At 34.0% G+C, this 118,980-nt stretch overlaps 5 protein-coding genes and 1 long non-coding RNA gene across 9 annotated transcripts; 3 read left to right on the top strand and 3 right to left on the bottom strand.

Annotated features, from left to right (window-relative positions):
- The first annotated feature begins 2,832 nt into the window (after positions 1–2,832).
- Positions 2,833–21,144, top strand: mbd6 (methyl-CpG binding domain protein 6). Of its 3 annotated transcripts, none has more exons than XM_051112702.1 (13): positions 2,833–3,741; positions 4,523–4,703; positions 6,365–6,504; positions 7,648–7,750; positions 8,199–8,367; positions 9,995–11,878; positions 11,965–12,776; positions 13,652–13,811; positions 15,470–15,609; positions 16,856–17,548; positions 19,099–19,148; positions 19,266–19,323; positions 19,410–21,144. In XM_051112702.1, the coding sequence occupies exons 3-13, from the start codon at positions 6,389–6,391 to the stop codon at positions 19,467–19,469; spliced, it is 4,245 nt and encodes a 1,414-aa protein (XP_050968659.1). In that variant the 5' UTR covers positions 2,833–3,741; positions 4,523–4,703; positions 6,365–6,388; the 3' UTR covers positions 19,470–21,144. The 3 variants fall into 3 exon arrangements, with proteins under 3 accessions (XP_050968659.1, XP_050968657.1, XP_050968658.1); XM_051112700.1 differs by having other exon boundaries at positions 9,992–11,878; XM_051112701.1 differs by lacking the exon at positions 2,833–3,741 and adding an exon at positions 3,835–3,995 and having other exon boundaries at positions 9,992–11,878.
- A 1,413-nt stretch (positions 21,145–22,557) lies between these two features.
- Positions 22,558–34,780, bottom strand: dctn2 (dynactin 2 (p50)). The gene is made up of 14 exons (XM_051112710.1): positions 34,599–34,780; positions 33,673–33,741; positions 29,131–29,227; positions 27,816–27,877; positions 27,618–27,716; positions 26,815–26,975; positions 26,534–26,684; positions 26,391–26,456; positions 26,205–26,243; positions 26,000–26,077; positions 24,654–24,725; positions 24,461–24,563; positions 23,179–23,270; positions 22,558–23,098 (listed from the first exon to the last, which is right to left on the bottom strand). The coding sequence occupies exons 1-14, from the start codon at positions 34,632–34,634 to the stop codon at positions 23,012–23,014; spliced, it is 1,212 nt and encodes a 403-aa protein (XP_050968667.1). The 5' UTR covers positions 34,635–34,780; the 3' UTR covers positions 22,558–23,011.
- Positions 34,781–37,581: 2,801 nt separating this feature from the next.
- Positions 37,582–73,455, top strand: kif5ab (kinesin family member 5A, b). Its single transcript, XM_051112703.1, has 29 exons — positions 37,582–38,002; positions 48,381–48,468; positions 49,305–49,378; positions 49,578–49,682; positions 49,803–49,851; positions 51,769–51,824; positions 52,823–52,910; positions 53,128–53,252; positions 56,579–56,683; positions 56,797–56,945; positions 57,029–57,177; positions 57,255–57,427; positions 57,541–57,609; positions 59,435–59,641; positions 62,345–62,491; positions 62,608–62,796; positions 62,888–63,005; positions 64,740–64,789; positions 64,931–65,046; positions 65,126–65,227; positions 65,300–65,360; positions 65,451–65,522; positions 67,096–67,200; positions 67,395–67,611; positions 68,979–69,135; positions 69,218–69,276; positions 69,546–69,573; positions 69,650–69,747; positions 70,763–73,455. The coding sequence occupies exons 1-28, from the start codon at positions 37,874–37,876 to the stop codon at positions 69,735–69,737; spliced, it is 3,075 nt and encodes a 1,024-aa protein (XP_050968660.1). The 5' UTR covers positions 37,582–37,873; the 3' UTR covers positions 69,738–69,747; positions 70,763–73,455.
- On the bottom strand, positions 50,538–56,606 carry LOC127166975 (uncharacterized). Its single transcript, XR_007827947.1, has 4 exons — positions 56,522–56,606; positions 53,520–53,634; positions 53,226–53,300; positions 50,538–50,652 (listed from the first exon to the last, which is right to left on the bottom strand). It is a non-coding gene; the product is annotated as an uncharacterized LOC127166975 (long non-coding RNA).
- A 1,395-nt stretch (positions 73,456–74,850) lies between the features above and the next one.
- soat2 (sterol O-acyltransferase 2) lies at positions 74,851–91,689 on the top strand. 2 transcript variants are annotated; one of them, XM_051112708.1, is made up of 16 exons: positions 74,851–74,990; positions 76,992–77,125; positions 77,212–77,264; positions 78,757–78,890; positions 78,979–79,029; positions 80,497–80,604; positions 80,680–80,962; positions 82,341–82,416; positions 82,541–82,625; positions 82,714–82,759; positions 85,168–85,297; positions 85,484–85,581; positions 86,871–86,969; positions 87,055–87,190; positions 88,431–88,576; positions 91,372–91,689. In XM_051112708.1, exons 2-16 carry the CDS (start codon positions 77,032–77,034, stop codon positions 91,423–91,425), a joined length of 1,593 nt encoding a protein of 530 aa, XP_050968665.1. In that variant the 5' UTR covers positions 74,851–74,990; positions 76,992–77,031; the 3' UTR covers positions 91,426–91,689. The 2 variants fall into 2 exon arrangements, with proteins under 2 accessions (XP_050968665.1, XP_050968666.1); XM_051112709.1 differs by lacking the exon at positions 74,851–74,990 and having other exon boundaries at positions 77,034–77,125; positions 78,706–78,890.
- Positions 91,690–93,260: 1,571 nt separating this feature from the next.
- igsf8 (immunoglobulin superfamily, member 8) lies at positions 93,261–107,338 on the bottom strand. Its single transcript, XM_051112706.1, has 6 exons — positions 107,022–107,338; positions 102,495–102,875; positions 101,069–101,521; positions 100,377–100,787; positions 98,250–98,678; positions 93,261–97,174 (listed from the first exon to the last, which is right to left on the bottom strand). The coding sequence occupies exons 1-6, from the start codon at positions 107,059–107,061 to the stop codon at positions 97,041–97,043; spliced, it is 1,848 nt and encodes a 615-aa protein (XP_050968663.1). The 5' UTR covers positions 107,062–107,338; the 3' UTR covers positions 93,261–97,040.
- Positions 107,339–118,980: the final 11,642 nt, after the last annotated feature.

Genomic DNA, 118,980 nt, shown 5'->3' with positions numbered 1-118,980 from the left:
TTATTAAACAACCTTTCGCTAAAAAGAAAAAAAAGTGGCGAGCTACCTTATAAGGGTGTAGGAAAATGTTTCCATTTTTTGCTGGCGTTCGCATATGCGCTTATAAAAATAGGCGACGTTAATATCCGCGGCCGTCGTGTGATTTTGTTCGCTCTTTTTTCATCTTTATTAATCCCTCTCTAGTGACCTGAGGCGATTCTTTCATGTTTCCAAATGCATCCAGTTCAGCACTATGGAATGAGGATATTCCATAGGAGTTTGAAGAATCCCACCCCACCCGAACCGCGCGGAAGTGCGCTGCGCTCCTCAGCCATTTCACTCCGGTCAACATAACAACCTTATAAACAATACACGTACTGCATCAAACAATTCGACAACTCGAATACTAACGCTATAGCGCGTTATCGTTCAACACACCTGTTTATGATCAACAAACCAGCTCATAAAGTCACGTTGAACTGGCAAAGGTCAGTATCTAGTTCGCAGAAGAATCTTCCGGAGTCCGATTAACTTTTAATCCCTGTCCATATCGGTTTTTTCCAACACGGATACTATAGACTAGATAGGGCACTTAAAAGTGTGGGTGTTTCATAACAGTATTCCAGATCTCGGAATGCTGTCATCTGGGTTTCCAAATCAGTTGGAAGTGTGCTGACAGAACATTTTAAAGTTAACGCCCTAAAGACATATTTTCCCAACATGGATCCTATAGCCTGCACAAAGATGTGCATGTTTCAAAACATTCTTCAGAATGCTGTTATTTGGTTATCCCAATTTAATTACTTGGAAAAGAACATAGCAGCTGTTTTAATGGCTTTAGAGCTGTCTTAGAACCTCGTAAATATTCTTTCCAACATGAGTTAAATTGCCTAGATAGGGCATTCGAAAGTGTGAATGTTTTAAAACATCATTCCATTTTTCAGAATGCTGTAATTTGGTTATCCCAATATAATTACTTAGAAAATAACACACAACAGCTGTTTTAGTGGCTTTAAATCTGTCTGAGAACCGCCCTAAATATTTTCCCAACATGAGTCCAATTGCCTAGATGATTCCATTTTTCAGAACACTCTGATTTGGTTATCCAAACTAATTACTCAAAAAAAAAAAAAGAGCAGGTTTTGATCTGTGTCTGAGAACCGCCCTAAATATTTTTCTCAACGTGGGTCCTACAGATAGACGTTTAAAAACATTATTTCAGTTTTCAGAATGCTGTCATTTATTTGAACATTTTATTTTACGTGACCTGAAACTTGTTCAGGGTTTAATCTGAATCCGTGGATCCACCTTAAAGACTGTATTTTCCCAACATGGGTCTAATCCTCTAACCTAGATAAGACTGTTGCTGTGCCATTGTGAGTAAACATTCTCAACTTACGTGGTTAATCAAATACTGCTCAGATTTCACCGTTCATCTTGTTGCCATATAATATGATCAATCCAATAAAATGATGATAATGACTTTACGCTGGCGGATATCAATGTTTAATTGCTTAAAATGATATATTTTATTAGGCACAGGATTTAATCTGAAGGTTGAGTATAATGGTCGTTTAAAAACACTGCTCAGATTTCACCATTCATCATTCAGATGATGGGAATGAGTTTAGGTTAATGCACAGGTCCCACCGTTTAAGTGTCTTTTTTTTTTTAGGTGCAAGACGTGGTGACCTGTAACTCCCGGTCAACTGATGTCACCAGGCACTCATCTCGTTAGTATTCTGAAACTCTTCCAAACACCAGAGTTAAGTAGTTAAACTTGCATGGTGCAAAGCGTGCAATGTATTGCCTAGCAACAGCGCAAGTGGGATGCGCGTAAGGTTAGCGAATAGAAACCTCAAATACTGTTTCCAGGAGCAGGGCACCGCTCGCGTTGAGACGCTACTAACACGTCACGATCGGTTGGCTGTTGCTGTGTAGTCTCCCCACTGCCTAATGGTTATCACCTCCGAGCGTGTAATTCTATTGGCAGGTTATGCTTTTATTCCCCAAAGTTGTGTTTACTCGACATTCCTTTGAAGTTGGAGCAGGTTTAACTCTCAGTAACTCTCGCCGTTCGCCAAACTTAGTCGAGTTAACGCAGTAGGAGGTTGATCTGATTTATATTTCTAACTCGCACCCGAGACTCACACCCAAATGTTCACGTTGTGCCAGCGAATCACATTTCTGCTCAAGAGAATCACAAAAGAAAGAATATGATTTCCTACATCTTTCCTCCACACTAAGTAGGTTTTATCTGCGATTTCCCTAAGTAATTATACGGGCGAACCATTTTTTGTTTTCTCAGCTAACTGACACAATAAGGCCAATAAAGACGCGCGCGTGTGTGTGGAATCATCATTTTATAGCAGACTAACGCAAATCTCTTTCTCTCAGGATATTCTCGCCTCCCGCTCACTTCGATCAAATATTTCGCATTTACAGATTAACTTCACGAACGTCTAAGGTTACCAAAGCCATTGGATTTAATTTGAGTGGCATTTTGAGTAGTTCAGAGGCTGATCATAAAAAAGTTTTTAAAAAAATCCTTTACCGTCTGCACAGAAAAATAAATAAATAAATAAAAACAGTTCATTTGCGTTTTATGTTATATAAATCATGGCTACTGGCACTAGTTTATATGTGACCCTGGACCACAAAACCAGTCATAAGTGTCAATTTTCTCAAATTGAGATTTATACATCATCTGAAAGTGGAATAAATAAGCTTTCCATTTCTGTATGGTTTGCTATGATAGAACAATATTTGTCCGAGATACAACTATTTGAAAATCTGGAATCTGAGGGTGCAAAAAAATCTAAATATTGAGAAAATCACCTTTAAAGTTGTCCAAATGAAGTTCTTAACAATGCATATAACTAATCAAAATGTAAGTTTTGATATATTTACAGTAGGAATTTTACAAAATATCTGCATGGCACATGATCTTTACTTAATATCCTAATGATTTTTGGCATAAAATGAAAATCAATACAATGTATTTTTGGCTATTGCTACAAATATTCCCCAGCGACTTAAGACTGGTTTTGTGCTCCAGGGTCACATATCAATAAGTTTATATCACTTGAACTGATTCACATAACAGGTTTTTCGAAAATCCTGTGTAGTGACAGATTTATTTACGATATGCAAATACTGTGATTTTAAAACAACCCCAGCACAAATCCACAGAAGTCCACCCATGTATTTTGGTACTGGGGTGCGTTTTCTCAGTGTGCAGCTCTCGCGCTCCTCCTAGTGGATATGGAATTGTACGAAATTCCCGACCCGACATCAACCAACGCTACCGCGCATGCGCGAACGAAAACTCCATGATTTTTTTTTTGGCACGGGATCCTAAGGAAAAATAGGAACTTGGAAACGAAGATTAACTAAAAGCACCGTCACAAAGGCACAATCGAGCCCTCGCTCGCGTATGCACGCAGAAAAGACGCTTAGGAAGGCGCCGAAGCTTTGAATGAAGCGATCGCACGCTCCGCGGCCGAGCAGGATTCTCGCGAAATTGGACGACAATGCACGGGGCGCAATAAAACCGAGCGTTATTGCTCTTTGTTTTTAAGCAGGACGGCTCGGATGGTGCGCGGGGATGAAGACGCGGGGAAGTGGCTAAAAATCACTCGGCCTTAATAACAGCTCCTGCAACGGCGACATTTGCTACTCAAGTCCGTCGAGACGCTTGTTCAGTCTTTCGCCTGTGTTGTGCAGCGCGCCGAAGAAGCAGGAAACTTCGTAAACACAGAGGTACGTAGCCCGCGAGCTAAAGAAGGCTAACAGCGCGTCTACGCTGGACGCGACGCGACAAACTAGAACGCTTCCGTTATAATGTAACGACGACCGAATCGTCGGTTATAACCGCAGTGTTATTACGTGTCCAGTTAGCTTGCGATACAAAAAGGATGTTTAAGAACGGGCCAGCTAGCCGTCAATACGCGACATTTGTTTATTCTTCGGAACGCAACGTTACAGCGTTTAAAAAGTACCAGCGCCGCACTCAAGTACGTACATTCCTATTTTCTTTTCGTGTTCAAGTCATAGTTTTCCTAAAACTTCACCTACTTTTATTCGTGATGGTTTGTTTACTCTTTAGCTCGCTGCTCCAGTCAGATCCCGTCATAGCCCGAGCGTTAGCCGCTTCACAGTCACCCGCCTTTATGCCAGAATAAAAACCGTTAAAATGATATGGATTTAGGCGGTGACATCATCTCGATAACTTAAATTTGAATTTTCGAGTTCGCGCGCTGAGTATTAGTTCCAACTGTCACTTTTTACGCTACTGTCAACCATATGTCAGAGTTGTCCGCTGACAAAAACTACCGTGTTTTTGTACTTGTACCGTACTGGTACCATGGTATTTAGTGCTTGATATCATGGTACATGAATATGATGGTCAAATTAATACACATTTCTGTCATTACGATTCGATTTTTACCATATTTGTATTGGACATTGTTGTAAACGGTTTGTGTTCTTTACTCAAGCAATGGCTAAATCGCCTGAAATGTGTTTTTCTTTATATTTTCAGATTGTCAGCTTCTGGAAAGTTCCGTAGAAGCATCCCAGTCTGTTTGAGAGCAGCGGAGAGGATTGTGTGTCAAGACGGATTTGTTGTTGTATTGGGTTGTGCTTCGTTAATGCTCCGTAAATGTCCTCCAAAGAGTGTATTTTACCATTGGTGCTGACCAAGGCTGTATAAAAATGAAAAGGTACGACACATAATGCCACCCGAAGTTACAGAATGTCATTTATGAAGTTTAAAGAATGTGCAGGAGCCACTGATCTGTAATAGAGAATTATATATAGATCAGTGCCAGGAACCCATGGTGGATTTTGGCATTTCGGGCAACATTTTATACGGTTTGTTGTTAAACAAAACTAAAATGTACACACTCCACTGATTTAATGTAAGTATAGTTGTCACTACGTGATCTAAATCACGATCCAGAATAGTCACAGATTAAACACTCAGAAGTGGAGTGACAACTGTATTTAGATGCAGTGTGAACATATTTTCCAACTTAAAATAGTTTAAGTGTGAGCCAAATCAGGTTTGAAACTGAATTTGGATCAACAGATCTGGTTTGGAACTTAATCTGGGTCATCAGATCTGGTTTGAATCTGAATCGGTTAATTAAATGTGGTTAGAAATGAATCTGGTTCATCAGATGTGGTTTGAAACTGAATCTGGTTTATCAGATCTGGTGTGAAACTGAATCTGGGTCCTCATATGAAATTAGAAATTGAATCCGGATCATCAGATCTGGTTTGGAACTTAATCTGGTTCATCCGATCTGGTTTGAAACCGAATCTGGTTCATCAAATGTAGTTAGAAACTGAATTTGTTTAGTCGAATCTGGTTTGAAACAGAATCTGAGTCCTCAAAAGTGATTAGAAACTGAATTTGGGGCACCAGATGTAGTTAGAAATTGAATCTGGGTCATCAGATCTGGTTTGAATCTGAATCAAGTTAATTAAATGTGGTTAGAAATTGAATCTGGTTCATCAAATGTGGTTTGAAACTGAATCTGGGTCATCAGATCTGGTTTGAAGCTGAATCAACTTAGTTAAATGTGGTTAGAAATTGAATCTGGTTCATCAAATGTGGTTTGAAACTGAATCTGGGTCATCAGATCTGGTTTGAAGCTGAATCAACTTAGTTAAATGTGGTTAGAAATTGAATCTGGTTCATCAAATGTGGTTTGAAACTGAATCTGGGTCATCAGATCTGGTTTGAAGCTGAATCAACTTAGTTAAATGTGGTTAGAAATTGAATCTGGTTCATCAAATGTGGTTTGAAACTGAATCTGGGTCATCGGATCTGGTTTGAATCTGAATCAGGTCAATTAAATGTGGTTAGAAATGAATCTGGTTCATCAGATGTGGTTTGAAACTGAATCTGGTTTATCAGATCTGGTGTGAAACTGAATCCGGATCCTCAAATGAAATTAGAAATTGATTCCGGGTCATCAGATGTGGTTAGAAACTGAATCTGGTTCATCAGAACTGGTTAGAAACTGAATCTGGTTCATCAGATCTAGTGTGAAACTGAATCTGGGTCCTCAAATGAAATTAGAAATTGAATCTGGTTCATCAAATGTGGTTTGAAACTGAATCTGGGTCATCGGATCTGGTTTGAATCTGAATCAGGTCAATTAAATGTGGTTAGAAATGAATCTGGTTCATCAGATGTGGTTAGAAACTGAATCTGGTTTGAAACTGAATCTGGTCATCAGATCTGGTTTAAAACTGAATCTGGTTCATCAGATGTAGTTAGAAACTGAACCTGGTTCATCAAATACGGCTTGAAACTGAATCTGGTTCATCAGATCTGATTTGAAACTGAATTGAGACTGGTTTGTTTCTTTAGGAGCTGGATGTGTGTGATCAGAAAATGACGGGGGGCAGTGAGAGTGCAGCAGGAGAAAAAGATGGAGGTACGACGCTCATCGCTCAGATCCCGGTTGGCTGGCAGAGGAAGGTGGAAGATGGGGCTGTGTCTTACATCAGGTATGTCCACACCTTACTTTGTGTTACTCATAGCTGCTGTTCTGATCAAATATTAACAGTGTTGCTATTAAGGTACATAAGGAACGTTTTTCAAGTTGCCTGGCAACGATGATTGCACACAGATGTGTGTGACTTCACCTGCGCAAGCTTTTCTCACACGTATGCGAGTGTGTTTAGCTTTCACACTAGGGCTTCCAGTGCGGATGTGAGTGTGTTTAAGATCAGTGTTTGGTTAATGTGGAAACGGTGCTCCAAACTGGTCTGATAGAAGGTTTAGGTGAAGACCAGCACCAGACAATCCCGTTCATTTTCTCCATAGTGGAATTGATTTTTAACAATATTTTTAAGTGCATCCTCTAAAGACGAAGTGATTAAATTATAATATTTGCTTTTGTTCAAGCCATCAGCATACATTATTCTAACTTATTTTAAAATGATCATATTTAACATCTTAATGATGAAAGACTACATTACCCATAAATCTTTATCAATTTGCAATAAACCAGTAGTTTAATGGTAGTTTAAATCAGTAGTTTTATAGTACTCCATCATTTTAAATTTGATTATTTACTTTGAAATGCTTCATGGGATTTTGATTCTTTTTTTTTTTTTTTTTATACATTGTCTAGTACATTTTTCAAATCTTCAAATACATTTTTTTTTTTTTTTGCATCAAATCAAAGTTTGTAATGTTGCAATTCACATTGTAGCTGGTTGGTTTGGTTCATGGCTTATAACGTTGTAATAGTTTTTTTTAAATCCTTATGGGAAAAATTAACACTAGGTGAGCAGCACTGTTACACTGTGTTGTTGTCGCAGAATTTATTATAGTATAATGCATTTGTCATTATTACTCTCTGCTGACGTTGCTGTCAGTGCATAGCATTTCAAATGATGCAAAGAGTGTTAGAACCAGCAAACAGTCACAAATCTGTGCTCAAGTTTTAGTAGTATAAGCAAAATGACAAAATCATGAATAAAACCAATAACGCTTGGCACTCTGTACTGATGTTTATGTCAATTGTATTGATGTCTGCAGGGAAAGAGGTTGGAATTGAAGTCTGTTTCTTCAGACCCAACAATCAAACTCGGTGTAAAACTAGCTGTCAAACATATCAGTCTTTCTCTTTTTTTCTTCTTCAGCCCAAGTGGTACCATTCTTCGATCTGTGGATGAGGTGAGGGTATATCTGCGGACAGACGGCACATGTAAATGTGGTCTCGAGTGCCCGCTTATCCCAAATAAGGTGAGATCAAGCATCTTCATTTATGAATTTTCCATTACAAATTTGAGTGCAGATTAATTCATGAGGTAATATAGATTGCAGCTATGTTTAGAATGATATATTAGCGTACTTCTGCAAATTGTTTAGAATAAACTTTATTAATAGCATGTGAAACAATGAGTCATCTCTGAAACCTGATTATATTAAGGAGACTTTTGAACTCTCAACTAATAATTACCGGTTTATTTGTTACACTGGAAAAGGAAGGTCACGTTGAGTACACTGCATCGCAAAATGCACATGCAGTGTCGTCTTTTCACTTTTTGGCAAATGTCATTCAGATATTCCATGCAGAAGGTTTGCTTGCTGTGTACTTAAAAACATAATAAGAGTTGTATGATAGTATGCAATTCTAAACATAATCTATTGCATGCATTTAAAAAAAGGTGCTCTTTATAAATCCATGCAGGTCTTTAATTTTGACCCTGCTGCGATGGTCCAAGCTCCTGGTCATCAGTCAGGGAAAATAGAGGAAGACATGACCAAACTCTGTAACCATCGCAGGAAAGTTGATGCCATGGCGGCATTATGCCAAAGCATGCAGCCCTCCCATCTCCCCCTGCCGGCTCAAGCCACAGGTATTGTATCTTAATACACACACTATTTCAACACACTTACTATTTAAAAGGAATATTCCAGGTTTTTTGACATGCATTCATGTTGAAGTGTATATGTAAATTCATGTAATAAAAATATGTAATATTAAAAAAATTTTTTAAATAGCATTTACTTATCTACGTTAATGTTAAAAGTATTGTTCATTGTTAGTTAATGATACCTAATGCGTGAGCTAATGTTAACAATTTGACCTTTATTGTAAAGTATTCCCAATTATGTTTTTGTCTTAATGTATTGTTTAATTATTCTTTATTTTCAAAATGGTGTGTATATTAACATATATTCCAGTTTTTAAACCTCTTCATTGACTGCAGTTGTAATGCTTTACTGTAAGCACATTTTTTACTTATTTTTACAAACTGAGGGATGAGTTGAAATGATTGTCTGTATTAATCAAGCATCACAGATGCGCTTCATGGAGCTTAACATTTATTGAACCCTTTAACAGCTTGTCTTAAAGTCAGTTACAATATGTCACCACTGCTGTTCTCTTGGAGTAAAGATTATTCTCTATATCTAGTATCCAAACATTACCTATTCAGACTATTACATTTGCCTAAAGCAGGGGTGCCCAACCCTGTTCCTGGAGATCTACCTTCCTGCAGAGTTTAGTTCCAACCCTGATCAAACATACCTGTCTGTAATTATCAAGTGCTACTCCAGATCTTTATTAGTTGGTTCAAATGTGTTTGATCAGGGTTGAGCTCCCCTGGTCTAAAGCAGGGGTGGCGAACGTCGGTCCTGGAGAGCTGCAGCCCTGCAGAGTTTAGCTTCAACCCTAATCAAACACATCTGAACAAGCTAATCAAGGTCTAAATGGTTACAGGGGAGCTGCAGACAGGTAAGTTTTATTAGGGTTGGATCTGAACTCTGTAGGGCTGCGGCTCTCCAGGACCGGAGTTCGCCACCCCTGGTCTAAATCATGCAGTCACTCATAGCTGGTCTTCAGTATTCAGTTCACTGTATTTTTAGAAGTTTATTAACTTGTAAACTGAACTGCAACCATTAATGTTCATTTTTTTGTAAAAACATTACTAGTCATATCAGAGTATGATATACAGTGCCTATAAAAGTATTCACCCCTTGGAATTGTTTACATTTTGCAGTGTTGAATCACAGTGGACTTCATAAGCTGTTGCTTTGTTGTTTCACTAGTCACAGATTTGCAAAAAGAAAGTCACTGTTAAAAGATGTCATATGACATCTCAGCTACAGTTTGCCAGAAGGCATGTCTGAGACATTCAGGCCAACTGAAAGAATGTTCTATAGTCTGAGACCAAAATTAAGTTTAGTATAAAATCAAACACTACCCGTCATAAATACACCATCCTCACCAATACGTACATTGGTGACTGTGCTAAAACTGGCTTGAATGCTTATGCAAATACTTATTTTTTGTTTAACTTGACTTGAATCAGTTTTGACCAATTTGAAATGGTTAGTGATTTAGATCCTTTGTGGATCAGTGGTAGAATATAAAGTAAACATTTCCAAGGGGGTAAATAGTCTTATAGGCACTATGCCTGTCTTTAACTTAAGCGTTCTTCAGTAAGGTGAGTTGTGTTGTCTGATTGTTTTTTTAAGGAGGTGTTGCATGCTCAGTGGACGGCAGAGAGTCGAGAGGATCAATGGTGGCTCATGGAGACGGCGCCCACTGCACTTACCCACAGCCAAGACACATCCAACCCAAATCCAATATTGGCTTTCCTCTGTCCTCTCCACGTTCTGTCGTGCAAAACGGTTCTGTTAGCCTCACCCCTGTTTCACGGCCTCCAGAACAGGGTTCACCTTTAAAGAAACCCCAAACGCCAGTGGGCTGCATGCCTGGTTATGCGAAACAGCAGTGGAGCCCTCATCCACCGCTCCCCCAAAGGACAGTGCACAACCCCACTTCCCCTAACAGTGTAAAACCAAGTGTACACACGCATATACATCCTCCAGACCCCTCCAACTCATTTTCTTTATCACCCTCTTCAACCATAGCTCTAAGTGGTCGAGCAGCTCCGCCACACTCCCAGGGAGCGAGTGTTAAGTCGCCCTCTCCACTGTCACCCTCACGTACCTTGGACACTTTTTCACCCCACCAACGCTCTCGCCACTCTTCGACATCCTCGCTCTCAGAGCACGGGGCCCAAGGGCCCATCTTCATTCAAGGGGGCAAACCCCATCAGCAGTCCACCATGCCGTGCTCGTCTCCCAAGCTTCCTCTTGCGCCTTCCAGTCCGTGTAGTCGCTTGGAGGGCATTCTGCAGCACTACAAAGACTGTGGTACCTCTAACACAAGCTCCAGTGCTAACTCTAGCAACCAAAGCAACCATCAGATGTCCCAAGCCCTGTCGTTGGTGCATCCCAACGCAGGCGACAAGAGGAACGGAGTGAGTTCTGCTCAAGCGCCAGGACTGCTTGGCCTTCCACTAGGGCAGATTCTCAACCAGCAGAAGAGCCAGCAAAAGGGCCACATCAATAACTCTTTCCCGGCCAGCAGCCTCCTCTCTGCGGCCGCCAAAGCCCAGCTGGCCAACCAGAAAACCCAGCTCAATGCAGCCGACGCGCTGGCCGCACTCCCTCTCACGGGCTTGGACAAGGAGCAGCAGTCAAAGGTATTGATTAGCACTTTAAACAGTAGCGTCCACTCCTCTTCCGCCAGAGCACAGTCCCTGACCGCCCTGTTGCTTCCGCACTCCCCTTCCCTTTCCCCGGCTTCCCCTGCTGTCGCTGAGAAAAACTTGCGGCGAAAACGGCAGAGGCGCTCGCCCACTGTTTTGAGCATGCTCAAAGACTCTCAGTTAGGTCGGACTGCAGGAGATCTCTCCGGGCCGCCTCTGCTCATTTCCCCATGCCTTTCGCCACCTTCTCCTCCTGTACCTCACTTAGACAACCACCGGCTGCCTGCCGCTCCTCCGAGGTTGCAGGATTCGGAGGAAGGCAGGAAGCCAGGACTTGTTAATTCCCTCCCACTTTCCTCTCCATCTCCATCCCAGCCTCTTTCCGCCCTGCTTCAGCTTCTTAGCATGCAAAGCGCAACCCAGCAATCCAGCGGCGCCACTGCCATGCCTGGCAACAGGCACACAAACACATTGCCCTCTTCACCCAGACCCATCACTCCACAGACGCCCCAGTGCGACGTGCAGTCCACGTTACGTTTACACAACCCTACTCCGCAACCTCAACCCCAAAGCACAGTGCCCGTGCCGGAACCTCCAATCCAGCAACCCTTTTCTTTAATTGGTGATGAGACAACCATGAACCTCAAAACAACCTCCAGCAACACCATCCTGAACTTGAGCCAGTCCCACACGGGCACGACGCCGGACCTCAACAGTTCAATTTTGAGCATGATGAACCAGATGTCCTCAACATGCTTGCCCCCGTTCCCAGAGAAAGGTTGTGGACCCAAAACAGAGACTTGTCCTGACCACAGTACCTACCAAATAAACCAGTCAAGCCACAGCCAAGCTGTGGAAAGTAAAGGTGAGAACTCCTACTTGTTTTTACTGGGGCATTTTTATACCAAAGTGGTTTGGGTGGTCCATTTTACACTTGTGTTTTCTCGGCAGGTCCTGTAGAGGAGATGGATCAGCAGGACTCGGAGACAAGATTGCTGGGTGGCTGTGAGCCCGATCACAGCCTCTCTCTGCCCAACGCCCCCTCTTCCGATCTTTCAAACCCCACAAATGACCCCGCTGTTTCCCTGCCGCTTGCCGAGGCTTTTCCCTTCATGTCCCAAGAACAGCTCCTCCAGCTTCTTTCCTCCAATGCCGGTTTGCCTTCCCTGCTGCCGCCCTTCCTTGGCTCCCTGCCTTTAGGAGTCTGGACAGGCGGCCAGCCCTCTGTGCCCGGCGGCACCCAAGCCCAGCAACCACAGCCAGCCAGTGCCATCCTGAACCAGGGCTCTCCTCTCAATGTCCTGAACCAGGGTGAGCTTCCTCTCAACCTTGTGAGCCTGTTAAATCCGCCAGGTTCTGCTGCAGCGCTGCCCCCTGTTCCAGGGGTGGAAGGCGGTGAAAAGCCTCCTGGGCTTCAAGCCCTCCTAATGGCCTCATTGCTGCTCGGCCAGAATCCTGCTGCCATGTTGCCATTGCCAGCGCTCAACCTAGAGCTTCCTACGCCACCGCAGCAGGTCTTCACGGACGGAGTGTCCCTGGAGAAGACCCCTGGTTTGCTGGACTCGGTCCTGATGGGGCCGGGGCTCCTGGAGGCTCTTCAAACTCTAGCGCCCAGCGCAGACGGCCAGTCGCTGCTTCTTTCCGCCCCTCTCACTCCACCCCCTCCCGCCTTCCTGTCCCTCAACCCCGCTCTGCTGGCCGCAGCTCTCGCCCAGACCGAACCCCTACCCAACCACACGCCATCCCCCCCGCCTCATTCTCAGGTACACGCACAGGCGCGCACCGGTTGCATGCTTCGCTACATGTGCACATATAGTCTGCATGCTTTCAATTAATGCATATGTTTGCAATGACAGGGTTTCCCAACCAGCTGCTCCCTAGTGGTTAAAGATGGAACTGCATTGGATTTGCGCAATTTTATTGCAATGGTTAATTTCATTAAAACTGTAAAAAAATGTCAGGATTGGGGTTAAAATTGGACATTATATTCTTCAAAGTGTGGCATTATTTTCATGACAGTTTTGCACATTTAAACACCCAACCTTCACTTTTTAGCCACTTACTATAATGCATTTACTGTAATGCAAAACAAATAATGAAATATTATTTACATTTTTACATTTTATTGCATCTGATTAAAAATTTGTTTTGAAAATGTGGTTAGTTATGAAATTAATGCCATATTGCACATTTAAAAAAAAATGCTAAAGGAGCAGTTCACCAAAAAATGAAACAAAATTGTCACCGTTTACTAAACCTCATGTTGTTCCAAACCCATAACCCATTTTAGTTATTTGGGCTTTCAGTGCAGTAACAGTTTGGAAATATCTTAATTTGTGTTTTGTTGATGAACCAAAGTCTTATGGATTTGAAATGACACAAGGGTAAACAAATGACAAAATTTTATGCGTTTAATAAAAATTGAATTCATCTTATTTATGTAAAATACAATTTTCTCATTCAGAATGCCAATGCAGAAATGTCAGGTCTAAATTACAGGGGTTAAATTCAAAGATCACCTGACAAACATTGGGAGACCTTGTATTATGGGTTGTTGTTCATTTGCCTGTGGAACATTATTTTGATATTCAACTACATGCATCCTGTGCAATACATATATGAATCTGTGTGGCTGCAGGGGACTCTGTCCAGCCCTGCTCTAGTTTCTACCTCGGTGTCCTGCGGCCCTCTGGTGTCCGGTACGGGGCCGGAAGTGTGTGACCCCCTGGCTGAGCAGGACAAGAACAACACCCAGACACCTCATTTCCTGCCGCCTCTACTCGCCCCTGGGGTTCTTGGTAAGTGGATCAGTCTGCCAATGAAAAATACAGCTGAAAATGACCATTTTAAATGTGCCTTTCTTTGGAGTGACTATAATTGTAACACTCAGTTCATATTTCAACTGGTGTGACTTAAAATAACCTCAAGTCTCTAACAATTATACAACCCAAGAGGGCTATTGTTTCTTTAAAAATAATATACTTTGTGTATGCGTTTGAAATTTAGCAAACATTTGTGTCAGCAGCAGTGTTATTTTAGTGTCAATTATATACTTTTATAGTTAATATTTTGAATTGGATTTTTTTTTTTTTTTTTTTTTTTTGGATTTAAATTTTTCAGTTTGTAATTTAGTTTTTGTAGTATTTAGTTTTTAGTTAGAAGTTAGGAAGAAAATTGATGTATTTATTTATGTTTTATTTATTTGTACATATTTGTATTAATTTATTTGTTATACGTGTACACAAAAATGCAAACCCAAGTATGTGTTACATTATACTGTGCAATCACAAGTCTTCTTTTGGCATATACATTTTTTTAGTAATGAAGTTAGTGATATTATCCAGACCTGTTAATCCACATACACTACCAGTCAAAAGTTTTTTAATGTTTTTGAAAGAAGTCTCATCTGCTCACCAAGCCTGCATTTATTTGATCCGAAGTACACCAAAAACAGATTTTAATTTAAAAAATTTAAATATTTTTACTATTTAAAATAACTTTTTTTTTATTTAAATATATTTTAAAATGTGATTTATTCCTGTGATTTCAAAGCTGAATTTTTAGCATCATTACAGCAGTCTTCAGTGTCACATGACTGGTAGTGTATATATTGATCATTATCGTTATTAACCCAAATTCGTGTTCACCTAGTCAGTTAACATAGGTTAAAATAAGTTAGTGTCTGTTCCAGGTGTTTTAACATTTTTAAATATTTTCTGTGTAAAATATATACATAATTTCGGCTATTTGTGAATGTATCTTTTTCCATCGTTAAATGCTTTTTATGTTATATGTAATTTTTTACCACCAAACCTAAACCAAATGACCAGCTGATGTTTCAATGCATTCCTACTTGTAAGTGAGTCAATGTGATGCAAAACAAAGCCTCAGCAGGTTACATACAAGCAGTCACTGCTAGTTTCCTTCTAGCTTGATTCTCTGCTGTTCTTTCCATGTCCACAACACTTAGATTTAGCACAGAGCTGCAGTTTTGGGCCGTGGACGGTTTATCTGCAGTTGATGTCGCTCGTCCTGCCCGGTAGCATTACATTGGCGTTTTGCAGTCTGTCTGCTCTGGGGGAATTTAACCTGCGGTGACATCTCAGCCGACTCAGCAGACTCATTCACACTGACTGTTAGACGAGAGAAGTGGGGAAAGTGAACCAGACTTGAGTGTTTTTTTTTTTTTTCTTAAATAAAGTTTGGCCACAGCAATGACAGTGCTCAGTGCAAAAGTGCTGACACACGGCTTTCAGTCATATCTGTGGCCTGTGTGGCGACATGATGCCTGGAAGTTTCATTTTTGTGACTGAGAAACATAATTGAGAAGATCTCATTGCCTTACCCAGGCGGAGTTCGTCTGGACGATATTTGGTCATGGTCTTATTGTAATTTGCTTTACCCAGTGTCTTCCATATGAACAAGCATGAATGATGGTGTTTCTCTCTATGTTCAGGTGACCTCACAGCTCTGGGTAACATCAACAGTCTTCATGGTTTATTAGGAGCCGCTCCGCTGCTGCTGCCGCAGGGCCCGTCTCTGAGCGTCCCGCTAACGCAGAACCAAACGGCGCTCAACCCGCTCACCTGCCTGCAGGTAAACACACACCTGAGCTACGGGCAGGTGGTCAGTTTACATAGAATTAACAGTGTTTTTAAAGGCGTGAATTTAAAGAATGTCTCAGTGGGGTTTGACTATAAAGCTATAAACAATCTTCTGAGAAGCTGCGTCTCTAAATGAATCCTCTTCAAAGAGCCGACGCTTCAGCCGTCAAAACGCGGCTTATGTAAGAGATTCACCACCTTCAACTATAAACTTTTACTGACAATTACTGTCAGATTCAGATGCCCTGCTGAGAGCAGAGATCCAGTTATTGTGCAGAATCTTTTAGTTATCTTGTAGAGTCTTGAAAAGATGTCTGATTGTTTTTTTTTTTGTCTTTAAAGAGTCTCCACTGCTCATCAAGGCTGCGTTTGTTTGATCAGAAATACAGTAAAAACAGTGAAATATTTTTACAAATTATAGTAACAGTTTTCTATGTGAATATTTGTTAAAATGTAATTTATTCCTGTGATGCGCAGCTGAATTTTCAGCATTATTACTCCAGTCTTCAGTGTCACATGATCCTTCAGAAATCATTCTAATATACTGATTTGCTGCTCAGGAAATGTTTCTGATTGTTATCAATGTTAAAAACAGTTTTAATATTTTTGTGAAAACCATGATACAACTAATTTTTTTAGGATTTACAGATGAATGGAAAGTTCACAAGAACAGCACTTATGTGAAATAGACATCTTATAAATGTCTTTGTCACTTTTGATGTGTCTCTAATGAATAAAAGTATTAATTTTACTCATTTTCATTATAAAAATTAACTGACCAAACTTTTAAATATTAATATTATTATTATATTAATTATAATTAATAACGTCATAAGTCTGAATGCACGTTAAAATGTACATTTTAAATTAAATAAATTTTCAAAAAAATAAAATAATTTAATTCTTGTAAAGAAATGTATAGATTGACCCCAGCTTATATTTAAAGTTCAAAAGAACATTATTTTTTTTTCTTACTGACCCTAAACTTTTGTAAAATATTATACTAAATATAGTATATATCGCTTATAATAAATGACTATAATTTACAAAATAAAATAGTCTTAAATTCAGTGTAATTCAGTATTTTTGTCTTTGTCATTTAAAAAAAGAATCTATATTTCAGTTTATATTTGGCTACAAAACTAATTTAAGCAGAAATCTTTAAGATGATGAGAAACACACATTCAGTAATTTTGTCCAAACTGCTGGAGTTTATGGATGTATGTTTTTGTTTTTAGCTGACGATGGCGCCGGCGCTCATGGGAGAGAAGCCTGTGTCTCTGCATGAGACGCCTCCGTCACAAGATCAACTTCCTTCGGCTTCGATATCCCAGGATTCCCTGCTCAACCCGGTCCAGACGCCCGTGCAGCAGAGAGAGACATCCACGGGCTCCGGTCCAGGACTGTTTGACCCGTACGGCTCCTTCATGGACACCATCTACACCTCCTTCCTGCAGGTCAGCGAGCGTGGGGCCGAGGGCGGCTCCGATTCGACCCCGCTGTCGTACCCCGAGCTGCCACCTCTCCTCCAGCAGACCAGCGCCCCGCCGTCCCTCAGCCCGCGCCGCGCCTGTTCCGTCCACAACCCGGACCTGTCCCGCCTCGGCATGGACACGGCCCAGTCTCCGGCCCGCGGGACGCCCAAACTCAGCGAGGACCCGTCGACGCCGCCGCCCTGCAAACCGGCGGGAGCCGACGCCCTGTCCGACGCCCCGCTGCACCCCGCATTCATGGAGGAAGCCAAGACAGATGGTTCGGCTAAAGTGTGCGTCTACAGCAACGGGATCAGTTCAGGTGCCGATGGACGGGGAAACAATGATGAGGATGAGGAAGAGGAGGAAGAGGATGGACGAGGGCCGCAGGGATATTTGGGTCCAGGTGAGCGGCTCAGAGAGGCGGCTGAGGACATCAGAGATGCAGAGCAAGTCAGGGTGAGTGCGGTTATTTATTTATGTTGTTACATTTTCTTTTTTTTTTAAATAATTATTTCTGTTAAGCTGGAAGTTTCTTTTCATTTTTAGTAATTTAGTTGTTTATATAATTTTTTTAGTCTTTTTAATAGTGTCTAAAATGTTTGTTTTTAGTTTTAATAATTTTGTTGTGCTATAGTTTTATTATGTGTATATATATATTTTTTAAATATTGCTATTTAGTTAAGTTTTTTTTTTTTTTTTTTTTTCCAGTTCAAGTTTTGGTAATTTTATGTTTTTGCCATTTTTATTAGTTTATTTGTTGTTATTTATATTTTAGCTTTAAATTGCTTTTATTTCAGTTTTAGTCATTTTAACATTTCTAATTAGCTTTAAAAATTATTTCAGTATAAGTTTTAGTCATTTTTTTAACCATTTTGTTGTGCTTTAATTTTAATTATTATAATTTTTTATATTTCTTATATTATTTTACTTTAAGTTTTGTTAATATTGTTATGTGCACTTGACATTCTTATTAGTTTTTTTTATATGTAATTCTATTAACTGTTAAGTTTTTTATATACATACATCGTTTTTTTTATATTCGTGTTTGACTAATTTTTGTTTCAGTTTTAGTCATTTTATGTGCTCTTGTCATTTTTATTATTTTTATTTCACTTGTTTTTAATGGATGGAGGAAAACAAAAGCCTACAAAAATTTAGTAGATTTTACCCGTCTTAAATTCAGTGGTTTTGCTTATTTTAAAATAATTATAAATAACTTTAGAAATGTTCTGTTGATTGTTTTATTGAATGATGAAATAAAACTATTAAAAAAAACTGATATTTGTAACTTGCAGAACCACTGTTAAAACAAAAAAACAAATGTAAATAATTATAATAATTTTATTTTTTATATAAATAAAATACAATGTAATTTGAAAATACAAAATCATGGCGGCTATAGTTTTCTGTATAATAGTTTGTGACTTTTATTTTATTCATTATGCAGTCAAACTGCCAATAGTCATTAGATGCACAAGATCAAATTGGTTATTAAAATTGGAGTAAATTCTTACATAAAAATAAAATTTGTTAATTTAGATTTTTTTTAGATAAAAAATAATATAAGATTATTACATAATAACAAATATTATTTCTGGCTTAATGAGGTCATGTCACAACAATAATAGTATACTACTGTCTGAAATGTTTATTTTTAGTCATTTTGTTGTTGTTTCTTTTTTTTAATTAATTTTTTCAAGTTTTTGTAATTTTCTGCTTTTGCCTATTTCTTTTTTAGCCTTAAATTGCCTTTAATTTAATATTTTATATACATATAATTATTATTATTATTTTTATTTTTATTTTTATTTTTTACCATACCATATTGTTTTTTTGTATCTCTATTTACCTTTTTTTCCCGTTTGTGTTTTCATAATTTTATGTGCCTGTCATTTATATCTGCATCTTTCTTTTCATTAATAGCATTGCGTAGTGCACACTACAGTGTATGCTGGTGTTTATTTCCCAGCATAACCCTGTGTTCTTTCTCTTGTGTGTCCACTCAGGTTGATGATGTGCACACGGGAGCCAGAAGGGGGCGCAAGAGGAAACAGTCGTAAGTCCAGCTGTCCACAGCCCAACATATTCATTCATTCATTCATTCATTCATTCATTCATTCATTGATGTGAAGTGCTTTGTGTTTTACTCTCTTCCTCTTCTTCCTCCCATCAGGCTGCAGAGAGGAGCGGACCTGCCGGGCGGCATCGACAGCATCATCGAGGAGCCGACGGTTAGTCAAACACACACATACGCCACACGCTAAACACGTGATCTGAGCTGCGTTAACTGACTGGCATTTGATGTGTTGTGATGCAGATAGCGCTGTCCAGACCCGCACGGCCCACCAGAGGGAAGAGACGCCGCGTCGTCCGATAGGTCCGACCGTACTTTCCCGCCAACACCAGCACTGTTGCCACGGCAACACCGTCTGAGCCGCACTGTGAAGAGTCTCCGTGATTCGCTCCTCCGTCTGTTTGTGTCTGTTCACCTTCTGTTACCACGGATACGACTGATGTTACATTGTTACATTTACAAACAGTTACCAGGCTACGAATGATAACTATTGTTAAGTTGTTGCGGTTCAGTTAAGGAATAGTTATTGTTTGTTAACTCAGTTACTTTTGCTTCTTGTTTCATGATTGAGGTCCAGTGTGATTGACAGCTCTGCTTTAAAGGAACAGTTCAGACAAAAATGAACAGGCCATCCAAGATGAGGATGAGTTTGTTTCTTCATCATACTTGGAGAAATGTGCCATTCCAGCACTGTCTCACCAATGGATGTGAATGGGTGCCGTCAGAATGAGAGTCCAAACAGCTGATAACAACATCCACAAGTAATCCACACCACTCCAGTCCATCAGTTCACATCCTGAGAAGACAAAACCTGAAATAAATCCATCATTAAAACATTTTTGTCTCAAATGCGAGTCCATAATCTATAATAACGCTGTTTCTTCTTAAGATGTTATTATTGTGGTGTTTTTATCAGCTGTTTGGACTGTCATTCTGACGGCACCCATTCACTGCATGTGATGGAGTGATGCATTTTTCTGTCTTCAGATGCACATATATGTGTCTGAAAATCCCTCGCACACTAAATCTGTCCCGTCCTTGAACCAAACGACAAACGTTATGATTTAACTACCCATAATGCACCTCATGAACCGTTTTCAGCCCCAGACTTGTTCACTAGTTTTGTCAGTAATGTCGCCCTGTAGTGACAATGAGTTTCACTCCAAATGTGTCCGATCAACCAGACCAAGTCTCACTCATCACTCTGTGTTTTGTCTTTGCAGGGCCGTATATGTGTGTGTGTGTGTGTGTGTGCGCGCGTGCGTTACAGGCGTGTATCTGTAGGTTTTAGGGGCTTTCGTCATGGATCTGCACAGAGCTCATCAACACAGGCACAAGAATATTACTGAATATTTAAAATAATGATTTAATAATGAGGCTGATTATGCAATTTTACTATTGAATTTATGTATATATGTACAGTTTTAGTATTTTATTTTGTACACCTTTTTTAGGAAAAAAATGATCAATTTGTAAAATATTTCTCCTGCAGAGAAACCTTTCCTTTCTCATATTCATGTTTGATTTGTAAAGAAAATACTTTGACAATTTGTGAACAAGTAGCGTCTCCTTTTTACTGGGAGCTGATTTTTTTTTTTTAATTTAACAAATTAAAACATTTTAAATGATCAACTTCTTTTCTGATCATTTCATGTCACTGTTTTGACCATGCATTTTGTGAAAACAGCATTTTGAAGCAGATTCACAGAAATCTAAAATTGAAATATGCTTCACATAAAGTTGCCCGTTCACCCAAAAATTAAAATTCATTCACGTACCATGAAATTGATTTTTATAAGTTTTTATAAGAATTTTTTTTTTTTTTAAACTCTCATTTTATGGACAATTTTTTCCCACTAATATTTTACATTATTTTACTAACACTTCAGAAAACTGTCCCATTTGTGAACTAGCGCTATATATCACTTTTTATCATTCTAACTTTTAACTAATAAAAAAAATCATTTATTCATGTTCATCAGTGAATTAATGTTGCAAATACAACTTTTGATTTAAATCTAACACTTTTTATAAATTGTAAAAAGTATTGATCATAGTTCATGTTAATGTAATGTTTTACACTTTTAACAGCTAAAAACCTGTGATTGGCAAGAAAAGCAAATTAAGCTGCTTAGATATTGTGGTGAAAAAAAGAGGAAACTAAACTAGGTTAAGGACCCTCATCATGCCAACAAACTAATGTGTCCATTTGACAATAATACATTTAGGCAATGCACATAAAATGAATTTAAGGATTTAATTGTAAAGCTAAGCATCAAATATTGATTTCTAAACTTTAATCTCTTTTATATTCAGATTTCATATCATACTAGAATATTTGAAGCGTTAATTTGCAAAAACGTAAGTATACTTTACTTTTTAAAATTTTTTAAAAGTTTTTTATTGTTTTGTGTTTTTATTGAGATTAATTGAAATGCAATCCAAAAACATGATTTTTTAAAAAAAATTAAAAACTGAGTTACTTGCTTTTAAAACTAAACTCTTAATTTATAATTAAAAATATATATATATTTTGAAAAATTTACTAGCAAAACCCACTAAAATTAAAAAAAAAAAAAAACAACACAAAAATAAAAAATACAAATTTACAAAAACATCTACAAAAATGTAAAAAAAACAAAAATACAAAGAAGGAAAACTTAAAACTATACAAATAATCTACAAAAATAAAAAAATGCAAATTCACAAAAATGTAAAAATCTGCAAGACAATCTACAAAAATGTAATGATATGCAGATTCACAAAAAATTGTATGTATGTATGAAATCTACAAAAATAAATTCAAATTCATAAAAATGTTAAATGAACAAAAAAAAAAATACAAAAATATACAAATGGAACACAAATGTGAAACTGTAAAACTAAAAAAATTCTACAAAAACTTTAAAATGTACAAATTAACAAAAATGTAAAAAATCTGCAAAAAAATCTACAAAAATGTAACAATATGCAAATTCACAAAATCTAAAAAAAAAATACATTTAAAATCTGCAAAAAATAAAAAAGTAATTATATGCAAATTCACAAAAAAAATGTACAAAAAAAAAATGTACAAAAATGGAAAAAAGCAAATTCATAAAAATGTAAAATTAACAAAAAAATCTAGAAATATAGAGCCACAGAAATGCAAAATGTACAAAAAAATACATTTAAAATATACAAATAATAATAAAAAAGTATAATGTACCAAAAAAAAATTATATATATATATATATAAACAAATCTACAATAACGTAAAATCTTAAAAACAAAACAAAAAACAACAACTACAAAAAAGTAACCGTAACCGGAAAATCAGCTGGAATGTATTAGTGAGGGAATGCTGGAAAAATGTGTGTAATGTTGTGAACATTCAAGAAACAACAATATGAAAGATTTCTGGAAGCATTTTATTATCCAGAGATGCATTTGAAATTCTACATTGGAAAATGATCATCATTTGTGGTCTCTGCGCCACACATTAATAATACAATAACGGTTATAAGCGATCGCTCGTGAGAACGAGTTAAAGTACAGATAAGCCTGTATTTACACACACAGCGTCTCCTCGCCTTCAAAACAAAGTCCATGTGGATCACGATGGAAAGTGCCTAAAATCTTTAGCCGCTACAGAACTCAAACAGGCAGTTTCAGACGTGGAGGTTTGAGGGACGGCAGCCGAAGGCGCCGTCGGGAGGAGCCGAGAAGCTTTAGGAGGTTCTGTAGTGTGGGAACGTTTGGTCTCGACACTCTGCAGAAAAACAAAAGGGCGGCATGAGAAACGGAGCTGGATTCTAATGGACTCCCTCTTCCTTCACTCTCTCCTCACGCCAGATGAACCAGCTTTATTTGGAGAGCTTCTTCATCCTCTGGTCCAGCGCGGCGAAGTTCTCCTCCACAGCCAGCAGGTTCTCCTTCATGGTTTGCTGGACCTGCAATGTAAAGAGCAGCATGTTTAATTAATGAGTGTTTACATGGACTGGTGTTTCGGTGACACGGAGGAGAGACAGACCTGTGTGAGCAGAGTGCCGTTGTCCTTCAGAGAGTTGTTGATCATCTGCTGTGTCGTGTCCAGATGGGTCAACAGCTGCCCAAACTGCATCGCTGCACGACAACAGACCGTGAAAATAAGACAAACACATCATAATACACTCCATGTAAATACTTCATATATTTTGTTATTGCTATGATAATTATTTTACACATGAATCTAAAAACTAATGTCCAAGCCCTGTTTCACCAATATAAAATCTATACTACTGCCACTTGCATAAACAGAAAAATCATGTTTTCGATTGTGCATTCCAGTTCATTTCAATCAAACTACAGTTGGGTTATTTGGATATAAAGTAAAAAAAAAACAGCTAACTACAATAAAACACAAACACGTTAAGATAAAAACCAAAAAACAAAAACATGATTTTTGAAAATTTCAAAAAATTTGAGTTGTCTGTTTTTGCAAATAGCCAGAGTAGTTCGCTGCTACTGAACTGTTATCATCCTGCAATTTTTAAAAAAAAATAAAAAAATAAATAAATAAATAAATAATAATAACTTACTACTATTGTTTTGGGGATAAAAAAACATATTTAATTATATTATTATAATTTTATTTATTTATATATATATATATAATAACTTCATTATTTTTATTTATAATAAAATATATTAATTATACTAATATAAACAATATATTATAATTATTATTGTTTGGGAAAAATAATAATAATAATAATAATATATTAATAATATATAAACATATCAAAAATATAACCGCAATAATATTATTACTAGTAATTCTAACAATAAAATTTATATTATATATTTTTTAATATTTTTATTTATTTATTATTATTATTATTATTATTATTATTATTATCATTATTATTATTTTAGGAATAATATAATAATATTAATAATAATAATTATAATAATTATAATAATTAATAATTATTATTATTTTGCTGCTACAGAGCAACACAGAACATCAGATCATTTTGCAAACTAATAATAATAAATAATTGTAACAATATCATTATTATTATTATTATTATTATCATCAGAAGTACTGGAAGTAGTAGGAGTAATAGTATTTTGGGTATTAAGAATATTACTATAATATATTAATACTGCTACTACTAAAATAGTATAACTATTATTATTTTGGGGATTAATAATGACACTAATAACGTTAATACAATATTTGCCAAATTTTTGATTGATTTTCAGGCCAAAGTGAAATGTGTTATGAGAAGCTGAAAGAGAACGACAGGTGATCAGATGAAGTGATGTACCCTGCTCGTGCAGCTCTTTGACGGCCAGCAGTCTCTGCACCACCTGCGGGAGAGACGTGGCCATCGAATCCCACTTCTGAACCACATCATACAGCTGAGACACCTGAAACACAGCACACAGATCACACCACAGATCAGTGACAGCGCTAACACTATTAAAGTCCTGCGGGACGGCGGGGGATTGTGGACGCACCTTATTCTGGGTCTCAGCGTCCTCAATGGCCGCCTTGTGCTTGGCGATTTCATTCATCTTCCCCAGAACACTCTGAAAAAAAAGCTCAGAATCAACTAGAGTCACAACAATAGCTCCATATAAAAACATAACATTTTAAAAACAATTTAAATAAGAACTACATTATTATTATTATTATTATTATTATTATTATTTTATTTTTTTATTTTTTTAGGGAAATTAATTAATTAATGAATTTATTAAAATAAATGAATTAAAATTAATTAATTAAACTATTATTATTATTATTATTATTATAACAATTATTATTAGTAGTATTTAGGGATTAATAAACAATAATGAATAAATTAATTTAAAATTAATTAATTAAACAATTATTATTATTAATATAATAATAATAATTATTATTATTATGATTATTATTTAGGGATTAATAAAAAATAATGAATTAAAATTAATTAATTAATGAATTAATCAATCAATCAATCATTATTATTATTATGTGGGGATTAATATAACTTAATTAATATAAATTAAATCATTATTTAGGAATGAATAAAAAATAATGAATGAATTAAAACTATTTAATTAATTAAACAATTATATTATTATTATTATTATTATTATTATTATTATGTAGGATTAATACTGCTGCTAATAAAATTGTTTGTTGCTACAGAACAACAGATAATCATGCAAACATTAATCATTACTATTAAACAATTATAGAATAATAATAATAATTTATAAATACTACTACTGCTAAAAATAATAGTAATAAAATCTTTGATGCTACAGAACAAAAGATTATTTTAAAAACAAAATATTCAACAATTATTAAAAATATATATTAATAATAATAATAATAATAATTGATACATAATAATATTAAAAAAATAAAATATTTAATAATAAAAGAATTTTACAATCAAAATATTTAACAATTTATATATATATATATATATATATATATATATTATTTATTTTTTTTAATAATGATAATTTCTAAATAATAATAATTAATAATAATAATAATAATAATAATAAAATCTGTTGATGTTGCAGAACAAAATATAATTTTACAAACCAAAAATATTATTCAAAATATATATTATCTATAATATATAATTATTAGAAACATCATGCACAAAAACATGCACAACATAAGAAACATCATTCATAAAGGCACATTTTCACAAAACTAGGAGGATGATGAACTGGTGCAAAGATGAACTTGTGTCATTTAACAGCATCAGTTTCAGTGTAAACGAGTCATTAGCGTCCGACACTGATCAAACACTTCAGATGTTCATTCTGTAATGGTTCATCACGGTTTCTGGTTTTACCTGTAGTCTGGCTTCCACCTGGTCCAGTGTGGCGGCGTCTAAGGCACTGACCCGCGCCTGCAACAGCTCTATAGTGTCCTGCACACAGGAAATGACCTTCCATCACACGACCACATTCACTCATGATACATTTTATTTCATAAATGAAATAAAGATATTGAATGTTAATACGGATGGTGCTGATACAGTGATGATTGGTGTTTACCGTCAGACTGGATCCGTGAACTCCAGCGCTGAGCGGACCCTACAGCACACACAAACAAATCATGTTTTTGTTGAGTGTCATATTTGCTCCATCATTCTTCTATGGCTCATACAGTCTGATACAGTTAGAATCACAACTCAATTTTATTCAGAGACTCAAACTGAATCAAAAAGGCACCTCACGCACCTGTTTCTCTGAGCCTGATCCCACCGCCATCTCCAGTTCAGCCAGTCGTCTCTCCAGCTCAGCGACCTGCAGTCACACACACAACATCTGAAAAAGCAGCCACGGGAAGTGACATCACACTGGCCGTTTGATAAAGCACATACTTTAGCAGATTCAGTGAACTTCTCTTGTTCTGGTCGGCTGTGGAGCTCATACAGAATCACTCCATCCGGTCCTTTGGGTGCCGCCGTCTTGCCTTCTCCGCCCGCGCCGCTCCTCACGCCCCGCGCAACCTCCAGCTGAGTCAACAACCGCCTGCGCCCGAGAGAAAACAAAGAACAGCTTCACGCCCATCTGACAGCAGACGCGCAACGCCCTGTGTTGTATCTGCGGATCGGGAAGTCTAAATGTATTTTAGAACATCTGAAGCAGATGTTTGACTCACTTGGCGAGCGCTCCGTCAGGGTCGGTGAGGTTGATGTGAGCGTTGGGTCCGAGCAGAGAGTCCAGATGAGCCGAAACCAGCTGCTGTTTGAGCTGCGCCGCCTGCTGCGCCAAAGCCACCGGAGTCAAACGCTCCTCAGCGCTGCTCTCTTTAGTCGTGGCCTGCGGAAACACACATAAATGTCACATAAAACACAAAGCAATCAAGTCGCATGCATGTCCAACAGTGTCTTCCTGTCTAAATGGACAGATTTTAACTAACACAGTAGGATTTACATCTCTTCTGCCTCTTCTGCTCACCAAGGCTGCATTTATTTGATCAAAAATACTGTAAAAATTCTAAAATATTATTAAAATTTAAAACAGCTGTTTTCTATGTGATTATCTGTTAAACTGTAATTTATTTCTGTGATGCGCAGCTGAATTTTCAGCATCATTACCCCAGCCTTCAGTGTCGCATGATCCTTCAGAAATCATTCTAATATGCTGATTTGCTGCTCAACAAACATTTCTGCATAATATTTTTGTGGAAACAGTCATACATTTTATTTTTCAGGATTCTCAGATAAACATCAAGTTCAAAAGAACAACATTTATTTGAAATAGAAATATTCTGTGACATTATAAATGTCTTTATTGTCACTTTTGATTAATTTAAGGCAGCCTTGATGAATAAAAAATTTAATTTCTTAAAAAAAAAAAAAGTTTAACCCCAAACTTTTAAACACTAGTGAATATGATGCAGATGGTGAGAGTACATGAGTACACGGGTAACTGAAAGAGAAGCAGATGTTTAGTTCTGACCTGAATACGTTCCACGTCCTGGCAGAGCTCGTGAATCTCATTAACCAGTCGCTGATATTTCTGCTGAGGAGTTTCCTTCACGCCACAGCCTTCAGCTAACTGCAGGATCAGAGAAAACAAATCAGGACAAACGCTGAGAGACTCCAGAAAACTAAACGAATCATGAAGAGGTTCATGATAAACGAGCGAATCACTCACGAGCTCAAACTCTCCAGACTCGTAGCCCACCCTGCGACTCTTACTGATGCGGTCCGAGAAATCTGCACATGCGCACACACACACAGAGAACATTAGAGTCAGAGAAAAGCAAAACCAGACTCAATTTCACAGCAGGGTTATTATAGTTGACTTAAAACCATTGTAACTTTTGTTACTTGAAATAACATAAAATCTAAAAAAAAACCAAAATTATTTTATTTCAGCAGGGCAGCATGTCTCATTTTTATTTAGTTTAACTTTAAGTACTAAAATAAATAAAGCAATAATGAAATAAAAAGAAAAAAAATATATAGACCAATAAACGACCCAAAAAACACCACAAAAATGACTAAAACTTTAAAAGTTTAAAATCTTAAATAATAATAATAATAAATAAACAAAAATATTAGTAAAGGCTTTAAAAGAATCTCAGCTAAACTAAAATACCACTGAGCCATAGATGTATAAACTGTACCACTGCAATCTGTGCTCAATTAATCATTTAACTCAAACTGTTTACAAATTAACATTAAGATGAATTATGAATGAGTCATTTATTAAAAGACCATTTAGATGCCCAGACGATTAAAGAATTAAGGATTTTTCAGTCTGCATTAATTATAATAGCTTGGATGTACTGAACATTCACAAATACATATACATTCATAAGCATTTCATTTAGAAACACATCAGTGAGCAAGTAAAACCAAAACCACCTGAAATAAAAATGAACTTTTGCTGAAATAAAATACATTAAAAAAAATCTCATTTTTATTTAGTTTAACTTGATGTATTTAAATATCTAAAACTGAAATAAAAAAAAAAAAAAAAAAAAAGTAACTAAGAAATATTACTAAAACTTTAAAATTAAAATAAAAATATAATACCTTAAAAAAAAGCATCATTAAAATTTGTATTAAGGCTGTCAAATGTTTAAAATAAAAGTTTGAGTTTGCCTAATATATGTGTGTGTACTGTGTGTAATTATGTATACATACATACAAACACAGTCATGTACATATTTAAAAAAATATATACAAGTATATATATTTATTATAATTTTCATAGATTATATATAAATAAAAATATTTTTTACATAACATAATTCTCTTAAATAAATACATTAATTTGTGTGTATTTATATATACATATATACACACACACATATTAGGCAAACTTTTATTTTGTATGAGATTAATCACAATTAATTGTTCATATTCAAATATATTCAAATATGAATAAAATGCATAATAGTATCTGAGTGATGCTAAAATAATGCTGTTGGGGTAGGGCTGGATGAAATGGCTCTCCTCACCCAAACCCTTGGTGCTGACGTGTTTGTCTTTGAACTTGTCGTAGGCGGCGTTGGGATTGACGACGATCCGCTCCACGCTGTCGCTGCACAGCTCCTCCTGCGAGACGAGTCACAAACCAATCACACGAGAAACACAAACGCACACACGACACACATGCTGCGGCTAAACGAGGAGATCTAGACGCCTCGCTGATTACAGAGGAGACAATTCTCAGGCTCTGATTGGTTGAATCTTTGAGGCAGTTAGGCCCCTCCCACAGAAGGGCGTGGCTGATTGGAACGTCGATTTAAGAACACCCGTCCAGCTCAGGTTCTGCAGAACACCGATTTAATCACTCAGGAATAAACAATTCATAGTCCATCATGCATTTATTCTCTCAAACACACACATCAATCTGAAAATAAACGACAGGGAGAAATTCAAGCTGACGGCACAAGTGTTTAACAAGCTCGAGCGTCATCTAAAATAAAGCAGCAAATGGAAAACATCTTCGCTGGACTCTGCAAAACTCAATATTAGTGTGCTCTGAATGCTTGCTAAAGTGTTATGACTGCTGTTTAGTGTGTTACTAGGGTAGTTTCTTACTGGTCCGTGTCTCTATTTCCTTCTTTAATGTAAATCTAATTCAGCAAACAGCACTAAAGGCTTGTTATGAGGGAAAACTGTCCACTATGAATCTGCGTGTCTACTGTGGTCATTACACTGGAGAAACACGAACACACACTTCCACAGACAGAGCGTCTGATGAACGCAAGCGTACGGTGAACTCACACAGCATTCGGACACTTTTCCGTTTTAATTGGCCGGGACTGTCAGCGTGAAGGACGTTTTCAGCAGTTTACAGCACTTTAAATGTACAGACTTTTTCATTCTGGAGCTTTGAGACAGAGAATTATTGAGCTGAGGATATGACAGCACACTAGAGATGATGCTGGAGCTTCACAAATCAATGCTCTAATTTATCTTCTACATTTTACATTGCAACATTCCTGTCAAAAGTTTAAGGAGCTCTACATGCATCACAGTTAATACTAATCTGCACTAGTGATGAAATAGCAGCTGTTTTGAGAATATTACTGCATAACTGAGGATACTTACATGATAATACAAGTATACTATAACATACTATACTATACATAATGTAGTGAATATTATTCATATATAACCTTTTAATGTAAGTGTTTTATTATTATAAGTAATTTAAGTAAATTATTACAAGTTAATGTGTAATAAATTATATAATATACATAATTGTTAATTATGTATTAATTATATAGATTATTGGCCCATAACTGTGCATACTTGGACAATAATTACATATACTACATTTAAAACTATACTATACAATATACACAGAGAGAGAGTATAAGTATATTTTAACATAAAAATAAGTCTTCTTAACAAATCTTAAGTATTACTATAAATAATTAATAAATAATTTAATATAAATAAATTAAGAATTATAAGTATATCAAGTGCTATACAAGTATTTTAGGTATTACTATAATATAAGTCTAAATATATTAATAAATAATTATAATAAATATATTATTGGCCCATAACTGTGCATACTTGGACAATAACGATCTATACTACATTTAATACTATACTATACACATTGATAGAGTATAAGTATACTTTAATATAAAAATAAGTCTTCTTAATTAATTTTAAGTATTACTATAAATATATTAAATAAAAAATAATAATAATAATAATAATAATAATAATAAATATATTAATTATAAGTATATTAAGTATTATATAAGTATTATAAGCACTAGTATAAGTCTAAATATATTAATAAATAATTACAATAAATATATTATTGGCCCATAATGCATACTAAGACAATAATTATATTTACTACATTTAATACTATACTATACTATACTATACTATACTACATACATTGATAGAGTATATATTAACATAAAAATAAGTATTCTTAATAAATCTTAAGTATTACTATAAATATATTATTATTATTAATAATAATAATAATAAATATTTTAATTATTAGTATATTAAGTACTATTTAACTATCATAAGCGTTGGTATAAAGTAAGTATAAATATATTAATAAATAATTATAATAAATATATTATTGGTCCATAACTGTGCATACCTGGACAATAATTATATATGCACTACATTTAATACTATACTATACTATACTATACACATACAGAGTTTACAAGTATACTTTGACATAAAAATAAGTCTTCCTAATAAATCTTAAGTATTACTATAAATAAATAAATTAATTAATAAATTAATAAATATTAATAATAACAAATATATTAAGTATTAAGCACTATAAGCATGAGTATTATATAAGTCTTAGGAAAAACAAATAATAATAATATTAATAATAATAACAGTGTACAAAATATACAAAGAATTAATTTTAATTCTATATTATGTAATATATTATTTTATATTGCATAACACAAAATGCTATATATAAATGTTAAAATCTTTATGGGGGGTTTTCAAACTGAAGGACAATTTAAAATGATTTTCTGTGATAATTAGAATCAATGTGTAAAATCCTTTTGTGCAGCTGATGAAAACTCCCTTCTGACAGCTCGGCCTTTACAGCACACTTTAGCCAATCACATTTACGCTCCAGATGTGTGCGAGTTCACGGACGCACATGCACAGCTCACGATCAGACATCTGATTGGTTTAGAGGAGTCACTGGGTGTTAAAGGGGAATCAGAAACTCTTACCAGCTCCTTGGGTCCCCAAAGACAGTTAGAGCAAAAGAGAAAGAGAAAAACAGAAGAGAGTGAGGAAGAGAAAGAAAGAGAGAGAGAGAGATATTAATGTAGTTATCATATGACATGCACAACAGGAGCTGGAGGGAGAGGAGAACAGAGCGCTGCTTTGTGAGATTGCTTGTTTATTTCATCAGAGTCTGTTAATTAGAGCCGCAGGCCTCCGTTTCTAAGCTGACGCTGAATAATGCCTGTGCGTTACTACATCTGATCATGATATCAACACAAAAGCGCTCACAGGTCAGTGAGCTCCGGCTGCAAGAACGATTAGCCAGAGTTGTACACAAAGCACACGGGTCACGTGAACTTAAGCGTGTGCGGCTCGTGTCAAACATTAGTCGTGCTGTTTTGAAGAGAAAGCAGATGTTAGTCTACAGATTGAAACACAGACTTCATCGCTCCAGGAATAAGAAGGATGAAAGAATTGATGCAGCATCCAGATCAGACCAGAGAAACAGCTGGAGTTACACACACACACAGAGACTGGAGGAAGAAGGGCTGCACAATTAATAGTAATTAAACCAGAACTGTAATTTGGCTTACTGCAATTATCAAATCCCAAAGTCTGCATTTTAGTTTAATTTAATTTATGCACAAAACATATGTGCTGCTGCACGTTTCAGAGTGAAGTTCTACTGTGAGTTTGGGTCACTTATAATGTGCATTTGTGAAAGCAATTTGCATCTTTCCCATACTTGTGTTGAGAAGTGCTTATAAAACTGCCTGCTCTTAACAAAAGAGAAGCTTCAGGGCTCCCTGCCGTTTACCGCATAAATAAAAATTGTAATAACATAAATATATTAAATACAATAAAATAAATACATAAATATACCATAAATATTAGTATTGTATCTTTACAGTTGTACATTAAAAATAAAATAATCACTATTATATAATTGTATATATATATATTTTTACTAGCTGAAATACAATAAGCTGTTTACTATTTCATTTTATTTCAGGTAATATTTACTTTAAATGTTTTCTATGGTTTAGTTAAATATAGCCTTGATAATGACTTTTTTTTGGTATTAAATATGCATTAAAATAAAAAAGTATATATATTTTTTTAATTGTTCAGCTGAACAAACAAACACAGCAAATCTTGTGCCATTTAAATTTCAAATCAGAAAAATTGCTAATATGTTTTTTCTCACAAATTGCACAGCCCTAGAAGGAAGTGAAACACACTTTATTTCTGTTAAACTGTCAAATTTAGCACCATTTGTTCCTAAAACAAACACTTAAGCTGCTAAATGTCACTCCACGTCCTTTACAGATTAAAGTTAGAAATACTGAATACAATTCTGTTTATATTAACATGAGCGTTATTCTATAACCAAAGTGACCGCCATAAAAGTACAGGAGTAAACCAGTCATAGAGATTATTCATCATAGTTTAATTACTACTGTATGTCTAGCAGGTTACAACCTGTACCAAACTTTACCAGTTCAGACTTTTATCATAAATATGACACACACAGGCAAAACTAAGAATATAAGAACCTGTTCATAGCTCAAATAAATCAAACAACATCCCAATGCTAATCGCACGACTGTCCCTGATTAGAAAACATTTGAAAGGCAGGAAGATTTCAACCCATGCAGTTAAACAAGGTCATCTTACTTGCACAAACTAGCATCCGGAGTGGGTCAGACAGTGATGGTGGGTTAGTAAATGGGGAGGGAAAGTATAATTAGCTCAAATGTGAGTCTCACACACACACAAATACTGCACACACACACGCAGATACTCACCGACTCGAACTGCGCCTGATCATCCTCGGGCAGATCACTCGTCTCATAGACGTCAGGCTCGTTGGAGGCCTGGGAGGAAATGATGTCATTTCAACAAAGTTCTCATAACCCGCTGACAGACTTTCATTCTTGTTTTAAGCACTAACTCACTTCACTTTGCTGATTTTTTTTTTTTTTTTTTTTTTTTTAAGAATTTACATTTGCATCTCAAGCAAACGCATCTTGATTTAAGGAAGTTTTATATATTTGCACTGTACAACAGTGCATGCAACATTTAATGCCATGACTTTATGAAATTAAAATGGTCTGCTCTGACTTTTAAGACCATGAATATGTACACAGACAAACACAGAGTATAAAAAATTGATATAATATAAATATATATGGACTAAATGAAATAACCAACACTGGAACCCCATAGTGACTGATCAATAGTGTAAGTCTAAGGCGGTCATGTAAACAACACAGACCGACACAAGTCAAATGAACGACTGCTATAGCGTGACATATTAAAATACTGACATTATATTACACCAATCTCACATCTGGCCAACGCCCTTCACAAACATCTATTTCTTACAATCCTGCCTGCAAAATAAAGGTGTGCAACAACCCCTTTACACAACACACAAGCAACGAAACCGGAAAAAATGTCATTAAAAGAATATTTATAAATTGTGAGTGTTATGTATATGACGAGCATCAGTCACAAACATTAGCCAACACTCCTCTCAACAATCTCAGACAACTCTAACTGCATCTCAGACAGCTCAATAACTTTAAAAACCCTGTAACAGCTTATATTTACTCAGAACACATTAGGTATAAATAAATGTTCCGCTTTGAATCAGCTCAGACCGTTAGCCGCGGCTAATGCTAACACACCGCACTGTTATTGTTGTTTACAAACTGAATGAATCACTTACGATGCCCGGCAGGTTTGCATACTTCGGGTCGGCCATTGCAGCACGCTGGGGAAAAGCAGTTTAATGTGATTCTATGTGCGGTGCGTGTTTCTTTAATGCGGTTTGAAAGGAGAATTAACCGGCCGATGAAGCGGATGAGTCGGAGCGAACACAGACAGGCCGCCTGCCACAGTGACAGCTGTGACGTCACACACCAAACCTCGCGCTATATCGCGAGAATTAAGGGATCAGGCTTTTGTGATGGTATACTGATAGATTGGAAATGGTTTCCAACTTTGGAAGTATTTCAAAGTGATTAAAAAATTATTTCAAGCCTCAGAGTAGAAAAAAAGGAAATGCTGTCAAACGATAAATCGCATCCAAAATAAATGTTTTGTTTACATAATATGTGTGTTTATTATGTATATATAAATACACACACATAAAGTATATATTTTGAAAATATTTACATGTATGTATATATATAAAACATATATATAAAAACATATTTTCTAAAATATATACGTGCATGTGTGTGCGTTTATATATAGGTATACAAATGCACAGTTCACACACACACACACACACATGTTGTGTTTCCATGTTTTATGGGGACATTCCATAGGCGTAATGGTTTTTATACTGTACAAACCCTATTTTCTATCGCCCTACACCTAAACCTAGCCCTCACAGGAGACTGTGCACACTTTTACTTTCTCAAAAAAACTCATTCTGCATGATTTATAAGCCTGTTTCCTCATGGGGACCTCACAAATGTCCCCACAAGGTCAAAATTTATTGGTATTACTATCCTTGTGGGGACATTTGGTCCCCATAACGTGATAAATACCAGGTACACACACACACACACACACACACACGTCTGGTTTATTATCTTTGTGGGGACTCTCCATAGGCGCAATGGTTTGTATACTGTCCACACTGTATTTTCTATCCCCTTACCCTAACCCTACCCCTAAACCTAACCCTTACAGAAAACTTTCTGCATTTTTACCTTCTCAAAAAACCTCATTCTGTATGATTTATAAGCTTTTGTACCCATGGGGACCTCAAGCCGGTCCCCACAATGTCAAAAATTTCAGGTTTTTACTATCCTTGTGGGGACATTTGGTCCCCACAATGTAGCAAAAACAAGTACACACACACACACACACACACACACACACACACATATATATATATATATATATATATTATGTAAACAAAAACTTTTATTTTGGATGAAATTAATCAAAATTAGTCGTTTGACAGCACAATTTTTTAGTTAGTTAGTTAGTTATTGGAAAAAACAAACAAACAGTTATTTTGACAGTTAATTCACATTAACTTGGGTGTTTTCTCCAGGAAAAAAAAAGTTTGTCCCAATTTACCTGAATTCACCTAATATATAGGAAATAAAATATTTAATAAAACATAATAATTAAATAATAATAATAATAATAATATTTTTATAGTTATGATATTAAAGGGAACATCACAAGAAATTACCAAAACCGTTTTGTTATTCTTCCAAAGAAAAGTTTTTAAGCCATAAAGCAGCTGAAAAAAGGAATCCCCTAAAACTTGTAAAAAGACTTGCAATATATTGATTAACCACATTTAAGTTCAAACTAATTTATTATAACTGACTTTCATATTTCAGTATTTCATTTTCAGTTTTTATTTATTTTAGTTTTAGTGCTGGGCAATGATTAATCACATCCAAAGTCTTTGTGTACATAATATATGTGTATATTTTTGATGTATATATAAATACACATGCATGAAAATATATGTTATGTTCATATATTAAATATATTTATATATAATATAAATGATATGAATATATGAATATTTTCAAAATATATACTGTATGTGCGTCTCTTTATATATGCATAATAAATACACACAGTACACACACATATATTATATACACAAAAACTTTTATTTTGGATGCGATTAATCAAAATTAGTCGTTTGACAGCACAAATTTTTTATTTAGTTAGTTAGTTATTGGAAAAAACAAACAAACAGTTACTGGGATTAATTCACATTAACTTGGGTGTTTTCTCCAGCAAAAAGTTTGTCCCAATTTACCTGAATTCACCTAATATATAGGAAATAAAATATTTAATAAAACATAATAATTAAATAATAATAATAATAATATATTTTTTATAATTATGATATTAAAGGGAACATCACAAGAAATTACCAAAACCGTTTTGTTATTCTTCCAAAGAAAAGTTTTTAAGCCTTAAAGCAGCTGAAAAAATAACTTGCAATATATTGATTAACCACATTTAAGTTCAAATTAATTTATTATAATTGACATTCATATTTCATATTTTCAATTTTTTATTTATTTATTTGTTGTAGCGCTGGGCAATGATTAATCACATCCAAAGTTTTTGTGTACATAATATATGTGTATATTTTTGATGTATATATAAATACACATGCATGAAAAATATGTTATGTTCATATATTAAATATATTTATATATAATATAAATGATATGAATATATGAATATTTTCAAAATATATACTGTATGTGTGTCTCTTTCTATATGCATAATAAATACACACAGTACACACACATATTTTATGTACACAAAAACCTTTATTTTGGATGCGATTAATCGCAATTAATCGTTGCCCAGCACTAATTTGTTTGTTTTTCTTTTTTAATGCGTATATATATTAACACCATTGGAGCAGTTGTCAGCTGGTCAAGCTGGGAAACCAGCCAAAACAATGTAAACCAGCAAAGACCAGCAAACCAGGGTTTAGTCTGACTGCAGATTTGGAAAGGGTTTGAGGATCAGTAATAATGCACCACGCAATACATAAAGCTTTCGTGGTGCTCTTCTCAACTGGTGAGTTTTTGTCTAAAATATAAGTTAACCAGTGGTGCTGATGCGAGAGTCAGCACACGCCCCGCCCCCTGTCAAATAGCGGCCAATCAGAGCGCCGCGGTGCCAAGCGCGTGTGTCTCCGTATCCCTGCAGCATCACGCTGCACTTCTGCAGCACTAACACTCACAACACAACCTCCAGAGAGCGATTCACAAGAACACTCTTTACTATTACCCGCTCGGCTCTCGGGCTTTAGCGACGGATGCAATTTGCAAGATGTTTTGATTTGCTGCAGACGTCATCAAACGGATCATTCACCCTGATAGTTTCGCCTGTCAATAAAAGCCATTCATCTACAGAGGACTGCGCGAATTATTCATAGATCAGAAGAGAAACGCATTGTTGTATCTAAAGGCGGCTTTAGTGCAGCATCGCAGGATGGCTGATGTCAGCGCAGAATGCAACATCAGGGTGTTGTGTCGCTTCAGACCCCTCAACCAGTCCGAAATCCTCCGCGGGGACAAATGTATTCCCACATTTCAAGGAGATGACACTGTCATCATCGGGGTGAGTTTAAACTAGTTTTCCTCTTCATATTTTATAAATAGCGAGTTGTTTATAGGTGAGGTGACGCAGATGAATCGCAGTCAACACCTATTTTCAAAGTTTCGTTTTCACACTCCTCCAGATGGTGATGTTAATTTTTAATGAAATACTTGCCAGTGCATGCTGATGATCTGATTAACTCAGACTTGTGTCGTGTGCACATGCTTATGCATGCAAACAAGTGCATTTATAAATATCTAAACAATATTTCACTCGCATGAGAACTTCATAAGTGGTTATGAAAGCATTACACACATATCAATATATATAAAACACCTTATGTCTGAGAATTTGAGGGATCAGCACCCTACACATGTTCCCAGAGGAACAATACACACACTCAAACACACACACACACACACACACACAAGCAGAGTGAGATCTGTAATAAATGCATGCTTTATTATAGTGTAGAAATAGATTCAGTTTGGCATCGTCCTACATGTCTCCTCCGTGTTCATTTACATACACACACCCACCAACGCCCACACACACACACCACACATTAACACACATGATGGGCTTCACCGCTGCTAAAATCCAGGGAGCACCATTTCTCTGCAAGAGCAATGATGGAAAGTCTGAATTAAAGTGTTTGTTTTTATGTGCTCTGGTTATGACTCATGGTTTGACAAAAAATCTCTATGTGGGTGAATTGCAGCAATGAGGATTGAGTAACTTGTATTAAATCAAGGTTTATCTGCTAGTTCAGTTGCTCCAAACTCTACAGAGGAGTAAAATCTGAGTCTCGATGTAAAATCAGTTGCTGCAAGAATAATCAGACTACATTTACACTGTGATCCTGGATTTATCTTAAACCAAGATTAAAGAAACGGTTCACCCAAAAATAAAAATTAGCTGTAAATGTGCTCGCCCTCAGGTCATCCAAGATTTGGTTGAGTTTGTTTCTTCATCAAATTTGTAGAAATGTGTCATTCCATCGTTGTCTCACCAATGGATCCTCTGCAGTGAATGGGTGCCGTCAGAACGAGAGTCCAAACAGCTGATCCACAAAGTAATCCACAACACTCCAGTCCATCAGTTAACACCTTGACAAGACAAAAGCTGAAACAAATCCATCAAGACATTTTTAACTCAAATATGAGTCAATAATCCATAATAACGCTTCCTCCAGTGAAAAAGTGGTCTGGACTGAATCAGGAGAGAAATCTGCACAGATCAAGGACGGATGGACTGGAGTGATGTGGATTACTTGTGGATTATTGTGATGTTTTTATCAGCTGTTTGGACTCTCATTGTGACGGCACCCATTCACTGCAGAGGATCCACTGGTGAGACAGTGATGGAATGCTGCATTTCTCCAAATTTGAAACATACTCATCTACATCTCGGATGGCCTTAGAATTTTCCGCAGATTTGCATTTTTGGATGAACTATTCCCTTATCAAATCTGTCGGACCTTAAAACCGAAATCAGCAGTTCATTAGCTCCAAACTCTAAATTCACTAATTATTGATGTATCCCACTCTGTGTGTGCTCAAATGGCCACAACTACACCAGTGTAGCTAAAATACGCTGAAGGTTAAAACGCAGAGAAGCTCCTCCGGGAGTGTGAACGCTCTCAGACGCACACGTTGATCTCCTTGGCAGAAATATAACAGCATTCGCAGCTCTCATAACCAGTTGCCAGTGCTGCAGCAGCACAAATAGATCAGCCTCTAAAGCTCAGATTAAAGATAGTGTGTCGTGAAATAAATATATGTCTGTATGTGCCGATGTCAGCGTGATAGCGCAGGTTTGCAGTTATTGATCATTGTGTGTGTGTGTGTGAGGCTGACACTGATAAATGGGTCATTCCTATTCTGCAGAAACTCCATAACAAACTCTGTAATGTTTGAAAATGTGAATATGAACAATTATTTCAGTAAAAGCATATAGCAGATGCTCAAAACAGTTAGTTTACATGAGGACATCAAGTTGGTTTGTTTTCATTATTGTAGTTTTTGAATGAATCCCATTTCTGAATGTTTTCTGAACATTCAAATATTCAGTTTTTTATGTTTAAAAACATAAAATTGGTTATACATTGTTAAGGCAACAGTACATTGTATCATCTCGCAAACAATATAAGAATGTTACTTTTGAATGTTCTCTGAACATTCCGAAACAAGTTACATTTAAAAAACATTAAGACAATTGTAACGTTGTATTAGTGTATCAGTGCTAACATTTTGAGAACATGATTAATGGCCAGATAATTCTGAATGAACATTCTATTAACATTCTATTAACAGAACCTTGCTAGAATGTTCTGAGAAAATTAGAATAATACTTACACATGTTTGCGTTGCTGTTTTCCCACCAAAATGTCACTTCCTGGAGGATTCTGTCATTAAGAAAGACTGAATTTTACAAAAGACTGATAAGATAGAAAATAATATTGAGAGTCCAGCAAAAAACTATGAATGAATCCCTAACTAAAATAATAATTTGGTCAAGAAAGTTTTAGACAAAAATAAACATCCACTCAAACCAAATATAGTGAAATTATTTAAACTAAAGCCCTACATTGTGTTCACTTCAAGATATTGTGAAAAAAACCCTAACTAATTTGATTTCAGTCTAATTTATGAAATATATTGAAAGATAAATGAAGGGAGCATTAAAAACATTCTTCATAATATGACTGACCCAATCGCTCTGACACGGCTGGTAAAACCCATTTTGCACTCACTGCTTTTTAAATGAACGTCACAGCGTTCGCTTTTTATTTCATTATGCACCGTCTTCAAGGCCAGGCAGGTTTTTCATTAGTAACGCATTGATATAAATGAGCTCCGTACATTAGGATAAATGATCATTGTGAGCCTGAACTCTCGAGTGTCGTTTGTGTAGAAATGATTTTTGCTTTCTGCCGGCCTGATAGATTCACATCCTGACATGCATCAGAAGTCAGAGGAAGGCGGCTGTCGGCTTTGATTATGTCCACAGCCTTTAAAAACATGCAGCATACAACCTGAAGGAGACACGGTGTCACGCACGCTACTTTGTTGTCTGGTCTGCGGTCAGAAGTGGATGTCAGGAACAGATCGATGCTGCTGTGTTTGGAGACGTGTGTGATGTATGTTGATGTCAGACAGAATCCTGGTTGGGCTTCACCTTCACTGTCAAAATGTCAAATCTTCCAGCTAAATATTTCTACCTGATTTGACCCTTAAACATGAGTTTTTGTTATATTCTAATGAACTGTAAGCATGTTGATTCGGTCAGGTTAAATAATATTTTTGACTTGAACAAAAAGCTGTTCATTTAGATGTTGCCACATTATTATTTATTGTGCATTGTTTTTACAATGCAGTAAATAAAACTTAATGAAACTGTTTCATTTTGCTGATTAATTAAACCTCAAATGCAACAATATCAAGAGTCAAGAGCCAAATAGATTCAATGGAAGAAAAGAAACTGTGAAAATTAATATAGCCCGTATGACTATTTGTTAAAATATATTTCAAAATCTTCTATCAATGTACTTTTTGTATATTTATTTAAAAAAAAAAAAAAAAAAATTAAAAAAAATATAAAAATCTTTTAAATAAGCATTTAAAATAATTTTAATTTAATAATATTTTTATAATGTTTATATTCTAATAATATTTTATAATATTTATTTTTAATAAAATATTGCCTTCCACACATTTCAATCCAAGAAAATACATTGATGTCACATTTAAATAAAGATTAGCAATTAGGAACATGCTTTACAATGTTCCAAAAACAATACAGTATATAGAAATTGAAAAGTTGCCCCGGATCATTTCATTTCATTGTTTGCAATATATATTTTGAATATATTTTGGCTGGAAAGATATATACTTTTTGCCATATATATTTCTGTAAGTCTACTAAAGCTGAAATCCGAGACTCTATTAAAAGAGAGTTTAATGGCTTCCAGCTCAATATACTTCTAAATGCTGTGCAATGCTGCAACCCAGATTATTGCTCTGCTTCAGCCTATTTTTGCTGCGTGGCTCATGCTGAACTCAGCAGAAAACATATTCAAAACTCCCTATAAACCCAGGGTGTTGATATCATGAAATACTTGTGTGAACTACTCGCCTATTGTTGAATTTCTGGCTTGAGGCAAGTGTCGCAAACAGTAAGAGACACTTTCTGTTGAGTAAATCTGACTCAATTCAGATGATTTAAGTTGTTTATAGCTGCAGCCTGTGGTTTAGGTTCTATTCCTGGGAGACTGAAGGAACATCCAAAATCTGCTAAAAAAATATTCTCACCCTCAGGTCATCTGAAATGTAGATGAGCTTGTTTCTTCATCAGAGTTGGAGAAATGTAGCATTGCAGCACTTGCTCAGCAACAGATCCTCTGCAGTGAATGGGTGCCGTCAGAATGAGAGTCCAAACAGCTGATAAGAACATCACAATAATCCACAAGTAATCCACACCACTCCAGTCCATCAGTTAACATCTTGAGAAGACAAAAGCTGAAACAAATCCATCATTTAGACATAATAATAATAATGCTTTCTCTAGTGAAAAAGTGTTCTGGTCTGAATCAGGTGAGAAATCTGCACAGATAAAACAGCATTTACAAGCCAAAACAGCTCTAAACAAATATGTGGCTGGATTTTGATGTGAGAGACAACAGGAGATTAACACAAAAGGGAAAAAACATTATGGATTATGGACTTGTATTTTAGTTAAAAATGTCTTAATGATGGATTTGTTTCATCTTTTGTCTTCTCAAGATGTTAACTGATGGACTGGAGATTACTTGTGGATTATTGTGATGTTTTTATCAGCTATATGGACTCTTATTCTGACGGCACCCATTCACTGCAGAGGATCCATTGGTGAGCAAGGAAGGCCCCTTTTTTAAGAAATCTTTATTTTTTGGCAAACTATTCTTTAAATGAGCATACAGAAGTAAATGTGATGCTTCTCCAGAATGTAAATAAGATTTGGCACACTCCTGAAAAGAGTATTATAATTTATTCTCTGTGTAGTAACCCAGAAATCACTTAATAATGAGCTCCTCTGTTATGCTGCAGAAACAGCTCAACACAAGCCAGCGGATGCAGTAACACACTCTCCACCCATTCGTTTGTTCCCACTTTCAGTGACTCTGATAAAAGGACTTATGTAAGATGTCAGTGACCTTCATCATCCTCATCTAAGAAATCTCAGCTGAAAGTCTGTTCGTCTGATACTCGCTCTGACACCAAATCAGCAGCCGCTGCAGAGACGAACCGCTGGAGGGTTTAATGAAAGACAGAGATATGAAGAAGAAAGATAAGAATGCACCAGAAAATGGAGTGTGTGTGTGTGTGAGAGAGAGCAGCTCATTTGCTCTGAATTTGGGCTACATTGCAGACTGATCAGTTTACAGCAGCAGCAGCAGCACCTAATGCATGGCAGCTCAATACTGCTGCTGTCTGAGACGCTCTAATGCAGTTCAGAACAAGCTCTGCTTGATACGCATCTGTCTGCATCTGTCATATTCCATTCATCCACTCACAGAGCAAGAAAACATGTTTTTGTTAGACAATTATGATGTGGATTATTGTCTTTTCTTTAAGAACCCATACGTAAATGTAACATATGACAACTATTGCACTGTGATATTGCCATATGTTACCTATAAGGCCATATATAATTTTCACACATGCACATTCTCTGGATAGATGAAGATATAGTAAGTTTATCCCTATATATAAAATCCCTATAGTCAAATATTTATGTGCATCTGTTAATAAAATCTATATAATGATATTATAATTTTTATATATGTGACCCTGGACCACAAAACCAGTCTTAAGTATCACGGGTATATTTGTAGTAATAGCCAACAATACACTGTATGGGTCAAAATTATCGCCATATATTACTATATTATTCATGAGACATATTATTATATGTCTCATGAAGATATTTTGCAAATTTTCTACCGTAAATATATCAAAACTTAATTTTTGATTAGTAATATGCATTGCTAAGAACTTCATTTGCACAATTTTTAAAGGTGATTTTCGAAAAAATTGACCCTTATGACTTGTTTTGTGGTCCAGGGTCACATATGGTATTTTATGTCAACCACATATGTCAACAATATATATTTTTATTTATATATGCAACTTTATATATATATATATATATATATATATAACTTTTATATATATATATATATATATATATATATATATATAAAATTTTAAAACTAAATGTGTAAAATCTTTTTATTTATATAATATTAACATGTATATTATGACATGCATGTGAAAAAATATATTGCACATCAAAAAACCTACATATTTGTGTGGGCTAGATATACGTGCTAATATATGCGATTGTTCCAGTTTCTAATAGGCTCATATATGTTTTACTTCATATGATAATACATTTTATACATGGAATTATAATGCCTGGAGCACAAACAGACATACTGGACTTTAATACAGGTTTAGGACCACAAATACTATTTACAACTGTCTAATAAATATTCAAGGATGAAAATAGCTTTATTTTAAAAATATTACATTTATAATCAGCATTCACATCTTTTTATGAATATTTAAATTGGATTTTAAAATGCTAATCTGTTTGTATTAATATTGAAATGTGACATTTTTAGAGCAGTTTCTGCTGTAAATCCATTAAAAAGCATGAATGAGTTTGTAAAAATCATCCAGCCTCTGCCTCTCCTGTTAGAATAAGTCCTGATTTCCATGCCAAAGCCACAGGGCGCTTTAGCAGGCGTGCATGTAAATGCACATGCACACACACGTGTAGACGACACCTAACCAGCTCCCAGGTCCAGTAGTCACTGTTAGTCAATGCACTGGTTAAACCAGCGGGTCACAGGTCCATTCTGACAGCTGGGGAAAGTGCTAAATGTAATAAATATCTAAATATAATCATGTAGAGCTAGAGAAGATAATCCTTTAAAAGGGAGAAGATAATTCCTGTGCATCAAAGGTTGAGGGTTCAGTCAAAGTTCACCTGTCAGCGATGTCAGGGTAAAATCGGAATCCTGAAAAAAAACAAAAAAAAAGTCCTCCCACTCACTCATGCAAACATCAGCGCTGTTTCTGTGGCTAATGAAGCGATCTGGGGTTTGTTGCTGGAGTTAAGGTGCATCTGGTTCACTCTGGTCTCGTGTGTATTTGAGCTCCCAGTGCGGCCGGTTATCCTGATATATGTGTGTGTCTGTGTGTGTGTTGTTGTTGAGCATCACGCATCACATCCCTGCGGAACACATTCAGATCACATCCTCATCTCTGATCTGCCCACCGTTTCCTTCAACTGCTCGTTTTTCTGCCTTTCACTTTAGTTCAGTCCTGTTCTGTGGTTCAGCTCGTGTCTCTTCAGGGAATCTGTCTGTCTCTCTGTTCAGCTAGCAATATGTGACCCTGGACCACAAAACCAGTCTTAGGTTGCACAGGTATATTTGTAGCAATAGCCAAAAATACATTGGATGGGTCAAATATTTATGCCAAAAATCATTAGGATATTAAGTAAAGATCATGATCCACGAAGATATTTTGTAAATTTCCCACCATAAATATATCAATGCTTAATTTTTGATTAGTAATATGCATTGCTATGAACTTCATTTGGATTTTTCGATTTTCTCAATATTTAGATTTTTTTGCACCATCAGATTTTCCAGATCTCGACCAAATATTGTCCTTTCCTAACAACCATAGATCAACAGAAAGCTTATTTATTTAGCTTTCTGATGATGTAAAAAAACTCAATTTTGAGAAATTTACACTTATGACTGGTTTTGTGGTCCAGGGTCACATATATGTTCTAAGAATTTTTTGCTAATGTTTCCATTGAGTTATGAAAATGTCTATTTTTTTCAAAAAAGTTTTTCAGTTTCTTGGTTCTTAGTTTTTTCTTGGTTATGCAAACGTTAAGGGAACATTCCATTTGATGATGTTGCAAACATTATGAAAATGTTACTTTAAAATGTCCCATGAACAATCTGAAACAAGTAGCAACATTTAAAATCTCCAGGAAAAAAACGTTCCATGAATGATGTATAAATAATGTTTTTGTGCTAATGAACATTAATAGCGACAAACTTCCTTCCAGTAACATTAACAGAATGTTCTTTCAGAGTTTTATCGTCTTTAATAATGTTCTTAAAATGTTATTTAAACATTACTCATGAAATATTTTATTTCTATTTCTTTGCGAAACATTCAGAGAACATTCAAATGTATACGGAAGCCCGTTTCCACCACTGAATAAAAAAAGACATGTTATCTTACAATTCTGACTTTTTTCTCAAAATTGTGAGACATAAACTCACACATGCAAGTTATAAAGTCAGAATTGCGAGATACAAACTCGAAATTGTGAAAAAAAAAGTCAGAATTGTGAGATAAAAAGTCGCAATTACCTTTTTTTTATTTTTTATTCAGTGGCGGAAATGGGCTTCCGTCGATGTGACATTCCCATAACGTTTGCAAAATTATAAAATGGAATTTTCCCTTAAAGTTAATACAACCAAAAAACATTTTTTTTATAACTTAATGAGAATGTTAACAAAGCATTTCTAGAACATTTTTTTTTCTGTGCTAGCATCTATTTATCTACTTGGCTAACAGGGAACATTCTCAACGTTCACTAATGTTATTATTAAGTTATTTAAATGTAGGACTAAACATTTTTTAAGTAGTGTTTATGGAGTGTTCTTATGATTTTATTCATATCATGTTCTCATTATGTTGAAAGAAAACATTCTGAGATCAACATTGTCTGAATGTCCTTATCATGCTAATTTGTACTTCATGAACATTCCAAAAAACGTTTTTGTACTCTTCAAATAACGATCTAATCATGGCAGGAAAACTGGACATTTGAACATTCTTATAAAAGTAAAATGAAACGTTCAAATTATGTTACATTTTGGGAGAAAATCATGTATTTAGAATGTTGTAAGAAACATTTTTGTAACATTTAAATAACATAATTACAACAAGAGAACTAGACATTTTAAGTTCTTAGAATATTAAAAATAGACATTCAAATTATGTGTTTTTCTGTTTGTTTGTTTGTTTGTTTGGTTGGTTGAATATAAAGCTGTACAATGTTTTTATAGTAATCTAGAGATAACTGGACATTTCTAAACAATGTTCCCACAATCCCTTACGAACATTAACCATGGTTTTACTACAAATAAACCAAAAAAACACTGTTACCATAGTTAAACCATGGTAGCCACAAATTAAATGTGGTCTTGTTACACTAACCATAGTTAAACCATGGTATTTGTAGTAAAACCATGGTTATACAAATGGTAATCAGTGCGGCAAAAAAACACGGCTACTACACTTTTACTATAATAAAACCATGGTTAATTTTCGTAAGGGATGTAATGTGTTGCCTGGTTATCTATCAGTGTAAACATGACGGTATGCATGGAAAGAAGTGACTAAATGTCCATCTACATGTGCTGTGTGAACCGCAGCAGCAGCAGTGAGAGGAACGGATGGGTGTTTGGATGAAGCTGTTAAAAGATGTAAATGCTAACGACAGAGCTCTGCTGGACTAAAGCTATTAGAGCGTATCCCACAATCCCTCACGCTCAGCTGCGGCCGCTGGCTCTATCTTCCTCTGCACAGCCCTCGCTCTTCGGTCTTAATTTCATTTCCTGTATTACTCTGGGCAGTCGTTATATTGTTAAAACAGATGCAGACGTATGGAGACGTGTTGATTATCTCATCGCCGCAGCCTCTCTCTCATCACACCGCACATTTAAAGCATAAACACTGTGTGCTCTTGCTTTCTGACACTCATTATGATTCCTGCAAGCACAGACAGACATAAAGCAGTCGGCGTGACGCTCTATTTTAAGACGCGTCGAGGGACTGCGCCGCAGTGAACTCGCTGAGAGCTGAAAGCAAAGGTTAAGTGTTCTGTCATCACAAACACGTGATGCTGTCTGCGTCCTGCTTCATATAATGTGCGTGTAGAGACTCTTCAGCTGTTTGTCTGCTCGGGAAACTTTGATGCTTTTCTGAGGATCAATTAAAACTCATGGGAACAGCACAGAAGGGCTAATTACTGACTGAAGCACTTGCAGTATTCCTCTTCACCTCTAATTGCTTTCATGTTTAATTATAACAGACAGTCCTATGTACACATTATTTCATGGGAAGAGTGTGTTGTATATGCTAACCGTAGTGATTGTTGCACCTTCCAAATTGATAGCCCCGCCCCAAACGCACATCATTGGTTGAGTGGAATCTCTTAACTACATGTACCAGTGATGACTAGAGACTCTGAAAGTTAAACTGGCATGACTGAAAATATAATTGTCTGTATATAACTATGCGTTTCTGTCTTACAGGGCAAGCCATATGTTTTTGACAAAGTCTTTCCCACGAATTGCACACAGGAGCAGGTGTACAACACCTGTGCAAAACAGATTGTCAAAGGTGAGTGTATGCGGTTATTCTCCAAAAAATATAATGTCAAAATAATGCACAGCACACGTTATTTCTTATGAATAAAAATAACTGCGTTTCATCTGAACATCGACCTTTGTGAGATTTAGTCAGTCGAAGCAGTTTTGAGGTTAACTGATCGAATTTTGTGGAAAGTAGTTGTCTGTGACATTGTATCAGTGTTTTTATGTCTATTTGTTAATGAGGGATTTGTGCACACATTAATGTTTTTAGATTTGTTCAGTAAACGTTGTAGTTTTTATTTGTGAAATTTTAAAATCAGACACTTGTAGTTCATTTAAGGTTACTACTTTTTAAAAGGTAATACTAATTAATGGGGTTATTATTTCCGTAAATTAGATCCACATTTCATTAAAATCATTAAATTTGCTTTCACAGTGCTGCTAATATGACCTATCTTCAATTAAAATATGGGAAATTAAATGTGTAAATATTCATATGCCAGTATAGAAGTCACAGAATAATTTTACCTTACTCTTTTACTGGGATTCTGCTTTGTCTGGCATTTATTTAACTAAATTGCGAAATACAATTTTAAATAGACTTTTTAAAAATATATAAATATTAATAATAATTATATCAGAAGTCATTTATACAATCTGATGGTTTATCCAGGATGTTATTACATCCTAAAATGATACATTGATGATACTTCGTATGATACTTTGTATCATCATCCTGCACATGCTACATTTATATTTTAAAATGTTAGAATTTAAAAGTAAATCCACATTATAAGGGCTGATGGTGATGTGATGAAACTTCTAGCCCTTTTTCATGTTGATTTAGTGTTTCTGTCTCCACAGATGTTCTGGATGGTTATAATGGCACTATTTTTGCGTACGGACAGACGTCGTCTGGTAAAACCTACACTATGGAGGTAAAGCAGCTCTCTGCACTGCTCTTTACTCATTATTAAAGAACAATTCACTCAGAAATAAGATCATTTACTCACCCTCATGATTCTCCAAATCCATTAAACTTTCTTTATTCTGCGGAACAGAGAAGAAGACGTTTAGCAGAATGTTCACATTAAAAAAGGCATAATTCAAGTATACTTACTGCTTTGTCTCTCTCAGGGAAAACTGCATGATCCTGATGGAAGGGGAATCATCCCGAGGATCGCTGAAGACATTTTCAACCACATTTACACCATGGATGAAAACCTCGAGTTTCACATTAAGGTGATAATATCTGCATAATATCAAGATGTTTATTCTTACAGATCATTTTGTTTTCTAATCAAGAATTGAAATGCGTTCAGATAATTCCACATCATTAGATGTTCTTGTTTCTATCTCAAGGTTTCCTATTTTGAAATCTACATGGATAAAATCCGTGACCTACTTGACGGTGAGTCGCTGTGTTTTGTCTCAGGTCGACCTAAATACAGGCCCGCGTGTACTGCACAGACTCCAGAGAATCGTTTCAATGCATTTTTTCCTCAATATAATATAAGCTGCCTTTGCTATATTTAAAATGCATTGATATTATTTATGTTTGTGGGTATAATTTATTTAAAATGCATATAAAAGTGCATTAATGGATTTATGGAGTCTTTTACAAATTTGCAGTACTGTTCAAAAGATTTCCTTTATTTGATATAAATGAACTTTTATTCATTAAGGAAGCATTAAATTGATCAATAGTGACAGAAATGTTTCTTTAGCAGCAAATCAACATATTAGAATGATTTCTGAAGGATCATGTGACACTAAAGACTGGAGTAATGATACTGAAAATTCAGCTTTGATCACAGAAATAAATTACAATTTAACAGATATTCACATGGAAAACAGTTATTCTAGACTATAAAAAGTTTTCACAATTTTTACTGTATTTTTGATCAAATAAAAACTGGCTTTGTGAGCACAACAACCAAAAAAAACAGGCCTATAAGTTGATTTGCTTCTCTCAGCTGGTTAATGATGATTTATCTGAAAAACACTGTAAAACTATGGATTCTGACTAGTTTATTTTCACCATTCGAGCGTCAAATAAGAGTGTTTGTGTTCACATCTGCTGTATGAATACATACACATACACACGTGCCCATCCGTGTCGTTTCGCCGCATTCTGATCGGACGAATGACGACGTTGCTCATCTGTATTCAGTTGCGAGTTGCTGAGTCACTGAGCAATCTGGGAAAATACCTGCGGACAGACAGCATGAGAGAGAGTAATGAAAGCAGGGGAGAACAGACAGATAGAGATCGACAGGCGCTGAGGAGATAAGATGACGTCGGTCTCGCTCTATCTATATTTGATTAAAAGGAAACTGACGTTCACATATGCGCTTTCATATCTGCAGAGACTCATATGAAGTTTCTCTTTGGTGTGTGTGTGACTGAATATATTTAGCGTGTGTCTCAAAGGGTTGTTACATCATTGAAGTGTCATAATGAACTCTGAGGCCTGTCCGTGCATTACATGTGCATGTGCTCATTAAAGGAATAATTCCACCAAAAATGAAGATTCTGTCATCATTTACTCGCCCTCATGTCGCTCCAAACCCGTTTGACCTTCTTTCTTTGGAGGAGCCCAAAATAAAACGTTTAGCAGAAAGTTCAAGCTAAGATGAAAGCAGCAAGGTTATTATAGCTAACTAACTAAAACAAAAACCAGAAAAATCATTGCTTGAAATAAATAAATAAAATAAATTATAAAAAATTAAATGTACAAAAATCACTCAAATAAAAAATTTAAATAAACACTTGCATGCAGTGCTCTAAAATAAAACTAAAACGAACCAAAAAACTACATGTAGACATAAATGACAAAAACTCAAAAATGCAAGATCAATTTTGAGAAAAAAAAAATTCAGAATTGCAACATAAAAAGTTAATTACCTTTTTATGTTTTATTCCATGGTGGAAACAGGCTTCAATATTAAACTACTTAAAAGCATTTTAAAAATATCAAAACAGTAGTTCATAGAATTTGCAAACTATATTCCAACTCTTCCGAAGTCATAAAGTCATTAGATTTGCGAGAGAAACAGACTGAAATACATCAGACACGCAATAACCTGAAGCACACACAACACTTTTGTGATTTGCATGGTGTTTTTTCAGATTACAGTACAAATCATCATGTTTTGTTTTTGCACAAAAGAAATTAAGTTACATGGGTTTAATTTTTTTTGTGGTGAGCAAACCCTTTAAGCCTCTTTTCTTTGTTCTTTCTCTTTTGCAGTGCATGTCCAATTCTGTCTTTTGTTCTTTTAGTCTCATTCGCCTGTCTCTCTCTCTCTCTCTCTCTTTCCCTCAGTGAGTAAGACAAACCTGTCCGTGCATGAAGACAAGAACAGAGTTCCCTATGTGAAGGTGAGCTGAATCACGCTGAATGAACACATTGATGTCACAGACGCTTCAAACTTTCATGGAATAAATGAGTCCACTGTAGTCACTTTTAGAACAAAAACTTCCTCCCATCCAAAAAGAGCATTTAGTTTTGATATATTTATGAAAAGAAATGTACAAAATATCTTCATGGAACATAAACTTAATATCCTAATGATTTTTGGCATAAAAGAAAAATCTTGATAATTTTGACCCAAACAATGTATTTTTAGCTATTGCTACAAATATACCTGTGATACTTAAGACTGGTTTTGTGCTCCAGGGTCACATATATTGTGTTGTATTATATCATATATGGTTTATTTATCATAATATTCATATATATTACCAAATATGATATATTGCAACATATATCATATCTTATATTGTATTGTGTAGTGTCATAATATTGCACATATCATATAATATGGTATCATTTTATATCATATCATATTATATCTGTTAATATACGATATCATATGGTATCATATAGTGCATCATCATATACAATATCAAATTATATATTGCCTTATATAATATCTAACTATTGTATATATCGTATAATATGGTATCAAATATCATATATTGGATCATTTCACATATTGTATTATACAGTATCATAATATTGTATCATGTTAAGTATCATATTGTATAGAATCATTATATATTGTATCATATATTTCATATTATATCATATCATGTTGTATCATATAGTAACGTAACACTGTATCATCAATCATATATGATATGTGATACTATTACCATTTAAGCCTGTAATATGAAGCAGTAACACACATGACAGTGATCATTTCAGAATCGATGCGTTGAAATAATAACAGACTCATTCTGTGAATTCATCTTGTGTCAGCTGCTTTACTAATGAGAGATTCACAGTGAAAGAACAGTGTGATCTCAGAGAACACCTGCTATTATTACATAAAGACCAGCCATTACATTCAGTGTGTGCCTGTGTGTTTGTACAGGGCTGTACTGAACGTTTCGTCTCCAGTCCTGAAGAAGTGATGGATGTTATTGATGAAGGCAAAGCCAACCGCCACGTCGCTGTTACGAGTGAGTTTCTCTAACCCACACTAACAGAAAAGCACAGAAGCACTGCTGTAGCTTCAACAGTAGGTTATGGGTTCGAATCTTAGTGAATGCATGAACTGATCACATGCAAGCCTTCAATGCAATGCAAGTTGTTCGGAAAGAAGAATCTGCCAAATGCACTAATGTAAATGTAAAGTTACAACTGAAGTGATCTGACTGCTGTGTTGTTGTGTGTCAGATATGAATGAGCACAGCTCCAGGAGCCACAGCATATTCCTCATCAACATCAAGCAGGAGCACGTGGAGACCGAGCAGAAGCTCTGTGGGAAACTTTACCTGGTGGATCTGGCCGGGAGCGAGAAGGTGCTGTAGAGACTCTGACATCCTTCAGCCTCACAAGAGAGTGCCCACCTGTAGGAAAGAACGATCAGAATGAGATCTCATTAATGTCACAAACGTGGCAATAACTGTGCTTCCATCCACAAATTTTGGGGCATCAAATCAAAAATGCTGAACAACACCACCAAGATGTGCATTAAATCTTAAAATGTACATATGCACTTAAATAAAGTGTAGAATTTAAGTAAATAAACTACAATGTAAACAAATTTACAAATGACTTTGACAAACCAGTGAAGCGATCTCATTACACACTGCCTCGAGTTGTTTTTCCTGAACCAGTCTGTCATCAGAAGCATTTGGTATAATTAACTGTCTCACATAATTTGGTCCAAGCATCAGGCATCTGAACGGAATAAAACACGACAGCGATTGTTATTGCATTTCACCTGTGCTCTGATGCGCAAATCATTTATCATGTAGAAAAAAACAGTCACAGTGGCTTTATTATTTGATCACTCTGCACCATCTTCCAAGAAAATGACAATTTTGTTCAGTCACAGTATGCACTGGAATACTAGCATACTGTGCAGAATGTATTACACAGTTAGTATTTCATGCATAAAGCCAAAGACAATTTTCCACTTGAGGACAATAAAGTGACCAAACTAAACTAAATTAAAAATCTGCGTATGCACAATATGTATACTGCAAAAACAGTCTAAGTAGAATACTAGAGTAATATTGTGGATTCAGCCACTGTATACACTGTGTGCAGAATTATTAGGCATGTTGATATTCTGGTCATATTTTTTTTCCAAACACATTTTACCAATTCCAAACCACATCAGTCTTAGTAACTACTGTTAATTTTGTATTTAATCATTTATATGTGATGTATAATTGTCCGTGAAGGCTGGAAGTGAAAAACTCCTTATATTCAGGTGTGCAGAATTATTAGGCATGTTTTCGTTTACAGCTAAAATGAGCCAAAAAAGAGATTTAACCCAGACTGAAAAGTCCAAATTATTAAATGCCCATGAGAAGAATGCAATACTAATGCATTACAAGAATTTGCAAAGTTAAGGCTTGACCATTGGACAGTGAAATGCTTGTTGAGTCTGCATGGTCAGAAAAAACAGGTGGAGAAGAAAAGATGCATGTTAACTGCAAAAGAATTAGGAATTAAGGTGAAGAATTAGGTGTGACACCATCAGGAACCGTTTCCAGTTCTCCAGCGCCACCATTTTCCAGAACTGCAACCTACCTGGAGTCTTCAAAAGTACAATGTGTCAGGTTCTCAAAGACTTTGCTTGGTAAAAAATCCTAAAAAATGCCCCTGACTTAATAAGAATAACAAGCTGACGTCTTGTGAAATACATGAAGTTTTTTTTTTATATGCTTTAGAGACAGATAAGTTGAGAGTGACTCTTGAAGGACAAGCATCACATCCTCTTGTACCTCTGATTCAAGAATTTATCTTCTAAAATCTGGCAGTAAGTTTTGGGAGTTCATTTTAGTCCATCTCTGCAAGTCAGACTTTTCAGGATAAGAGACTAAACATGAACTCCCAAAAGTTACTGCCAGATTTTGGAAGATAAATTCTTGAATCAGAGGCACAAGAGGATGTGATGCTTGTCCTTCAAGAGTCACTCTCAACTTATCTGTCTCTAAAGCATATAAAAAAACTGTCTTCATGTATTTCACAACACGTCAGCTTGTTATTCTTATTAAGTCAGGGGCATTTTTTAGGATTTTTTACCAAGCAAAGTCTCTGAGAACCTGACGCATTGTACTTTTGAAGACTCCAGGTAGGTTGCAGTTCTGGAAAATGGTGGCGCTGGAGAACTGGAAACGGTTCCTGATGGTGTCACACCTAATTCTTCACCTTAATTCCTAATTCTTTTGCAGTTAACATGCATCTTTTCTTCTCCACCTGTTTTTTCTGACCATGCAGACTCAACAAGCATTTCACTGTCCAATGGTCAAGCCTTAACTTTGCAAATTCTTGTAATGCATTAGTATTGCATTCTTCTCATGGGCATTTAATAATTTGGACTTTTCAGTCTGGGTTAAATCTCTTTTTTGGCTCATTTTAGCTGTAAACGAAAACATGCCTAATAATCCTGCACACCTGAATATAAGGAGTTTTTCACTTCCAGCCTTCACGGACAATTATACATCACATATAAATGATTAAATACAAAATTAACAGTAGTTACTAAGACTGATGTGGTTTGGAATTGGTAAAATGTGTTTGGAAAAAAAATATGACCAGAATATCAACATGCCTAATAATTCTGCACACAGTGTACACTGGAATAGTAGCATACTGCATATTGCATACTGTGAACAATGTACTGCATACTACTCAGAATCCACTGTATACAGCATATTTTGTAGTATTCCATGTATACAGAAAATTCACATATTGTCCATAGTATGCATACTACAAAACAGTAGTATGGTATTATGCCATTCCAGATTCAGACACTGTATGCACTGGAATACTAGCATACTTCATATTGCATACTGTGCACAATGTACTACATACTAGTTAGTATTCCATGCATACTGAAAATTTGCATATGCACAATATGCATACTGAAAAAAATAGTATGAGTAGTATGCAAGTGTAATATTGTGGATTCAGCCACTGTATACACTGGAATACTAGCATACTTCATATTGCATACTGTTCACAATGTACTGCATACTGCATACTACTCAGAATGCACTGTATACAGCATATTTTTTAGTATTCCATGTATACAGAAAATGCACATATTGTGCACAATATACATACTACCAAAATACAGTAGTCAACATTTGAAGTGGATAAAAAAAAAATTGTAATAGTTGTCCTAAAACCAAAACAGCACCCGTTCTTGTCTTAGGAATTTTTTTGATCCACTTCAAATGTTGACTACTGTAGTATGAGTAGTATGGTATTACGCCATTCTAGATGCAGACGCTGTATGCACTGGAACACTAGCATACTGCATATTGCATACTCTGCATACTACTCAGAATGCACTGCATACTGTATATTTTTTAGTATTCCATGGATACAGAAAATGCACATATTGTGCATAATATGTGTACTACAAAATAGTAGGATGGTATTATGCTATTCCAGATTCATACACTGTCTGCACTGGAATACTAGCATACTGCACAGAATGTACGACATACTTTAAATATTACATTGCATAGTATGCACAATACAGAATAGTACAGGTAGTATGCTAGTGTAATATTCTGGAATTAGCTACTGTTTACACTAGAATTACCATTGGAATTTATGTAAACAGCCTTTTAAACTCAAACTCTGTTTGTTTGTCATTCAGGTGAGTAAGACAGGTGCTGAAGGAGCCGTCCTGGATGAAGCCAAGAACATCAACAAGTCTCTGTCTGCGCTGGGGAACGTCATATCAGCTCTGGCTGAAGGAACTGTGAGTTATAGCTGCACATAATTAATATACAGTTAAGATGAATTAAATGATTTTAGTTCCTAGTAGCAGACAGACAGTCTTAACTCATTTAATAACTCGCTGTGTGTGAGCAGAAGACTCACGTGCCGTACCGTGACAGTAAGATGACGCGGATCCTGCAGGACTCTCTGGGTGGAAACTGCAGAACCACCATGTTCATCTGCTGCTCACCTTCAGCCTTCAACGACGCCGAAACCAAATCCACACTGATGTTTGGACAACGGTAACACAACAAACACTGAACCAAACACACACACACACACACACACACACACACACATCACAAACACTCTCTGTCTCTTTCAGAGCAAAGACCATCAAGAACACAGCGTCTGTGAACCTGGAGCTGACAGCAGAGCAGTGGAAGAGGAAATATGAGAAAGAGAAGGAGAAGAACAAGAACCTGAAAGAGAACATCCAGAGACTGGAGGCGGAGCTCAACCGCTGGCGTAATGGTAAGGAAATATGCTTTATTTCTGTCTTTGTAACACCAAAAGAAGTTCAGTTAAGTGAGTATGTGGCTGTGCTGCAGGTGAATCGATCACGCCGCTGGAACTCATGGCTGTGATTCCTGTCGAATCTGATGTCAGTGAAGACGCAGCTTTAGACAATCAGAGCAGTGGCGCATGTGAACCAATCCCAGAGGAAGACAAGCTCAAATATGAGGAAGAGATACGCAAACTCTACAAACAGCTCGATGACAAGGTACAAACACACACACACGCAGATGCACACATGCAGAACGATGGGAGTAAACACTGCCTGTGATCCATGCATGGAAAAATTGACTTTGTGATTGATTCTTTTCTCTCTGACAGGACGATGAGATTAATTTACAGTGTCAGCTGGTGGAAAAACTGAAGGAGCAAATGCTGGATCAAGAAGAGGTAAAAGACTTGCTGAAATCAAAATAGAATACTACCACAGCTTTATATGGCAAAAACAGTACAAGTAGCATGAGTTTTCTCAAAGTATGCAGTATGCTAGTATTCTGGTGTATACTACCCATACACTAGAATACTAGCATACTGCATGCTTTGAGAATGTATATAGAATGTACTGCTCATTTTTTTAGTATTTCATACGTACAGAAAATTTACATTTTGTGCACAGTATGCATACTGCAAAAATAGTACAAGTAGTATGGTAGCATGCTATTCTGGATTCAGCCACTGTATGCCCTGGAATACTAGCATACTGCATATTGCACACTTTGCAGAATGTACTATACAGTACTTTTTTAGTTTTCCATTCATACAGAAAATTCACATGTTGTGCACAGTATGCACACTGCAAAAATAGTATGAGTAGTATGCTAGTGTAATGTTCCAGATTCAGGCACTGTATATACTAAAATACTATCATACTTTTTTAGTACTGCATACTTTTTATTCCATGTATAAGGAAAATGTACATGTGCACAGTATGCATACTGCAAAAATAGTATGAGTAGTATGCTAGAATAATATTATGGATTCAGGCACTGTATACACTGAAATATTAGCATACTGCACAAAATGTACTGCATACTTTTTTTTTTAGTATTTCATGTATATGGAAAATCCGTATATTGTAAGCTGTATGCATACTGCAAAAGTTGTATGGGTAATATGCTAGTGTAATATTATGGATTCAGGCACTGTATACACTAAAATATTAGCATACTGCAAATTGTGCAGAACGTATACCATACTTTATAAAAAATATTCCATGCATGGAGAAATTTCACATTTTGTGCACAGTATGCTTACTGCAAACATAGTACAAGCAGTATGCTATTGAGGATTCATCCACTGTTATTAGAATAGCAGCATACTGCATATTGCATACTTTTTTAGTACTCCATGCATGCATAAAATTTACATATTGTGCACAGAATGCATACTGCAAAAAAGTAGTATGCTAGTGTAATGTTTCAGATTCAGCCACTGCATTCACTGGAATACTAGCATACTGCACAAAATGTACTACATACTTTTTTAGTATTACATTTATATAGAAAACTCATATATTGTGCACTGTATGCATACTGCAAAAATAGTGTGACTAGTATGTTAGTGTAATATTATGGATCCAGGCAATGTATACACTGAAATACTAGCATACTGCAAAATGCATGCAGAAAATTCACAAATTGTGCACAGTATGCATACTGCAAAAATAGTGTGACTAGTATGTTAGTGTAATGTTCCAGGTTCCGCCACTGTATACACTGGAATACCAGCATACTGCACATAGCATACTGCACAAAATGTACTGCATACTTTTTTTTAGTATTCCATGTACATGGAAATTTACATATTGTGCGCTGTATGCATACTGCAAAAATAGTATGAGTAGTATGCTAGTGTAATATGGATTCAGGCACTGTTATTAGAATAGCAGCATACTGTATATTGCACACTTTTTTAGTACTTCATACATACAGAAAATTCACATACTGTGCACAATATGCATACTGCAAAAATTGCATAAGTAGTATACTAGTGTAGTATTCCAGATTTAGCTACTGGCATAATAGCATGCTACATATTGCATATTGTGCAGAAGGTACTGCATATAGAAAACTCACATACTGTGCATACAGTATGCATGCTGCAAAAATAGTATGAGAAGTATGCTAAAACATGAATAAAATACAATTAAGATAAAACAGCAAAGTGGAACACGTCTGGGAATCAGCATACTAAGTGTGTGTGTGTGTGTGTTTAGCTACTAGCGTCGTCGCGTGGAGACAGTGAGCGCGTGCAGTGCGAGTTGAGTCGTCTACAGGCGGACAGCGACAGCGCGAAGGCCGAAGTAAAGGAGGTTCTGCAGGCGCTGGAGGAACTCGCTCTGAACTACGATCAGAAGAGTCAGGAGGCCGAAGACACGAGAATCCACAACAGACGCCTCATCGAGGAGCTGTCGCACAAAACCGTATGCAAACTAGCCCTTCTTTAGCAAAAATATCTTAATAATGCACATGCTGTTTGGCTGGAGGAGCCACATGTGCTGCTTTGATCTCACAAGCTTTTCCTTCATAATGACCTACATATTCCACAGAGCTTTCATGCATATTAACGAGAGCTGAATATTCTCGTCTTTTATTCATTCATTCCTGTTTCTCATTCATTTAGTATTTCTTTTTTTAAAGAAATTAATAAAATTAATTAAAATTACTACTTTTATTCATCAAAGATGCATTAAATTGTCAAAACTTACAGTAAAGACATTTATAATATTACAAAAGAGCAGCAAATCAACATATTAGAATGATTTCACTGAAGACTGGAGTAATGATGCTGAAAATTCAGCTGCGCATCACAGGAATAAATTACAGTTTAATACAGAAAACAGTTATTTTAGTTTTAGTTTTTAGAAAACAGTAACTTTAAGTTGGCTTAAGAAGGTTTTCAGTCTGAAATAGTTTGAAGTTTAAAGTAGTTTTAAAGCTTAAATCTTGAATGTTTTGAGGGCAAAACAGTCTGTCAGACAGATAGATAGATAGATAGATAGCATGTTTTTAGCATGTTACTAGCATGATTGACATGTTACTAGCATGTTGCTAATGTGTCTAACATGATTAGCATGTTACAAGCATGTTGCTAGCATGTTTCCAGCATGATTAGTGTGTTGTTAGCATGTTTCTAATGTGTTTCTAGCATATTGTTAGCATGTTGTTAACATCAATAACATGTTGCTAATATATTTCTAGCATGATTAGCATGTTGTTAGTATGTTTGTAACATGTTTCTAACATGATTAGCAGGTTTCTAGCATGATTAGAATGTTGTTAGCATGTTGCTAACATGTTTCTAATATAATTGCCATGTTACTAGGTGTTGCTAGCATGATTAGCATGTTGCTAACATGTTTCCAGCATGATTAGTTTGTTGTTAGCATGTTTCTAATGTGTTTTTAACATGAATAGCATGTTACTAGCATGTTGCTAGCATGATTAGAATGTTGCTAACACGATGTTAACATTATTTGCATGTTGCTAACATGTTTCTAATATGATTACCATGTTACTAGTGTGTTTATAGCATTAGCATGTTGCTAGCATGTTTCCAGCATGATTAGTGTGTTGTTAGCATGTTTCAAATGTGTTTCTAACATGATTAGAATGTTGCTTGCATGATGTTAGCATTATTTGCATGTTGTTAACATGTTTCTAGCATTGTTCGCAAGTTACGAGTACGTTGATAGCATGTTTCTAATATGATTACCGTTACTTGCGTGTTGCTAGCATGATTAACATTTTGATAACATGTTTCCAGCATGATTAACATATTGTTAGCATATTTCTAATGTGCTTCTAACATGATTAGCATGTTACTAGCATGTTGCTAGCATGATTAGAATGTTGCTAGGATGATGTTAACATTATTTGCATGTTGCTAGCATGTTTCTAATATGATTACCATATTACTAGCGTTCTTCTAGCAATGTTAGCATGTTGCTAGCATGTTTCCAGCATGATTAGTGTGTTGTTAGCATGTTTCAAATGTGTTTCTAACATGATTAAAATGTTTCTAGCATGATGTTTACATTATTTGCATGTTGTTAGCATATTTCTAGCATTATCAGCAAGTTACGAGTATGTTGATAGCATGTTTCTAATATGATCACCATGTTACTAGCGTGTTGCTAGCATGATTAGCATGTTGCTAACATGTTTCCAGCATGATTAGCGTATTGTTTGCATATTTCTAATGTGCTTCTAACATGATTAGCATGTTACTAGCATGTTGCTAGCATGATTAGCATGTTGTCAGTGTGTCTGGTCAATTTAACCTGTTGCTAGCATGTTCCTAGCATGATTAGCAAGTTTCTAGCATGTTGCTAGCATGCTTAGCATGTTGTTAGCGTGTGTCTAGCCTATTTAGCCTGTTGCTAGCATGTTTCTAGCATGATTAGCAAGTTACTAGCATGTTGCTAGCATGATTAGCATGTTGTTAGCATGTGTCTAGCATGATGCTAGCATGTTCTAGTTGCTAGGCTTGGCTAGTGATAGATAGTTTGAATAGTTTTGGCTCATTTGAACATTGTCAATGTAAGTCTGTGGGATTTTTCCCAGTTTTAATCGTCATTTTTAGGAAAACCGTAAGTCCGATCAGTTAGAAAAGACACAGCACACTTGGTCAGATCAGTGTGAAGATCTGGGCTGAGTTTGGAGTTTGTAGAGTTTGTAGCTCTAGGAGGAGTTAGAGTTGAAAATTTTAGTCTCCAAAGAAAAATAAGCTTAAATAGCACGTCTTTCTCAAGCCAACTTAATAATATTTCACAATTTTTACTGTATTTACTGTATTTTTGATCAAATAAATGCAGCCTCGGTAAGCGGAGGAGACTTAAAATCTTACTTATTCACAGAAAAAGAGCTACAAAATGTGGTTTCTCCAGATCTAATACAAATGACAGAATTTATTGACTCATTTGAAATGAGTTTAATTCTTACTGCCTTGTTGCCGTTAGTGTTAGTAGTATTTACTGAGCAGCTGAAGTGAGATCTACAGCAGTGATGTTCGCAGTAACTGCCTTCCTTGAGCTGCTAATTAAAGCTTTAGTGATCCAGTAATTGAAGTCTATTTCCACACAGTGAATAATGTTCAGTCACGCTGTAATTCTCTCTTCTCACAGTCGGATCTGATGTGTTTGGAGGCGGAGTTTTCCCGGCTGCAGGAAGTGAGCGGCCAGCAGAGGAAGCGCATCACTGAGGTGTTGAACACCCTGATGAAGGATCTCAACGACTTCAGCTTCATACTGGGAAACGGAGACCTCAGACTGGTGAGCGAGTGTTTCTGGACATCTATAAAATGTGATCTATAAAACCCCTTTTGGATGAAGTACAGATGCAGAATAAGACGACTGTGGCGGTAAATGTGCTGTCGTGTGTCCGTCAGCCGTGTGACCTGTCGGGTGTGCCGGAGGAGGAACACGCCGTGGTGTGCGTGTATGTGAGCAAAGTCAAATCTGAGCTGAAGTCGGTGGTGAAACGATGCCGACAGCTGGAGGCTTTACAGGCCGACTGTCACCGGAAGATGGAGGAGACCGGCAGAGAGCTGTCGTCCTGTCAGCTGCTCATATCACAGGTCACACAGCAAACACACACACACACACCCAAAACAATACACAACACACACATACAGTCACAGATGCTAAAGTGTGTCTGTGTGTTTCCAGCATGAAGCAAAGATCCGCTCTCTGACCGAATACATGCAGAACGTGGAGCTCAAGAAACGACAGCTGGAGGAAAACTACGACTGTCTGAGTGAAGAACTCGCCAAACTACAGACCACAGGTACAAAACACACACACACACACACACACACACACTCACTCATTTAGATTGATTAAATATATCCCACAAAATATGCATTTTATTGTATTTTATTTTAGCAATAGCCAACAATACATTGTATGGGTCAAAATTATAGATTTTTTTAATGCCAAAAATCATTAGGATATTAAGTAAAGATCATGTTCCATTAAGATATTTTGTAAATTTCCTACCATAAACATATCAATTTAATTAGTTAATAAACATAATCAATTTTTGATTAGTAATATGCATTGCTAAGAACTTTATTTGGACAAATTTAAAAGCAATTTTCTCAATATTTAGATTTTTTCACACCCTCAAATTCCAGATTTTCAGCTTTCAGATGTATAAATCTCATTTTCAGAAAATTGACCCTTATGACTGGTTTTGTGGTCCAGGGTCACATTAACTTTATATCCACAGCTTATTAAATGGTACTGAGCATTTGAACTGAACCATTTTTATACCATCTAGAGGTTTAGAGGGCAATAAAATAAAATAAAATAAAATATCTTTTAATTAATTGATTTTATAAATATATATTTTATTTTTTAAATGAGTTGTTTTGTATCAAAATAAAATAAACAGAAAATGGTACATTTTAAGATTTTTTAGTTAATAATTTATTTTATAAATATATATTTTATTTTTGAAATTAGTTGTTTTGTATTAAAATTAAATAAAGTTTGCTGAAGTTTTAAGCTTCACATCATTCAGATAAATAAATAAATAAATAAATAAATAAATATATTTTTAATTAATAATTTATTTTATAAATGTATATTTCATTTTTTTTTAATTGTTGTTTTGTACCAAAATAAAATAAACAGAAAAGGTACTAAGTGTGCTGAAGTTTTCACATCATTTAGATACTGTTACAGTTTTTGTGAATATTTTGAATTAGAGGTGAATTAAATTAAATTACTATGGGATCTCCCATAAGCTTTTAGAATTTTTATATTTGCTTAATCACACTCTCTATTTTTCACCAACAATGAACAGTGGTGATTCATTGAATAAAATAAAATAAAATAAAATAAAATAAAATAAAATAAAATAAAATAAAATAAAATAAAATAAAATAAAATAAAATAAAAATACATTTTTTTAATTAATAGATTTTATAAATATATTTTTTATTTTTTAAATGAGTTGTTTTGTATCAAAATAAAATAAACAGAAATTGGTACTAAGTGTGCTGAAGTTTTTAAGCTTCACATCATTTAGATACTGTTATAGTTTTTGTGAATATTTTGAATTAGAGGTGAAATATTATTTTTAGTGAAAGTTTTACTATTTTGTTTGTGCTTTTCAAAATTTTTCATTAGTTTTTGTTGTTCTTAAATATGTCTATTTTTAGTTTAAGTTGTTATAGTGCATCAAGTTAAACTAAAAAAATAAATGAGGAATGTTGACTTGGAAACTCGCTAAAATAAAGTAACTTTATTTTATATTTTCATTTATTTCAATTGACTTTTTTTCCAAGTAGCAATTAAAAAAAGGGTTTTAGTCATAGCTTTAGTTTTAGTGAACTATAATAATAATAATAATAATAATAATAACTATAATAAGCTTGGCTTCATCAATCATGCAACTCTAAACACTTCATTATTACTCATCAAACGTGTTTTACTCTCTGTAGATCCTGAGAAGCATGTTTTAAAAATACAGTAATATGTTCCGATAAGAAGTTGAGATTGTCTGTGTTTGCAGAAAGCGCTCAGGATAATCCGCTGGACGCTGACGAGTCCACAAATGTCAAGGTACTTTTTGTTTTTCCAATAAAATATAAACCTCCACAATTGGATTTCTTTCTGTCGGGGCTGATTTGTTGACAGAAATGCTACAAAAACTCAAAAATTCAGCTTTTTTAATGACGCTACTTGTGTTTGCGTGTGTCTCAGTCTCACAGACCTGCGGAGCAGAAAGCAGACGCTCACCGTGAGCCGCAGCACAAACAGCTCGGACGTCTGCGCGACGACATCAACCACAAACAGAAGATCATCGACGAGCTCAAAGAGTCAGAAACACTCACAAACCCTCTCTGATTCACTCTATGTGTGTGTGTGTGTGTGTGTAACCGGTGTGTTTGTGTGCAGTGATAACCAGAGGCTGAATCTGCAGCTGGAGCAGATGAGCGTGGAGTTCAGCGTCCTGAAGAACCGAGAGCAGGACAAAAGTCGTCAGCTGGAGGAGCTCAGGTGAGAACAGACTCACATCACCTCAACAGATCTGAAAAAACCAGTAGATAACAGCTGATGCTGTTTCTGCAGATATCTGCATGAACGACAGGAGCAGACCAGACAGGACATGAAGGGTCTGGAGGAGACGGTCGTGAGTATCTAAAGCACTTCACACTCAAATGATCCGAATGTGATAGAATGAGATTTCAGACACTTCAGAGTCGTTGTTTGTCTCTGAAAGGCTCGTGAACTCCAGACGCTCCACAACCTGAGGAAGCTGTTTGTTCAAGACCTCACGGCTCGAGTCAAACGGGTGCGTCCGGCCGAACTGCAAACACTGAGTTCAACACTGTGTTTGTATATTTATAGAGCATGATGGACTGGAAAAACATACGGGAACTGACCTGGTGTAAAATGCCATGAAAAACTAAATTATGACTGATTTTGCTTCACAGAAAACACTAACACTTTACAATCTTTTAATGCATTCAATTATGTGAATAATAAAGCATATTTCTAATACAAAAAATATGTAAAATGTAATTATAATATTATTAAAATGATAATTCGTAAAAAAAAAAAAAAAAAAAAAAAAATATATATATATATATATATATATATATATATACTATAAATATAATTATATAATGTTATAATTTTATTAATAATTTAGTACATTTATAAAAATATTATCAAATAAGTAATACATCAATTATATTTAGTAACGATTTTATAAATAATGTAAGTGTAATACTATAAAATATATTAATTGTATATATATATTTAGTAAATTACTAAAAATATAATTTGTATTTACAAAAAACTAAATTGAAAAACTCAATTATGACTGATTTTGCTGCACAGAAAACACTTTACAATCTTTTAATGCATTAAATTACATAATTAACATTTATTAATAAAGCATATTTAAACACAAAATATATTTATCCAATGTGCAGTACAACATGGAAAATCTACAATTATTAAAATATGATTAAATATTGTATTATTAATAATAATAAATTATAATTATAATACAAATATACTATAAATGTAATTATAATATTATTAAAATGATAATTTGTAAAGAATTTATTAAATTAGCAAATATATTGTTACGCAGGATTAATAATACATGAAATATATTTAACAACTTAAAATATTGATAGTATATATTATGTTGTACTATAAATATAATTATTATATAATATTATCATTTTATTAAGAATTTATTACATTTATAAAAATATTATCAAATATAAGTTATACAGTAATTATATTTAATAACATACTTTAATAAATATAACAAAAAAATACTACAAAAATGGAATAATTGCATATATATTTACTAAATTACTACAAATATTACTTTTTATTTACGAAATATGCATATTACATTACAATATTATTTATTATAATACTTTTGTAATGCTTTTTGTCTGCATTTACACTTTTCTAAAAACTAAAGAAAATATAATAAATGTGATCGTATTAAAATATAAATAAATATGAAAAAATAAAATATGATTTCCTGTAACGATGCAATTGTTTAGGCATTTGTTTATTTTTTTGTTAGTAAACATTAGTTAATAAAAATACAATTGTTTATTGTTAGTTCATGGTAGCTCAGGTCCATTAAATATTTGTGATTTATGATTTTAATAATGCCTTAGTAAATCCTGAAATTAACAGGAACCAAGATTAATAAATGCTTAAGATTTTTTTTTAATTGTTTGTTCTTAACTAATGTAAGCTTACTGTGAAACCTTATTGTTAAGTGTTATCAAAAACACCAAAGAGAAGAAAAACTAATCAGAAGAGCATTTCTCTTTCCTTACCTCTTCTCCTCCTCCTCCTCATCTTCCTCGTCTTCATCCGCGTCTCAGAGCTCAGAGCTGGAGCCGGACGACAGCGGAGGATGTTCGACACAGAAACAGAAGATCTCCTTTCTCGAGAACAACCTGGAACAGCTTACAAAGGTTCACAAACAGGTCAGGAAATCATTCTGACGAGGAGTAAATCAGATCCTGCACACACAATTGTTTTATAATAGCCTCATTTATATATCTAAAGAATGTAAGAGAGATTCAAAGACATATATGACATATTCACGGTCCTTATTACCCGGATTGAGCTGGAAGGCGGGATTTTATGCTGATTGTCGTCGTCTGTCTGTGTGTCTCAGCTGGTTCGTGATAATGCAGATCTGCGCTGTGAGCTTCCCAAACTGGAGAAGCGTCTTCGTTCTACGGCGGAGCGCGTTCGTGCGCTGGAGGACGCGCTGAGAGAGGCCAAAGAAGGAGCCATGAAGGACCGCCGGCGCTACCAGCAGGAAGTCGAGCGAATCAAAGACGTCATGAGGGCCAGAAACGCTTTCAGACGGCCTCACGCTGCGCTCATCGGTCAGTCCAGCTCCCATGATGCTCCACTCAGCTGTTTTTCAACTGATGGCCTGCCATTAGTCTCTACTGGATGATTAAACGCATGAATCTCAAGCATCATCTCTAGTACTCAACGTGAATCAAGTGGCTTTCATTTGTTTTCAAAGTATTTCATTCACTGGGTTATCTGAAAATAGCTATTATGACATTACAATATACAAACCATTTTTGTTCAATTTCAGCATGCCGTGAAATATTACTATGATATATTAATGATTAATTTATAAAACTAGAAATATTAAGATTTAAAAAATAAAAAAAATGCATATTGAAAAAAATTACAAAAAATATATATATTAATGATTATTAAATATGTTTGTATTGTTTATTATAATACATTATATATACTGAATAACAGATGAATATATATTATAAATATATTCGTATTAAAAGTATAATTTAATAATGTATTAAATTATTAACATTTAATAAGATGACAAATCAAATATTAAAAATATTACTAATGTTTATAATACTTTACGGAAATATTATATTGCATTATACATAATTAGAATTTTATAATTTAGTAATTGTAGACATTATTTTTTCTACAATTATTATTAAATATGATAAGTAATACATTAAATATATTTAATAGATATTTATAATATTATAAACATAATATTACTAAATGTTGTTATTTTATTTTTTTTTTTTTCTAAAATTATTAAACTAACAAGAAATGCATAAATAATAAATAAACAAATAAATGTAATGTAAATCGAACCATACTATTAAATGTTAGAATTGCATAAATAACTAAAAGCATTACTGAATATGTTAAGTAACACATTAATTATATTTAATAATATAATATTATAAATAAATGCTATATCATAAAGATAATATTGTTAAATAAGATGATAAATAATATATTAAAAAGATTACCAATGTTTATAATATTTTAAGAAAATATTATATTGCATTATACATATTTATAATTTTATAATTTAGTAATTTTATACATTATTTTTTAATATAATTATTTTTAAATATGTTAAATAATACATTAAATACATTTAATAAGATATTTATAATATGATAAACAATATTGCTACATTTTATAAATCATTTATACATTTTTCTAAAATTATTAAACTAATAAGAAATGCATTAAATATATTTCACAACATATTTATAATATGACCAATAAATAAATGTAAATCTAATCATACTATTAAATGTTAAAATTCCATAAATAACTAAAAGCATTATTGAATATGTTAAGTAACACATTAAATATATTTACTAACATATAATATTATAAATAAATGTTATATTATAAATATAATATTATTAAATATTATAATTCTATTTTTTGTCCTCAGCCAAACCGATTCGCCCAGGACATTACCCCGCCTCCTTATCCGCCAATCACATGTTCACGCGCAGCAGGGATCAGCCAATCACGTTCAGCAATGCGATGTTCAACAGCGCCACTGAAAAACCCAAAACCACAAAAACTGAGTCCAGCTTCACCAACAAGTGAGTATCAATGTTTCTGGCTCATGTTTGATTCAATTCTATGTATTTGTACTACAGATGTGTGTGTTTGCCATGTTCACAGGACGCTGCCAGACGACGAGAGACACACGAACGCCTCACACAAACTCAACATCACCAACGGTAAATACACTTCTCTTTTATCACCCGAGTAAAACGTCATCGCTCAGCAGTTGCTCTCTCCAGTGAATGGGTCTGATCTTTGAGAAATGGCCGCATGGGACCTGATTGGGACATCCACTGACACCATAACGATGCTCATTACCTCTAAAAAGATAAATGTAAAATGTGACAGTGCAATAAATGTAAATGAACTCAAGTAACCTCACATTACAGCGTCATTAATGCATGCATATACTTATTCTAATACATATGCATTCTTATTTTACCAGGAAACGCCACAGATGTGAATGAAAACAGGTGAGCATGAGTGTGTGCGTCACTGTAAAGCACGTACTGTAATAAGTTGATAATGTAATGATGTTTTCTGCTGTAGTGTGTGTCACTCAGCGTCCGTCAGCGATGAAGCATCAGATGATTTCCAGCACAAACACAACCTGCAAGAGCAACGCGCCGCCAGCTAAACACGCATAGGTAAACAACAATAACAATATTTGATATATACCATAGTATTTACATTTTAAAAATGCTAATTGAAATATTTTCAAATGCAAACATATGCTTTGCTTTTTTTAGTATTTGTGTCCTGTTTTATTACATTTTGGCACAACTATGTCATGATAAATAACGTTACTATACCATGAAATAAGACATAATATTTTAAATATTAAGTTTTTTTAAAAATAAAAATTAAATAAACTTTAAAAATTGCATTAATTATTATTATTATTAAATATGATTGTATTATTAATTATAATACATTATATATGTTACATAATTTATTAAATTACTTAAAGCATTACAAAATATTCTAAGTAATACATAAAATATATATAACATAATATTATGAAAAATTTACAATTATGAACATAACTATAATATTATTATATTTTATAATTTTAAAAATAATTTATTAAATATTAAGTATGGGTTAGGGTACATTCAACAGATTATATTTTTATAAATATAAAATATATTTTATTATATTATAAATAAATGTTACATTATAATTCTAATTATAGATATTTATACTGTTTTCCAGTAGAAATACCTGTAATTGTAAGCAAAAGTCAGATCTGAGATATATTTTTGTATAAATATCTCACAATTTTATAATTAGAATTAAACATACCATTTCAAGATATGAAAGCAGAACTGTGAGGAAAAAAAGTCAAATACTTTTTCTTATTTTGTGACTTCTCAAGTCTTGTTTTCTAAAAAATGACATTATTTATGTAGATTAACTGTGTAATATTGAATGAAGAATTGTGTTGATTTTTCTAATCCTGCTGACAGATATTTATTCTTGTTTTAAGCATAAATTCACTTAATTTATCATTTTTCTGAAAAACAAGACTTAAGACTTTGCTTCTACTGTAATGTAAGTTGATTTATGAATAAGTAGGTCTTTTCTACTTGAAAACAAGACAAGAAACTTGTTGAATATTCACCCTGCCGTCTGTTTTCTTGTCTTTCTGTTTCTCTGCAGGCGATCTGTTCTTCTGAATCCTCCTCTGTATATTTGCATGTTGCCTGCAGATCCAGTGATGAATATGAACCCGTCCGCTCACTCCAACCCGTCATGTAACCTCAGATCGTTGGGTTTTCAGACTCTGAATGAGCAGCGATGATGAAACTGCGAACGACGCCACGAGCAGAAGAGTTTATACGCGAGGGCGAGCAGTCGTTAACGAGCGGCTCGTTCTCAGAAAACAACACAGTTTCTGTCAGAACATTTCAATAACGTTTTCATTTTGCATTTTCTTTGCAAGGCTTTTTGCTGAACTTTCAGACTTTTAGATTAGAGGGCAACAAATGTGGGTTTTCACTGACTCTTAAACTATTATTCACAAGTCTTACCAATATCACATAATCACTCTTTTTAATTGTACGTACTTAATTTAATAAATTAATTTAATTTAATTTAAAATAAATGATTACCATGCATTGATAAATGTGGCCAAATTAAATTATTAAGTTCAGTTACTTTAATTTACAATTAAATTAAATCAATAATTGAATTTAATAATTTAATTTAACTTGAAAAATCCTATAAAATGCATTGATAAATGCTGCCAAATTAAATGAAGTTAAATTACTTTTATTTAGAATTAAATTAAATCAGTAATTGAATTTAATAATTTAATTTAATTTGAATAATACTATACAATGCATTGATAAATGTGGCCAAATAAAATGAATTTAATAATTTAATTTAATTTAATTTAATTTAATATATTTAATTTAATTTACAATTTAATTTTAAATAAATTATTAAATTAATTTAAATTTAATTTAATAATTCAGTTTAATTTTAATAATCCTATACCATGCATTGATAAATGTGGCCAAATTAAATTATTAATTTCAATTACTTTAATTTACAATTAAATTAAATCAATAATTGAATTTAATAATTTAATTTAACTTGAAAAATCCTAAACAATGCACTGATAAATGTTGCCAAATTAAATGAAGTTAAATTACTTTTATTTAGAATTAAATTAAATCAGTAATTGAATTTAATCATTTAATTTAATTAGAATTATCCTATACAATGCATTGATAAATGTGCCCAAATTAAAAATGAAATTACTTCAATTTAATTTAATTTAATTTAATATATTTAATTTAAAATATATTTTTTAATTAATTTAAATTTAATTTAATAATTCAGTGTACTTTGAATAATCCTATGCATTGATAAATGTGGCCAAATTAAATTATTAAGTTCAACTACTTTAATTTACAATTAAATTAAATCAATAATTAAATGTAATAACTTATTAATAATTTAAAAAATGCTGCCAAATTAAATTAAGTTAAATGACTTTAATTTAGAATTAAATTACATCAGTAATTGAATTTAATAATTAAATTTAATTTGAATAATCCTACACAATGCATTGATAAATGTGGCCAAATTAAATGAAGTTAAATTACTTTAATTTAGAATTAAATTAAATCATTAATTGAATTTAATAATTAAATTGAATTAGAATAATCCTACACAATGCATTGATAAATGTGGCTAAATTAAATTATTAAGTTCAATTACTTTCATTTACAATTAAATTAAATCAGTAATTGAATTTAAAAATTGAAATAAATATATGTACGATAAATGGCAGTGTTTCCTGAGAACGACCCAGAAAGAGGTCCGTATGATGGTGTTAGTCATTGTCAATATTAATGTGATGTTATGATGAAATTCTGTAGCTATTTTTATGTAGCTGTAACTATTTTTATACTCATATTTAAATGACAGACTAGCTTTTGTTGGCCGGTGTGTTTGGTATGCGCTGATTTGTACGCATTATTTATGTTATTAGTATCGTTGTATAAAGAAAACAATTATTATTTTACCAAATAACAACAAACTCTAGAGACGTTTGACATTAAGATGACAAAAGATGAATTATATTAACATTTCTAATCAAACCTAAGTAGATTGGATTGTTCCTACAGTCAGGATTTCATACAGTTTACAGTTTATAAACTCAGATGACGTGTGATCAGACACTCACATCGGTCATTGTGACCTCTGATCACATGACCTAGGGTCTGGCTGCTTTGAGATTGACCTTTGACCTGTCTGCATATCTTGATCTGCCAGTCAGGATGAGACGGAGTCAGTCTATGAGAAAGAAAGAAAGAAAATAGGTAACAATTTAAAGTTTCTGTGAAAGTGATTTTAGCCATTCTGCACCTTAAATAAATAAATAAAAACATTTTAGCCTATATATACATTTTATTATATTTTAATAACTAGGTAAAAAGTATATATAGGCTTTAAGTAAAGTGTTGCAGTTTTTGCTTTACTTTTCACATCCGATAAAGTAGATGACTCTGTGAAGACTACACGCAGCGCTTTAATGGATTCTCACGTGGCCGTTTTCTGCATCTCGTACCATCGGCCTTCAGCTTCTGCTGGGAAATACAGTTATGTAAGATCTCATGCTGTTATTCGCCTAGTTTTAAAAGAGATTCTGCGTCTCGAGCCACATCTAAATGTGAATAATGCTGGTGAGGATCTGTATGTCAGTGCACATGATGACGGACTCAAGGATGTGTGTTGTAGTTTGTTTTTTGTGGTTGGTTTTTGTAGTGCATGATGGACAAACAGGCCTGTCACAGAACTTGCCATTAAAACGTTTCAATAAAGAGAATCCAGTCCATGCACACCTGTGTGTTTTTTAAATATAGGTGAATAAAAGGAGACATAATAAAAAAATGTGTTATATATAAATGAACACAAGTAGATAATATATTAAATTATTAACCAAAATATCAACTAAAAAATAATAATAATTTAATAATGCATTTTTATAAAACATTGATTAATCGGTCCATGGAAATGATCTGATATTCTAATGAAAGCAAATATTAAAATGATCTTAAAATATCAATTCTTATTATAATCAACTGTTCTTATTATTTGTCGCAGAACTTGCCATTAAAAACATTTCGATATAGGTGAATAAAAGTACACATAATACTAAATTAAATTACATCTACATTTTAATTGAATTAATAGGTCCATAATAATAATTTAAATATAATGCATTTATAATTTTTTAAATATTTGATATATTTAGATGAATACAAGTAGATGTAAGAAGATATTAAATTATGAAATAAAAATATTAAATTAAAAAAAGTTTAATATAATGCATTGATTAATAGGGCCATAATAATAATCTTAATATAATGCATTTATATATATTATTTTAAATGTGATATATATAGATGAATACAAAGAGATATATTAATGTATTCAATTATTAAATAAAAAATTTAATAATGCATTTGTATAATGCATTGATTAATATGTCCTTGCAAATTAGCTGATATTCCAATAAAAAAAAAAAAAAAATTTAAATCATCTTAAAATATAAACTCTAAATCAATCGGTTCTTATTATCTGTTGCAGAAATTGGCATAAAATATTTAAATTAAATTATATTAAAATATCACAATTAATAATTTAATTTAACAATACAATGGTACAATGCACTGATGAAAATCAGCATGCATGCAAATCAGCTGACTAATGAAAAAACATTTTATATATTATTTATATTTATACATATATAATTGTTTTAGTTATTTAAAGAACTGATATTTTATGATGATTTTAATTAGAATATCAGCTATTTGCCATTAAAAAAAAAAAAAAAAAGAGAAACCAAGTTATAGAATACAGTTATGGATGAATAAAAGTAGATATAATACTCAAACAATGAACAGAAGTCGACAGTTCTCAAAAAATATGTAAGAAAAAAAAATGTGTGAACATCATTTATTGGATCAAGTGTTCATATCTGAAAAAAAAAGAATTACATAATCTGTATAATCTCTCTAACCGAGAGATAAATGTAATTTAAGGACAGGTCAATGTCTAAACAGGTCAACAAGGGCGTCCAGTCTACAAACAGATGAAAGATCAGAAAAATTAGAGTAATTCGAGAGAATCACACACACACACACACACACACACACACGCATGCATATAAAACGTGTGTTGGCTCCTGCTGTGTTATTATGGGTGAGGTTGGGATGTGTGCCGGGTCAGCAGGGCAGATTGAGTCTCTAAACAGATCGATAATGTTGTGGGGCTGACTGTTGTGACACTGATGACAGAATGGAGCAAAGCTCACATATAAACACACGTACAGTCACAGCTGACAGAAACACTGACGACACGCACCGCGACGGTGAGTACAGGACCATCAGACAACACTTCATTCAATACATAATTAAGATTCACATTCAGTGATTAATACAATATTCATACAGATTTCGAGCGTTATAGGCTACTGGGGACTTTCAAACCTTTAATGCATATAAATAAGGGCAAATCTCACAAAATCGGTCAAGAACATTTCCAAAAAAATATTTTCCTTACATGTTGATATTTTCACGATAATCACATTGCTCTCCCAAATTCTTATTAAAAAAATAATGATATATTTTATATATAATATATTGAAGTGTTTATACATCACAGAGCTATTTAAAGCACTGGTTTTAATTTGTGAGTTAAATAAAAAATGTAATTAAATTAAATAAAATAATTGAATAAAAAGGTATTAATGTAATAATTTCATAAAATTACTTCAATGTACTTTTATTTAAATCAGCTTAAATTATTTATAATTATTTAACATTTCCAGTTGAATCAGATTAATGCACAGTACAAAAAAACATGATACAGCAATAATAATAATATATATATATATATCAAATAATTTTCACAATTTATGTATGAGACTGTGAATGTCAAAAATGTCATGAAAGTAATATGTGACCCTGGACCACAAAACCAGTCATAAGGGTCGATTTGTCAAAATTGAGATGAATACATCGTCTGAAAGCTGAATAAATAAGCTTTCTATTAATGTATGGTTTGTTATGATAGGAAAATATTTGGCTGAGATACAATTATTTGAATATCTGGAATCTGAGGGTGCAAAAAAACCTAAATATTGAGAAAATCGCCTTTAAAGTTGTCCAAATGAAGTTCTTAACAATGCATATTACTAATCAAAAATTACGTTTTGATAGATTTACAGTAGGAAATTTACAAAATATTTTCATGGAACATGATCTTTACTTAATTTCCCAATGATTTATGGCATAAAATAAAAATCAATAATTTTGACCGACACAATGTATTTTTAGCTATTGCTACAAATAAACCCCAGCGACTTAAGACTGGTTTTGTGGTCCAGGGTCACATATATTTATCTATATATAATATATAAATCTTTCGGTCTTAAAAATCCTAATGATATTTTTCTTTTTAAATTGGATTGTCATGTTTTTTTTTTTTTAAACTTACTTAGCATTTCTTTAAAAATTAATACAATTAATTTGTGATTTAAATAAAAAAATGTAATTTTACTGTACAAGTAAAACTGTATATTTACTAATATACAATAATAGGACGTATGTAAGAAATTAATTATTGAGAATAATAAAAAAAAAAAAACAATAAACAATATATTTTATTACTTATTATTATGTATGTCTGAACATTTATGCAATACTTTCTTTCTTGTTTTCACTTCTTTGATTTTATGGGTGAAATATGAGCCGGATATGTATGAGATTCATTCAAAAATGTCTTTTTCCAAACACTCTGATTTAGCAGATTTTATGATGATTTCTTGACGAGAAAATGCATTAAATTCATCAAGTGAATTCAATCAAGAGATTCACAGTCCTCTCTTGATCTCTTCATGAAAAGTGAACTCTGTCACGTCTCTGTACGTCAGTGTGCCAAACCCTGTCAGCACTATCAGCATTTATCAGCTATTACATTCATTATATTTAAGTCTGATTATTCGTGGCGCTGCTTTATCTCTAAAGTGAAGTCAGCAGAATACATCAGACTAAGATACATGTGCTAAACACACACTAAACAGACACACACTGCAGTGGCAGAGGTTACTATGGGTCGTCAATCTGTCTGTGTTGTGTGACACGACTGGACCCGTCCTCAGTCAAACATTAGCACTGTTTACATTCAGATGGGTAACCTAAGGCCAAATATATCACAGGTAACTTTAGGTCAACTCATTTCAGCAGGGGTCAAAAAAGTTTTAGTTGCTGAAACAGCAGCAGGCGCAGAACCAACGACTTCAAACCCATCAGCATCCGTCAACGCGATCTGCACGCGCCTCTATTAACAGAATTCTTCTGTCTGTCTTTAGACATTTCACCAGGACTCTGATCGACTAAAACAGAGACGTCATGTCAACATATGACACGGGGAACGCAGCGGTGCGTCGCTCGAGCGGACGGACAGAAAGCCGGCGTCCCACAGAGAACGGCTCCGTCAGCCAGCGTGAGTCTGACCTCGTCCCGTCCCGACTTTATTCTGCTCCGTCACTGTAAATGATTACTGTATTTAGCGTTTCTGTCTGTCTGCAGATGACGCTCACACAGATACGAGTGATATAACACTGAGAAAGGAAGACGTTGAGGTGAGACACTTAGAAATATCATGTTACAGTAATTTAATTGCAGTTTTTATTCATCAGGGTGGTATTTGTTGCACTGCCTTTCATTTAAGATGATTTCAACGAAAAAAAAAATTAAAGTGTTTTACTTTTTTTTAAACTTTAAATTAGGGCTGTCAAATTAATCACGATTATGTGTGTGTAGTGTGTATATATATTATGTATATATAAATACACACACATACTTCTTTTTTTTAACATTTTTTATATGCATTTATATTTATACTTGTAATTAATTTAGATTATATATAAATATAAATATTTAATATCTAAATCTAACATTTTTTTACTTAATATAAACAAGTATGTGTTTATACTAATATTAATATTATGCATAATAAATATACACAGCACACACACATATAGTATGTAAAAAAAAACTTTTATTTTGGATGCGATTAATTGCAATTAATCATTTGACAGCCCTACTTTAAATCAGCTTAAATTAATTTAGTAAAATTACTTTAATATTTTTTTCATTTAAATCAGCTTAAAATAAAAAATTTATTTAATACATTTTTAAAATGTATTTTATTATTACAATTTATTTCAATCATTTTAAGCTGATTTAAATAAAAAAAGTATTAATGTAATAATTGAATAAAATTGTATGTATTGTTTAATTTAAGTCAGTGTAAATTTAGTTAAATTATTTCACATTTCTTTTTTTGTTTGAATCAGATTAATTGTCAAAAATACCCTAGTGTTGTATACATACTGCGATAAAAATAATATATACAACAATTTACCACCATTTTTGTATGAGACTGTGAATGTCAAAAATATCACAAAAATAATGGAAGACATGGAGGTGAGACACTTAGAAAAATCATTACACAGTATTTTAACTCCATTTGTTGCACTGCCTTTAATTTAAGATGATTTAAATGAAAAAGTATTTTTTTTTTCATTTAAACCGGCCTAATGAAAAAAATAAATGTATTTAGTACATTTTAAAAATGTATTACAAATATTAAAATGTATTTTATTATTTTATTACAGTCATTTTAAGCTAATTTAAATAAAAAAATGTATTAAAGAAATTTCATAAATTAATTTAAGCTAAATTTAAATAGAGTAAAATTATAATTTTTTCCTCATTTGAATCAGATTAATGTACAAAAATACCATGGTGTTGTATAAATACTGCACTAAAAATAATATATATATAATAATATAATCACCATTTTTGTATGAGACTGTGAATGTCAAAAAAATAAAATAATAATAATAATCTTTTGGTCTTACAAAATCACATTTTTAGATTGGATAATCAAAATTTTTAAACTTAGTTAACATTTCTTTAAAATTAATACAATTACTTTAATGCTTTAAAGAATAAAATCAGTCTAAAGTGGTTTGCCGGTCTCAGACTGACCAGTTAAAAATGTCAAAACCCTCTCAGACCACCACAGACCAGCTTGATGATGTGATTGACTGATGTGTTTGTGATCAGAGGATGAAAGCGGAGCTGATCCAAAACGTTCAGTCTCATCTGAATGATCTGCTGGAGCGAGCGCTGTCAGACTCCTTACAGTCGCTCTCCAGAAACACACAAACACACTCGGATCACACACGCACCCACGACAGGTGAGCACCGCTGTGATGTCACTTCCTGCTGGTCAGCTGGGCTCCTAAAGAGGGTTTTAATGTACGTCTGGTGCCTTTTGGTTTTCAGGCACAAACCGGATCAGGGGAAGGTGTTTGTGGCCCGATGCTCCCTGCTGGAGTGAGTATTAATACTGCCGTTTACTCACTGGGGACTCATTACTGGTTCAGTGGAGAGCAAACACCCTAGCAACCACATAGCAACCACCCAAAAGACTCATCTCACTATCCTACACTCATCTCATCTAATAGAACATAAAAATGTATTTATATAACAGATGCCTTTATCCAAAGTGACTTTGTATAAAATAAATAAATAGACACATACACACACACATACAAGACAAATACAAATGCACTAAATCGCAATAATTGTTGCAATTTAAACTAAAAAAAAAAAAAAAAAGTACCAAAAGACTTCAGAGCAATTATTCATGTATTTTGTAGTTGAATGATGCATTAATATTATGAATATTAATTCTACTGTATCATAATAATATTATTATTGTATAATCATATCTATAAATATTTAGAAATCTGATGAATTTGAATATTTAAACTTTTTACCAAGACTTCAAATTCAGAGTTTTTTATAATGCTAAATAAATATTATGAATATGAATTTTATTGTATAATTATATTCATATTTTTGTTCATTATAGCTACAAATCATCAGACATTTGAGGTACTGGAGTATTTAAAGCTTTGTTCCAATGCAACATTTGAAAATTGTTTTTTAATTATTTTTCATGTTAAATTAAATGATGAATGTTATTAATATTATTTTATCATTACAACTACAAATCATCAAAAATCTGATGAAGTTGGTTATTTAAAGATGTGGTGAAATTCAACAATTAAAAAAATGCCAAAAGACATCAAATTCAAACCTTGTTTAAGTTTTCATTTTTAATGCTAAATTAATATTATGAATATTATGAATATTATTCTATCATTATAGCAAGAAATAATCAGAAATATTATGAACTGAATTATTTAAAGCTTTGCTGCAATTCAGCATTTAAATATTTACCAAGACCTATATTTTTATATATATTTTAATGATACATTCATATTATTAATTTTAGTGATTTTATATTAATATTATCGTACCATTATAGCTACAAATCATCAGAAATCTGATTAATTGGACAATTTAAAGCATTGTTGCAATGCAACATAAAAAATACCAAAAATCTTTTTTTAAATTATTTTTTAATGATAAATTAAAATTATGAATGTTATTAATATTATTTTATCATTACAGCTACAAAACATCACAAATTTAATGAACTGGGATTTGTTGCAATTCAACATTTAAAAAAAAAATACCAAAATACTTCAAATTAAGAGCATTTTTTAAAAATGTTACATTCGTCATTATAGTTACAAATGTGACAAATCAGGCTATTTAAAGCTGCAAAACATCTTAAAGGACAAAGGTGAAAGGTCATAACTTCATAAATTCATAAAAATATTAAAGATGCTTCAGATATATTTTCCAGTGTCACAGCAATTCATCAAATTTCTGTATTTCACCAAATACAGCAAAGAAAATAACCTCAGTTGTTCATGTGTCTCTCTCCAGTGAGTTATTTGAGATCAGTCACATCAGGACCATCAATCACATGTTCATCGCCGCTCTCTTCCTGTTCATCATCAGCACTTTAGCAGTCGACTACATCGACCAGGGCAGGTGAGTGTGTGTGTGTGTGTGGATGAATAAAGCATTCAAATTATAACTTACAGACTGACTGTGTGTGTGTTTCAGGCTGGTTCTGGACTTCGATCTGTTCTACTACGCGTTTGGTCAGTTGGGGACGGTCGTATGGGCCTGGACGCTCATGTTCGTATACACTCTGCTCGGGCCGTATTACATTCTGAGCGTCTGGGCTTCACTGCACCACAGCTGCAGCTGGAGGACGTGCGTGTCCGCAGCCGCAGCGCTAACACTGTGTGCTGCTCAGATGAGCATGCTGGGAATATTTCCAGTCTACATCGTCCTGCATTATCAGCTGCCGCCCGCCTCACGATTCATCATCATATTAGAACAGGTACAATCAACACAGCACAGAAAACACACAGGCCTTCTAGTGTATTTTCAGTTCAGAAACACGTGATTTATTTACTTAATTTGGATAAAATTTGTAAAATATTTAGAAAATAAAATTGAGAAGTAATATGTATTTATTTATATGAAATTATTTATTATATATATTATTTATTATTTATAATATACAACTATTTAAAAATCTGTAATCTGAGGGTGCAAAAAAATCAAAATACTGAGAAAATGGCCTTTAAAGTTGTCCAAATTAAGTTCTTAGCAGTGCACATTACTAATCAGAAATGAAGTTTTGATATATTTACGGTAGGAAATTTACAAAATATCTTCATGGAACATGATCTTTACTTAATATCCTAATGATTTTTGGCATTAAAAGAAAAATCAATAATTTTGACCCCTACAATGTACTTTTGCCTATTGCTACAAATATACCCATGATACTTAAGACTGGTTTTGTGGTCCAGGATCACACATAATGAACGCAAATATATTTATAAATACACATATACATATAAATAAATATTAAAAAATATATATCACACACTTATAATTATTTATAATGTACTAAATATCATCTGCATTATTAAAACAAATTATTAAATTATTATTATATAAATTATTAATCATGTATATCTTTTTTGAATATAATGTATTAAATATCATCTGCATTATTAAAATAAATTATTAAATTATTATTATATAAATTATTAATCATGTATATCTTTTTTGAATATGATGTATTAAATATCATCTGCATTATTAAAATAAATTATCAATTAAATTATTATTATATAAATTATTAATAATATATCATATTTGAATATAATGTATTAAATCTGATCTGCATAATTAAATAAAATAAATTCTAACTTATTCGAATTAGTATTAGAATTATAATTTAATTATTCTAAATTATTATTATTTACTATATCTAACATACTTGAATGTCATTAACATATAATATAATTATCACGATTAATAATATTTAAATCAAATGAATAATCTATATCCATCTATGTGTCTGTATCTGAAATTCCATTATGTCATACAGTATGAAGATAGAGCTTATAAATTAACAGATAACGAAGTAGTTTTTATTAGGCTGTGCCAGATTTAAAGCAGAGGTTTGTGCCAGTGTTTATTTGGGTTCAGAGACCAAAGTCTGCTGCTTTTTGGCAAATTAAATAGGCTGCTGATTTATTGGCTGCATATCATTATAGAAAACAGTAAAACACAGATGTGCTCAAACAGAGGGTCAAAGGTCAGAGGTCAGCGGACTAACGGACAAAACGATCAGATATGTGTAGTTTGTGATGAACGTGTGTCCGTGTGCAAATCTGCCAAATCCTGCTTTTCCTCCCCAGATCAGATTTGTGATGAAGAGCTACTCGTTTATCCGTGAAACCATGCCAGCCGTTCTCAGAAACACACCGCAGAAGGGTAACGCTGATAAACACCACCGCCATTCTATATGCTATATCAACTCAAATACATTTGATTCTTCACATATTCATATGCCAGATTCAGGGAATATTTATGCTCCAACCCTGATCGTTTCTCACAGGTCAGTCTCTGCGATATCCATCCCTCTCCAGCTACTTGTACTTCCTGTTCTGCCCGACTCTGATCTATCGGGAGGTTTATCCGCGGTAAATGACATTTATTGTGACAAACGACTGTAATACGATGTGACAAACTTACAAATCAATAACTTCACTGTTTGTTGTTCTCTTTCAGAAACCCGAACATCAGGTGGGACTATGTGGGCATGAACTTTCTGAAGGTGGGATTGAGTAATCGCTCATGTAAACACATATCTGGGTCATACTTCACCCAAAAATGAAAACAAGAAAATTAACCCTTTAACTGTCACTCTTGAGCATAGACATGGAAATGCACTATCCAAAGTTAATTTTTTGAACGAAAACATTTTGTAATATGATTTTGATGAACAATTTCCATGGTAATGCAATGTCTGATTTTAAAATGTTTTTCAAAGGATTTTGAGATTTTAGGTTTTCAGTGATTATATAATTTGTTAAGATTTCTATTGCGTGAAGGGGAAAAAGGCAACAAAGAAAGTCTTTTGTGACAAAGGTCTGAACTCCTGTTGTGATGTAGATTTTTGAGGTGCACTCTTGACATAAATTACTTTTCATACATAATTTGTAACACAAAAGAGTGGTAAAATATCTATTTAAGAGTCTTAGACCTTCCCAGCGATATATAGTTTGTCACAATTAGGATTTCTTTGTAATATGGTGAAGTAAACTCTTTGGGACGGTGACAGTTAAAGGGTTAAAATATAAAGCAGCGTTCTGCATTGTAACAAAACGTTTGTATTAATTACACACATTCCCCCTCAACGCACAAGTTTTATACAGTAATAAAAATCCACTTTTTAACAAGATTTAATTTAGCATAAAAAATTACTACCATGAAATGCACTTACAATTATACTTCACTATTTTAAATATATATTTAACACAATTTCCACACTCTTCCAGCTGACATATCTATTACAAAAAATTCTCTTAGAGATCTGCAGATGATCTAGTATCACGGGTATATTTATAGCAAACGCCAAAAATACATTGCATGGGTCAAAATGATTGATTTTTCTTTTCATGCCAAAAATCATTAGGATATTAAGATCATGTTCGATGAAGATATTTTGTACACTTCCTACTGTAAATATATCAAATCTTAATTTTTGATTAGTAATATGCAATGCGAACAACTTCATTTGGACAACTTTAAAGGTGATTTTCTCAATATTTAGATTTTCTGCACCATCAGATTTCATTTTTTTAAATAGTTGTATACTGCCAAATATTTTCCTATCCTAACAAACCACACATCAATAGAAAGCTTATTTATTCAGAGTTCATAATGTATAAAGCTCAATTTCACAAAAATGTAACCTTATGACTGTTTTTGTGGTCCAGGGTCACATATATGAGTATAATCAGGTGTTTGATTGTCTAATCATACAGTAATACTCTCAGATCATGTATAAAATCATTAAATGAGCAGTGAAATAATCTGTGTACATTTCTTAAAAAAGAACATTTACAGAGTATATTTAAAATACAGAATATTCTATTTTATTCTATTCTATAGGGGTCATCGGATGCAAGCATTGCATGGCAGTGTATGTACAAATCTACTCTATAATGATAAAAATCCATGCAGTGGTTTTAATTAATCTGTAAAATTAATATTCGCTTTTGCAAATTGAGCCGTTCTCAGACGTCACACCCACACGATAGCGTCTTACTTCAGATCAGCTGTAACAGTCCGACCTCCATTGTTTTGATGCCGGAGCAGGGATGTGAGTTAGACAAGAATATCTCAGATTGAGTGATTGAGGTGTTGTGTTGCTGGATGTAATAATGAACATAGTGGTCGTCATTTACTCCCGACATCTGAGCCGCTGAAGATGCAGTGGATTACGTTTGTTTGTGAAGGGAATGCACCTCCCGATCTACATATATCCGTCTATGTTCACACGAATCATTCGTGATCCAGCTTCACCTACAGCAGAAGTGAGTATAAGGGTTTTTTTAATGAATCTCTGCAATCACCTTCCCTAATAACGTGCTAGTTAGGAAGTTTTGCGGCTAAAGTAAACAATCTCTCAGAGCAGCAGAGAGAAGAGAGGGGCGGGGCGAGCAGTGCTCATTTGCATTTAAAGGAACAATCCATCAGAATGGGATGATTTTTGCAGAGCTCATTTTGACAAGGTTAAAAGGGTGTTGTTTTACACAACCATTGGGAATTTTTAAACAAAGTATAGAATCATATGAAGAGTTCAGATGCAAAACCAGCTAAAAGCCATCTCGGTCAAAAATGAGATAATGATACTGAGTGAATGCTCGACACATATTATACGTCCATCAAATAGAGTTTTCATCAAACTCGCTAAAATACCAGCCTCAGCCCAATCAGAAGTACCGGTACTTACATAGAAACCTATACATCTGAGCTTGAAAAAATGCATTTTTTAAAGAAAGACGTCAGATGGATTTAGCTGGTTTTGCATCTAAACTCCTCATATCAACTTGGACATCCGATGACCCCTTTAAGGGAAGTTATGTTACAAAACAACACATACTGTCAGTTCTAAACAAAGACTTAATTGTATGAGATTCACCCGCCTTAAATCCATTGTTCTTGTGTTCCTCACAGATCTTGGCCTGTCTGTTCTATCTGTACTTCATCCTGGTGCGTTTGTGCATCCCTGTGTTCAGGAACAAGAACAACCAGCCGTTCAGCACACGGACATTCATCCTGGCGATCTTCCATGCCGCTTTTCCAGGTACACCGCACTGTTTTGCATACACAGCAATAGGTTATATTTCATATTTCACGCACTGACTTTATATCTCTGTTCAAAGTCACGACTTTTTATTTTACCTGATAAAATTAATAGTATTTATTTTTAAATTATTTAGTATTTCTCAGGCAGTCTGTGTGATTTAAGACCGTTTTCTGTCACGTTTAGGGATGCTCATGTTAATTTTGGGTTTCTACGGGTTTCTGCACTGCTGGCTCAATGCTTTTGCTGAGATGTTGCGTTTCGCTGACCGGATGTTTTACAAAGTAAGTGAAAGTCTTATTCGTTTAAAGAAATCGTTCTGCCAAAAATGACACATTTTCTGAAAATTTACTCACCTTCACGTCATCCAAGATTAGGATGAGTTTGTTTCCTTATCAGATTTGTAGAAATGTGTCATTTGATCACTGTCTCACCAATGGATGCGAATGGGTGCCGTCAGAATGAGAGTCCAAACAGCTGATAAAAACATCACAATAATCCACAAGTAATCCACAGCACTCCAGTCCATCAGTTCACATCTTGAGAAGACAAAAGATAACTAAATTCCGACTCCATAATCCATTATAACGCTTCCTCCGAGGAAAAATCTGGTCTGAATCAGGAGAGAAATCTGCACCGTTTACAAGCCAAAACAGCTCTAAAAGGGTAAGGTTGATTGATTACATTGATAATTGCAAACATCATTTGTATTACCAGTTTTCTAGAAAGTTAGGTTTAAATATGCAAATGAGCTATTTGATGAAATATGTGCTAATTTGCATACATTTCTAGTACAGAAATAGAAGTCAGTTTCAAAATTCTTGTTTAATTTTTTTTTTTTTTTTGTTACATATTTCAGTCAAAAAAATTACAGAGGGAATTTTGGGCATCTTATTTTGTCACTCCTTAATTCAGAAAAGACTTAAGACTTAAGACAGAAAACAATATATTTTCACATTTTCTGGGGGAATAAAATGTTGTATAAAATCAAGCAAATTATATATGAACAAATCCCTCTGTTAAAACCTTCAGGGTATAAATGGGAAAATGTAAAAGTTTGGTGTGTGTAAATGTTACTGAAGTGGTGATTTATGTGTAGGAGAAAAAACTTGTTTAAATGAGAATCGAAAAACAGCCTTTAAAAATACATATTGTAGTTAAAGGGCTACAAAAGAACCACTGAACAGTGTCTTTTTGATGCTTTCTTTACACTAGAAAAAACACTTCATGAAAAACTAAAAAGCCCAAAATCTCAAACTTGACAGGTGTATAAAAAAGCGTTTTTGATGGACTGGAGTGCTGTGGATTACTTGTGAATTATTCTGATGTTTTAATCAGCTGTTTAGATGTTCATTCTGACGGCACCCATTCACTGCAGAGGATCCATTGGCGAGCAAGTGATGGAATGCTGCATTTTTCTAAATCTAATGAACAAACCAAGTCATCTACATATTGGATGGTCTGAAAATCTTCATTTTTGGGTGATCTATTGCTTTAAAGCCAGTGGTTTGTGCACTAATATATAAAACAACCTGAAGCATTTTAACAGTATATTATGTCATTACTTTAAAAGGACTGGTGGAACTCGACGTCCTTCGCTAATTACTATCGCACATGGAACATCGTCGTACACGACTGGCTTTATTACTACTGCTACAGAGACTTCCTCCGGGTGAGGACGGACACTCCTGATTCTCATGTGTGAAATCCATGTCATGTTTTACTAATCCTGACATGAAATCCTCTCGATTCCTCAGCTGACGGGTCATAAGCTCCGATCGGTGGCCACGCTGTCTGTTTTTGCCGTGTCTGCATTTGTTCATGAATATACCTTTACCATGGGCTTCGGATTCTTCTACCCCGTGATGTTCTGCACATTCGCGGGCATCGGTGGTAAGAAAGCAAGAGATCCTGCTGTAAAACATACAAATTAGCATTATTAAAAACTGCACAATGAATGTAATTACAAAAACATTCAAAACAAATCATGCACAGTTTACAAAGCACATTTTATGAATTTGCTCTGTAAACTCCATCTCCAGTTTTTGAAGTTTTTAGTAAAGTTTGTAACTTACAGATATACATACAAAGAAAGAGTGAGAAAGTTTAGTTGCATTGACAAATAAAATTAAATGTATTAAAATTGAAATTTTAATAAAAGTTTAAAAGCATTTATTTATTAATTTATTATTATACATTTATTAATTATATTTTAGATTATAATTTTTAATTATTTAAAATTATTATTATTATTATTTTGAAGTCATTACATTACATTTCCTTTCTATACAAATAAATAAATAAATACATGCATTTATTTTTAGGGCCAAAATCGTAAAGCAGCAAGGCATGTATTTATTAATTTATAATAACAATAACAATAATAATAATAATAATAATAATAATAATAATATTATGTGTGTGTATATATATATATATATATATAGAGAGAGAGAGAGAGAGAGAGAGAGAGAGAAATTTTAGTTAGTGCATTAACTAACAAATAAAACTAATATTGCAAATGTATAAAAAAAGTTTAAAAGTTTTTTTTTATTGTATTTTCTGATTATAATTTTTAATTATTCAAAATTATTATTATTTTGAAGTCATTACAGTGCATATTACAGTATATATAAAACCAATATACTATATATAAAATGGATTAACAAATAAAATTGATAATGCAAATTTATTACAATTGCAATTTTAATACAAGTTTATAAACATTTATTTATTTATTATATTTTGTGATTATTTTTTTTAATTATTTAAAATTATTATTATTATTTTGAAGTCATTACAGTGCATTCTAGGATTTCCTTTCTATAAAACTAAATAAATAAATACATACATTTACTTTTAGGGCCAAAATCTTAAAGCAGCAAGGCATGTATTTATTAATTTATAATAAATATAATAAATAATTTAATAACATAAATCATAGATAAATATAATAAATAATTCTAATAAATAATTTCAAACAAACATGCTTGCTGCCTTAGGATTTTGGCTATCATAAAGTATATAGACAGCGTCGTGTTGCCTAAGGAGAGCACCTGTGATGACTGATTAGGGTTTTGGAACAGAGATAATGATTGGACAGTAATGCATTGACTGTTTTTCACCTTTCCAGTGGTGTTCAACTTCGCCTTGAACGACAAGCGCAAGAGCCCAGTGTGTAACATCATCATGTGGACAAGTCTGTTCATTGGTCAGGGCATCCATGTGTGTCTGTACTGTCTGGAGTGGTACGCCCAGATCCAGTGCCCGCGCACAGGGGTAAAAACACTCATGCTTCAGCTCTGTGATTAACATGGATCACTGTTTGGACACGAAAGCTCAGAGTGCAGATGTTGCTCAGAGACTGTGATGATTAAGTTCAGCCCAGGATTAGGTTACAAGAGCAGCAAAGCCAGCTGAAGAACACACTGACAGATGGTGTAAGATGTGCTTACGGCTCCCAAATACAGCAGAACGCAGGAAAACTGAAGCAGTGCATTGCATTTCACTGGCATCTGTGGCTTAAAATGATAAAAGCTTGTTTCTGCCACAGGTTAAAAAATAAAAAAGGGAATTGCAACTTTTTATCTCACAATTCAGACACAGTTCTCTTGCACTTCTGAGACATGCAATTCTCAGAATTATGAGATTAAACTCAGAACAGTGAGATATACATGCAGATATAAATCACAATTCTGAGAGAAAAAGATACAAACCTGCAGTTGCGAGAAAACAAGCAGAACTGAGAGATACAACTGTAAAATTGCAAGATATAAACTTGCAATTCTGAGATAAGGTAATTGAGTGAGTTGCAATTAACTTTTTTAATATTATATATATATATATATATATATATATATATATACACTACCGTTCAAAAGTTTGGGGTCAGTACATTTTTATTGTTTCTTTTTTTTTTTTTTTAAAGAAATTAATACTTTTATTCACCAAGGATGTATTAAGTTGATAATTAAAAGTTTATTAAAAGTTAATAATAAATAATTTACATTGTTATAAAATATTTATATTTTGAATAAACACTGTACTTTTTAAACTTGTTATTCATGAAAGAATCCTGAAAAAAAAAAATTACAGGTTCCAAAAAATATTTGGCAGCACAACTGTTGATATTATCCAACATTGATCATTCTAATAATAAATCCGCATATTAGAATGATTTCTGAAGGATCATGTGACACTTAAGACTGGAGTAACAGCTGATAAAAATTCAGCTTTTCATCACAGGAATTAATTCTATTTTAAAGTATGTTAAAATAAAAAACATTATTTTATATTGTAAAAACATTTTGCAATATTACTGGTTTTTTTCTATATTTTTAATCAAATAAATGCAGCCTTGATGAGCATAAGAAACTACTTTAAAGACTATTACAAGTCTTACTGACCCCAAACTTTTGAACGGTAGTGTATATATATATATATATATATATATATATATATATATATATATATATATAAAAATTGTTAGTTATATTTATTTATTTATTTATTTATATTCCGTGGCAGAAAAAAAACAAAAACAGAATTGCACAATATAAACTTAGAATGAACAAAATTCATAATTGTGAGATATAAAGTCTAAATTACATGGTGTGAAAAAAAAATCAATGGCCAAACAACGACAAAAACAAAATTGCTTGTGAAAAAGAAAGATTTCGGAGTTTATATCTCTAATTCTGACTTTTTGCAATTCACAATTCTGAAAAATTGAGTTGTGAATTGCAAAAAAGTCTTTAAAAAAGTCACAATTATTTTTCCTCTTGATGTGGAAACATAAAAAAGGATTTTTGTCAACTATAAAATATATTTAGGAGCACATATATCAATAAAAAGTAAGGGTTAAAAAAGGCTTAAAAAGTCTTAAATTAATTTTTAAAATTTATTGTCATAAAAAGGTTTAAATATCTTAAATGGTATAACAAAAAGTCTTCATTTTAAGGGGTCTTAAATTTAAGGGCAGAAAACAGGAATCATGATATAGCTTAATGTGATTATTAAACTGCAAAAGGCAATGATTTAATGGAAAAAAAATGTAAGTGCTACACATTTCAAAGAAAAAACGCATCGGTCAATAAATACAGAGCATTCATGCCCAACCTTTGCTTATGATCTGCTGTTGATGAATTATGACAAGGTTTACTTTATGGTGTTTATATTGCAATATGTTTTAGTTTTAAGAATGACCATTTTAATCAGTCTCATCTGTTTGAACAAGCAGCTGGAAATAGTAAAGACACTTCAAAATAAGAGACTCAGCGAATTATGGGTTTGTTTATGCCACATTACGCAGAACTATTTTTTCTGTTTATTATTGGTACTTCAGCTACACACTATCTGCCATTTAATTCAATTTTAAAAATATAGATATGGCTTAATTTATTATATTCTGATATACAATCTGTACAATCAGAAAATAAAATCTAATTCTAAATTGTAAATATAAAATCTGTACAACCAGAAACTTGTTTATTTAAATATAGATAAATAAATAGTATTTTTAAATATACTAGTAAATTTCAGTAATAAATTGCTAAGAATCTGCATATAATGCATTTAAACAATTTTGAAGTAGAAGAACTGAAACAGTGTTTTCTTGTAAAACGCACTTCAATAATATTTGTTTTATTTAAAAATTTAACCTCGTTATTACCGGTATGTGGTTATAAGGTAAAATACATCTGCCTTTTAATTCAATGTTTGAAATATAATTAATTGCATAATTATTAAACACAGACTCTCAAGGCCTGTAAAGACAGGAGCATAAAATTATGAAATAACAGAAATAGAAAATATAAAAACATCAGCTGAAAAGTAAAAAGAAAGAAATAAAAAACTAAAACAATCTCCACTTGGTGGCACTGCAGTATCAGTTTGAGTATATGATAAAATGGGTCATTTTTGGGTAAACAGTCCCTTTAAGAACAAGCATTTCTTCTTGCAGATGTTTCACATGCGCTGAACAAACACCAACAGAGTTGATTTTCTATGCAATAATGCTGTAAATCATATTTAATATGCATAAGCTCATATTTTCATGCATTTTCTCCAAACAGACGAGTTTCTGGGAGCTGGTGACGCCGCGCTCATGGACGTGCAGCTACCAGTGACATCTGCACCGAGCACAAACCACATCCGCTCTTCATCATCATCATCATCATCATCATCATCATCATCAGTATCTGCTATTGCTCATGGGTCAGCCATCACACATTATGAAATACATTACATAACACACTTAATGACTTCTGGAAGCACATCAGCCTCTCTGTAAATGCTTTTTTACTTTAACTAAATGTTGATTTGAACTTAATGACTGTATATATTTTAAGTATTGTGATAATGCACATTATTAAAAGTTATAAATGCTTTTACATTGGTAAAATGGTGGTGATTAAAGCTTAAAAACATGGTAAATGCACCCCAGCAAACAGTGTACTAGAAACAGAATCTATCTCTATATAGTGCTTCAAAATGTAAAGCTTTCAGGCAAACTGAATTTTGTTTTGAAGGCAAAATGACTCTGATCTACACTGTAAATGATTTTTCAAAGTGTGCGTGCGTCTAATGTGCAGACGCTTTCATCTCTGGTTTGCTGTTGCTATCCTATACTGTCATTTAGCGGAAGTTTTTATACAAAGCAACTCACGAATGAGGAATTGAACAAAGAGCAATTTAACACCCAAGAACGATGAAACCTGCCATGATGAAAAGACGAGTTTCAAGAATAAACCAGAAGCAGAAGCGTAAATGCAGAAAAGGGCAGAAAAGGAAAACAAAAGAGGAGAAGTATATTTCTGAAAAGCATTTATTTCTAGGAAGTGTCTTTGAATGTGGTTTAAGCACAGGAGGAAGAAGTGCTTCTTGTTTCTCAGGAATGTCGTGTTTTGAGACGCGGGTATTTAAGAGAAGCCGTTTAAAAAGAAATACGTTTTTGTGCAACCTTGGAGGTAAATGACAAAAATGTAAATGTTTCTCAAGTTGACTTTGGCAGTCGTTACGGAGAGGTTGCCAAAGTAACAAGGTCACCGCTGCATTAGAATACTATGCAAATGTAAGGGGCCATTCACACACACACACACACGTTTGTTTTTTGTGAATTGTGGGGACTTTCCATAGACTTCTATAGTTTTTATACTGACCAAACGATATTGTCTATCCCCTAACCCAACCCTAACCCTAAACCTAGCCCTTACAGAAAACATGCTTGCATCGTTACATTTTCAAATAAACACCATTTACTATTTTTAATAATTTTTTAACATTGTGGGGACCGCAGGCCGGTTTTTGAGCAACACTTACAGTGCGATCGACCAGTTCCATATAGAAATACAAAACCTGTGCTAATTGGAAGAAAACAAGTTGCTATATAAAGATTGAATGGTAACACTTTACTTAAAGCCTTTATGTATAATGCATTATATAAGTAGTTGTAATGATGCATTAATTATGCCTTGTAATGCACCATTCAATGCATCATATGATCTCATGCAACCACATATTTAATACATTATGACACTCATCTATTCATTGTTACATCTTTAGAAATTCTAATGCACGAAAACACGACAAACCTTTAAATATTATAATGCATTTTAACCTTTGTTATAATTATTTATGAAAAGATATAATGGATTACAATGCACGTTACGAATACCTTTATAATGCATTATGCATAAAGACTTTACGTAAACTGTTACTGATTTAACACAAGATTTGGTCATAATATAGCGTAAAAATTCGTTTTACAAGCAATTTTTAAAAGGTCTGTTATTTAGGTAAAAAAATTCAAGCTCAACTTAAAAAAAATTGTATCCCCATTCTCATGTTTCAAAGTAAACGCATTCTGTATGAATGCAAAACCCACAGCATAGATTTTCTGCACAATAATGTTAAGATTCTTAGCGGTGCGTTACTGTGTGCCAAATAACAATCTGACATATCGTCTCAGTACGTGTTTTATTCAGGAACCTCAAGCACCATCAACACAAAATTGAAGCAGACAACAAAACCACTGACTACAAAACCTCACACGACGCAGCGCAAGAACATACAGTGTTACAAAACTGCATTACTGCATATTATATAATGCACATTAAAAAAAGGTAAGACAACAAATGTTGAGCGTGACGGCTTCCAACGAAACATTTTGTCTTGTTAATTTGCTCTCAATCACAACTCTGAGCCAAATTCAAACAATCAGAGTGAACAGCAGAAGTGATTGATCGCGTCTTGTTAGTCGGGATTGACAACATACAATTCTTGAGCATTTCATGCACAGTGTCACATGATCCTTCAGAAATAATTTAATATGCTGATTTATGATTTATTATCAATGTTGAAAACAGTTGTGCTGCTTAATATTTTGGAACCGGTGATGTTTTTTTTTCAGGATTCTTTAATCAATAAAAGGATAAAAAGAACAGCATTTATTTAAAAGAGAAAGGTTTTTTAACAATATACACTGCTGTTCAAAAGTTTGGGTGGGGTCAGTACATTTTTATTCTTTCTTTTTTTGAAAGAAATTAATACTTTTATTCACCAATAAAAAATGATAGTATAGATTTACACTGTTAGAAAAGATTTATATTTTGAATAAATGCTGCTCTTTTTAACTTCTTGTTCAAAGAATCCTGAAAAAAAGAATCACAGGTTCCAAAAATATATTTGGCAGCACAACTGTTTCCAACATTAATTCTAATAATAAATCAGAATATAAGAATGATTTCTGAAACATCGTGTGAGTAACAGCTGATGAAAATTCAGCTTTGCATCACGGAAATAAATTATACTTTAAAGTATATTAAAATAAAAACCATTATTTTATATTGTAGTAACATTTTGCAATTTTTTTTGTATTTTGATCAAATAAATACAGCCTTGGTGAAGACAAGAGACTTGGACTTACTGATCCCAAACTTTGTTGGGCAATTAAAATAATCACAACTGAGGAAAGAGAACATGATGGCTACTACCCGAAACACTTGAGTGTGACACGAGAAATTCAGACCATAAACAAGAGGATTAATATCCAGAGAATATTCTGCTACTCTCAGCGACTGTCACTCGGCGTTCAGTCACGTGGCGTAAGAGGATAAATCAGATCTCTGCATCTGAACGCTGTAAATAAGTACAGAATCACGGAATCCCTTTTTTCCATGTTAACGTGGCTTTCACATTAGTACAATCCCACAGAGAAGCGACTGCAGAAACATCATAATCGCAATGATTCAAAGGATCAACAAGCAAAATCTCTCATCCATCTAAACTACCGTCTGCCATAGGAAATAAACCAGTAATAACAGTGCATTTATCATCCATTGCTTCAAAACACACTATTTTATCAGATGGGTTGCTTGAAACAGATGGTTTCTGTTTTAAAAAGCTGATTTCTGAAGCAAACTAAGATTGTATTAAGTGCATTGCACCATCTCCAGCTTAATTAACAAATATTAATAAATGGTGGAATGTAACTATGCCTTCAGAAAAGGCACAACGGGGTAAGTGGGTTATGTTTCTAAAAATATAATTTTTTCCAAATTCAGTATATAAAAAAAATTCAGCACAGGTTTGAGCATTTTATGACGTGTTCTTCTAATAAAAGCGATCAAAATATGAGATACTGATTGAAGAGGAGACATTTGCTGGTCCCTGGTAGAGAATAGCACAATATTTTCATCTGGAAACACGAATTAATTGTTGGAATCAATATTTACACACAGGGGACACAAAAGGCACCTGTTTTGTAGAACAACCAGATGCACAAAACTGTAAAATTACAGTAAAAAACAGGTTTTAACATTAGGATGATTTTCAAACATACAAGATTTGGTCCTCGTCCCACTCTGGTTCTGTAAGTGCAGTGGGAAATCCTGGTAAACGTTACTAATAAACGTCTTGAACTGCATTTCAAGTAGATTCTTGACTCAAAGCTTCAGTCGTGTTTATGTGAGAAACTTCATTTGTCTTTACAAGAGGAGCTGTCACAAGGGAACTTCTCTCCTCTCAGTTCTGTGTCTTTTTAAGGTAAAGTGGCTTTGTTTCAATAAAATAAAGTGGTTGTTTGGTTCTCTAGGTACCATTTAGGAAACATGCTAAAATGCCTGAACTTCTCACAACTTATTTAGACCTTGTTACTTAGTGGTTCTGATCACATGCTACTCATATTTTTAGTTATTTGTCATATTTACTGTATTGAAAGTGAACAAAAAAACATGTCATGAAATGCCTGGAGCATATTTCACCTCTAAATAAAAAAAAGAGACAAAGTTTTTTCATCCACAATTTTCATTACTGTAATGCAAAAAAAGCAAATTTTCAATACTATTTTTTATTTTAAATATATATATATATATTTTTTTTTAATTAGTACAACAATTGCAACAATTGTAGTATTTGTATTTTTATACATTATATGATGCATTACTGAAAATTAAAAAACAAACCTTGGCATTTGGGTTGTAAACTTAACTTAAAATTTTCAAAAAAATATGCCAAATGTGCAAAAAAAAAATAAAATAAAATGATATATATAGTTTTATTTTAATATTATTTTTTCATTACTGTAATGCAAAAAAAGTTCATTTTCAGTACTATTTTTAATAAAAAAAAAAACAGTATATTTGCGTGCTTAATTTTCATAAACATATGATGCCAAATGGAGGAAAAAAATAAAAAATAAATAAAAATAAAACAATACATATTTACAACACACACGCAGATATACATGCATATATCTATATCTATCTATCTATCTATCTATCTATATATATATATATATATATTTAAACTTAGATTTATAATATATCATTTGATAATTTATTAGGTACAATTAGTACAACAATTAGCACTTGCTGTACTGAATTAAGTATTGACTTTAGTATTGAGTCCTGAATTTTGCCACTTGGGTTGAAAATTTGCTTTTAAAGAAAATATTCTGCACACTGAGTAAAAAAAAAAAACCCTGATGCAAAATATTTTTTCTTCTAATTTTGGGGTAAAATATGGCCCAGACATTTCTTTGTTTAATTCACCATTTGCAATGCAGAACATGAGAAAGAACTAACTATATGAACATGTCACTGTGAAACAAACGTGACTAGAGAACAATTTGCTCAGGAACTGCTCAAGATATTCAATGCATTTCATTCTAATACAAAAATATGAAAAATAAAAAAACTATGGCATATCGTAAAGTGCCGTAAAAGTGTTTTATACCAACAAGTACTCTATTAATCTTACACTGCATTACAAGCACATTTCATAGCAGTGCGTCTGCTGTAAAACAGCGAGTGATTTCAGTGCTGGACATCTGTGGATTGATTATTAGTGGTTCTGCTAGATCTCCACAACAAATCAGCACCGAGGCTCTAGTTTAAACAGAGGGGGTGATTTATATCCACCATGTGACGTCCTTCATTCACTCTGTGCAATTGCACACAGAAATTAATATTCAGCTTAGTGGAGTGGATAGAAACACTGCAAATCACAATGTCACAGCTTGAAGTGAATCTATGTGCGTTTGTGTATATGCAACTGTTAGCATCCACGTATGGATTAATATAACGTGACGATTCAGTACCTTTTCAATATCGCTCCTTCCTAATTGTGAGTGCACATTATGTCAAGACCGACAAAATATCTTAAACCTGTTCAAAACCCGTTTTTCTTCTTTGCTCTATTCAAGTTATTGAATGTTTTTCCATTTAGGTCTCTCTCATACTTCCTACTTCCTTATGCGGGATCGCTGTCTAGCCAGTCTGTTCATGAAGCAGCAGGTCACAGTGGCGATAATCAATATGCCCACGAACAGAGCCGACGACACGCCGATCACAAGCGGTAAGAGCAGCAGATCAGCAACTGGGGAAAAAACATATCAATGAGTCAGTTTAACACCAGATAACACTATAGGTAACTATACTTTCTGTGTGATCACAAGATTTTTTTAACAGCAAAAAAAAAAGAAGAAGCCATGGTTTTCAAACTAGGATCAACAAAAAAAATATATATATATATATATATATATATAATTTGTTAAGTTTTATTTAAATAATTAAATAAAACTTTTTAATATTATTTATACTTAAAAACAATATACAAAATAATAATAAAAAATATTTTTTACTTAAATATTATTAAGTAAAATATAATTATTAAAGTAAAGATGACTTTTTCTTGAAAAAAAATGTAGTATTTATAAAATACAAAAACTATTCTAAAAAAAAAAAAATATATATATATATATATATATATATATATATATATATATATATATATATATATATAATTACTAATTTAGATTAAGTAAGTTTAATTTAGATTAAGTAGTAGTTATTTTTTATGTTAAAAAAACATTATATATACACACAATATTATTTTAACAAATTAGTTTCATAAATGTAAATTAATAAATAATTTTTTAATCTAAAATTTTTACTTTTATGAAACTAATGTTAAAATAATATTGTGTATATATATAATGTTTTTATTTTACATAAAAAATAACTGTTACTTAATCTAAAATACTGTGTCAGCTTAATAACAGTAAATATTGTCCAGATAATATTAACAAATTACTTTCTCAATAAAAGAAAATTAATTAATTACTAAATAATAAAACTTGAATCAATTTAATAAAAGTCCATTTAAACTTAAAAACAACAAAACTTATTTTGTTGCCTTTACAATGTTTTCCTTACACAGTATGTCATATATATACATATATACATATATATGTATATACATATACATATACATACACACACACACACACATACACATATACATACACCTTTTTTGTATGTACAAAATTTAAAAGTCATATTTATGGGTCCTTGAGATCAAAATATTTAAAAAGCTCTGGCTAGGAAACTAAACACTGTCAGACAGGTTATTCCTGTACAGAAACAGTCTTCAGTCTATGATCATAGCTCACCTCGTGCATACAGGTACAGTTGTACGGTCACTGACTCTGCTTTAGCGCCGGTGTTGTACCATCCGCCACGTGGATCCTGTGACCAAACCTCCGCTCGACACTGATAATGTCCCTTATCCTCCTCAACGGCCGAGAAGATCCTTAACCTGTAGGAGCGTTCAGACATGCGGTCCACGCTCAAATCGCTGCCGTTGCTGTAGATGCGTGTGAGGCCGTCGTAGGTCAGAGTCGCGAGGAGGCGACTTCCTGTGCTCTCCTCAGAAAGCGTACCGTCTTTCTTCACCGGGTCGTCCGGCTTGTGAAGCCACTGCACCTCCACTTGCGAAGCACCCGTGGTTTGCACAGACACGTTGCAGAACAAGGTGACGGTGCTGCCGCGCTTCAGGAGCGGTCGGCGGGGTAAATCAACGCTGGCAGATACACGGACCTCTGAACAGACACACAAACACACACACTACGTCAGTAAACACTCAGCATACCATCTGGGACATACTTCATTCTAAAATCAAACTGAAAAAAAAGCTAAATAATGACTTATTTATTAAATTATTAAGAGTTTGGGATATTAATTAGATCTATGTGAAAATGTATGTATTAATATTTTCAGCATTTTAAAGGTGCTCTACACTACTATGTAAAAGTTTGGGGTCTTTTCTGCTCACAACAGTATTTATTTAAACAAAAGTGCAGTAAAATTGTGAAATAATATTACAATGTCACATAGCTGTTTTCTATGTGAATATATGTTGAAATGTATTTTTTTCTTCTGTGATCAAAGCTGAATTTTCAGCATCATTACTCCAGTCTTCAGTGTCACATGATCCTTCAGAAATCATTCTAATATGCTGATTTGCTGCTTAACAAACATTTATGATTATTATCAATGTTGAAAACAGTTGTGCTGCACAATATTTCTGTGGAAACCGTGATGGATTTTATTTTTCTTGTTTCACAGATGAATAGAAGTTCAAAAGAACAGCATTTATTTAAAATAGAAATATTTTGTTACATTATAAATGCATTTACTGTCACTTTTGATCAATTGAATGCATCCTCGATGAATAAAAGTATTCAGTCCCTTCAAAAAAAAAAAAAACTTTAGTTTAAAAATGAAGTAAAATAGAGTACATGTCTAGTTAAAAAAATTATAAAGAATGTTTTCCACACATTCACTTCAGTAAACGTGACATGTTTAGGGACCTTCTGTTTTATTGTTACCAAATTCTGTTTAAGCATGTCTAATTATTTGAAAGCATAAAAACAACTTATTTTTACAATATTAATTTTTTTCTGGTCATCAAATGAAGCCATAAAATATTAATTTAATTGATCTTTTAATCAAATGAAAATTAAACAAACTTTACTTTTTGGCAAACAAAGTTACTATTAAAATTAAAACATGAAAGAAATATTGTGTGATTATTCCTTAATAAAATAAAGTTTTACCAATTTTAATAATAACAGTACTAGTAGTATGTACATCCTACTAAACAATAATGTCTTCAAGTTCTTCAAAGTCTTCAAGAAATGGTAAAATGCTCATTAAGACGTCAGAGTAGTTCTAGAAATGTTGTTTATGTATTTATGTCATTTGGTGAGACAGCAGACACTGTAATCACTGCGAGTGTCACATGCACTTCAGTATGTCTGTAGTAAACATGGAGACACGAGTGTAAAAATGGAGACACACAGAACATGAGTGATTCATATTTAAAGGATTTAGTCTTTTTGCTCTTTTATTTAGTCTTGTTGCCTAATTTTTAGAGATACTAGTCCAAACCGCGATTTGATTCAAGTGTAATGACCTACTTCTGATTAATTCATCCAAACAAATGTGACAAATTCCGTGACATTCCACGTTATACAGTAAATTCCGTTTTTATGACTTGGATTCCGTCAATGGTTTCCGCATCGCAGAAATCATAGGCCCCAAAACTTAATAGAGTTTTGAATCAATTTACTAAATTGGCCAGTTCAAAATGATTCTAGAAAATGACACAATGGCCTCATAAACAGTGCATCCAAAATCATCACACTCATAATGTCACCTAACGAATGAATTGTTATTGACATTATTTTCATGATTAGAAATGGGCTCAAAAACATGCAAAACATTTTCTCACGCACCTTTAGTCTTCAGGCTAACAGTGACCCAGTCTGATCTCTGCGTTATCGTGGCGGGACTCGTCGGTCCTGGCGTTTTCCTCCCGGCGTAGACGCTCACGGCGCAGCGGTAGAGTCCGGCGTCAGCAGGGTAAACGGAGAACAGGCGCAGAGAGAACCTCCCGTCGGCCTCCTTCTCCATGCTGCCGCCTCCCGCCCTGCTGACGTCATCACCCCAGGCCACCACGCCGTCGGGAGACACGCGCGCCACCTCCACCTCCACGCCGCCCGCCGGCCCACGCCTCATCCACTGCACCAGCAGCGCCGAGCGGTTCCACGCGCCTACGCCGGACACCTGACAGGTGAGGGTGAGCGGAGCGCCGGGCTGCAGAGAGACGTCACCAACCGGTACAGAATGTACAGTCAGCGTGTCCGCTGGTGAGGAGACAGAAAACACACAGACTGGTTATTAAATCCAGAGCTTTAAATAAAGACTAACCAAACTGTAGAGAGAGTGTAAATAAGAGATTGATTGTGCAGTGTAGAGAGCTTTGTCGACTATAATAGTACTTTGCGCGATCGCAATATACTAAGATGAGTGACAGCAGGTTTTTTGGTTATTAATTAGAAGGTGGTTCTGAAATTTTGAGGAGCACAAGAGCATCTAAAACGACAAGTAAATGTAGAGCCCTGAAATAAGAGAGGTTGTTTCTAACCAAGCGGTTGAACGGTGAGATTCCCGAGCTCCATTGTCCTCTGTGCGATGCGTTCCCATTTGCCATCCGGATCTCTGATCCACTGCGCAGCCTCGCAGAAATACGACCCAGAATCCTCCGGTGCCAGAGCGCTCATCTTCAGCACGTACAGATCCCGGCCTCCGTCCCCCTTCCGCTTTTCCACAGCGATCTCTCCATCCCGGTATCTCTTTCCGTAGGCGCCGCTGTGGCCCGGCGTCACACGCAGTTCGCGGTCGATGGCGATGATCTCTCTCAGGTTGTGACCCAGAGACTCCGCCCCTCTGCTGCTCCGCACGCCGAACGTGACGGACACATGAGTGTGCTGATCTGATTGGACAGATGTGGCGCACGTCAGCTGAAGCTCAGTGCCTTCGATTACAGGCTGGCCGCTCAGAATGCGAGTGTGTGTTATGAGCAGCGTGTCTGGAATCACTACGGGAATAAAGGACAAAATGCTTTTGATTTATATTTATATAAAAGAATATTTCAAAAACATTCAGAAAAATTTACTTTTTGACCATTTAATGACATGACTCAAATTTTAAACAGTAAAACCCCAAGAAAAAGTCATAATATGCATAATAAAAAAAAAAAAAAAACATAGTTGTAAAGTTTTATTTTTACTATTTTAGCTTTATTTTTTACTATATATAGAGAGAGAGAGAGAAAATAATTTGTATTTATGTTGCTTTCATATTGTTTGAAAACTATTTTATATAAAATAATCATATTTTTACTATAAATAATATTTTTTTAAATTATTTATTTATTAAAGTTGCATATACTCAGTTTCATTAAGGTGTAAAGAAAATGTGTTACTACTTTATCCTGCGTTACAAATTTAGATAAAAATCGTATGAATAGGTTTTTTTAAACACAATAAAATTATAGTTTATATATTATATTTCATGTATTATATACAGGGCTTCTGTAGGTTGCATGTAGATAAACTTAAGACTTTTTTTAACTTTTAATGCCATGACTTTATTGCATTAAATTTAAGACTTCCTTCTTTGATTTAAGACTTAAAATGTGGAAGTTTATGTAAATAGCAAACAGTGATATTTCACATAAAAAAAAAATGTAAAAAAAAGACTTTTTAGAAAATAAACTGCATATCTTCTAGTTAACATCTAAAGTATCCTAAGAACAATCTTAAAAAAATATATTCACTTTTTTTGCAAACTTGCTCCAAATAAACACATTGAAAAAAGTGATATTTACTAGTATTTCTTCATATTTTCTCTCAATTTCTTCATTGACACCTCTCGTGAAAAAAGGCTGAATTAAGATTTTTTAAGGCCCACTAACCCCTACTAGGAATTTTGCACATGCATTTAAAACACATTTTTTTTAAAAATAATCATCATCGACCCATCCATTATTTTTCTGATACACCACCTACCTTTGACCACCACTGATGAGCTGTAGTTTCCTTGGAAGCGGGTGTCAGTGCTGGGTGTGTAACACTCGTAGCGGCCCTGATCATCTGCGCGGAGCCTCTGGATGATCAGCCTGGCTTTGTCGCCCGAATCTCTCTCGACCCGAACCTCTCCGGCCTGTACGCGACTCTGGAACGGTGCGTATGGAAAGCCCGCGTCCCGCGTAGACACCACACCGATTTGTCGACCCTCAGCATCCTCCCGGTACAAGTACCACTCGAAATCCTGCGTCCGCGGGCCTTCGTATCCCGAAACGGCACAGGGAAGGGACAGCGAGAAACCTGCGACCCGGTACAGCGGCCCAGCGGGAAGAGTGACCTCACGGCACAAACAGCACTGGAGCTCTAACACAAACAGAGACAGAATGTTAACTACAGGGATCAATATATGCAAAGCTGTTTTCAGAGTGAGGTCGATAAATTAGCTCACACCGCACAATATTTCCACTTCAATCATCTCATTAAAATATTGCGCAAAAAATTCTAATTAAATTTCATCTTGACAGCACAAGTGATGCTCGCAGTTTTCAGCATCTGTAGTCTCCATATATGAGGACTTAAACACATGAACACACAAAACAATTTACGCGCTCATAATGAATGCTCACACTGTACATGTGCACAGCCACTTTTAGAAAATAATCTGCGTATCTTCAAATTACTATGTGATCAATCCTAACTAAAATCTTAAAAAAATATTTTAACATTTTCTACATACATGCACCAAATAACAACTTAATTGGAAATAGCACACAATAAACAAAGTGATATTTACATTTCTGGTATATGTATAAAGCACTTAAACTTTGGTTGTTTTATTGGTACTATATAAATAATAAAAAAAAAGAAAACTGTTACACAGTAGACAGAGATCAATACATTCAAATTAGTTTTCCAAATGAGATCAATAAATTAGCACACACTGCACAATATTCCCACTTAAATGAGGGCACCGTCAAACATCGCCGTATAAAATCATGGGACTGGGCGTAAGTATTGTTTATTCATGCCCACCCTTTGTTTGTGTGTGTTGTAATGCATCTCTGAATGAAAGGGTCTGAATAATGAACAGTAATCCCATTCTGTCAGTCCGCGCCCATTTTACAACCTGTGAGGTCACAGCTGAACTCATCGTTTTAACAGGGTGAGTCATTTTACAGACCTATCTGAGGGTTATTTACATACATCCTCATTCTGCTAAAGAACCAGAAATAAACCAGACACTCTTACCCACATAAAGGTACCGCATTACATTTGACACATTACCTTCTAAGGCCTTTAAGTGATCAACAACATCCTTTGCTGTTAAACGATCGCCCTGATGAACACTTCCTGGACTGAAGCAGCTTACTTGATTCTCCATGAATCATTTTGTAGAAAAAAAAAAACTCAGTGAGTGTCAAATCTGATCTTTTGGATCTTTTGAGGAACGTTTGTTTTCAGAAGCTTTACTTTCACTGTTCCTCAGTGGAGGAATGATCTTCACAAGCCTCCAAAACATCTCATATCTTTTGAGGAATGTTTATATTTGTTCATCTCTCAATCATCGTTGGACTGCATTGCATTATATGCTTGGATCATTTACATCTCATTTTATAGAAACACAATATAAAGATAGATATAAAATGATAACTGATATTTCTATTGTTTTATATACGTATCTGCTAAACTGTTCTAAAGATTTCATTGATTTACAAGCATTAGAATCTACTTTTTGTCCATATAAATATCAGCATTTGCAACAAATGACATATTTTTACTTAGTTTAAGTCTCTGAATAAAACTGAGCTGTTTTTTCTTTTTTGCCAAATGAAAAAAACATGTTTATTTGAAATATTTATGCTGAACTAATTTTATAAAACAGGGCTTGATATGCATACATTTGGGTTTGACATGCACTAGGCAGCAAGACGTAAACTTCTGAACTGAATGCAAAACTATTCCCACAATTACTGAGTGGTCTGTGTGTGACTCGCTGTTTGACTGGTGATTGCAAAGGCAGATATGTAAACAAGTTCAGATAAACTAGGCTTTTGTAATGCGGCTGAGTGTTGATATAAGTATGATGTCACCTGTCCCGTTTAACCACAATTTACCACAGCCTGAAAAACGAGACAGGTGTTGACAGGTTTCCTTCGCAAACATTTATCACTACGTAAACTACTTTCTCCCAAAAAAAACCCATAGTACCCAATGTCATCTCTGCAGGTCAGCAGCGCTCGACATGTTACTACAACTACTATGACTTCAAATCCATTTTAATTTAGCAAATAACCTTTCTGTCATTTTCATTTCTTTTAAAGGCATATTTCTGGTTTACTGTTATGACAGTTACTAACAATAACTGTATTTTGGTGGAAACGGCGGTCATTTCTGTAAGCGTTTTCTGGCCGGCATCAGGCTCTTCTGGCAGGTCACTCTAGCTTCATTGACTCATGGGAAGTGACCACACACACCCTCCGATAATGACCGAAAATCCTGCGCAGCTTATACGTACATTATGATGTCATTATTATGCTGTGTGGAAATGAAGGAACCGCTGTACTATATAAAAGTACTGTGCTTTTCTGTTGCTCAAACACTAGCAAGGTCATGGGTTCAATTCCCAGTGAAAGCAATAACTGGTAAAATATAAACGTGTACCTTAAATGCAATGCAAGTCACTTTGGATAAAAGCATCTTCCAAATGCATAATATAAAACAATGTTTTAAGCTTGTATTAAGCAACACGAAATAAAGGGTCAAATGAAGACCCATATGAATCTGAACACAAAGTTTGCAATAATGGTATTGAAACTACACTACACACAGGATCAATGAATTGTACACAAAAGCACTGATATATATGACATTAAATGACCAAAGCTCAATGTATTTACATGGTACACCAAGGTACTTCCTTAAAATGTATTCCAGTAGCGAACAGTGCTAGCAACACCAAGGTTGTGGGTTCGATTCTCAGGGAATGCATAAACTGATTAGAATATATATTTAATGAAATTCAAGTTGCTTTGGATGAAAGTGTCTTGCCAAATGCATAATTGCAAAAAACATGGTATTTCCATGGTATTTTGTAAGTGTGGTAATTTCATGACATATCCGAAAACAGTGCAATATAGCTTTGAATGATTACCATATTCCTACGCTATGGTATTTACATGCAACTCCAAAGAATACTACCATAGTACTACCACAGACAACATGGTATTACCATGTTACTCAGATAAATATGTGACCCTGGACCACAAAACCATTCATAAGTGTAAATTTTTCAAAACTGAGCTTTATACATCATCTGAAAGCTGAATAAATAAGCTTTCCATCGATGTATGGTTTGTTAGGATAGGACAATATTTGGCTGAGATGTAAATATTTGGTGTTTTCATGGTACTACTTTTTAAGTAAGGTGCTCTCATGACATATCCAAAAACACTGTAATATAGTTTTGAATGATTACCATATTCCTATACCATGGTATTTACATGCAACTCCAATGAATACTACCACAGACAACGTGATATTACCATGTTACTTAGATAAATATGACCTTTAATGACCAAAGCACAATGTATTCACATGGTACACCAAGATACTTCCTTAAAATGTATTCCAGTAGAGAATCGTGCTAGCAACACCAAGGCTGTGGGTTCGATTCTCAGGGAATGCATAAACTGATTAGAATATATATTTAATGAAATGCAAGTTGCTTTGGATAAAAGTGTCTTGCCAAATGCATAATTGCAAAAAACATGGTATTTCCATGGTATTTTGTAAGTGTGGTAATCTCATGACATATCCGAAAATATTGCAATAGAGCTTTGAATGATTACCATATCCCTACGCTATGGTATTTACATGCTACTCCAAGGAATACTACCATAGTACTACCACAGACAACATGGTATTACCACGTTACTCAGATAAATATGACATTTAATGACCAAAGCACAATGTATTTACATAGTACACCAAGGTACTTCCTTAAAATGTATTCCAGTAGAGAATAGTGCTAGCAACACCAAGGTTGTGGGTTCGATTCCCAAAGAACTGATTAAAATATATACTGAATGAAATGTAGTTTGCTTTGGCCAAATGTATAAATGCAAAACACATGGTATTTCCATGGTACTACTTTTTAAGTATGGTGCTCTCATGACATATCCAAAAACACTGTAATATAGTTTTGAATGATTACCATATTCCTATACCATGGTATTTACATGCAACTCCAATGAATACTACCACAGACAACATGGTATTACCATGTTACTTAGATATATACCACTAAATACGTACTGGAGCTCAATATTTACACAGAATATTAACATTAGTACCTGAATATTCCATTAACGTTATAGTATCGCGTTATAAATGACATTACTGTACCATTTCCAAAAAACATGGCAGTACAATATTACCTCATTGTTATTGGAGGATTGAGGTGGATTATATGAAGCAGATGGACATTAAACATGAGCAGGCTGGACTCACCCCACAGTAAAGCGATGAACGTGATCCACCACGATGCCATTCCGCTCTGATCTCCACAACACACTCGCGTTTACACTGTTTTACTATAGTAAACACATGCTAGCGTGCTGTCCTAGGGCTGGTGCTGAAATCAAACGACTGACTGGACAAACAAACACGGGCGCGCTTCTGATTTTACCCGCGGATTATGTCCCATAGAGCGCGTGTTTCAAACCAACACTGCTGTTGCGCAAACGTTTCGGTCTTCCGTTCGTTATCGCTCTTTTACGCCTCCCTTTTCCCTCGCGATCACACCGTCCGACCGATTCACACATAAATCAGGCGGTCGACTGAAAGTAGTGCATAACGTCACGCGCAAGCAGACTGACGTTCATCGGTTAGTCGTCGTCCAATGATGTTACGCAGCACGGACGAACACAGCCAATTGGAGGCCAACGCGATGGACGCTTGGATCAGTTTTAATGTGTGGTTAAATCGATGTTTGAATGTAGGACAACACTGGCGCGAAAAATATCACGATAATAACGGATTCCAATGAAACACAAAATATCTAATTTTTACATACAATTAAGTGTCATTGTCAACGCTTTCTTTTATCTATCTTCCCCTCGTTTCCTTAATTAATTTAATTACCTTTAATTTCTTTATTGTACTTACCTTTTATTTTATTTTGGGGCAACATTATAAAATAACGTCAATACAGTCAATACATTCAAATAAAAACAATAATTTACAACTAAATAATGAAGCTGAGAAACTTTAATAGACATTTTTTATACCCTGAGACTGCTGAATACTTTATTTTGAGATAATTAAATTGAATATATTCAATATTGAATATATTCCTCTAAATTCAACAAATAATCTATTTATATGTATAGAACTTGTACACTAAATTTGCAGGAAATTGTTTTTCTGGAAACAATTTTAGAGACCCAATCGTCATCATCATCAGCATAATCATCGTTAGCATCTTTATTATCAATATCAAAATCATGAACATTCAAGTAAATGTGATTTTAAAATGAATCAAAGCTATAAATTTGACATTTAATTCCAATATTTTATTTTGCATGTATTTTTTTCTGTTTTTGAGAAACCAGCTTACCAAATACACATCTTTGGCTCCATCTAGTGGAGAAACAATTATTTGCTCACTAACGGACAAAACAAATTAAACCTAAGCTTTGTATCTTTACAAAACTTTGTCTGATGTTATTAAATCTGTGGTTTATATTTCGTTGATAGAATGTTTTGTCTAAAACTCAAACCAAGAGTAATGTATGAACAGCCTAAAGAAGTTCCCACTTAAAGCTCATAAATATTGTTCATAATTAATGTGAGTGGTTTGAACAAGTATTAAAGTTTAAAACCATATGGTATGACATTTATAAGTGATCAGATTTAAGATTTCTCACTTTGCAACGTTAAAAATAGGAAAAATTCCACAGATTTACAGGCCATATTACAGAAACTACAGTGGGTCTTTTTTGATAAGGTAAGCACCAATCAGAACACCTCAACAACCGCATGGCAACGCGTTAAAACCCAATCAGAACTGCCCAACAACCGCATGGCAACGGGCGAAAGCCAATCAGAACACCTCAACAACCGCATAGCAACGGACTAAAAGCGCTTCATAAAGCTTAGCCAATCACAACAACGCTCTAGAATAATAGAGCAGACTTTCTTCAGAAAATGCACAGTATATACTTTAATAGTTTATTTTAGACGTTTAATTTTTTTTGAAAGTTTTTGTTGTTTCTTTCATTCTTTATGTGCATCTCTCAAGTCTCCTCAGTGGGGCAGCATTGTGTTTCATCTTGACCTGCCCTCATTTAAAATGACTGGGAAACCAACTTTTTTTTTTTTTTTTATCTTTGGCCTTTATTTTAATCTTATTAAACATGGTGCACACACAGAAATAAAGGTCTACATGTACACAGAGTAAATATTTAATTAAAGACATTATAATGTTTTTGTGGACTACAGTCGGTGTTCCACACAATGAAGTTATAATGCGTGCTGGAGCAGAAAAATGCATTCGAAATGATAAAGTTTCTTTACATGGCGCTCGTGCGTATAAATCTTCGGCTGTGGCGGTGCCATACGGTCTCATTTATCAAGCTTTAATCTGAGCATTTGATGAGCTGTTCACTGCCGTCTGAATTATTAATGTAATTGCCATTGCTGAATGACTTTACTATGAACCACCACTGCAGGCAATTTATTTCATCAAATCTCCATCGAGCTCACAACACACACGCACGCACACACTAACACACAGTGTAGCCTTGGCCCCGTCTGTAGATTCGATTTTGTGGCTTCACCAGGAGCCAAAATCATCAGCAGATTCTGTGTATCTTATAAGAAGTCGAGTAAAGTTATATGAACAATTTTTTCCTTCCCCCAATATGCTGTGTTTCCTTTTTTGTGTGTGTTTTGATCCCGGCTCTTGCGGCGGGCCGCTCTGTGGTGAGGCGCGGGCTGGAGTGGCGCTGCTGTGTTATTTTTGGCGGCAGCGGCGGTTGGTGGCTCTAGAGATGGAGTGGAGCGTTCCGGATCCAAACCCAGGCTGTTTAAGGGAATTCTCATCTGTAATGATCAGCGTCATTATGGGCTCACACTAACTGCAGGACGAGCCGCGTGTTAATTTCGGCACGTCCCTCAAAAACACGTCGCCCCTCCGTACATGCATCTTGACGTGCATCATGCTACATGAATGCAGGAGAGCAAACCTCCTTCTTCTTCTTCTTCTTGAAGAAGAAACGAAACATCGTTTTAGACTGGGTGGAACTGAAATATTTCAGTGGCCTCCAGTTATTTTAGTATCACTGATGTTTTTATTTTGATATTTACTGTTACATTTGCATTTTAGGTTTGTTGTTTTTGGTCATTTTTAGTTGTTACTTTGTTGTTATTAACTTTAGTAAGTTGTTTTAGCATTTACTGAGTGAAAATGAATGAAATGAAACAAAGTTTAAGCTTTGCTACATTTTATTTTTAGCTAATGTTTATTTGTTTCAAAAAACAATGTAAAAGTAACAAAGTAAAAACGCTGTTAGTTTTTCTACCTCAAAATGTAACATTTAATTCAATGTGTTATGTTTCTTTGTAACTGTAAAATTGCAATTTCTGAGAGAAAACTGCTTCTACACCACATTTATTTCAGTGTAATTTGAGTTTAAGTGAACAAACTAAACTAGCAAAGACAAAGCATGTCTTTCAGACAACTTTAGACTATAATACTGAACATACAACGTTAAAAGTTATCTTTCTTTTGTATATCTTCTTGTATGTACCTTCAGTGACCCCCAGGGGTCAATGGATCCATAGTTAAAAACCCTGGGCTGATTAAATTACATTACACAGAAATTCAAGCTATTCTTCATTTTATAAAACAATACTTTATGTTTAGTGTTTGTTTTTTAAATAAATGTGACCCTGGACCTCAAAGCCAGTCTTAAGGGTCAATTTTTTAAAAAATTGAAGTTTTATACATTACAATAAATACGTTTTCCATTGATGTATTGTTATGATAGGACAATATTTGGCTGAGAAATTTGTAAATCTGGAATCTGTGGGTGCAAAAAAATCAAGATGTTGAGAAAATCACCTTTAAAGTTGTCCAAATGAAGTTCTTGGCAATGCATATTACTAATTAAAAAATAAGCTTTGATATATTTACGGTAGGAAACTTCATGGAAAATTATCTGAATATCCTATTGATTTTTGGCATTAAAAAAAAAAAAAAAAATGTTGACCCATACAAATATACACGTGCTACTTAAGACTTGTTTTGTGGTCCGGGATCACAAATGTAAAATGAAATACACAAGTGCCATTTTTTCCTCTGTTATTATAATATTAGTACTCCTGTTTAACCGTTAGCATAATTAAAATGATGTACGATAATGCAATAAAACATAAAAAGTAAGTTCTCCAAATGTGTGCTCAGTGTTTCTGCCCTGTCAAGCGTTACGCCTCATGTTTTGATTGTTGAACTAGAACCGTTTAACAGACTGAATGAGGATTGTCTCCACGGCTGCCGTCGTATATTTTTGCAGTAAAAAGTTTGCTTTAAGTTAGCGACGCTCAAATAAACACACTTCCGACCGGCGTAACGCGGCGCACACTAGGTCAAGCGTTGCAGTTGTTTAAAGTCTGTCTTGCTATTAGAAGCCAAACGGGTTTGTGCAGCGTCGAGCATTTTTCATCCTCCCATTACGTGCTGTAACATCATGTTAAAATGTCTCTCTAACCACTCTTGGCATTAAATGAGAGAATGGGATGATTTCAGTTTATATATTTATTTTTAGTGGTGAGCGTGCACAAACGCATGTAAAGTCTGCGTGCTCGTGTGTGCGCGCAACTGCAGCGTGCATGATGCCAAACAGTTGTGTCTGAGCGCGCGCATGTGTGCGTATCGGGTTATACGTCGGCGTGCATGATGGCGAACACTTGTGTGTGTGTGTGTGTTTGTGTGTGAAGCCACAAAGATATTTCAATTTCTGCTGGATATTAAAGAAGCATGCGGTGGCAGCGGCCCTCGGCCTGCCAGCGGGTGAGTTTAGGGGGGCGTTGTGGCCGTGACTCCGGGGGGGAGACGAGGGGGAAGTGGCTCATGGTCAGGGCCCCTGCCGGACACACTGGCGCCTCTTTCTGGAGGACTTCAGAACCACCACACTCCTCCACCAGAACCCTGCCAACCCAAATCACTCACTTCAACATCCTTCCATTTCTCTCTCTCTCTCTCTCTCACCCACTCCAAAGCTATTTTCCTATCAAATTTTAATTTCTCTGAACATTTGTTTATGCAGTTTTCAAATGTCTTTCTCTAATGCGTTGTACCTCAGGCTGCATTTTAAAAGGAACCCAAAGCTGCAATCAAAAAATTGGTCTTAGAACTGTAATATCGTCCTACTGCTTTATAAATGATGTTGAAATAAAAAGGCAGAAGCAAAAAGACAAAAAGAAATGGCAATAATTTGTTATTTCAGGGCATTAGAAATGACAGTTATAATGATATCATGCTGATAGGAAAAAACAACAACTAAGTAAGTAGACAGTAGTCAGGATAATATGTTTTATATATTTTTTTTATTACCATGACCATTAATTATTATAGGTTATAATGGTAGTTCAAATCCTATTACTATTTGTTACATTATCTGTCTAATGATAAATTATCTTGTAAGCATTTGTTTCTTAAGGAAACCTATGGAATAAATAATAATAAAGATAAATGTGACTTCATATCTCACAATTCAGACTTTTTCCCCTCAAAATTGCAAGAAAAAAAGTCATAATTGTGAGATATAAAGTCACATTTATCGCTTTTATATATAAACACACTTGAATTCTGACTTCTTTCTTACAATTCTGTTTCTTTCACCATGAAATACAAAATAAAAAAGGTAATCAAGACTCTTTATCTTACAATTCAGACTATATATATATATATATATATAAAGTTTGTATATCTTTAAAAAAAAGTAATACAGTCTAAAGGACTATGAGGTTGTTTCTGCCACAGAATAAAAAAATTAATTGTGAAAAAAAGTTAATTGTGACTTTTTATCTCATAATTTAGACTTTTCTTCTCAGAATTCTGAGATTATATTCGCAATTCTGACTTTTTTTTTCTTATAATTGTGAAAAAAAAGTCTGAATTGTGAGAAATAAACTCAAAATTGCATGAATTGTGAGATAAAAAGACACAATTAATGCTTTTATTTTTTTATTCTGTGGGAAAAACAATCTCATATTCATTTAACTATTCTATTTTTTTTTTTAGTTAATTTTTTAATTTTTTTATTTATCACAGTAGTTCTTAATTTACTGCAAAAAAAAATGATTTTCTTAGTGTTTTTGTCTTGTTTTCTAGTATAAATATCTAACATTCTTGAGTCAAGATGAATTTACTTGACAATTAAAATGACTTATTATGACTTGTTTTCTGAGAAAAAATATCAAAATTTTGTCACTTTTTCCTTAAAATACGCACAAACATCTGCCAATGGGTTAAGAAAAATAATCTTAATTTAAAGCCAAAACAAGATTATTTTTCACTCCATTGCCAGATATTTTTGCTTGTTTGAAACAAAAACTAAATTTTTACCATTTTTTCAGAAAACAAGACATACTATCTTAAGTTATTTTACTTGTAAATTCATCATATTTATGCTAGAATGACAAAAATACTGAGTAAGAAATCATTTTTTGCAGTGTTTTGTGTTTGTTCTGTGGAAAAGTAAAATAAATGTGGAAAAAAAATGAAACTACTTTCGTCGCTTTACACACTCAGCCTAAGAATGTTCTTGATTAAGTGAATAACATAGACGAGTGTAAAACTTGTGACAAAAAGGAAGTATAAAGCGCCTAGAATTATAAACTGGAGGAATTAAGAGTGGATGTCTATTTTGAAATGTCACAGCTCGTTTCCCTAACTTCCATTTCTTTTTTTTCTGGAAGCAATTTGTCATCCAGGGGACATTTAATAGGGAACATATTATCTTTTTACAGGGGCATGGAGTCTGCCACAGCCTGCCCACAGTTCCTATAAACAGAATTGGTCCATTTAGTGGTGCGTTTGATACATTTCAGGGCAGCAGCGAGCTCAGTTACAGACCGGAGCCCGTAAAGGCTCAGATAAGTGCTTCTATTCACCAGGCCGTTGCCAATGCAGTTAATTTAAATGAGCTAATGATGATCAATCTTCATTTGTGTTGCCAAACTCATTGCTCTCTTTCCTTTTTTCTTAATCAGTTTTCCATCTGACCTTCCCCGACCTCGGTTTCTTGTTTTCGGTTACCCCGTTTTCTCCCCTCTTCCCCTTCATCATTTGTTTTGCAGCCATTGTTGGACGCAGCAGAGCCCGAGGGCGTCGCACGCCCCTCGCCGGCCCTAAAACAATGAGGCGCTCACCTGCGCACACCTGCGCCCTTTCCTGTGGAAATCTGCCTCTCCCGCTCCTCGGGGCGTCACGAGGGGAAATAAAGGCCTGTAGATGAGTGTGAGGGCCATTGTTGCCGCTTTAATCGGCTACAAGACAATTAAGACAGAAGCCAAACTCCATCGTCTAATCCTGATAATCTTTCTGCTACAAATGCATGCAAACAGTTTTGTTTAATTAGTGGTGTTTGTTCAATCAAGCAGTGCTGGTACTGTTGCTTGTACTTTAGTTTTGTTTCTGTTTTTTAACCCTTGCAGGTCAATTTGACCCGGTTTTTGACCCTATGATTTTATTCTTGATATTTTGTAACTTTTTCTCATTTAGGATCATGAACATGCATGCAGAGTTTTGATAATATGTGTGTAATATGATTATTAATTTCATGCTTAATGGCAGCTGCACAGAAACTCACTAAAAACATATATATTTAAGAAGCATTTTGTTATTTCACTTTCTGAGCTACACATTTTTTTTACATTCACACATTTGGCAGATGCTTTTATCCAAAAGAAATTTACACTGCGTTGATGGTGAACAATTTTCCTGGGAATCAAACCCATGATCTTAGTGTTGCAAGCACCATACTTTAACTGTCTGAGCTTCAGGAAAACACAAAGTGCTTTTCCAAAATTCTTGTATTTAATTTTTTTTTAAAATGTTAAAAAGTGGTGTTAAATAAAAAGTAAATAAATAAATGAATAAATAAATAGTTAAATACAGTTTTAAAAATGTTCTCATGTATATGCATTAATTAATCATATATAAATTTTTAATTATTTTATTTTAATTTATTTATTATTATTAAAATAAATATTTACTGTTTTTATCTGATGTATGTTTTTTAAGTGTTATTATTGGTGAATTACTCTGAATCCAGTGTTTTTATCAAAAAAGCATTTTATGTCATCTTCTCAGCTACCCATTTATTTATTTATTTTTTGAATAAATACAAAAAACACCAAAAACATTATATATATATATATATATATATATTATTATTATTACTAAATTTATTTATTATTACTAAAAATAAAGGTTTACTGTTTTTATTTGATTTATGTTTTTTTTTAAAGTGTTATTTTTGGGAAATTACACTGAATCTGATTTTTTTTTTTTTGGTTTGTCAGAAATATGTATGTAATGTATGATTTTATTTTTGATATTCATTCTTTTTCTCATTTAGGATCATGAATATGCATGCAAAATTTGTGAAATGTTTCTACAAAATTTCTATTACAAATATAAATGGTTAAAAAAATTTTTTTTTTTTTTTTTTTTTGATGTACAGTATTTTATTAAGTCAGTTTTTTCAACTAAATTCTAAGGATGTTTACATTTACTTTTGAAAAAGGCATTAAAATGTCTTTAAAAAAATACTGTTTAGAAAATTTTAAGTTGATGGAAATAAAACCCTTAAAAACATTCTCCATTTTTTAAGAATATTTTTTTTCTCGATTATATTAAGGACCACAAAGATTGTATCTAAAATTTTAACATAACACTTCCACATGTAGCTCATCCCACACTGTTTGTGCTCGACCAATAAGAAGCCACCTTAAAAAGTCATCTGAACACCTTAGCAACTACTGCAATGCGATGGAAACCAAGTCACACACAAGAAACAATAAAACTCTAGTTCGAATTTATGCGCTGACCATCTGAGAGTCACGTTTGAGGGGGACGAACGGGAGGAGTTCATGCTTCACTCTTTTCCTGTCATCTTTTCTTTTTCTTCTCTTTTTCTCCCTCTCTCTCATGGCCCTGAGTATATTTATCTTTTTATGGCTTCACTCGAGGCAGATCCTCGTCTTTCCTTTTTTTTCCCCCTCCAACATAAAGATACAAAAATAAAACAAGGTTACCGCCACCACAGGGGAGTATAAAAGTTCAAAAATAATAGTCAGAAGCCACGGACCCTCCTGTACCCCCCATATAAAGCTCCTACACCCCCACCCACGGACGCACACCCCACCCAACCCTCCGCCCGCCCGCCCGGGCCTTTAAAGCTGCGGACGCGACCGCTAGCCCACTTCAGACCACCATAAACATGTCAGGCCCTGATGACAGAGCCGGCCCCGGGATGCTTTATACCAACTGACCTCAACTCCAGCTCATTAGAGCCAGTAAATTAGAACCATACATCCCGAGGCAAAGACGAGTCGGATGAGAAGAGAACGCACTATATGAGGGGTGATGTGTGCATTTCATCATAGAAATAAACTTTGTTATGTGTGCAGTGCTTCCCAAACTCACAGCTTTTGCTATTGCAGTTTTCAGTGGCATGCCTGCACTTGCATCACATGGTTTTTTTTGTCATTTACACAGGAAAATCCATTGCTGGGTTTCAAAGCCATTACTACATAAAAAATGAAGTGTATTTACAGTTCTATATGCAAACCTGTTGATGCAATCCTGCCACAGAAAATTCACTGAAAACAAACAAACAAACAAACAAAACATTTTGCTCAGAAATGGCTGGATTTTACAAAGAATAGGCAAGGGTTACACTGAATTAAAACTTAAATAGTTTATGTATTTATTTATTTGTTTGTAGAATGTAGTCCAATTATCTTTGTTTTATTTACAACTTTAAACAATCTTTTTTTAGCAAATATAAGTTGGAGATTTTCAAACTTATCTAAAATTGTTCTTATATTTCATAAAAACATAAAAAACTAAAATAGATAACATGCATAAAGCACAAATGTGGCAAATCAAAAAAAAAAAGTAAAAAATAAAGGGTTAGAAATTAATCCGTTGTGAGCGCTGTAATAAAATAAAATAAATTAAAAATAAATAAATAAAATACATTCCCCTTCACTGTATAAAGAGTCTCTTCTCTCATAAAAGAGAATAAAAAAAAATAATAAAAAATTTGAAGTAGTTGTCTAATTTAAATTCCATAAGCAAACATTGAGATCATCTTTTCACTTAAGATTCTAAATGTGGAACAATCTCACAATATAAGTGGAAAATTAAAAAATGTAAATGTTAAATTAAAAAAAAATATATATGGTTTATAAAAACCAACAAAATATATAACACACATTAGGCACACCTGAGCTGAATAAATGAAAAGGAAAATTTCAAGTGCTTCCGCACAAGCACCGTATCACAAAAAAACAAAACAAAAAAAAAAACAGAATAAAATAAATAAAACCCCACTTTAGAAGGTGTCTCTTTTCTAATGAAATAAAATACATTTAAAAAAAGTCTAATTTAAATTCAATATGCAAAAATGTTGATACCTTCTTGTCACTTAAGATTTAGAATGTGGAAACATAAGTGGGAATTTTATAACTACATAAAAACAAAATTTCATAAAAATGCAAGGTTTAGAAAAAAAAAACAATATATATATATATATATATATATATATATATTTAAATAAAACAATTTTACAATTAAATTCAAAAAATAAATAAAAAAATGCATAAAATTAGATTAAAAAACCCTCACTGCATAAGGACTTGATGCTGAAACGTTCGAGTGAGTTGAGTGGTCGGTCGTCTCCTCCGATCATCTCCTGTCCCGTGCCGGTCGTCCTGCAGCGTTTTGCGGGGTAATTGTCCGGCGGTGGGGCCGGTGGGGGTAATTGGTCCTCGCAGACAGCGGGGGAGGTTTAATTTCCTCGAGTGGCGTTCTGAGAGACTCTTTGTGTGACTGAGAGCTCTGCTTTGTTTGTGCTGCAAAAACTAATTAAAGCATTTGTTGAGCCGTAAGACAGTACGAATGACAGAGCAGGAGCAAGAAGCTCAAAAAACTCGGGGAAACTCAGATCATAAGGGAAATACGGGAGGCTGATGGCATGAGGAAAGGTTATCCGGTTTTATATTCTTTCCCTTCGTGAACCATTACTCACAGGCCAAACATTCAAAGCAATGACACTTCATTTCTGGAGAAAAAAGGTTTTACTCACACTTTGTGGTCAGCTTATTCTGAGCATTCATACACTTGATTTATGACATCCCACATGCAGCGTCTCTGGATTCAATATGCTGCTGTGATACTCAAACACTAAAGCACTTTCAGGCCAAACCTCACAACAAGGCATTTGGCCCAACACAAAGATGTTTTCTTACAATTATTATTGTTTTTTTACACAAACTGTGATACATCTGCAGCATGCAGGTTTTCGGTCATTTAGATGCTTTCAGATATGACTTTTTTAATATATTAGAAACAGATGCATCATAAATAAATCTGAACAAATCTGACAAAAACAAGTCATATTTCAACCCAAAATGAAAAGAAATACAAAATTATATATTTTAATAAAGAGAATCAAGCAAATTTCATCTAATTACAGTCATTGAGATGTTTCGCAACAAGTTCAAGTCTTCATTACAATGTATCGTTACTCTTCAATAAATCATTACTGTAACACTTCTTGAAGTTTTACTTTTGAAACACTGTTACAGTTATAAGAAACAAATTGAGAATCATAATGTATCACTGTTTTGTATTGCAGTAAATCACACGTAAATTAGCATCATGTAAATTATCATATCAATATTTATTTATTTGTATGTTTTATTTTACAGTAATGATAATTTGAGGGAAAATGTGTTTAGCTAAAAATAATCATAATAATAATAGTTATATATATATATATATATATATATATATATATATATGGTTAAGCATTATTTTCTTTCCTTTGATAATAGTAAAAAATTATGCAAAAAAAATGCCAAAAAAAGTTATTAAAATTAGGCTAAAGTTTAGTTAAGTATAAATATTTTTTCTTTCTTTTGACAAAAATAAAACATCAATGCAAAAAAAAAAAGGCTTAAAATTAGGCTAAATTTTAGTTAAGCATAAATAATTTTTCTTTCTTTTGACAAAAATAAAACATCAATGCAAAAAAAAAAAAAAAAAGCCTTAAAATTAGGCTAAATTTTAGTTATGCGTGCATGTTTTCCCAGTGTTTTGCTAAAAAAAAAAAAAAAAAGTTAAGTTCTTAAGGTTCTTAAAATAAGGCTAAATTCTGGTTAAGCATAT

The sequence above is a fragment of the Labeo rohita genome, chromosome 6 (assembly GCF_022985175.1).
Source record: "Labeo rohita strain BAU-BD-2019 chromosome 6, IGBB_LRoh.1.0, whole genome shotgun sequence".
NCBI classification, from domain to species: Eukaryota; Metazoa; Chordata; class Actinopteri; order Cypriniformes; family Cyprinidae; genus Labeo; species Labeo rohita.
This window is presented reverse-complemented; position numbering and strand designations above follow the sequence as displayed.

Bases quoted from the DNA above. Each gene is read 5' to 3' on its own strand.
- mbd6 (XM_051112700.1), top strand. From the start codon at position 6,389: ATGACGGGGGGCAGTGAGAGTGCAGCAGGAGAAAAAGATGGAGGTACG. The intron at 17,549-19,098 runs GTGAGTGCGGTT...GTGTCCACTCAG, and splicing joins GAGATGCAGAGCAAGTCAGG to GTTGATGATGTGCACACGGG. The intron at 19,324-19,409 runs GTTAGTCAAACA...GTTGTGATGCAG, and splicing joins GCATCATCGAGGAGCCGACG to ATAGCGCTGTCCAGACCCGC.
- dctn2 (XM_051112710.1), bottom strand. From the start codon at position 34,634: ATGGCCGACCCGAAGTATGCAAACCTGCCGGGCATC. The intron at 29,228-33,672 runs GTGAGTATCTGC...CTCGTCTCGCAG, and splicing joins ATCAGGCGCAGTTCGAGTCG to GAGGAGCTGTGCAGCGACAG. The intron at 24,726-25,999 runs GTAAAACCAGAA...CTTTTTTTTCAG, and splicing joins AGGTGGAAGCCAGACTACAG to AGTGTTCTGGGGAAGATGAA.
- kif5ab (XM_051112703.1), top strand. From the start codon at position 37,874: ATGGCTGATGTCAGCGCAGAATGCAACATCAGGGTGTTGTGTCGCTTC. The intron at 69,277-69,545 runs GTAAATACACTT...TTATTTTACCAG, and splicing joins CAAACTCAACATCACCAACG to GAAACGCCACAGATGTGAAT. The intron at 69,574-69,649 runs GTGAGCATGAGT...TTTCTGCTGTAG, and splicing joins ACAGATGTGAATGAAAACAG to TGTGTGTCACTCAGCGTCCG.
- soat2 (XM_051112708.1), top strand. From the start codon at position 77,032: ATGTCAACATATGACACGGGGAACGCAGCGGTGCGTCGCTCGAGCGGA. The intron at 85,582-86,870 runs GTAAGTGAAAGT...TTACTTTAAAAG, and splicing joins CTGACCGGATGTTTTACAAA to GACTGGTGGAACTCGACGTC. The intron at 87,191-88,430 runs GTAAGAAAGCAA...TCACCTTTCCAG, and splicing joins CACATTCGCGGGCATCGGTG to TGGTGTTCAACTTCGCCTTG.
- igsf8 (XM_051112706.1), bottom strand. From the start codon at position 107,061: ATGGCATCGTGGTGGATCACGTTCATCGCTTTACTGTGGG. The intron at 102,876-107,021 runs GTGAGTCCAGCC...TGTTTGTGTTAG, and splicing joins GTTCATCGCTTTACTGTGGG to AGCTCCAGTGCTGTTTGTGC. The intron at 98,679-100,376 runs GTGCGTGAGAAA...GTGTCTGTTCAG, and splicing joins TGTTAGCCTGAAGACTAAAG to AGGTCCGTGTATCTGCCAGC.